Here is a 144179-nt window from a genome sequence, read left to right on the forward strand (position 1 = left end):
CCAAACACGTAGGTACCTCGGTGTTAGTCGACTGGTGTGCGTCGCATCCTGGGGGACAAGACTGGGAATCCCAATGGAAATAAGATACAGTCCCTCGATGACGCAGTGACTTTCTTGGATTATCCTGGGTGGCTAACCCCTCGGGGTTAGAAATCCAAACAAAATCTTATCTCTGATGGGCTTGAAAATTTCAACGCACGAGTATCCTACTTATAAGAAGGTTTCAGGTACCATTTTTGCTACTTGCTTAATATCAAAACGGTATAGAATTATTTTGACAAACCAAGGTACGGGTGGGGCTTGAACTCGCGGCAAGTAAGAGATAAGATTTCGTTCGGATTTTTAACCCCGGAGGGTTAGCCACCCAGGATAACCCAAGAAAGTCAGTGCGTCATCGAGGACTGTCTAACTTATTTCCATTGGGGTCCTTAATCTTGTCCCCCAGGATGCGACCCACACCAGTCGACTAACACCCAGGTACCTATTTGCTGCTAGGTGAACAGGACAACAGGTGTAAGGAAACGTGTCGGAATGTTTCCACCCGCCGGGAATCGAACCCGGGCCCTCCGTGTGTGAAGCGGGAGCTTTAGCCACCAGGCCACCGGGCCACAAGTGAGTCATAAAATTCACTTGCCTCCTCAAGTGAGGTATGATGCCCCAAGTAGTGATGTCTTAGTCACAGCAATATCTTCCACACAGTAGTAATGAAGTATTTACAAAATCAGTAAGCAGTTTCAGATGCATGTACGGTAGCAGCTTAAAGACTAACATAAAGCCGGTCGATTGCGACAAGGTTGGGCCCAGGAGCTGTAACTCGATCTGCATGTGCTTTAACCATAAATAGATTAACAGCTATTGATATATACTATATAGGTAATATTAAATATATAATATTTTTATTATTTATGTGTAACCATTATCTGTATCTTCGTCGATGTGTACTATTATATCTCAAAATTTCCTGTTTTCTCTCATATATTCGTATTAGTATTATTACATTCATGGGGATTGGGAAGCATTCAGGTTTGATCCGAGGAAAGAGAGGAGAGGTTCAACACCTCGAATCACATATAGCTAACTTACCTATATGTTACTTATGTGTGATAATCTGTGCAACTATTTATGTGTACCTGTATCTAAATAAACTTACTGAACCAACCCAATTGAAGGCCGTCAATGAAAATCAGCCTGACTTTTTTGGTGGGGATTATCTTACGGATTTGACATAGTGTATGATAATTGTACTTATGTGTACCTGTACCTAAATACACTTATTTACACTTCACTTCCCAAGAAAATAAGTCTACCAGTACTCACGGAGTTAGACACTTGACTGGCATGTTCTACAGCTTCCAGTACCCAACCTATTAAAAATATTGTATGTATATATATATGTATATATATATATATATATTTCAACTTTGAAGAGACATTTTTGATAAGTTTCTTAATGACGTATATCTCCAGGATCACTGGTGATTTCACACGACCATCAACACTGCATTATTATTATTATAATCAAAAAGAAGCGCTAAACCACACATCAACACTGTAACTCTAAACATTTATACAAGTTTATCCTGGTGCTTCACCAGCTGCCACGTTTAGTGACCCTCAGGGATACTCATGTTAGAAAATGATACTCTTTTAACAATAACTATAACAAACATTATAAGTAAGTTTACTCAGGTACAGATACACATAAATACAGTTACATACATGGCAGCATGTGTACATTACCTAGGATAATCCAAAAAAAAGTCAAAGTGACTTATTTCCACTCTGTAAAATATCTGGGAATCCCCTTTGACCCATGTAGGTCAGGAGAACTGAAAGGGAACAGTGTAGTAAAGAAAGGGAATGTCAGACTGAAGTTCCTGTACAGACAAGCACAATGTCTACCTACTGAGACTGGCAGGACACTATGTATAGCCCTTGTACAATGTCCTATGAACTACCTTGCTCTTCATGGTACTCTGCCTTGACAAAAAAACTGGAAGATAAACTGCAAATCACTCAAAACACAATGGTAAGGTTCATCCTGGTCCTGGGTCCAAGAGAACATGTAGGCCAGGATGAATTACAATAATTGGAAATGATGAATGCTGAAGACAGAGTAAAACAACTAAAGTTAAATCATGGCAACTGCACAGAGACCCAGCTTTCCGACAATGGCCTTGATGTTAAAGTATTCTAAAGCTGACAAGGATACGATTGACTATGCCTCTACCTTTTTCAATATTACCCAGGCTCGAATGATAAACATCTTCAAGACTCATACCGGATGTAAGGTTAATCTTGATCCTGTCAACTATGACATATGTACAAGTAAGGAAGTCCGAGAAAAGCTCTTTCAGGCAGGTTTTGCTATCGATTGGGCTCCTGATCAAAAGGCCAGGAGTACAGTTAGTTAGTTAGTTAGTTTAATATGTTTATTATGCACCCCATACCCATCCTGTGGGCGGTAGTCAAAAGATTACAGAGGTACATAATTGGTCCAGGGACTGGACTCCAAAGTTTTGATAGCTGAGCAAGTTACAGAGGTAATGAACTCACAATTTACAAAGGTAATGAACTCACAATTTACAAAGGTAATGAACTCACAATTTACAAAGGTAATGAACTCCAGGTAAGTCGGGTCACAATCATGACAAGTTACAAAGGTATTTACAGATTACAGAGGTACGTAATGGGTCCAGGGACTGGGCCCCCAAAGTTTTGATAGCTGAACTAGGTACAAAGGTAATGAGCTCACAAGTTACAAAGGTAATGAATTCTGTAGAATGGTTACTTACGTTTATACTTCGGCTACAATCATGAACAAATTATAGAGTAATGAGCAATTCACACTTCCAGGAGTACAGTCGTGGCAAAATTTGTTGACTCATCACTGCTAAACGATTACACCCAGAACAAAGACGCCTTGATGACAGACATTTCAACTCAAAATCAAGTCACAGTTGAGGAACTTTTCCATCCTGAACGCTCTAATATCCTTAAGATCAGATGTTCCACTCCTGATGAGGCTGATAAACTGTTCAAACATGGTGTTCGAGCTAACTACTTTCTTATTCCACCTACTTCATTGTTTCTACCTAACTATGTCGCTATTCATCAGTGCTACAAATGCCTTGAGTTTGGACATCTAAAGAATACTTGTGACAAGCAACAGCTGTGTTCCAAGTGTTCTTCTCCAGGCCACACATGGCAAAAATGTTCCAACACTCTAAAATGTTTGCACTGTTCTCAGGCACATTCTGCTACTTCTTTCAACTGCCCTACTTGTAAGGATTATGTTTCTTCATTACGGAAAGACCAACCTCTGAACCTCCCAAACCCAGTCTTGACTCCACGCTCACAAACACAGACAACATTCTCATCCACTTACCAACCAAACTCTTATGTTCCTCCTGCTACCACTTCTACAACTCATCCTTCCTATGCTGCTGCTGCACAAACCAACCTTCCCTCGGCCTCTTCATCCTCAAAACAATCTAATATCCTTGAGACCATTGTGCTCACTGCTGTATACTGTCATAAAGCATTTAAAAGTGCCAACTATCCAACGATGATGAATGATCTTTTGATAGCCAACAACTTTGACCCCATCATTTTTCCTCCTGATTTCTTTCTTCCTAAGGATGAACTTTTTCCCAACTCCTCTCTCTCTACTCCAGAAACTCCTCTTCAAGCTTCTACTCAGGCAGACCCTTCTCCTTCCACCCATATGCCAAAATCCTGTCCTTCTAATCCTTCCACCAGCTCTGGCTCTAACACCAAACGATCTCAACCTCCTTCTTCCTCTACTCGTCCTTCTCGTTCTCCTACTGTGGTACAACGGTATAACTTCTCTCCCGGATTCGCCCAATGTCTGGATAGAGTTGAGCACTTAATAAATCAAGCCCCGCCCTCGCCCTCTCCCTCTCGCTCCAACTCATCCTCTCATCTTAACACTACACCTAGTCCCACCTCCTCCTCCTCCCGGCCCCTCTCACCTTCCCCTTCCCGTTCTCAATCCAGAAATCGTAAAATACAACCGATCAAAAATAGATCAGGTGCTGGGAAAGACTTACAATCTCGTCCTTCACGTAACCCCAACCATGGCCCTTAAGGTTATTCAATTTAACATAAGAGCTTATAACGCAAACAAATACATTCTTGCTGACCTCGTTGAATCAGAACAACCAGACGTGTTGTTATTAAACAGCACGTGTGTACGTGATGATCAACGTGTCAGACACTTAGGATATACAGCCCGTCAATCTCCTGCTGAACACTGGAATGGCGTAGCTATTCTTGTTAAAAGTACAATTAAACATGAGTTCTTATCCCTTCCATTTACATATTCTCACAGCATGGCTGTGAAAATTTACACGATACACGGACCCATCATCCTGTACACGACATATATCAGACCCCATCAAAACATTAACATTCATGATTTAAACATTCTTTTTAATCATACGCATCTCCCTGTATACCTACTTGCCGACCTAAATGCCAAACACACAGACTTCCATGACAACTTCACAAATTTGCATGGAAGGCAACTTCATACACTTGTAACACAGAAACATCTCATACACCTCGGACCTTATTTCCCAACAGTCTATACATACAATGGCCAAGGCACCCCTGATAAAATTTTTACAAACAGAGCTAGTAATCGCTTACATCACTACACAACACCAGGACCGCTCTCTGGATCTGACCACATTCCTATCATTTTGCATATTTCCTCAAATCCTATACTCATTCCAGTTCGCCCCTCTCCAGCTTATTCTCAGGCGGACTGGGATCTGTTCAAACAACGCCTAAACTCTCTTGATCTCACACACAACTATAACAATAGACCAGTATCAGACATAGACACACAAATTCAACGCATTCAACAATCAATTACCCATACTGCTACAGAGGTTATCCCAATGACACACCACAAAGTACGATACTCTTTTCGCCCATCAGAAAGAACAAAAAGATTACTCACATGTTACAGACACCGTTTCTTAGCAAACCAAAACAGACTCAATATCGTCCGATGGGACCTCACTATTTTACGTACACATATCATTCATAGCCTAGACGATGACCACGCCCGGCATTGGCAATCAGTTATAAATCATACAGATGTACAACGTACAAGAGATCCCAAAGCATTCTGGTCATCCATTCGGAAACTTACAGGCACCCCTCGATCCTCAACCTTTAGACACATAAACAGCAACAACAGACAGATCTCTGACCCTGCTGAAGCGGTACATATTTTCAAAGACATATGGGAAAACATCTTCCACCCACATCCACCAGACCAAGCTGTCATAGCACACACATTAGACATAGAGAGATGGGTATCCAACCATGAAGATTTAACCAATCCTGATCAAATCATAAACCTAAATACCCTATCTTCCACACATCCTCTAACTCTCCTTTTACTGTTAATGATGTTCACTCCTTACTAACACACCTTCCAAAAAAAGCTCCAGGAGCTTCAGGTCTGTCACATACAGTCCTTCGTCACCTTCCACTTTCTGTTGCTTCTGCTATCACTGACCTCTTTAATGCCTCTCTTGCATCTGGCTATTTCCCCCCATTCTTTAAATCTGCAACTGCATGTCTCATACCAAAACCTGGGAAAGACTTGACTGACCCCAAGAACTATAGACCAATTAGCCTCCTTGAAATTTTGGGTAAGACCTTTGAACGACTTGTAAATATGCGACTCAGGACTCACCTAGAGACACATAACTTGCTTACTGAAAGACAATTCGGTTTCCGAAAAAAACGATCTACCCAAGACGTTTTGAATGTGATCCTGAACTATATACGTATCAATAAAGCCCAGAACTGTACCTCCGCCCTTGTCGCCAAAGATGTAGAAAAAGCTTTTGACACTGTTTGGCATGAAGGATTAAAATACAAACTCTGCACTTCCTTTGACTTAACTATAAATATGACGAAATTATTATGTCATTTTTTAGACGGCCGAACGATGCGTATACGGTTCAGAGATCATTATTCGGACTATTTCACGTTAAAAGCGGGTGTACCCCAAGGTTCTGTCCTATCTCCCACCCTATATATACTCTACACGAATGATTTACCTGAACCTCTTTACCCAAACACAATTACCCTTTCTTACGCAGACGACATCACTCAACTCACAACACATGAAAACTTTCGTTTCCTTGCACGCAGAACACAAAGAGAGGTCGACAGGATTACCGCCTGGGAATTATTATGGCGCATAAAAACCAACCCAAATAAGTCAAAAATCACTTACTTCCATAGAATGCGTGATGTCCCCACTCCTGTCGAACTCAAAACAAGCACCTCCCGTACCCCCATCCCACGCTCCTTCACGACAGTTGTCCTTGGTATTACCCTCGACCACACACTGAACTTAAAATCTCACATTACTACAAAGACCATACTGGCGGGAACTGCACTCTCAAGGTTATATAGACTGCGAGGAACCAGTCCCAAGACAAAACTACATCTTTACAAAGCACTCATTCGTCCTCTACTCTCTTACTTTCCACTCGCTCTTACGTTAATCGCCAAGACAAACGCACTAAAATTTCAACGTATCCAGAATCGTACATTACGTTGGGTGTTGGGAGTGAGGTGGGACGATTTTGCCACCAGTGAATCTCTCCACCTCACGACAAACACACCAGCTTTGAACGTATACTGGAAGACACTTAGTGACAAACAACTTGACAGACTTGAAACATATCATGACTACTGGACTACATACTTAGCTGACACTCTCAGACGTCCTTACAATGATGTAAATCTTTTTCAATCATTGAATGAGCCGGCACCTCCACCACAATACACATAAATTATCTGACTTTTGCTTAAAAATTCAAATAACTTAAAAGTGCCATTGCCGTATAGCTGTGTCTTTGTGCGTTTTTAGGGCTGAAGTGCTTGCGATGTGCGTTTTGCGTCACCTTTGCAACAACGTGTCCCTGACCCATATCCAGTCATTGCAAGTTGAAGTGCTTCCAGTCGGTTGCAGTCAGCACCCGCAGAGTCCCTGTTGTCCTTATGTCGTCTTCGTTATTGATTATCCAAGCTTAGCAGTTGGGTTTAGTCCTGACTCTTCTCTCTTCAACTCAAGACATTCCTCTCACCGTCTATTCTTCGCACTGTCCCCACTTGCCCCTCGCCCCTTGTGGGTCCTTACCTGTGAGTCCTATCTATCTATCTATCTAGTTAAATCAAGTTTATAAAATTGCTGTGTCCAGAATATCTTGCTGCCAATTTTGTCAAGGCTGGGAGCCAAAGTCCCCTCAAAGGAACTGGATCAGTGCTCCAGTTCCCTGAATTAAACCTGAATACCTTCCACATCCCTCCCCCAACAGGCGCTGTATAATCCTACGGGTTTAGCGCTTCCCCTTTATAATAATAATGGGAGCCAAAGTAAACATAGTACTAGGGGGAGAGAGCAGAACTTTGTAGTACCCACAGTCAGTGGCCAGGCTTCAAACACCTTTTATTTTACAGCAATAAAGGAATGGAACAGACTGACTGTACATGTCAAAGCCAGTCATAGCATGAACCAGTTCAAGAAGAGTGCCAAGATGTGCCTAATGAATGTAGCGACAGAAAGGGATGAGAATTCAAATTCAAATTCAAATTTTATTCGACAAGTGTGACCATCTCTCTCCAGGTAAACTCCAGGTATGGCATAACAGCGCACAAAATGCGTGCTAAAGGAATAACAGGAAAAGTTGGTCGATGGATCTATAATTTCCTCACTAACAGAACACAGAGAGTAGTAGTCAACAGAGTAAAGTCCGAGGCAGCTACGGTGAAAAGCTCTGTTCCACAAGGCACAGTACTTGCTCCCATCTTGTTCCTCATCCTCATATCTAACATAGACAAGGATGTCAGCCACAGCACTGTGTCTTCCTTTGCAGATGACACCCGAATCTGCATGACAGTGTCTTCCATTGCAGACACTGCAAGGCTCCAGGCGGACATCAACCAAATCTTTCAGTGGGCTGCAGAAAACAATATGAAGTTTAACGATGAGAAATTTCAATTACTCAGATATGGCAAACACGAGGAAATTAAATTGTCATCAGAGTACAAAACAAATTCTGGCGACAAAATAGAGCGAAACACCAACGTTAAAGACCTGGGAGTGATCATGTCGGAGGATCTCACCTTCAAGGACCATAACATTGTATCAATCACATCTGCTAGAAAAATGACAGGATGGATAATGAGAACCTTCGAAACTAGGGATGCCAAGCCCATGATGACACTCTTCAGGTCACTTGTTCTATCTAGGCTGGAATATTGCTGCACACTAACAGCACCTTTCAAGGCAGGTGAAATTGCTGACCTAGAAAATGTACAGAGAACCTTCACGGCGCGCATAACGGAGATAAAACACCTCAATTACTGGGAGCGCTTGAGGTTCCTGAACCTGTATTCCCTGGAACGCAGGCAGGAGATATACATGATTATATGCACCTGGAAAATCCTAGAGGGACTAGTACCGAACTTGCAAACGAAAATCACTCACTACGAAAGCAAAAGACTTGGCAGACGATGCAACATCCCCCCAATGAAAAGCAGGGGTGTCACTAACACGTTAAGAGACCATACAATAAGTGTCAGGGGCCCGAGACTGTTCAACTGCCTCCCAGTATACATAAGGGGGATTACCAACAGACCCCTGGCAGTCTTCAAGCTGGCACTGGACAGGCACCTAAAGTCGGTTCCTGACCAGCCGGGCTGTGGCTCGTATGTGGGTTTGCATGCAGCCAACAGTAACAGCCTGGTTGATCAGGCTCTGATCCACCAGGAGGCCTGGTCACAGACCGGGCCGCGGGGGCGTTGACCCCCGGAACTCTCTCCAGGTAAACTCCAGGTATAAGGATTACAATGCTGAGTTTACAGAATTTGGTTATTGTGTGGTTTAGATGTAGTAAAATAATAATTACAGAGGGTACCACTAGAACACCTAGCATGGCTAGGCATTTCGGGCAGACATAGATTAATTTTTGTTTTAGCTAACATATATAAATATAAATACTATAACTCGTTTTACCTTATTCCTAGTATATCTCCTTTGTAGTATAATAATGTTATCTCCTTTATAGTATAATAAGGTATTAAAAGAACCCCAATGGAAATAAATCACTTTGTCTGACTCTTCTGGGTTATCTTAGGTTCTCTACACATATGTCGACCGTGTTTCCACTTGGGCCACCACGCATGGGTTTAAATTTTCAAGTACCAAAACTCACTAAATTACTTTCACTAAACGCTCTATTATCTCCGATCATCCTTTGTATCTCTATGGCTCCCGTATCCCCGAACGTGATACAGTCAGGTTTCTAGGCCTTCTTTTTTGACCGTCGGTTATCCTGGAAACCTCACATTACCTCTCTGAAGGCAACTTGTCACAGCCGGCTAAACCTTCTTAAAACCCTTGCTCATCTTTCCTGGGGAGCTGATCGTCGAACTCTGCTTCGCCTACATTCAGCCCTCGTTTTATCGAAACTCGATTATGGTGACCAGATTTATTCCGCGGCCTCTCCTGCTACTCTCTCTAGCCTTAACTCTATCCATCACCAAGGATTACGTTTGTGCCTTGGTGCTTTTCGCTCTTCCCCTGTTGAGAGCCTCTATACAGAAGCGAATGTTCCATCCTTGTCTGATCGCCGTGATGCCCATTGCCTTCGCTACTATGTACGCTCTCACGATCTACACAATCCTTCCATTTATAGAATAGTCACCGATATTAGTAGACATTCTTTATTCGTTCGCCGACCCTGTTTGCTCCGTCCCTTTTCTCTTCGCCTACATTCATTCTTGTCTTCCCTTCAGTTACCACCTTTATATGTTCATGTAGCATCTCACTTTTCCCTACCCCCTTGGGAAGTTCCAGCTGTTCGGGTCTGTTCTTTCTCACTCCCTTGCTCGAAAGCTCAACTACCTACGGTAGCTTCCCGCTCTCTTTTTCTTGATCACTTCCACTCCCATTCTCATGCCACCGCTGTGTACACAGATGGCTCTAAGTCTTCAGACGGCGTCGGATTCGCAGCAGTGTTTCTGGACAGCGTCGTGCGGGGGCATTTACTATCTTCAGCTAGCATTTTTACTGCTGAACTGTATGCCATTCTTGCAGCACTTATTCGTATCGCATCTATGCCTGTGTCATCATTTGTAGTAGTCTCAGTCTGGACTGCTTGCAGAGGCAAAGGCAATGTTCGCGGCTTTCACTGAGACCCACATAAAGGATCACTTGGACAACGAAATATGGATCCCAGGTTACAACCTATACAGATGTGACAGAGTGAACAGGCAAAAGGGGGGGGGGGTTGGCCTGTACATTGCAGAGTCACTTGTTTGCACAGAACTGCTAAATGCCTCAAATGATGTAGTGGAAGTTTTAGCAGTAAAGGTCGAGAACCAAAACCTAGTCATTGTGATAGTCTACAAGCCTCCGGATGCAACATCCCAGCAATTCCAGGAACAGCTGTTAAAAATTGACCACTGTCTGGAAAACCTTCCAGCTCCTGCACCCAACATCTTGCTCCTGGGGGATTTCAACTTAAGGCACCTAAAATGGAGGAATATAGCAAATAATATTGTTGCAGTAATAACACCAGGAGGCAGCTCTGATGTAAACTCACACTCACGCGAGCTTTTAAATCTCTGCACAAAATTCAATTTAAACCAGCAAATAATAGAGCCTACTAGACTGGAGAATACACTAGACCTCATCTTCACTAACAATGATGATCTGATAAGAAATATCACCATATCAAAAACAATATACTCAGATCACAACATAATTGAGGTTCAGTCATGTATGCGCGGAGCCCCAGACCGACATAAGGAGATTAGTCACGAGGGAGCATTCACCAAATTCAACTTCAATAACAAAAACATAAAGTGGGACCAAGTAAACCAAGTCCTAACCGATATAAGCTGGGAAGATATACTAAGCAACACAGACCCCAACTTATGCCTAGAACAGATTAACTCGGTAGCACTCGATGTATGCACAAGGCTTATTCCTCTAAGAAAAAGGAGGAGTAGATGTAAAACAGAAAGAGACAGGCGCTCCCTTTACAGGCGACGGAAAAGAATAACAGAGCGGCTAAAAGAGGTCAATATATCTGAAATGCGTAGGGAGACACTGGTCAGAGAAATAGCAAGCATCGAACTTAAGCTAAAAGAATCCTTTAGGAGTCAGGAATCGCGGGAAGAACTAAAAGCCATAAATGAAATCGAAAGAAACCCAAAGTATTTCTTCTCCTATGCCAAATCAAAATCGAGAACAACGTCCAGTATTGGGCCCCTACTTAAACAAGATGGGTCCTACACAGATGACAACAAGGAAATGAGTGAGCTACTCAAGTCCCAATATGACTCAGTTTTTAGCAAGCCGCTAACCAGACTGAGAGTCGAAGATCAAAATGAATTTTTTATGAGAGAGCCACAAAATTTGATTAACACAAGCCTATCCGATGTTATCCTGACGCCAAATGACTTCGAACAGGCGATAAATGACATGCCCATGCACTCTGCCCCAGGGCCAGACTCATGGAACTCTGTGTTCATCAAGAACTGCAAGAAGCCCCTATCACGAGCCTTTTCCATCCTATGGAGAGGGAGCATGGACACGGGGGTCGTCCCACAGTTACTAAAAACAACAGACATAGCCCCACTCCACAAAGGGGGCAGTAAAGCAACAGCAAAGAACTACAGACCAATAGCACTAACATCCCATATCATAAAAATCTTTGAAAGGGTCCTAAGAAGCAAGATCACCACGCATCTAGAAACCCATCAGTTACACAACCCAGGGCAACATGGGTTTAGAACAGGTCGCTCCTGTCTGTCTCAACTATTGGACCACTACGACAAGGTCCTAAATGCACTAGAAGACAAAAAGAATGCAGATGTAATATATACAGACTTTGCAAAAGCCTTCGACAAGTGTGACCATGGCGTAATAGCGCACAAAATGCGTGCTAAAGGAATAACAGGAAAAGTCGGTCGATGGATCTATAATTTCCTCACTAACAGAACACAGAGAGTAGTCGTCAACAGAGTAAAGTCCGAGGCAGCTACGGTGAAAAGCTCTGTTCCACAAGGCACAGTACTCGCTCCCATCTTGTTCCTCATCCTTATATCCGACATAGACAAGGATGTCAGCCACAGCACCGTGTCTTCCTTTGCAGATGACACCCGAATCTGCATGACAGTGTCTTCCATTGCAGACACTGCAAAGCTCCAGGCAGACATCAACCAAATCTTTCAGTGGGCTGCAGAAAACAATATGAAGTTCAACGATGAGAAATTTCAATTACTCAGATATGGTAAACATGAGGAAATTAAATCTTCATCAGAGTACAAAACAAATTCTGGCCACAAAATAGAGCGAAACACCAACGTCAAAGACCTGGGAGTGATCATGTCGGAGGATCTCTCCTTCATGGACCATAACATTGTATCAATCGCATCTGCTAGAAAAATGACAGGATGGATAATGAGAACCTTCAAAACTAGGGAGGCCAAGCCCATGATGACACTCTTCAGGTCACTTGTTCTATCTAGGCTGGAATATTGCTGCACACTAACAGCACCTTTCAAGGCAGGTGAAATTGCCGACCTAGAAAATGTACAGAGAACTTTCACGGCGCGCATAACGGAGATAAAACACCTCAATTATTGGGAGCGCTTGAGGTTCCTAAACCTGTATTCCCTGGAACGCAGGAGGGAGAGATACATGATTATATACACCTGGAAAATCCTAGAGGGACTAGTACCGAACTTGCACACGAAAATCACCCTCTACGAAAGCAAAAGACTTGGCAGACGATGCACCATCCCCCCAATGAAAAGCAGGGGTGTCACTAGCACGTTAAGAGACCATACAATAAGTGTCAGGGGCCCGAGACTGTTCAACTGCCTCCCAGCACACATAAGGGGGATTACCAACAGACCCCTGGCAGTCTTCAAGCTGGCACTGGACAAGCACCTAAAGTCAGTTCCGGATCAGCCGGGCTGTGGCTCGTATGTTGGTTTGCGTGCACCCAGCAGCAACAGCCTGGTTGATCAGGCTCTGATCCACCAGGAGGCCTGGTCTCAGACCGGGCCGCGGGGGCGTTGACCCCCGGAACTCTCTCCAGGTAAACTCCTGGTAAACTCCCTTAGTGCTTTACAGGCTGTACGAAAATTTAATACATCTCACCCCCTAGTTCTCCATGTCCAACTTTGGCTACGCCGTATCTCTACCAAGCATAAAGATATTGTTTTTTGTTGGGTCCCTGGTCATGTCGACGTACAGGGCAACGAACAGGCAGACACTGCTGCGCGGTCAGCAGTACATGACCTACCAATTTCCTATCGAGGTGTTCCATTTCTGGACTATTTTGCTGCAATAGCTACCCACCTTCGCACCCGTTGGCAACAACGTTGGTCAACTCTCCTCGGTAACAAACTTCATTCTATTAAACCGAGCATAGGTTACTGGCCGTCTTCTTGTCATCAGTGCCGAGGTTGGGAGACCACTCTCTCCCGCCTTCGCATTGGCCACACTCGTCTTACTCATGGGTATCTCATGGAGAGGCACCCTGTTTCTCTCTGTGAGCAGTGTCAAGTTCTAGTATCGATTAGCCACATTCTGTTAGACTGCCCTCTCTATCAACGAGCACGCAGAATTTACCTCCAATGTCGTCTTCGTTCTACTACTCTCTCTTTACCTTCCCTTCTTGCTGATGGACCCTCCTTTAATCCTGACTCTCTCATTGACTTCTTGACAACGACTGATTTACTCCGCAAACTCTGATGATACTTTTTGCACTCCCCTCAGCCCTTTCTAGTTCAGTCTCTTGCTGCCCTTAACCCTTTCACCATCCACTACCCCGCTGTTATCCGTAACCTATTACTCATCCATCTCCCTTTTGCCACCTGATGCCCTCGCTTCCTTCCTGCCCTGCAGCGCTGTATAGTCCTTGTGGCTTAGTGCTTCTTTTTGATAATAATAATAATCTACACATATGCTTCTATGTATGATAATCAATGTATAACTATTTGTGTATACCTGAATAAACTTACTTACACTAGGGTACTAGTGTATGTATGATTATTTGATTTAGTAAGTGAAGTAAAGTGAATAAGCCAAGGATCCCAATGGAAATAAATGACTGACTCATTTTGGATTATCCTGGGTTGGCCTGTACATTGCAGAGTCACTTGTTTGCACAGAACTGCTAAATGCCTCAAATGATGTAGTGGAAGTTTTAGCAGTAAAGGTCGAGAACCAAAACCTAGTCATTGTGGTAGTCTACAAGCCTCCGGATGCAACATCCCAGCAATTCCAGGAACAGCTGTTAAAAATTGACCACTGTCTGGAAAATCTTCCAGCTCCTGCACCCAACATCTTGCTCCTGGGGGATTTCAACTTAAGGCACCTAAAATGGAGGAATATAGCAAATAATATTGTTGCAGTAATAACACCAGGAGGCAGCTCTGATGAAAACTCACACTCACACGAGCTTTTAAATCTCTGCACAAAATTCAATTTAAACCAGCAAATAATAGAGCCTACTAGACTGGAGAATACACTAGACCTCATCTTCACTAACAATGATGATCTGATAAGAAATGTCACCATATCAAAAACAATATACTCAGATCACAACATAATTGAGGTTCAGACATGTATGCGTGGAGCCCCAGACCGACATAATGAGACTAGTCACGAGGGAGCATTCACCAAATTCAACTTCAATAACAAAAACATAAAGTGGGACCAAGTAAACCAAGTCCTAACCGATATAAGCTGGGAAGATATACTAAGCAACACAGACCCCAACGTATGCCTAGAACAGATTAACTTGGTGGCACTCGATGTATGCACAAGGCTTATTCCTCTAAGAAAAAGGAGGAGTAGATGTAAAATAGAAAGAGACAGGCGCTCCCTTTACAGGCGACGGAAAAGAATAACAGAGCGGCTAAAAGAGGTCAATATATCTGAAATGCGTAGGGAGACACTGGTCAGATAAATAGCAAGCATCGAACTCAAGCTAAAGGAATCTTATAGGAGTCAGGAATCGCGGGAAGAACTAAAAGCCATAAATGAAATCGAAAGAAACCCAAAGTATTTCTTCTCCTATGCCAAATAAAAAGTCGAGAACAACATCCAGTATTGGGCCCCTACTTAAACAAGATGGGTCCTACACAGATGACAGCAAGGAAATGAGTGAGCTACTCAAGTCCCAATATGACTCAGTTTTTAGCAAGCCGCTAACCAGACTGAGAGTCGAAGATCAAAATGAATTTTTTATGAGAGAGCCACAAAATTTGGTTAACACAAGCCTATCCGATGTTATCCTGACGCCAAATGACTTCGAACAGGCGATAAATGACATGCCCATGCACTCTGCCCCGGGGCCAGACTCATGGAACTCCGTGTTCATCAAGAACTGCAAGAAGCCCCTATCACGAGCCTTTTCCATCCTATGGAGAGGGAGCATGGACACAGGGGTCGTCCCACAGTTACTAAAAACAACAGACATAGCCCCACTCCACAAAGGGGGCAGTAAAGCAACAGCAAAGAACTACAGACCGATAGCACTAACATCCCATATCATAAAAATCTTTGAAAGGGTCCTAAGAAGCAAGATTACCACCCATCTAGAAACCCATCAGTTACACAACCCAGGGCAACATGGGTTTAGAAGAGGTCGCTCCTGTCTGTCTCAACTATTGGATCACTACGACAAGGTCCTAAATGCACTAGAAGATAAAAAAGAATGCAGATGTAATATATACAGACTTTGCAAAAGCCTTCGACAAGTGTGACCATGGCGTAATAGCGCACAAAATGCGTGCTAAAGGGATAACAGGAAAAGTCGGTCAATGGATCTATAATTTCCTCACTAACAGAACACAGAGAGTAGTCGTCAACAGAGTAAAGTCCGAGGCAGCTACGGTGAAAAGCTCTGTTCCACAAGGCACAGTACTCGCTCCCGTCTTGTTCCTCATCCTCATATCCGACATAGACAAGGATGTCAGCCACAGCACCGTGTCTTCCTTTGCAGATGACACCCGAATCTGCATGACAGTGTCTTCCATTGCAGACACTGCAAGGCTCCAGGCGGACATCAACCGAATCTTTCAGTGGGCTGCAGAAAACAATATGAAGTTCAACGATGAGAAATTTCAATTACTCAGATATGGTAAACACGAGGAAATTAAATCTTCATCAGAGTACAAAACAAATTCTGGCCACAAAATAGAGCGAAACACCAACGTCAAAGACCTGGGAGTGATCATGTCGGAGGATCTCACCTTCAAGGACCATAACATTGTATCAATCGCATCTGCTAGAAAAATGACAGGGCGGATAATGAGAACCTTCAAAACTAGGGAGGCCAAGCCCATGATGACACTCTTCAGGTCACTTGTTCTATCTAGGCTGGAATATTGCTGCACACTAACAGCACCTTTCAAGGCAGGTGAAATTGCTGACCTAGAAAATGTACAGAGAACCTTCACGGCGCGCATAACGGAGATAAAACACCTCAATTACTGGGAGCGCTTGAGGTTCCTGAACCTGTATTCCCTGGAATGCAGGCGGGAGAGATACATGATTATATACACCTGGAAAATCCTAGAGGGACTAGTACCGAACTTGCACACGAAAATCACTCACTACGAAAGCAAAAGACTTGGCAGACGATGCAACATCCCCCCAATGAAAAGCAGGGGTGTCACTAGCACGTTAAGAGACCATACAATAAGTGTCAGGGGCCCGAGACTGTTCAACTGCCTCCCAGCATACATAAGGGGAATTACCAACAGACTCCTGGCAGTCTTCAAGCTGGCACTGGACAAGCACCTAAAGTCGGTTCCTGACCAGCCGGGCTGTGGCTCGTACGTTGGTTTGCGTGCAGCCAGCAGCAACAGCCTGGTTGATCAGGCTCTGATCCACCAGGAGGCCTGGTCACAGACCGGGCCGCGGGGGCGTTGACCCCCGGAACTCTCTCCAGGTAAACTCCATGTTCATCCATCAGTAAAATGGGTACCTGGGTGTTAGTCGACTGATGTGGGTCGCATCAAGGGGATAAAATTGACCTACTTTGCCTGAAATGCTCTGCATAACAAGGGACTTTCTGTATAGTAGTACATCATGGATGTCAGCTAGGCCTGTATACCATGTACTTGTAGAAATAGATATTATTATCATCATCTTAGGTAATTGAAAAGCAGGGGTGCCATGAGCACGCTAAGAGACAACACAATCAGTATCAGGGGTCCAAGACTGCCTCCCAGCATACATAAGGGGGGTTATAAATAGACCCCTGGCTGTCTTCATGAGGGAATCGGAGAGGCATCTTAAGACCAGATCTGATCAACCAGGCTGTGGTTTATAAATTGGTTTGCATTCGGTCAGCAGTAACAGCCTGGTTGATCAGGCCCTGATCCACCACAAGGTCTGGTCATGGACCAGGTTGTGGGGGTGTTGACCCCCTGAACACCCTCCAGGTATAGTAAATAACATCTGTGCTGCCCATTCCACATGAAAAAATATTTGTGGAAATTGTTTATTTAGGTAATAAGAGGCAAAATAATAATTTATTATGCAGATTCTTTTTTTTTATTATTTTGATTATACAGTGGAAACTGTTGTATTTTAAAAAAGTAAAATGGAAGATTTATTTTGAGTGTTGAATGGGAGGTGTTTTGTATTTCTTGGTTGAATGAGGTTTCTTCTGAGTGTTTTTTACCTGGAGTATACCTGGAGAGAGTTTTGGGTCAATGCCCCAGCAGCTTGGTCTGAGACCAGGCCTCGTGGTGGATCAAGGTCTGATCAACCAGGCTGTTACTGCTGGCTGCATGCAAACTGACGTACAAACCACAGCCCGGCTGGTCAGGTACTGCCTTTAGGTGCCTGTTCAGTGCCTTTTTTGAAGACATCCAGGGGTTTATTGGTGATCCCCCTTATGTATGCTGGGAGGCAGTTGAACGGTCTTGGGGCCCCTAATACTTGTTGTGTTGTCTCTCAGTGTACTCGTGGCACTCCTGCTTTTCATTGGGGGTTATGTTGCATTTCCTGCTGAATCTTTTGCTTTCATAGGGAGTGATTTTCGTGTGCAAGTTTAGTACTTATCCCTCTGGGATTTTCCAAGTGTTTATTATGCATCTCTCTCGCCTACGTTTCAGGGAATACAAATCAAGGGACTTCAACTGTTCTTTGTTGGATGAGGTTTCTTATGAGTGTTTCTAAGTTGAATGAGGTTTCTTCTGAGTGTTTCTTGGTTGAATGGGAGGTTTCTTTGTTTCTTTTTTGTTAAATGGGGGTTTCTTCTGGTTGTTTCTTGGTTGAATGGGAGGGTTCTTTTGGTGTTTTTTGATTGGAAAACAGGCAATTAGGTTTGATCCCGGAGTTGGGTAACTCGTTTCCTGAATCAAGAGCCCTACACTGTTTTAGTTGTGGGAAGGTGTTAAATCCTAAGGAGTTCATACAGGACCTAATAATGGGAGGAAGCCAGGATTAATCCAGGGAAGGGAAGAATTAGTTGTTCCATGGATCAAGGCATCTTTGAGAGGAAGTAAACCCTTTACCATCATGACTGTGAGGCTTTAAACCCATATGGGTCATACAGAACCTGGGGATTAGTATGCTATTAAGTTTGATCCAAGTTTAAGTTTAATATGTTTATTATGCACCCCATACCCATCCTGTGGGCGGTAGTCAAAAGATTACAGAGGTACATAATTGGTCCAGGGACTGGACTCCAAAGTTTTGATAGCTGAGCAAGTTACAGAGGTAATGAACTCACAATTTACAAAGGTAATGAACTCTAAGGGAGTGGAGATTTAGTCCAATTCCTTGGATCAATTATTATTATGGGAGTGTTAAACACAGGGATTACATTGCACCTGTCGAGGGAGGGGGGTGATGGAAGGCATTCAGGCTTAATTCAGGGAACTGGAGCACAGATCTAATCCCCTAGATCAAGAGACCATAACGTTACAGCATCAAGGAACCTTCCTTGAAGGAAGTTGTAATTGGAACCAGGTGTTGCTGTGTGCAGCTTTAAGCTAAGACTTGATAAGGCTCTGCATAGAACAAAATATTGTTCCAATAAAAGTTTGCTCTGCTACTTGTGGGTTATCCAAATAGCATTATTTTAGTAAAGTACTTTGTGAGCTGGCATGATTCACCTTCCATAATGTTCAGGCAGTGCTTTACATTTTTCTTTAATTTATAAACTGTACTGCAGTGTTTCTTAGTCCTAATGACGATATGTACAATGGATTTGAATAAAGGATATCATAGACATGTTTTCCAAATATTAATGCTTTATTGTGTGGTGTATTATAATTTTGAAGCTTAATGGCCCATACGAAGAAAATAGTATAAGTACTCATCAAAACCTTACCAATACAGCTCACACACAGCAGGATGATCATCTTGCAACCACCAGCATCATCATTCTTACCATCTCTATGTTATTATTCCACACACACACACACACACACACACACACACACACACACCTGCAGGGTTAGGAGCTATAACTCGACCCCTACAACCACATACAGGTAGGTAACACACACACACATACAGGGTCAGCAGCTGTGACTTGACCCCTGCAACCACATATAGGTGAGTACACATATACACGCATACATACATGTAAGAAGCACCAACTCTATAAATATTATTTGTGCAGCACACCTAAACTGGAATTAAAGAGTGATTACAGGCAGGCCTCGCTTTACAGTGCTTTGCTTTACAGCATTTTGCTTATGCAGCAGTTTTCAATTATACCCAATCTTCATTTTTTTCAGACTTCCTACAATAAATATATTTACCACTCCCTATAGGTGAAGGATGAAAATATTTTAAGGTAAGTAATGTGTACATTTTTTAGGCTTAGCTCTATTTCTCACTTAATATATGACAGTGTAAACATATCATCAGGCTTTTATATGCATTTGAAAGTGAAAAAAAGGCTGTTTCACTTTACAGTGATTTTCGCTTTAGAGCAGTAGGCCGGAACCTAACCTGCTGTATAAGTGGGGCCCACCTGCATACTTTAGTATAAACTAATTCATAAGTAACACAAGCATATCTTCACCCTTTACAACCTGTAGCTGAAAATTGCTGTTACAGTGGAACCTCTACTTCAATAATTTCGCTAATATCAGCTCTGCAGCTCATTTATCTATCACAGTTCATCTAATATGACATAACAAACAATATAAATAACACAGAAACCTGATATATGCTCTACAATGAATAAAATATGGCATTACAGTACGTATATGTGTGGCAGCGGCCAACGAGAGTTTGTCTGGAGACAGGACAAAATACTCCTTGAATATTTCGCTATCATCAACTCTATGGCTTATTTATCTATCACAGTTCATCTAATATGAAATAATAAACAATATAAATAACACAGAAACCTGATATATACTCCAGAATGCATAAAATATGTCATGTAACAGATGCAGGCGGCCACAACTGCTCCCTCTTTGTTGTGGTAAACACTGCCATCTAGTGACGGCCTTTTGAAGTCGTCTATTATTATAATTATTATGTAGTACATTATTATTATATATGTATTATTATTATACATATTATATTATTATTATTATTGTATTATATTATTGTACTATTATTATTATTATACATATTATTATTACGTTAAGAAGCATCTTTCCATCATACATTGCCCAAGTTTCAATAAGATAGTCCAACAAACAAATGAAATACAATTCCCTAGATTAAGAGCAAGAGCCCCTCACCAGCATCAAGGCACCTGCCTTGAGGTCTGCTCGCTTATGGAAATTTTGCTTGCGACTGGAAGCAAAAAACTGACCCATCGACTGTTCATATTTGGAAAAACTCACACATAGAGGCGCTCGCAAGTAGAGGTTCCACTGTATTTACAACTATCATACGTAACACAACACTACAAAAGTAATAATCAGAATTGCTAATTTTTTATTCATCAGGAAACATGACAAGTGCCTTCTGACACAGGTCTTAAAAATAATTAAACAATTAATGCTTATACTATAAAAATTTTTGGGCTAAATTATCTTTATAGAAAAGAATAAATATCAATTAAGCTATTCTGTATAAAAAGTACAGTACATAATGAAATATAAGATAGTAAAATTATATTATTTCTGAAAACATTGTGCACATAAGAATTCAATAGAAGTGGAAAATTGTACCTGTATACAATTTTTTTTTTAATCAAAACTGAATAAATTGCCATGCAATACACAAGATTTGTGTAATGTTTTAGTAACTGCTTGAAAACAGTACAGTACTCTACATTACTTCCAACAGAAACTTTACCAAAAGCTAACTTTTCACAAATTAAAGTAAATGAAATAGAATAATAACATTAAAGAAGTTTGAAAAAAATATAAATATTAGTTCCTTGGTCAGGTAAACATAATGTAATTGGTGCAGTGCCATGATAGCCACCTTACTGGCACTTTATATGTAAGTGTAATAAACTTAATATATGGCAGCTTAGATATGTTCAGCTTTATCAGAATAAACATTTTGTCAATGTTTAACAGCATTTGAAAATATGAAAAATCACATGTTCACTTCACATCTATTTCTTGCGTAAGGTGACAGGAAATTTTCACTTTATGATAGTTATACCTACTTGGATCTAACAGTTGGGTGTGCCCTGATGTTGGTGTGATCTTGATTCAAGGAATTGGAACTATCCTTCCCTTCCACAGATCACACCTGATTGTCTCCCATTCCCCTGACACTGTATGGCCCTAGATATGGGTTCGGTACTTAATTACAATAATACACCAGTATGTATAGTGTATGTCAGGTGATGGTTCAAAATAATGCGCTAGCATGTATACCTGTAGTTGATAGAATATGTCAGATGATGGTTCCAGATCTTTAACATCTGAAACTGCCAAAGTTCAACTGGTATTAACATGTGACCCCTTCATGAACAGATGTTAAAACAGGAACAGAACAAATGAACAGTCTAAGATACATTTAAAAAATATTATGTGACTAGACAAGTCCATCTTTCACAAGTCATAGGCTTCATGACTTTGTAGATCTACTATCTTTGATAGTTTTTGAGAGTTCTCTTACTTTCACGTGTCTGGCCCTAAGCCGGACCTGCTAGGTGCTTATAATTATTATGTTCAAGTGGAACACCTATATTTGTATGGGTCATTAAGCTCCTGTGGAATAGAAGATAATCAGCTCTGATCCAAGGGTAGGGTAACTCGAACTCACTGACTCAAAAGCCCTTTGCCAAGAAGACTCCCTCACTCTCTTGAAGGGTAGACCCACATAGACAGTGACCAGTTGGTTTAAAAAAAAAATAATAATAATACGAGGAACAGAATCCAATTTAATCTCCCTATCCTTCAATCAAGACTAAATAATTTTCCCCAACCAACAATTTTCCGTATTACACTGTGATAAAATTTATTATGTAACTTATGGCTTGACTTTGGAGTAAATTACAGATATGAAGTGTGGAATGTGACTGGTGGTCTATGACTGAACAAATTATAGAAATGAACTGTGGAATGTGACTGGACTGAATTATTTTGATACACTGTAATGATTTTTGCAGCATGACAAAAAATTGGTCATGATAGCAGCAAGTTAACAGAGATAAGAGCAAACTGTTTAAAACAGCAGAAGGCTAGTACTGAAAGTAGCAAGCTAATAATAATATATGTAGGTATTTTTTTTTATTATCATACTGGCCGATTCCCACCAAGGCAGGATGGCCCGAAAAAGAAAAACTTTCACCATCATTCACTCCATCACTGTCTTGCCAGAAGGGTGCTTTACACTACAGTTTTTAAACTGCAACAGTAACACCCCTCCTTCAGAGTGCAGGCACTGTACTTCCCATCTCCAGGACTCAAGGTACTTATAAAATTTGTGTCCTAAATACCTAATGGGTTCTAGTCATTTTAAATCATACATATAATAATAAAGTTTTTCAGCACAAAGGGACATTTGTACTCTATTTCTCTTATACATGATAAAATATGTCAACTTCTATAGTTTGAACTGTTATATTACTGGTGAACTGGCTTTTCTGTATTTTCACATAGTCTTTGAAAACATATCACAATGTCAGTCAGTTGTGTGGTGACACATGTCATAACTGACAGATATTCTCTCCTGCTCAACAGACTGTGGTTTGAGTTACCAGTAAGTCTTTACAAGAATTTGGTACTGGAGGATATCATGGAATGTGCCAGAACTTAACAGGGTGTATACATGTATGATTCGAGAGAAATCAAGTCACAGAAAGGATGGAACTTAAACCCATGACAAGTAAGTCCTAAAACTCACAGACCAGTACATTAACCACTTGGACAGCTGGCTCTAATAAGAATCATTCAGCTAGGTATATTTCTATGATTCAAAAGTTTGAACAGTCATTCAGAAGTAAACTGCCAAGTCAATCTAGTCAAGAATTGTCAGGGTTGAAGAGAGAGAGAGAGAGAGAAGTTTAAATTGTCCTTGCAAATTCACAGGCTTCCATATTTGTGGATTTCAGTTATCCAATGATTTACCGTAAGTCAGCCATAAAATAGATTTGATTATACATTGTTTTTCTGACTCAATGGCTTTCCCATATCTCAATCTCTTTAACCTGATCATTATTTCTTAGGAATGTCAATATTAACCATATTAGTGATATATTAGAGATAATCTTTAAAATACAAAACAAACCCAACTCTGGAACATAGTTGTTAGGTAGACTTATTTTGAATTATTCGGTTTTGAGTTCTATTAGGTATCTAGGAATGTAACCTGTGAATTAGTAGGAATGACTGTATCACAAGGAACTGAGCTTCAGAGAGCAAGCGTCAATCAAGCAACAGACAAATAGCCAGTAAAATCTGTTGTGGCTTATTGTGCATTATAAGACTGTCAAAATACCACATGATTGATTACCTGCTGAACTAGTTTAGTAGTTAGTTTAATATCTTTATTATGCACCCCGTATCCATCCTGTGGGTGATATGCTGCTGAACTACAAGTAAGTTTTTTGACGATAAACCCTAGAGTTAATATATTACTATATTAGTGTTTTACACCAAGTCTCCAAGCCTTGCAATATTTATAGTAAACATTTCATACCTGGAGTTTACCTGGAGAGAGTTCAGGGGGTCAACGCCCCTGTCATGTGGGTTTTCCAAGGTAGAGACTTCACTGCTTCCTTCCTTGTTGTCAACCAGATTACTTTCCCTGGTGACCTTCTACTGGGATTTGCTTCTATATCGATGGCATGCCCAAATTGATGACTTGATCGTACCATTTTGGGGTTACCAGCTTGGATCCAAGATCTGCCATACTGCCGCAGAGTACGACATTCGAATTAAGTCCTTACAGGCCAGTGCATTTTCCAGTAGCGTACCCAAGCGGTCAGGCACTGATCCTGTCACTCCTGTCTGTGTTCCTGCAACTTCAGACTTGCAAGATAGTGTCCAGTTACCTCAAGTGTCCGAGGACGCTCTGACTACCTTGAGTGCTGAGCCTATCCCTGCAATGTCTGCTAGTTCAAGTAGTAGTTTCTCCACAGGGGATGCCTTGTTGGAAAACAATTACTTGCAACTAGTAATGCCATCTCTTGTTGATGTCACATGCCATCTGCTGAAAGACGTTTCTGTCACAGCTAGTGCCCTCACTAGAGTGTCTGTTGTTGTTCCTAGTGTTCCAGATGGTGATAACGTCCTAGTTGACAGTGATTCTTGCAAAGTAAAAGGTCTATTTGTTGAACCATCCTTACATGTTGTAAGAGATAGTAAGATCCATTTCTTCCTTGCTAACACTTTTGGTCACAGTGTTCGTCTCAGAGCAAATACCAATCTTGTTGACCTTGTTCACTATCCTTACCCTGTTCAGGTAGAGGATGAGTTGTCACCTAACCAGTGGGTCGGTGCTATTTCTATCGGGGAGACCCCATCCACGTATCGAAAACCCACATAACACCCCCACGGCCCGGTCTGTGGCCAGGCCTCCTGGTGGATCAGAGCCTGATCAACCAGGCTGTTACTGCTGGCTGCACACAATCCAACGTACAAGCCACAGCCCGGCTGGTCAGGTACCGGCTTTAGGTGCTTGTCCAGTGCCTGCTTGAAGACAGCCAGGGGTCTATTGGTAATCCCCCTTATGTATGCTGGGAGGCAGTTGAACAGTCTCAGGCCCCTGACACTTATTGTATTGTCTCTTAACGTGCTAGTGACACCCCTGCTTTTCATTGGGGGGATGTTGCATCGTCTGCCAAGTCTTTTGCTTTCGCTGTGAGTGATTTTCGTGTGCAAGTTCCGTACTAGTCCCTCTAGGATTTTCCAGGTGTATATAATCATGTATCTCTCCTGCCTGCATTCCAGGGAGTACAGGTTCAGGAACTTCAAGCGCTCCCAGTAATTGAGGTGTTTTATCTCCATTATGCGTGCTGTGAAGGTTCTCTGTACATTTTCTAGGTCAGCAATTTCACCTGCCTTGAAAGGTGCAAATTTTTAAAATAATGGGCAAAACCCACTAGATAATTGTACCTTTACCAACTTTATTTTCAATATTTATTGTAATGTAATAGTAAAATATGTGTGCAGTACCATGTTGGGTAAATTCTGGAATATATATACATATATATATATATATATATTTTTTTTTTTTTTTGCTATTTTATAACTTTACAGTATTCTGACTTAGCAGACACTTGGACAATCCCTCTATTAATCCATTATGTAGAGGGTTTACTGTTATGGATACTAAAAGTACTCAAATACATAATTCATATAATATATATGAAGAAAAAGCTAAGTGGTAATTCAAGGAGACTTATCAGCTTACATCACTGTCTACCCCAAAAAATAATAGCTTTCATCAATTAAAAAAAAAAATTATTTATTTTACACTGGCATTTTCCCACCAATCCATTGATAATAAGGTAACTACAAAAAAAAAAAATAAAAAACTTAACCCAATCTTATGTAACCTAAGTAGAGTCTGAGTTAAATCCTAGGTTAGGGGAGAGGCCTGGGGACATGATTAATGAACAAAAGACATGTTGCTTTAGTGGATGGAATGGCTACAGTGTTTATTTTAGACTGGAAGTAGCTTGAAATAAGCCTCAGAGCGAAGGCCTTTCCCTGGTCTTTTTTTATGAATTTCTTACTCTCAATTGATAAAATGGAAGGCATACTAGTAAAATAGCTAAGAATCTGGTCAAAAAAATCAGTGGAATTAGCATAAAACAGAACTCAAAGCGGGCAAAATTGTTAATGTGTAAAATGCACCCAGATAGCCAACTGTGTACCTGCATAATTTCATAAGATTTCTACCAAATTTCACATTTTTTGTGGTATTACCATCAGAAAAAGATTCTTTACCATTTCAGAAAAGAAATATTTCTTTTTTAAATTGCGACACTGTCAGCATTTTTAATCTCAGGGGTCTCAACAGTGAAAGGTCTAAATTTGCTAAATATGCAAAACATTCACTCATACCACTGTCAGTACAAATATACAGTCAGTACAAATATAACCCAGCTCTGAAACTCTGCTTTCATATCATGCAATAAAACTCAATGGCATAATACAAGATGCAAATACTACATCGTTTGATAATCCTTCTACACAACTCAATGTGAATAAAACCTCTATGCACATGAAATTTAAAGTTATTTTAAGGCTGCCTGTTATGTTCTGCATAACCAGGGGTTTTCTGTCAAATATGTCAGTAACATTACTTTTGTTAAGTAAAAGGACACAAGTTCAACTAATGTGACATTTTATTGTGGGAATGTTTTGCTCTCCAGGAGCTTTGTCAAGCTGTTACAAACAATACATGGACACAGAGGGAATATATGGGCTTTAGAGTGATACATGTGGTAGAAAAAAGTCAGCTTGTACACGAGTAAAAAGGTTATTAAAGGTATTGCGTGGGTTTACTGTTTTGAGGAGGATTCTTGCTAATCACATAGTTGCTGCTGATACTACATAAGAACATAAAAGAGGAGGAACACTGAAACAGGCCTTCTCAAATCCAACCAGAAATTTTTGCCCAACCTATTTTCATGCTACCAAAGCAACAGCTTTAATAACCTTTTTATTCATGTGCAAGCTGACTTTTTCTACCACATGTATCACTACTACTACTACTACCTCCACTAATATTACAACTGCTATACCTCACTCTAAGCCTATAACTACCCTCTGTGTCCATTTATTGTTTGTAATGGTTTGACAAAGCTCCTGGAGAGCAAAACATTGCCACAATAAAATGTCATATTAGTTGCACTTGTGTCCTTTTACTTAACATATTGTTGGTAATTCTACCAACGTTAATACATTACTTTTTCTGTTCCAATTGTAAGGTGGCTTTTATACGTAGATATAAAGGTTATTATATTTTAAAAGGCCCCAGAATTTGGAACTTTCTGCCAGAAGATTCCAAAAGTTCCCAACCTGCCAACTACTTCAGAGCTGCCTTAATTTTAATGTGATTCATGACAGAAAATATTCTGTGTTTAGACACATCTTGAAACCTACTTGTTGAGTTTTCGTCCATTATTCATCCTCCTGTACTTCTTGCTCCTGCTATTTTTTCTACTCCCATATACTGTATTTTGCCATATGTTGTAATTCCCTTTATTAAGACTTCTTATATCCATGCTTGCTGAAATAACCTTCCAGTAGCTTGCATTAAATTGTATTGTATGTTCAGAAATTAGTTACACTCATCCTTTTACAACTAGATACTCTTTTTTTTTTTTTTATCTTCTCATAATACCTTGTATAGACCGTGTAATAGATAAAAATTAAGTTATGTAGTTAGTAAAACTAATCTTATCTTTTGCCTGAAGTGTTGCGCATTATATAAGCTTTCTGTTTATTGCATATTTTGTATATGCATTAATTTAAAATAAGAATCTCAATCACAGTCTCTCTAATATTCTCATCTCTGTCCACCACAATTGCCATTACCAACCAACAGCTCCTCCCCACCCCCATTAATCCGTAAAATGGAGAGTTTACTATGTAATGCTTTTTTAAAATATACTAGTTAAGAAATAGAATTGATAGGACATAGTCTAGTACTATTCTATCAATCACTATATTGTTACTGGCCTGATAACTGTTAAATAAATTAACAAAACCAAGGAATCAGTTGTAATACAGTGGACCCCCGGTTATCTGCCGGTTCTGTTATCGGCCAACTCGGTGATTGGCTGTTTTTTCAGTGCCCGGTTATCGGCCATTAATTCAGTGATCAGCCATTCGGCTGGGGCCGCTTGCTCATCAGTTTGGCCGTGTCTCTTGGTGGCTGAGGAAGCTTCTGCTCATACATCCAAACATTTTGCTTATTTCCCATTGTACTTTGTATTATTTTTGCAGTGCAACTGTGAAATAAGTAACCATGGCTCCAAAGAAAGTTCCTGTGGTAAAGAAAGTGAGAAATATCATGGAATTTAAGCGTGAAGTGATAGAAAAGTTTGAGAGTGGAACTTGCCAGGATGTACAGCAAGAATAAATCAACAATTACATCCATCCTGGGAAAGAAAACAAATCAAGGATGCTAATGTTGCAAAAGGAGTAACTTTTCTAACTAAACAAAGGCCACCAATAATGGAAGAGATGGAAAAGTTATTATTATTGTGGATTAAGGAAAAAGAATTAGTGGGAGACAGTGTTGTGAGTCGATTATTTGTGAGAAGGCAAAGCAGTTGCATGAGGATCTTGCAAAGAAAATGCCTGGAACAAGTGCTGCAGTTTGTGAATTTAAGGCCAGCAAAGGATGGTGTGATAGATTTAAGAAGTGTAGTGGCATACACAGTGTTGTAAGGCATGGTGAGGCTGCAAGTTCTGACAAACGTGCAGCTGAAAAATTCGTGCAGGAATTCCAGGGGTACATAGAAGCTGAAGGATTCAAACCCCAACAAGTGTTCAGTTGTGACAAAACAGGCCTTTTTTGTAAGAAAATGCCAAACAGGACCTACATTACCCAGGAGGAAAAGGCATTGCCAGGATGTAAGCCTATGAAAGACAGGCTTACTCTTTTGTTGTGGTAATGCTAGTGGGGATTTCACAGTGAAGCCTTTACTTATGTATCACTCAGAAAATCCCAGAGTGTTCAAGAAAAACAATGTCATGAAAAATAGATTGTGTGTGATGTGGAAAGCTAATCATAAGGCATGGGTCACAAGGCAGATTTTCAAAGAGTGGGTTAATGATGTGTTTGGCCTAAGTGTGAAAAAATACCTCCTGGAAAAGAAATTGCCACTCAAGTGCCTCCTGGTACTGGACAATGCTCCTGCACATCCTCCAGCTTGGAAGACCAAGTGTTTAGGGACTTCAGTTTTATAAAAGTGAAGTTCTTGCCTCCTAACACCACTCCTCTCCTCCAGCCCATGGACCAGCAGGTCATTTCTAACTTCAAGAAACTCTACACAAAAGCAGCGTTTCAAAAGTGCTTTGAAGTGACCTCGGACACTCAGTTGACCCTAAGAGAGTTATGAAGGAATCACTTCACTATCCTCCATTGCATAAGCCTTATAGGTAAGGCTTGGGAGGGAGTGACTTCCAGGACTTTGAACTCTGCTTGGAGAAAACTGTGGCCAGATTGTGTCCAAGAGAGGGATTTTGAAGAGTTTGAGGCTGACCCTGACCCTGCCAACCCTGTGGACTCTATTGTGGCACTGGGGAAGTCCCTGGGGTTGGAGGTGAGTGGCAAGGATATGGAAGAGTTGGTGGAGGACCACAGTGAAGAGCTAACCACTGAAGAGCTCTAAGAGCTTCAATTTGAACAGCAACAGACTGCAGCTGAGAAACTTGCTTCAGAGGAGGAGGAAGAGGGAGTGAAGGAGGTGCCTTCTTCATTGATTAAGAACATTTGTGCAAAGTTTTGTCGAGAAGTACCACCCTGACAAAGCTGAAACAAGCCAAATCTGCAGCATGTTTAGTGACAAAACCCTGTCCCACTTCAGAGAAACCTTAAAGAGACACCAGAAACAGACCTCTATGGACAGTTATTTTGTGAGACAGGGGTCCAGTGACTCTCAAGCTGGTCCTAGTGGCATTAAAAGATAAAGAAGGGAAGTAACCCCAGAGAAGGCTTTGCTACCTAAAGTCTTTATGGAGAGGGATTCCTCTTCCAAACACTAACTCCTCCCTTTTTCCTCCTCTCTATCTTCCAGAAGCCAGCATTAGCCTTCAATAATGGTATGTAATATTTATATAATTGTTAAAAAAAATGATTTTTTTCATGAATATTTTTTGTCTGGAATGGATTAATTGTATTTACATTAATTCTTATGGGAAATATTATTTTGGTTTTCGGCCGACCTTCTGGAACAGATTTCGGCCAATAACCAAAGGTCCACTGTACATTCTAGACAAATAAATTATATATATGAAGCTACTGTTAAGAAAATATCATCAATATGCCATGTGAAATGACAATATACTGTGCCAAAACAAAAGCATTCACATTGCTAAACTCATAAACTAGTATTTAGTCACTTAGCCATAAAACCAACTTACCTCATAATTTGTAATATTTTACAATTAAGGATAAAACTAAGTATGCCCGAAATGCCTAGCCATGCTAAGCGTTCTAGTGGTACACTCTGTAATCACAATTTTACTACATGTAAACCAAACAATAACCAAATTTCTGTAAACTCAGCATTGTAATCCTTATAGAGAATAAACTTGAATTAAAGTGACATGATGTGATGATACAGATTCTCTGTCTTTGTTATTAGTGGTTTTATGAGAGTTTTTGTTAAGTGGTCAGATTGAGAGACTTCTACTGTATTCTGTTTACAGAAAGTAGAATGTATTCTGTTTACAGAAAGTAGAATGTATTCTGTTTACAGAAAGTAGAATGTATTCTGTTTACAGAAAGTAGAATGTATTCTGTTTACAGAAAGTAGAATGTATTCTGTTTACAGAAAGTAGAATGTATTCTGTTTACAGAGAGCAGAATGTATTCTGTTTAGAGAGAGCAGAATATTCTTTTTTGAACTGTTTAGTATTTTGTAATGTTTTCACCTTACTGACTAGTTAATATGAAGCACCAAAGTCATCACATTCGCATGAAGAATAAAAACTGCTACATCTAATAGATAAATGCATATAGAAAATCTGGCCCATAACTACAGTACTTCCTTCCCATCACTGTAAAGAACTTTGAGAGCTACCCTGGAAATAATACTATGATATGTACTTCTTATCTTCTAGTTACCAAAATTAAAATAATTATCTGAATTTGCAATAAAAGCACATATAATTATTGCTTTGTTAGTTCTCCACAATTTGCAAATATAAAAATATAAAACCTGACTCCTAACAATTATTTGAAGCTATGGTAATTATTGCTCTTTTGATTCATTTTACTCTAAATATGTTAAAACTTCAGCTGCATTGTTGCATCTCCACAATCTTGTTATAAAAATATAAAAACCTGACTAATAATAATTATTCAGTTAATTATTGTTCCCTCTATTTAGTTAATCTTCATTTAATGTGTTAAAAATTAGTTGTATTATATCCTTTGCTTTATGCAGCAGAAGTGTTCCAGGCCCATGGAAGCTCTAGTAATTTGACTCAGGTCATCAGTATTTCATTCCTTATTACAGGAATCTACATAGCATTTTGCAAACTGCCCTGATCACATAAGGTGGATTTATGTAGCACATAGGAATTACTAGTAGAAATGAATCATTGCATGAAAGCGAATTTGTGTATAGTGAACCTACAAAAAAGAGGGATTGTAGTACTTACTTGCATTATCCTTTATATATTTACATTATCCCATTTCTTACTAATATGGAGGAATGTAGACTTCAAATTATGTATCTTATGAAGTTCTGCTCAAAACCCATTTACAAAAACCACACTCAAATATACAGGCATACCTCACTAATATGGTGCTCACTTCAGGGCACTTTGCTAATACGGCACATTTCAACTATGTTTATATTTATTATTTTTAGTGATTCAGCTGACTCAGAGCTGAACTGAGTGAACTCAAGGCTCAGATGATGAAGCTTCATTATCTCCTCCAGTCTTCCTTCAATATAATTACGTCTTCCAAAATGTTCATTCACTTAATAAATGAAAGTGTAAACATGTCTTTAGACTTTTATATGCACTGGCAAATGAAAAAAAGGCTGTGATTCTCTGTACAGCGGTGGTCTGAAACTTAACCCACCATATTAGCAAGGTATGCCCATATATGGTATAGAAAAACCATAAATTTGTATCCTATAACCTTTTCCTGAAAATAGCTACTGTATATTGTAACAAACAAGCAGATTTACTGGACAGGCTTGGGGTCAAACAGCCACATAAACAGTAGGCAATATGCCAATATAACCACAGCTGCAAAGCCACCCACAACCACTTTGATGTCCTGAAAAAAAAAAATTACAAATTGACAGAATTTACGTAAGTTATTTTACATTACAGGAGCTCATTCAACCTAAAGATAATACTGTTTACAATTAGGCACTCTTTCTTTAATTTTTTTTAGTAGTTCTTTATGAAAAAATATTTCAGATTGAATCCAGAAAAGAAATAAGAAAGTTGCTGTATTTTACTGACCACTTGTTCATCAGCTACCTCTCTTATGTATGTACTATGATTGTAATTAACTGCATAAGAAATCCTACTTAACAGTAGGTCTAATTCTTAAGTACAGTGGAACCTCAGTATACAACCAGCTCCCTACTCGAACAAGGCTCAGCACTCTACCAAACAAATACGACCTGCCAACCAAACAGAAAACTGGTTGGGAAGAACTTGTTCGATACTCAAAACAGAGCAGCACTCAAACATCCTTCTGGAATGAATTAAGGTCGCATACTGAGGTTCCAGTGTATTAGGATTATTTTGCTCAAAATGCTTTGCATACTAGTGGCTGTCTTCTGTGCCTACCAATGTTTTATTACATGTAAACTACATTATTTTTGTGCCACAAAGATAAATAAAAATTTGAATTTCAATTTCAAAGAGGCAAACTGACATTGCAGTGCAGTGAGATTCCTGGAGTGATTCATATACCAGTAACAATGTTGAGGAATGGAGTAAGAGTGCACAAATATTTTCATTCCATAATAATTTAAAGAATGTAAGGATATTGATGATTGGACAGATGCAAGATCAATATCACAAGGCAAAATAACAACACTTATATATGGTACCTGAGGAAAATTAACAAATTTGTGATATCCACTGTATGCAACTACAAATCAAGCACAGTATTCTACAAATTTATATATACAGTATATACACATATAAAACACAATGGAACCATCACTGGGGATGCCTTGATGTTGGTGAAAAACATCTGATCTAAGGAATTGTAAGTACTGTCCCATTCTTCAGGTCAAGTCTGAGTGCTCCCCATTCCCCCAGGTCCAAAGTTCTGATAGCTAAACAAGTTACAGGAGTAATGAACTATTTATCAAATATAAGCATGTGAATAGTTAATAACATAAGAAAGGAGGAACACTGCAGCAGGCCTACCAGCCCATATTTGGCAGGTCCTTGTCAAACCCAAATCCACTAAAAAATATTCGCCCAACCCATTATCAATGTTACCCAAGGAATAAGTTTTGGTAACCCTATTAACTCAAATGAAAGTCCCACTCAAATCCAACCCTTCTCACTCATATATTTATCTAACCTATATTTGAAGCTCCCCCAACTTTTAACTTCAATGACTCTACTAGTTCATTACCACTGTAACTCGTTTAGCTATCAAAACTTTGAGGCCCAGTCCCAGGACCCAGTATGTGCCTCAATGATCTTTTGACTACTGCCCACAGAATGGGTATGTGATGCATAATAAAGATGTTAAACTAACTCCCCAAGTGCTGCATAACCCCTAAGAGATTAAAATTATACAGAATACAGAGACAGAGACAGAGAGACAGACAGACAGAGACAGACAGAGAGACAGACAGACAGACAGACAGAGAGACAGACAGACAGACAGACAGACATCAACACCCTAACTAGTCAAAGACCCAATGGAGGGCCAACCTTCCACCACTCCTTGTTTTCTCTAGGCTAAATACTGCTGTACACTAACGGCCCCCTTCAAGGCTGGTGACACTGCAGACCTGGAGAGTGTACAAAGAACTTTCACAGCACTCATAAGTACGATAAGGCACCTAAATTACTGGGAACGGCTGAAGGTCCTTGACCTGTATTCCCTGGAATGCAGGCAAGAGATATACATGAAAATATACACTTGGGAGGTCCTGGAGGGATTGGTACCAAACCTGCACATGAAAATCACTCCCTATGAAAGCAAAAGACTCGGCAGGAGATGCAACAGTCCCCCGATGAAAAGCAGGGACACTATGAGTACATTGAGAGACAACACAATAAGTGTCTGGGGCCCAAGACTGGAGTTTACCTGGAGAGAGTTCCGGGGGTCAACGCCCTCGCGGCCCGGTCTGTGACCAGGCCTCCTGGTGGATCAGAGCCTGATCAACCAGACTGTTGCTGCTGGCTGCACGCAAACCAACGTACGAGCCACAGCCCGGCTGGTCAGGAACCGACTTTAGGTGCTTGTCCAGTGCTAGCTTGAAGACTGCCAGGGGTCTGTTTCTAATCCCCCTTATGTATGCTGGGAGGCAGTTGAACAGTCTCGGGCCCCTGACACTTATTGTATGGTCTCTTAACGTGCTAGTGACACCCCTGCTTTTCATTGGGGGGATGTTGCATCGTCTGCCAAGTCTTTTGCTTTCGTAGTGAGTGATTTTCGTGTGCAAGTTCGGTACTAGTCCCTCTAGGATTTTCCAGGTGTATATAATCATGTATCTCTCCCGCCTGCGTTCCAGGGAATACAGGTTCAGGAACCTCAAGCGCTCCCAGTAATTGAGGTGTTTTATCTCCATTATGCGCGCCGTGAAGGTTCTCTGTACATTTTCTAGGTCAGCAATTTCACCTGCCTTGAAAGGTGCTGTTAGTGTGCAGCAATATTCCAGCCTAGATAGAACAAGTGACCTGAAGAGTGTCATCATGGGCTTGGCCTCCCTAGTTTTGAAGGTTCTCATTATCCATCCTGTCATTTTTCTAGCAGATGCGATTGATACAATGTTATTGTCCTTGAAGGTGAGATCCTCCGACATGATCACTCCCAGGTCTTTGACATTGGTGTTTCGCTCTATTTTGTGGCCAGAATTTGTTTTGTACTCTGATGAAGATTTAATTTCCTCGTGTTTACCATATCTGAGTAATTGAAATTTCTCATCGTTGAACTTCATATTGTTTTCTGCAGCCCACTGAAAGATTCGGTTGGTGTCCGCCTGGAGCCTTGCAGTGTCTGCAATGGAAGACACTGTCATGCAGATTCGGGTGTCATCTGCAAAGGAAGACACGGTGCTGTGGCTGACATCCTTGTCTATGTCGGATATGAGGATGAGGAACAAGATGGGAGCGAGTACTGTGCCTTGTGGAACAGAGCTTTTCACCGTAGCTGCCTCGGACTTTACTCTGTCGACGACTACTCTCTGTGTTCTGTTAGTGAGGAAATTATAGATCCATCGACCGACTTTTCCTGTTATCCCTTTAGCACGCATTTTGTGCGCTATTATGCCATGGTCACACTTGTCGAAGGCTTTTGCAAAGTCTGTATATATTACATCTGCATTCGTTTTATCTTCTAGTGCATTTAGGACCTTGTCATAGTGATCCAATAGTTGAGACAGACAGGAGCGACCTGTTCTAAACCCATGTTGCCCTGGGTTGTGTAACTGATGGGTTTCTAGATGGGTGGTGATCTTGCTTCTTAGGACCCTTTCAAAGATTTTTATGATATGGGATGTTAGTGCTATCGGTCTGTAGTTCTTTGCTGTTGCTTTACTGCCCCCCTTTGTGGAGTGGGGCTATGTCTGTTGTTTTTAGTAACTGTGGGACGACCCCCGTGTCCATGCTCCCTCTCCATAGGAGAGGGATGAACACGGAGTTCCATGAGTCTGGCCCTGGGGCAGAGTGCATGGGCATGTCATTTATCGCCTGTTCGAAGTCATTTGGCGTCAGGATAACATCGGATAGGCTTGTGTTAACCAAATTTTGTGGCTCTCTTATAAAAAATTTGTTTTGATCTTCGACTCTCAGTCTGGTTAGCAGCTTGCTAAAAACTGAGTCATATTGGGACTTGAGTAGCTCACTCATTTCCTTGCTGTCAACTGTGTAGGACCCATCTTGTTTAAGTAGGGGCCCAATACTGGATGTTGTTCTCGACTTTGATTTGGCATAGGAGAAGAAATACTTTGGGCTTCTTTCGATTTCATTTATGGCTTTTAGTTCTTCCCGCGATTCCTGACTCCTATAAGATTCCTTTAGCTTGAGTTCGATGCTTGCTATTTCTCTGACCATTTCAGATATATTGACCTCTTTTAGCCGCTCTGTTATTCTTTTCCGTCGCCTGTAAAGGGAGCGCCTGTCTCTTTCTATTTTACATCTACTCCTCCTTTTTCTTAGAGGAATAAGCCTTGTGCATACATCGAGTGCCACCAAGTTAATCTGTTCTAGGCATACGTTGGGGTCCGTGTTGCTTAGTATATCTTCCCAGCTTATATCGGTTAGGACTTGGTTTACTTGGTCCCACTTTGTTTTTGTTATTGAAGTTGAATTTGGTGAATGCTCCCTCGTGACTAGTCTCATTATGTCGGTCTGGGGCTCCACGCATACATGTCTGAACCTCAATTATGTTGTAATCTGAGTATATTGTTTTTGATAAGTTACATTTCTTATCAGATCATCATTGTTAGTGAAGATGAGGTCTAGTGTATTCTCCAGTCTAGTAGGCTCTATTATTTGCTGGTTTAAATTGAATTTTGTGCAGAGATTTAAAAGCTCGTGTGAGTGTGAGTTTTCATCAGAGCTGCCTCCTGGTGTTATTACTGCAACAATATTATTTGCTATATTCCTCCATTTTAGGTGCCTTAATTTGAAATCCCCCAGGAGCAAGATGTTGGGTGCAGGAGCTGGAAGATTTTCCAGACAATGGTCAATTTTTAACAGCTGTTCCTGGAATTGCTGGGATGTTGCATCCGGAGGCTTGTAGACTACCACAATGACTAGGTTTTGGTTCTCGACCTTTACTGCTAAAACTTCCACTACATCATTTGAGGCATTTAGCAGTTCTGTGCAAACAAGTGACTCTGCAATGTACAGGCCAACCCCCCCCTTTTGCCTTTTCACTCTGTCACATCTGTATAGGTTGTAACCTGGGATCCATATTTCGTTGTCCAAGTGATCCTTTATGTGGGTCTCAGTGAAAGCCGCGAACATTGCCTTTGCCTCTGCAAGCAGTCCACGGATGAAAGGTATTTTGTTGTTTGTTGCTGGCTTTAGACCCTGTATATTTGCAAAGAAGAATGTCATCCCAGCATACATAAGGGGGATTACCAATAGACCCCTGGCTGTCTTCAAGAAGGCACTGGACAGGCACCTAAAGTCAGTACCTGACCAACCAGGCTGTGGTTCAAATGTCAGTTTGTGTGCAGCCGGCAGTAACAGCCTGGTTGATCAGACCCTGATCCACCATGATGCCTGGTCTCAGACTGAGCTGTGGGGGCGTTGACCCCCGACACCCTCTTCAGGTAAACTCGAAGTAGGTACATGGACTGAACGCTTCATGAAGTGCAATATAATTTGGGATACCTTGCCTTGGTGGGACACAGCCAAAATGTAAAAAAAAAAAAAAAAAAAAAAAAAATACATCTACAAGAAATATACAGTGGACCCCCGGTTAACGATATTTTTTCACTCCAAAAGTATGTTCAGGTGCCAGTACTGACCGAACTTGTTCCCATAAGAAATATTGTGAAGTAGATTAGTCCATTTCAGACCCCCAAACATACACGTACAAACGCACTTACATAAATACACTTACATAATTGGTCGCATTCGGAGGTAATCGTTATGCGCGGGTCCACTGTACTAACAATTTGTGACAATACTTGAATTTACAATAGGGTTAGGTGGACGATGTTTAAATACGTATATATGAAAGTAGTACACGTACCTCAACATGCTGCACAGAGAATACTGGGAGCCACAATACTAGAAATAATATTCAAGGCTAATATATTACCGAGGTCTTAGGAAAAGCAATGGAAGTGGATGTCATCAGGAAATAAAAAACACAGGAATAAATGAGATGACAGAATTAACATATGACTCTGACAATGCTGGTGAAGAGGTTGATGTAGTAAAATGAGTGAGTGATATCCTGAGTTGTTCTTTCTTTCTTGGGTTTATCAGGGCCACTGGCAGCATAAGCCGTATCGAGCCCAACTTCTTGATAGGATGAGGAAGATTTGTTGCCTAAGGTTGGGCGATGAGAGAAAAGAAACAAAAGTTCCTTTGTAAACAGAAATAGAACCTTGAAGTTTCCAATTAGATCTGGTGGACCCCCTTGCCAAGCCCCAGCAGAGTGGGACCCCCTACACCCCCACCTGAGTACAGTAACCAGCTTCCCACCAAAGACTGTTAAAGAATTATCCGCAGAGTGGAAAAAATGGAGCTGGCTAAAAGTAAGCCAATGAACAGGTGCCCCTCCTGTAGTGTGCCTGGCAGGCAAAATAGATGCGGGCAAGCGTCCCAGAGAGAATGGGGGAAATTTATCACTGATACTCAACGAAGGCTGGTGCAGAAGTTTGTGATATCCTGAGTGCACTGAAGAGAAGATAAGATGAAAGCTGATCGAAGGTCCTATACATAAGAACAATGAGGGGGAAATTACAGAAATAATTTCAAACTGGATTATTCAGTGATGGATATTTTATAAACATGCTGCTGAGAAGTGACATAAACACCAGAAAGTACTAATGATAGTTACAGGTGTTTTTGGCTTTATGCAGTAGATGCATTCTTGACCTAAGGCAGCTGTACTAACCTCAGGCCATAAACACTTAACTCTGTATAATAAGAGCCTCCAAATACTTTGCAAAGTATACCAATCATATACAACGAATATATATCATGCTTATGGAGTTTTCAATTCAAAATTCCACAGTTCAAGTCTTTTTCACTGAATGTGAAATACCATACAGTAATAGCAAATGCACACAAAGTCTTTTGGACCCACATACAGCAAGAAACCTGTACATATATAAAATCTTATTTCAAACATTATATGAATCTTGTTTTTGTTTTTTTTAACACATTGGCTGTCTCCCGCCGAGATAGGGTGACCCGAAAAAGAAGAAACGCTTTCACCATCTCTCATTCCAGCACTGGTGTGCCAGAGGCACATCAATACTACAGTTCAAATGCCACTCCAAACTGATCTTGCAGTTTAATAAGTAAAACAGTTGTTCATGATAACATTCCATAAACCCAAGTGCACTAACCTGAGTTACTTTATAAGAACTGCTGTTTCTTTCAGTGTGTTTCTTTAAGTCCTTAACAGTTGTGGTTGTCTGCCTCTTGTTATGTTTACCTGAGAATAACATGAGCATTAAGAGAAAGCCATGCGATGAAACTTCTCTTCAGTTTATCAATATATCAGGCAGAGCTATAGGAGTAAATATTTTTTAAATTAGTGTCTCTTAATAGCTACAATAGGGCCCCGACTAGCATTAGGGACCCAACTAATTTCTTATACAAATCTCTGTACATTTTCTAGCTCTAATATCTTCCCTGCCCAGACACTGTTCCAGACATGAAACCACAAATGATTTGAATAGTGTCACTATTAGTGTTAGTTCTTGTCTTTAAAGTTTTCATTATCCACCTTATCATTTTTCTGTCCTTTGCAGCATTTACCTTATTGTGCTCTCCAAATGAGAGGTCATTCAGCATTATTATACTACCTAAGTTCTTTTACGTGTTCCTAATCTTCTATGCGATGGTCCTCCTGTGTTTTTCATGAAATGCTCATTTGAGTTCTTTATTCTCTTCATTTCTGAGTTCTTGGAATGTGTCACTATTGAATATCAATGCTATTATTCATTGCCAACCGGAAGATTTTGTGGATATCTACCAGCAATTTGTATCTTCCACTTAGGCAGATCCATGCATATTTTGGTACTGTGTACAAAGGACAATGTGAAAATGTAACTATAGTGTTTTCAGGATGAGAAAGAGTGAAGGCACCAGGACCATGCTGATGCTACCTTGTGCTGTCTTAACTACTACTGCTGTATTTGTCTTCTGTTTGTTAGAAAATTTAATATCCATTCTTTTACTTTAACAGTTATATCTACTGACTTCAGTTTATGGGGATACACTCCATGACTGCATTTGTCAAATGCCATAGCAAAATGAAAAACAGCTTACTTGGCAAAAAATATAAACAATGCAAATAGATAAAGAATTATTTCTCACTCACCAATCTGTTTCCTATAATTGTCTACCGGAAGGCTTGGCATTTGAGCATCCTTTCGACCCATCTGGAAAATGCCCAAGCTTAACAGCTAAAACTTAAGTATCATTATGAGGCAACATACTCCTCATTTATAGCACATCAATTTTAGTACTTTTAGGTCAGAGCACACCAATATAAGGCCCTTGTAACTCATCATGCTAATCCATGGCACATCCAACTCACAGCATACGTATGTACTAATTCATAACACTTCCAAGTCATAGCATACTAATATATAATATTTCCATTTCCTGGCATATTAATACATAACATTTCCAGTTAGCAGCATACTAATCCGTAACATTTCAGACTAACAACATACTAATCTATAACATTTCCGGCTCACAGCATACTACGTAATCTGTAACATTTCTGACTAACTGCATACTAATCCATAACACTCTTACTGGTGTGCTATACTGAGGTTTTACTAGCAGGCATAGAGATAATGAATATTAAACAGAACAGTAATTTAATAAGAGACAGTTCAGCATTTACACTTTCTGTATTTCAATGCAAGAGCTATGATTAAAGTAAACAAAAAAATGTATTAGACATAAACATTTATGATCATTACTATAAAATATTTTTTTTTTTTCAACACGTCGGCCATCTCCCACCGGGGCAGCGTGACTCAAAAAAGAAACACTTTCACCATCATTCAATACTTTCACACTTTCACCATTCAATACTTTCACACTTTCACCATCATTCACACATAATCACTGTCTTTGTAGAAATGCCCAGATATGACAGTTTAGATGTCACTCCAAACATCCAATATCCCAAACCAATCCTTTAATTCTTAAACTGTCCAAACGTAGTCTTGTTTACGCGTGTAACACTCTGACCTTGATTTTCCTCATTTGAAAGCATGTAAAAAAAAAGTAGATCCACGTTCGGAGTGCTATGCGAGCGAATGTAGATCTACTTTTGGACAGTTTTAGGGGTTAAAGTGCAGGCTGGTTTTTTAATACACATTTTAGGTCCTTTGATTTGTATGGAGTGAATGCTCAGTTTGAGTCATACATATGGAGCATTATATTTCTATATTATTACATTATATTACATTATACAGTGGAACCTTGGTTTTCGTATGCCCTGGTTTGTATGTAAAACTAGTTATTCTCTATAAAATGTATTTTTTGTTAATATTTTTGGGTGTCTGGAACAGATTAATTGGATTTATGTTATTTCTTATGGAAAATACACCTACCATCTGACTTACAACCTGCTCGACTTACGACCACTCGACTTACGACCGTGTTTTTTATGCCAAATTTCTGGGAAATAAACAACTATTTGTGTTGTACACAGTGTTTATCCTAAACTTTACAGTATAAAATACAGTACTAACAACATAAAAAGTAAAGTAAAACATGAAATACCAAAATAAAACAATAAAATAGTCATTACAAAAATGTTTTGTTGATATTCAGTAGTAAAGTTCGACTTATGACCATTTCGACTTACGACCGGTTTCTCGGAACCGAACTCGGTCATAAGTCGGATGGTAGGTGTATTAACAAAAAATACATCTTATAGAGAATAACTATAGTTTTACATACAAACTAGGGCATACAAAAATCGAGGTTCCACTGTATTTTATTATACAGGTCCACATCCCTTTATCCGAAACCCTTGGGGCCAGTAGTGTTTCGAATTTCAGAATTTTTCAATTTTCAGAATGAAGGTGATGTCTAGGGCAGTACCCCATAATCAAACATTAACACTGCAGCAAAAATGTATGAATGCTCACATTAAGTGGTATAAATAAAGACTACAAATACAGTGGACCCTCGACCAACGCTGGCATCGTCTAACGTTAAATCCGACTAGCAATACATTTTAACGCAAAAATTTTGCCTCGACTATCGCTAAAAAGTCCGACCAATGCTATTCGTTCTGTTTGAGACACGTCCACTTTGGCCTGAGCGCGCCTCACTTGTCCCGTGGGTGCCAGTGTTTACAAGCCAGCCAGCCACCACGATCTCATCCAAACATACAATCGGAACATTTCATATTATCACGAGTCCTAATGGAAGGGGATTCCCCTTCTAAACACTAAGACCATCAACACTCTCCCCTCCTCCCATCCCATCAATCATCACCAGATCTTCAATAAAGGTAAGTGTCATGTAACTGTGCATGTCTTCTTCAGTTTGTGTGTATTAAAATTAATATTTCATGCAGTAAAAACAATTTTTTTTCATACTCTGGGGTGTCCTGCACGGATTAATTTGATTTCCATTATTTCTTATGGGGAAAATTAACTTGACTAACGATAATTTTGACTAACGATGAGCTCTCAGGAACGGATTAATAGCGTTAGTCGAGGGTCCACTGTACTACTATGGTTTATTTATAAAGTAATATATTGATAAATGAAATAATGGGATAATTATAGATCAGGAACATGATTCTCAAGATGATTGACAGATGGCATTTTTAAAGACTTCTTCAAGTGTCATCTGTCTTATTAACATAGGTTTCTGTCTAAGCAATCTCTCTTTAACTGAGTAAATTGCTATAATCTCTTGCTCACTGATAAATGTACATTGTTCAAGGCCAGCAATTAACTGATCACACACTTTCACCATATTGTCTATGGGGACTTTTTCACCTGTGTTCAAAATGTCATCATCATCATCATCCTATTTTTCATTAGTTTTTGGTCATCACTATCACTATATGTAATACTTCAGTAACTTGTCTTTCTGTTTCTTTAAATCATAAACAGTGGTAGTTTCAACATGGCAGCATTGGAGTTATGTAGAGATGACTGATGCTCCACACTCCACGAAAAAGCTTTGATTTTTGGAATTTTTGGAATTTCAGAATTTCGGATAAAGGGACGTGGACTTGTATTACATTATTATATTACATGATATTTCTAGTGCTATTAATAGGTGATCTGTTGGTGCTTAAAGGAAGATGTTGAGGATTGTTCTAAAGTCTATTTTTATTTGTGAATAATTACTGGGGCAGAAGCTTATATAAATAAGGCTATAGTGTTTGTCTCCATATCTGAAACATCGACAACCACTTCTGTAAAGGGATTCATGAAATCGTAATAACACAATTGCAAACAAAACACGGAATGGGTGGCGACTGAACCCATGATAAGTGAGTTGAGGACTCACTTGCCATGGGTTCAATCCCCGCTCATTGAGTGGTTTGCAGAGGGAGACTGTGGAGGACTCCAGACAGGTGCAAAAGAAGATAAAGAAGACAGATATGATGAATCAGCAGTATTAGCAGAAAGGCAAGAAGACTCTGGATGATTAGTAGTCTTTTAATAAATATAAGAGTTGGAAGCAGATGAAGACTGCACCATCCTGAAAGTTTGGATACAGAGTGAAGACACGTGGTTCACAACAAAGGACCTGAATTCAATCCTGGCTAGAAAGGGACCACTGGGCATGTTTACTAATACCCTGTACCTAATAATAATAATAATATATAGAAAGCCCCTTGTTATGTAGAGCATTTTGGGCAAATTAGGTCAATTTTGTCCCAGGATGCAACCCACACCAGTCGATTAACACCCAGGTACCTATTTTACTGATGGGTGAACATGGACAGAAGGTGTCTTAAGGAAACACGTCTGAATGTTTCCAGTTGTACCGGGTATCGACCCCCAGACCTCAGGGTGTGAGCTGAGTGAGATAGCGGTTGAGCTATGGACACCTGTTGCTCCTGCTCACCTAGCAGGAATACGTGGGCACACGTGTTCAAATTCGAATATTTTATATCTTTTATGGAGTATACAGATAATATTGTAGGCATAAAAGAAAGTCACTAGCATGCAGTGCATTTCTTGCAAACTAATCCTAATGCTTAAAAACTATTTAAGAACTAGACACACATTATTAAGGAGGAGTTATTAAATGTACAAAAAAGAGAGATAAGTAAATGAACAATAGTACAATTTTAAAAGTATGCATCAATACTTCAGACTGATTCAATGATCTTCAGTTAAGTAGGATTTCTTAAGCAGTTAACTACTATTGTAAAAGGTAGCAAATGTATGAATGGCACAATTTAAGGTATGATTTGTTAGGTGACTGTTGTGGATCGCATCCTGAGGAAGCAGACTAAAGAATCCTAACGGAAACAGGCCATATATGTATAATGACCTTAAGTTATTCTAGGTTACTAACCCTCTGGGTTAAGTATCTGAATAAGATCTTCAACCATGTATAGGGACCCCATGGAAATAAATCTTTTATTTAGTTATTGAAGGGATATCACAGACTGTCATCTTAACTTGACACTTCTACATGACTATGAATTTTTCCTTACTGAAATGAACTTCAATAAGCAAGTATGATGCTGACCTCAATAATAAACCAATCAATCATTCGATTATTTGAATATATACATTGACTGTCAAGCTGGGAAGATTTGCATTAAGTTTTTTGAACTATTCTTTTATGCACGTATAAACAGTACATTGCTTAGGGCAGGGAAGGAAAGCAATATGATTATTATTATTTTCATTGGTCATAGAGCACCTAAGTAGGGTTGAGAAGCTTAAATTCTCTGGATCAAGAGCCCTTCACTGACATCGTGGCATCCTCTTCCCTGAAAGTGAAAAGATTTTATTTGGATTATTAACCCAAAAGGTTAGTGATCCAGGATAACCCAAGAAACGTACCTTGTAACAGTGGTTATCACACTAGGCTCACTACCAATAGCACATGGGGTCGAACCCCACATAATTGCTACATATGGTGAAGGGGATAAAATAGCATATTGAAAATATCTTGCCGAGACAGGACTTGCAACAATGGATTCAAACTGGAGAAATTTAGATGAGAAATAACATGAGGAAGTTCTGGTTTGGCAATCGAGTTGAAGATCAGTGACAAACTCCCAGGCAGTGTACTTGAAGTGAGAACTTTTGGTAGCTTTAAATATAGGTTATATAGGCATACGTATAAGTTGGTATGAGTTAGGCCTGCCTACCATGGGCCAATAGGCCTACTGCAGTGTTACTTCATATGTGGTCTCATGTATAACCAGTCTATGCAGATTAGATTTTTTTAGATTTTGCCACCGAAGTGGCTAGTTTATTGTGCACCCCATATCCATCCTGTGGACGGTAGCGCGAGAGCATATGGATACACAAAAGGCCTAGGAACTAGGCCCCAAAGGGTTAACATGAATACATATGGATTTATATCTACATATCTATAGTTCACTTATCTGTTACAAGCAAATTTAGGAAATTTGCTTAGTATATCTGGTATCTTATTTTCATTAATAAGATATCTTGACATGTCACATAGGTTATTATACTGTCTGTCTCTGTATTCCTCAATAAGTGGACAATTAAGCACATAGTGTTCAAGAGAGTGACCATATGCCTGATCACATAATTTACATTTAGTTTGATCATCATCTGTGTGTCTCCCAAACTGCCAGAAGTACTTGTAACCAAGCCTAAGCCTGGCTATTACAACATCAGTCAGTCTGTTCACATCGCAAGTTGCTCCATAAACATACTTATCTACGTTCATGTTATCATAGTGGGTTATAGATCTACTCAGGCTTCTAACTGCATTCCTATAACAATCATTTTCATTATTTACTTCTCTCCTAATATTATTCCTAATGCTAGACACAGTTATACCAAAGTTATATTCTACATTCTCCTTTTGGGTACTCTTTTTGGCTAACATATCAACTTTATCATGAAGGAGTAATCCAATGTGTGATGGGATCCATAGCAATTGTACATTAATTCCTTTGTCCCTAATTTTTGAGTATCTTTACCTGGCTTCTCCAATGAGCATGTTGTTGGAGTCATTATATGAGTCAAGAGCCTTCAATGATGACATAGAATCAGTAATGATGATAGAGTCAAGCTCAGTGTCATAGGTTAGCTTTAGCACCATTAGGATTGCAAACAATTCAGTTTGCAGTGTAGACGCCAAATTGTTAATTCTTATGCCTAACTCAACAAATTTATTATCGTTCTTAACTAGGGAGGTGGCAACAAGAGCAGATGCAGCCCTGCCAGAAGACTCCTGTTTAGATCCATCAGTGTATATAACTTGTGATAACTTATTACTACCAGCTAGGTGAGAAATTTCTTCTTGAGCAGTTGCTCTAACAAGAGATTTAAGGAAGGGATTACTAGCAATGATATAAATTATCATTATCACTTGCTGTCCCTGTTATTTATTATTTATTAACACATCAGCCATTTCCCACCAAGGCAGGGTGGCCCAAAAAAGAAAAACTTTCATCATCATTCACTCCATCACTGTCTTGTCAGAGGTGTGCTTACACTACAGTTATAAAACTGCAATATTAACACCCCTCCTACAGAGTGCTGGCACTGTACTTCCCATCTCCAGGAATCAAGTCCAGCCTGCAGTTTCCCTGAGACCCTTCATAAAGGATTTCAGGGAAACTGCAGGCTGTCAAGTCCTAAAAACCATTTGTCTCCATTTGCTCCTATCTAACACGCTCATGCATGCCTGCTGGAAGTCCAAGCCCCTCGCACACAAAACTTCCTTTACCCCCCTCCCTCCAACCTTTCTTTCCTAGGCTGACCCCCTACATTCTCGAAGTCATTCTATTTCGTTCCATCTTCTCTACATGTTCAAACCATCTCAATAAACCCTCCTCAGCCCTTTGGATTATAGTTTTGGTAATCCTGTACCTCCTCCTAATTTCACACCACACATTGCCCTCAGGCATGACATCTCTACTGCCTCCAGCCTTCTCCATGTTGCAACATTCACAACCCATGCCTGACACCCATACATGAGCATTGGTATAACTATACTCTCATACATTCCCCTCTTTGCTTTCATGGATAAAGTTCTGTCTCCACAGACTCCTCAGTTCACCACTCACCTTTCTCCCCTTGTCCATTCTATGATTCACCTTATCTTTCATAGACCCATCTGCTGACACATCTACTTCCAAATATCTGAATATATTCACCTCCTCCATACTCTGTCCCTGTTGCCTTGTGGTAAATAGATACCTGTGTGTTAGTCTACCTTTGAGGGTTGCATCCTGGGGTGGAACTAAAACAGGACCCTGGTGGAAATAGGCCACAATGAGTGGCTTTACAGGGTTATCCTGGGTTGTCAATCCATCATGGTTAATTATTCAAATAAAGCCTCCAGTCTGGTTTATAATTAATTTGGTTCTTTAGTCTTTTTTCCCAGGATGCAACTCACAAGAGTTCACTAACACCCAGGTACCTACTTACTGCTCAGTGAACAGAGGCAAAAGGTGTAAGGAACCATACATGGAGCACAGACTTGGGGGACAAAAGCTGGAAATCTCACTCAAGGATAAGGATCTTGGGTGAGTATCATAATGAGCACATTCCCTGAGATGCACATCAACCAAATAACTGCCAAAGCAAATGCATGCCTGGCAAATCTAAGAATAGTATTTTGACATTTGGGTAAGAGGTTATTCATGACACTGTACACCATGTAAGTTAGGCCCATAGTGGAGTATGAGGCACCAATATGGAGCCCACACCTGGTCAAGAATATCAAGAAATTCCAGAAAGTGCAGAGGTTTGCAACAAGACTAGTCCCAGAGCTAATGAGGAGAGGTTAAGGGAACTCAACCCGATGACACACGAGAGATAGGAGACACATGATAACGATGTACAAAATGCTGAGAGGAATTGACAAGGTGGACAGGGACAGAATGTTTCAGAGATGAGACACAACTAGAAGCTGAAAACTCAGATGAGCCACAGAGATGTTAGGAAGCATTTCTTCAGCCATAGAGTTGTCAGGAAGTGGAACAATCTGGAGAGTGATGTAGTGGAGGCAGGACCCATACACAGCTTTAAGAAGAGGTATGATAAGGCTCTTGGAGCAGGGAGAGAGTGGACCTAGTAGCAACCAGTGATGTGGCAGGGACAGGAACTGTGAATCGACCCTTGCAACTATATATAGGCGAGTACATGCTGTCTCCATCCTTACTGGGTTTGAACCCAGGTCTTTTAGATGTGAGCCGAGGGTGCTACCACGAGTGCTTATTTAGGCCACATACGCATAATTGTAAACTATTAATGTTTTATATGATAAATTACACAGAATTTAACCTAAAATAACACAAAATAGGATCAAGCACTGTAATTTATTTCCATCTGGATTTACGTTGTTTTATGTGGTAAATTATGGAAAATTTAATTTGGGACAACCCATATACAGTGAGTATTTTCATTGGGGTACCTATCAGTTTATGTTAGTCATGAAGGAGCGCTAAACCCGTTCGAGTCATGTTACACCCTCAACGCCTCATTTAGCACCACTGTCTCTCACTATTATTTATATCTATAGAGATATATGGCCAAATAACCTCACATGTGTGTATAATATTGGTATATAAGCGCTCCATACCTCTGATATGTGTGTTTAAGTTAGGATCACTTGGTTAACTTGGTGAAGCTCAGTAAACTATCATACATCCTCACTACACTTGTTATACCACAATGTTAATAACTTTATTTAGGTATACTTCCACATTTTTGGATCATTACAGGTGTCTTATCTATTAATATGTATAAATTACTCAAGATAACTCCCACAAAAAAACTCAATTATTTCCTTCAAGGAAGGTTCCTTGATGTTGGTGAGGGGCTCTTGATTTAGGGAATTGGATCTGTGCTCCAGTTCCCCGAATTAAGCCTGAATGCCTTCCACATCTCCCCCAGGCGCTGTATAATCCTCCGGGTTTAGCGGTTCCCCCTTGATTATAATAATAATAATCCACGGGTCCGGTGGCCTGGCGGCTAAAGCTCCCGCTTCACACACGGAGGGCCAGGGTTCGATTCCCGGCGGGTGGGAACATTTCGACACGTTTCCTTACACCTGTTGTCCTGTTCACCTAGCAGCAAATAGGTACCTGGGTGTTAGTCGACTGGTATGGGTCTCATCCTGGGGGACAAGATTAAGGACCCCAATGGAAATAAGTCAGACAGTCCTCGATGACGCACTGACTTTCTTGGGTTATCCTGGGTGGCTAACCCTCCGGGGTTAAAAATCCGAACGAAATCTTATATTACATAGTCAAAATCAGTTATCATCACTGACAGTAAAACAAAATAAGGAGAGTAAATCAATTAAGTAAGTAAGTAAGCTTTAGTTATATAACTATTAAGCTGAGAAAAAGTAAGTTCAATATAACTTGTACGAATATTAACTATGTCATTAATAACTTCAATGGAAATGTCACCTGACCTTTTTTGGGTTATCCTAGGTGGTTTACATATATTATTATACAAGACAATTTAATCATCCAAAGATTGTGTAATTGTACCCGAATGAACGTACTGACTTACCAAGGACACAGAGGGAAATAAGTCATTTTTTCTAACTTTTTTTTTTTTTTTTGGGGGGGGGGGAGGGGTTATCCGAGGTAATTTACGCATGTTACTATCAAATATTATCTCTCGGTCCACAGCAGGATTCGAACCTGCAGACTGTGTCAGAGTACACAGAGTACTTTGGCCACTGAGTGGATAAAGTACTTTGTACTCTTGACAGTGTGCAGGTTCGAATCCTGCTGTGGACTGAGATAATAATAATAATAATGGGGGAACGCTGAACCCGTAGGATTATACAGCGCATGCGGGGGGGATGGAAGGTATTTATTTATTTATTTATTTATTTATTTATTTAGAAATTTAAGCATACATACAGAGGTACAAAAAATACAGGTAAGAGCAGCATGCCAAAGCCACTTATATGCATAGCATTATGGGCTGGCTTAAAATTAACTTAAGATTAACTAAGCAATGATGAAATCAGTGATAAAACATTATTGTAAACAGATAACTATAAAGCACAAATGAGTATTACAAAGACAGGTCATATGGTTGCATGCATTGCTGTACATTCAGTAGAATGGAGTATTCTGTTAGGTAGTGTATTTAAAAAAGTAACAAAGTTAGATTGGGTCTTAGGTTTAACATTTGTGTGATATAATTGTGAGAAACATTTAAGATATACAATTTATAAGGTTCAGTTATTCAGTATTTATTTGGTTTTGAGTGAGTAAGTGATCTTTGAGAAGAGACTTGAATTTATAAACAGGTAGTGTTTCTTTTATATTTACAGGTAATGAATTCCAGATTTTAGGGCCTTTTATGTGCATTGAGTTTTTGCATAGCGTGAGATGGACACGAGGAACATCAAAGAGTGATCTGTGCCTTGTGTTATGGTCATGTGTTCTGTTGAGGTTGGCAAGGAGATGTTTGAGGGGAGGGTTAATATCAGAGTTAAGTGTTCTATGTATGTAATAGTTGCAATAATAAGTATGGATGTTTTGTATGGTGAGTAGGTTGAGTGTTTTGAATATTGGTGGAGTGTGTTGCCTGTAGTGAGAATTTGTTATCATTCTAACTGCAGCCTTTTGTTGGGTAATTAGTGGTCTGAGATGGTTAATTGTTGTTGAGCCCCATGCACAAATTCCATAGGTGAGATAGGGGTAAATAAGAGAGTGATATAGGGCCAGGAGGGCTGACTGTGGAACATAGTACCGTATCTTCGATAGTATGCCTACAGTCTTAGAAATTTTCTTAGAAATTTGTTGTATATGTGTATGAAATTTGAGTCTATTATCGAGGTGGATTCCTAGGAATTTTCCCTCTGTTCGCTTTGTGATAGGTGATCCGTTTATTGTTATGTTAAGAGGTACATCTGTAGCTCTGTTACCAAACTGAATGAAGTAGGTTTTGTCAATGTTTAGTGTAAGTTTGTTAGTCCTCATCCAGGTAGATATTTTCTGTAATTCGGTGTTTACAGTATTGGCTAGCGTGACTGGGCTCGGGTGAGAGAAGACGTATGTAGTGTCATCTGCAAAAAGTGTGGGTTTGAGTAATTGCGAAGCATTTGGTAGGTCATTTATGTATAGGAGAAAGAGAAGAGGGCCAAGGACACTTCCCTGTGGGACACCAACTGTAATTGGTTGTGCGGAAGAGGCTCAATTCAGAGAACTGGAGCACAGATAGGCTGGAATATTGCTGCACTCTAACAGCACCTTTCAAGGCAGGTGAAATTGCCGACCTAGAAAATGTACAGAGAACTTTCACGGCGCGCATAACGGAGATAAAACACCTCAATTACTGGGAGCGCTTGAGGTTTCTAAACCTGTATTCCCTGGAACGCAGGAGGGAGAGATACATGATTATATACACCTGGAAAATCCTAGAGGGACTAGTACCGAACTTGCACACGAAAATCACTCACTACGAAAGCAAAAGACTTGGCAGACGATGCACCATCCCCCCAATGAAAAGCAGGGGTGTCACTAGCACGTTAAGAGACCATACAATAAGTGTCAGGGGCCCGAGACTGTTCAACTGCCTCCCAGCACACATAAGGGGGATGACCAACAGACCCCTGGCAGTCTTCAAGCTGGCACTGGATAAGCACCTAAAGTCAGTTCCTGATCAGCCGGGCTGTGGCTCGTACGTTGGTTTGCGTGCAGCCAGCAGCAACAGCCTGGTTGATCAGGGGCTGATCCACCAGGAGGCCTGGTCACAGACCGGGCCGCGGGGGCGTTGACCCCCGAAACTCTCTCCAGGTAAACAGATCCAATTCCCAAGATCAAGAGCCCCTCCCCAGCATCAAGGAACCTCCCTTGAGGGGTGCGGACTGATAATGTTTCCTAAAAGTTCAACCGTTTGCGAATTGTTAAGCATATGTTACTATGTATGATAACTGTACTTATACCTAAATAAACATTCTTACGCAGGGGCGGACTTACAGTGAAGCTTAAACTATTAATAACCCAACATAAAGCTTAACTTACTTAACTTTCACTTATTTACCTTTAACTTACATTTACTTACCTTATCCTACCTTACCTTACATTTACTTACCTTAGACTTACTTAACTTACATTTATTCACCTAACTTAAACTTACACTTACTTACCTTGACTTAACTTACACTTACCTTACATTTACTTAACTTACATTTACTTATCTTAACTTACACTTACATTTACTTAACTTGACTTATACACTTACTTACCTTACCTGACTTACACTTACTTAACTTGACTTACACTTACTTACCTTACATTTACTTGACTTACACTTACTTACCTGGAGAGAGTTCCGGGGGTCAACGCCCCCGCGGCCCGGTCTGTGGCCAGGCCTCCTGGTGGATCAGAGCCTGATCAACCAGGCTGTTACTGCTGGCTGCACGCAAACCAACGTACGAGCCACAGCCCGGCTGGTCAGGTACCGACTTTAGGTGCTTGTCCAGTGCCAGCTTGAAGACTGCCAGGGGTCTGTTGGTAATCCCCCTTATGTATGCTGGAAGGCAGTTGAACAGTCTTGGGCCCCTGACACTTATTGTATGGTCTCTTAACGTGCTAGTGACACCCCTGCTTTTCATTGGGGGGATGTTGCATCGTCTGCCAAGTCTTTTGCTTTCGTTGTGAGTGATTTTCGTGTGCAAGTTCGGTACTAGTCCCTCTAGGATTTTCCAGGTGTATATAATCATGTATCTCTCCCGCCTGCATTCCAGGGAGTACATGTTCAGGAACTCCAAGCGCTCCCAGTAACTGAGGTGTTTTATCTCCGTTATGCGCGCCGTGAAGGTTCTCTGTACATTTTCTAGGTCAGCAATTTCACCTGCCTTGAAAGGTGCTGTTAGTGTGCAGCAATATTCCAGCCTAGATAGAACAAGCGACCTGAAGAGTGTCATCATGGGCTTGGCATCCCTAGTTTTGAAGGTTCTCATTATCCATCCTGTCATTTTTCTTGCAGATGCTTACCTTACATTTACTTACGAACATAAGAACATAAGAAAGAACACTGCAACAGGCCTACTGACCCATGTGGAGCAGGTCCATGTCCCCCGGAAGAGCCCAATGACCCACCCAGTCTGGTCACCTCCACTCAAGGAAGGAACACGGCACCAGACCCAGCAGCACCAGGTAGTCAGGTCCAGTTCACACCCACCCACACCCACTCGTGTATTTATCTAACCTATTTTTAAAACTACACAACGTTTTAGCCTCAATAACTGTACTCGGGAGTTTGTTCCACTCATCCACAACTCTATTACCAAACCAGTGCTTTCCTATATCCTTCATGAATCTGAATTTTTTCCAACTTGAAACCATTGCTGCGAGTCCTGTCTTGGCTGGAAATTTTCAGCACGCTGTTTACATCCCCTTTATGTATTCCTGTTTTCCATTTATACACCTCGATCATATCCTCCCTAATTCTACACCTTTCGAGAGAGTGCAGATTCAGGGTCCTCAGTCTATCCTCATAGGGAAGATTTCTGATACATGGGATCATCTTTGTCATCCTCCTCTGTACGTTTTCCAGAGCATTTATATCCATTCTGTAATACGGTGACCAGAACTGAGCAGCATAGTCTAAATGAGGCCTAACCAAGGATATATTGAGTTGAAGAACAACCTGAGGACTTCTATTATTTATACTTCTAGATATGAAGCCAAGAATTCTGCTAGCTTTATTGCGAACACTAATGCACTGTTGTCTTGGTTTTAAATTACTGCTAACCAGAACTCCTAAATCCTTTTCGCAATCAGTAGTATTAAGATCTACATTATTTAGTTTATATGTCTCATGGTTATTTTCCTGTCCAACTTTTAGAACTTTGCATTTGTCTATATTAAACTGCATCTGCCACTTCTTCGACCATTGCATCAGTCTATTCAAATCATCCTGGAGTGCTCTAATGTCCTCATTAGAATGAACTGGACGGCCTATTTTGGTGTCATCAGCAAATTTGCTTATGTCGCTATTTATTCCCTCATCTAAGTCGTTTATGTAAATTGTAAACAACAACGGTCAACGGGCCAAACACTACCTTTGTGGAACACCGCTTGTGACGTGCTCCCATTCTGATTTCTCCCCATTTATGCAAACTCTCTGCTGCCTATTTGTCAGCCATGCCTCAACCCAGGAAAAAATTTCTCCTATTCCGTGTGCCTTAAGTTTCCTCAGTAGCCTCTGATGTGGAACTATATCGAAGCTTTACTGAAGTCCATATACACAATATCATATTCATTACCATGATCTACCTCCTCAAACACCTTAGTGAAAAAATACACAAATAACCCGCACATAAAAGAGAGAAGCTTACGACGACGTTTCGGTCCGACTTGGACCATTTACAAAGTCACACTGACTTAGTAAATGGTCAAAGTCGGACCGAAACGTCGTCGTAAGCTTCTCTCTTTTATGTGCGGGTTATTTGTGTATCGTTCCAGTCACGGTATTGTGCCTTTTTTTGTTACTTAGTGAAAAAAGTTAGTAAATTCGTAAGACAGGGACGCCCCTTTGTAAAAACCGTGTTGAGATTCATTAATCAATCTGTGCCTATCAAGATGGCTACGAATTGCTTCGTCAATTATTGATTCTATAAATTTTCCCACTATGGAGGCAAGGCTTATTGGTCTATAGTTCGAAGCCAAGGACCTGTCACCTGCCTTGTAAATAGGTATTACATTTGTCATTTTCCACTTATCAGGCACTATGCCAGTTTGTAGTGATATGTTAAAAAGATTACCTGGAGTTTACCCGGAGAGAGTTCCGGGGATCAACACCCCCGCGGCCCGATCTGTGACCAGGCCTGGTGGATCAGAGCCTGATCAACCAGGCTGTTACTGCTGGCTGCACGCAATCCAATGTACGAGCCACAGCCCAGCTGGTCAGGTACCGACTTTAGGTGCTTGTCCAGTGCCAGCTTGAAGACTGCCAGGGGTCTATTGGTAATCCCCCTTATGTATGCTGGGAGGCAGTTGAACAGTCTTGGGCCCCTGACACTTATTGTATTGTCTCTTAACGTGCTAGTGACACCCCTGCTTTTCATTGGGGGGATGTTGCATCGTCTGCCAAGTCTTTTGCTTTCGTAGTGAGTGATTTTCGTGTGCAAGTTAGGTACTAGTCCCTCTAGGATTTTCCAGGTGTATATAATCATGTATCTCTCCCACCTCCGTTCCAGGGAGTACAGGTTCAGGAACTTCAAGCGCTCCCAGTAATTGAGGTGTTTTATCTCCGTTATGTGCGCTGTGAAGGTTCTCTGTACATTTTCTAGGTCAGCAATTTCACCTGCCTTGAAAGGTGCTGTTAGTGTGCAGCAATATTCCAGCCTAGATAGAACAAGCGACCTGAAGAGTGTCATCATGGCCTTGGCATCCCTAGTTTTGAAGGTTCTCATTATCCATCCTGTCATTTTTCTAGCAGCTGCAATTGATATAATGTTATGGTCCTTGAAGGTGAGAACCTCCGACATGATCACTCCCAGATCTTTGACGTTTGTTTTTAGCTCTATTTTGTGGCCGGAATTTGTTTTGTACTCTGATGAAGTTTTGATTTCCTCGTGTCTACCATATCGGAGTAATTGAAATTTCTCATCGTTGAACTCATAGTTTAGCCAAATGTACGCTAAGTTCCTCTTTACATTCCTTTAACACCCTTGCAAACAGTTCATCAGGGCCTGGGGATTTGTTAGGTTTTAGTTTCTCTATTTGTCTGAGAACCTTGTCACTAATTACCGCAATCGTAAATAGTTTATTATCCTGTTTTAGATAATTTCTTATTTCAGGAATATCGCTAGTATTTTCCTGGGTGAAAACTGAGAGGAAGTAGGTATTGAGAATTTCACACATATCCTTATCACTGTCAGTGATATGACCAGAGTTACTCTTAAGTGGACCAATCTTGTCCCTAATCTTACTTCTGTACACCTGAAAGAACCCTTTTGGGTTAGTCTTTGAATCCCTTGCGACCTTAGCCTCATAATACCTTTTTGCTTTTCTTATTCCTTTCTTTATTTCTCTTTTTAATTGAATATATTGATTTCTTAACTGCCCATCCCCTCTTTTGATACGCCTATATGTGCCTCTCTTTTGACCAATGAGATGTTTTAATCTATTGTTCATCCATTTGGGTTCATGTTTGTTAGATCTAATTTCCCTACTCGGAACAAAAGTTGTCTGGGCAGCTAGAACTATGCTCTGAAAAACGTCATCTTGGCAACCAACATCACCTACCTGACCCATAGTCAGGCCATCCCAATTTAGCCCACCCAGGTAATTTTTCAGTCCCATGAAGTCGGCCAAGCGAAAATCTGGGACAGAGATTTGATTGCAGTTATCTGGGTAATTCCATTATTAACTTGACTTACATTTACATTTACTTGACTTACTTACCTACCTTACATTTATTTAACTTACACTTACTTACCTTACATTTACTTTACTTGACTTACATACCTTACATGTACTTAACTTGACTTACACTTACTTAGTAACATTTACTTGACTTACACACCTTACATTTACTTAACTTACACTTCCTTGCCTTGAGTTATACTTACATACCTTACATTTACTTAAGATAAGATAAGATTTCGTTCGGATTTTTAACCCCGGAGGGTTAGCCACCCAGGATAACCCAAGAAAGTCAGTGCGTCATCGAGGACTCTGACTTATTTCCATTGGGGTCCTTAATCTTGTCCCCCAGGATGCGACCCACACCAGTCGACTAACACCCAGGTACCTATTTGCTGCTAGGTGAACAGGACAACAGGTGTAAGGAAACGTGTCGAAATGTTTTCACCCGCCGGGAATCGAACCCTAGCCCTCCGTGTGTGAAGCGGGAGCTTTAGCCACCAGGCCACCGGACCACCTACACTTACTTACCTTACATTTACTTACCTTGACTTACACTTACTTATCTTACATTTACTTGACTTACCTTACATTTACTTGCCCTGACTTACACTTATTTACCTTACATTTACTTACCTTACTTACACTTACTTACCTTACATTTACTTAACTTACACTTACCTTAACTTCCCCGGTCGGGGATTGAACCCGGATCCTCAGTGTGCGAGGCGAGGGCACTGCTACCAGGCCACGGGTCCCCGGGACCCCCCCCCACAATAATTATATAAGTATTCCAGATATTTATATAACCAAATACTTATTAACTTATTGTTTTATATTATGAACAGTACGTCTGTAATATCGTTATTAATGGTATATTATCGTACGTACGTAACTCCTGCTGCACTCATTGGTAAGTTAAATAATTATATGATTGATTTTCTAGACATTCTATATAATTTTAAGGTTTTACGATAGTTTTTAATGTAGTAATTATGTAGAATTCAAGTTAGAATAATCTAATAATGTCAAACAATGTGACTTATTTACTCAATATTTTTATTATATCAATCTTTACTCAACATTCATACGTTATTATAAACATTACAATATAATGCTCACGTCCAAGCATGAATTTTAAATTTATAATAATAAAAAATTCTCCATAAATTTTGACAGATTTTAAAAGTAATGTTTGTAAACAAAAGTGAAGAGCATTCCAAATATATATGCTGTTATTATCATAATACTCTATATTCATTGTAATAATTATATCAGTATTTTATATGCTCCAGTATGTATTGATATGCTCAGTGGAATGAAATAACAGAATTAAAATAATCTTAATAGAGGTAATATAATGTCGCCAGTGAATGAACGTCTAGGTAAATCATCTTTAAATGTTTTTATTTAGTTTCAGAAAGTAAATAACTATGTAGGAATATAATATAGCAATGTAATATGACAATCTCAAAGAAGCTACACTTATATACTGTATATACCTAAAAAAAAGTTTATTCTTGTCAGGGTCTCTAAATTGTCTGATGTTCCCAATAAAATGCCTTCAAAAATTTATCAAATAATCGCTTTTCTGATATACATTTGAATGAAAGAAATTATAAAGCGAAATTCTAATTTTGGAGGGCAATTATAAAATACTTGCTTTTAATTTATTAAAGGTGTATACACAAATTGGCGATGAAGATGTAAACAAAAATCTATATTGCAGCAGACCATGTAAACAGTGCTGCCTGGTGCCACCATGGACAAATATACTCTGCATTCTTCCTAGTAACTGCCAAGGTTAGTTGTGGGACACACACACACAATAATTTAAGGGCCAATGACCAGCGGAGAGTGTGTAAATTTAGTCTATATTGATGGGAAGGGAGACAAACAATGCGTGGTGAATTGGGCTTATAGATTACATTTTATAGTTGTTTTAATTGCTTTTAAGATCATTACTGGTGTCTTGGTAATAATACGTTTTTGAAACGATGAACTAAACAACTTTCATGAATTAGCCATGTGCATCACTTTGGTATCTTTTATTTTGAAGAGGTACACATAAGTGCAGTTATTATAAATAGTTTAGCATATGTGTAAATTAGGATAACACAAAAAAGTGAGACGAGTGACTTATTTCCATTGGGGTCCTTGCAGTATCTGAAGTACACATAAATACAGTTACATAAATCATCATATATAGCAGTATATGTGTAGATTATTTAGGATAACCAGAAAAGTCATACAATTTAAAGCCTAGCTGAAAGTTACAGTAGGAATCAGCCATCATTAAAACCTTAATAGTTATAACAGCTAAGTAACTCAACTGTGTGAAGATCAGTTACAGTAAAAGAAGCTACAATAAGAGTAAAGTAAACTGAGTTATTTACATGTACATTAAAAGAAGATCAGCTTACAATAATAGGTAGACAAATTTTAGTTTCAGTTATTAAGTACCTTTTATTTCTCTTCCTAAACTGGCTCATGCTAGGACAGTCTTTGACATGTAGTGGCTTTTTCAATTTAGTATTGAATTGAGTTGAATGTGAAAGGGTCACTGATTGGCAAAACTTCTTCAGAATTGATACACAGGTGTTGCATGTGTCTAATTCATCACTTTGTTGGTAATGATAATAATAATAATAGTTTATTAGGACATGATACATAGTTGTACAAGGTATTATAGTACTTGGGTGTACATGTCAAAATTCCCTTGTATGTAGAGCATTATGGGCAAGCTTAAAATTAACTTAATATAATGAAATTAATTTTAGCTAAGCCATGAGTGGAATTTCTGTGAATGAAAGACAGGTGCAGGACAAAGACTAGTGACGAGTTTATGGTCCAAATTGGCCTGAAACATTGTGATAAGTTTCAGTCCCTTATGTGCGGGTTATTTATGTATATGTGGTGTGGAGCAAGCTTGTTGACGTGTTGAAGTTAACACAGCAGAATTTTGTCAAAATATAAACTTGTTCTGCCACTGAATATTTTCTTCATTACTGGTGACAAAATCTTTTTACATCCATTGGAGTTTACAGATAAAAAATAAACCTGAAACCTTAAGGCACCAAATACTATTAAGGGAGCACAACACCTCAAAGGAGGTTCCTTGATGCTGGTAAGGGGCTCTAGATCCAAGGATTGTGACATGTTTTTCTCCCTTCCTTGGATTGAATTTGACTGCCTCCCATTCCCTAGGAACTGCATGATCCCCTAAATATAATACTAAGGGATTACAAGGCTGTGCTATTGATTTGCCAATATAATGCCCAGACTTCCATCTGATACCAAATACAAGATATATATTTCAAGTATTTTAAGAGCAGAATCTGCAGAACCTGGTGCAGCTTTTGAGTTTGGTTAGTTTATTCATACTGAATGTGTACAAAGGTTTTTCAGTACAGGACATACAAAATTTAAGTAATCTATTGTGCATATATTAATTAATTGCTTTTAGAGCTGTACAAAAACTATAAACTTCTATAATTTTTTCATGCCTTTTTATGATTATTTTATTTCTAAAATTCCTCAAAGGGATTTAAATCTATTGTACTGGGCTCTGCTTGAGAGAGTTGAAAATTCCTTGTGAAAAGTCTTATTATTAGTGGTAATTTTTGTGCGCAGCATATGGTACGATATTACTGAAGATGAAGATGACGCATTCAAGGTGGGCAATGCTGGCTCCTGGGCTGGGGACAATTATTGTGATGCTGACTGGGCATGCTTGTGCTGCCACCATGATCACCCGGACTAACATACCCAGAGGTATGCTAACGTACAATGTCTGTCCTGTATCCTTTTTTGGGGGGAGGGGGGATTTATTTTCAGGGAGCACAACATGTGGATGTTTTAGGGGAATTTTATATTTTTCATGCAGCATATCATATGCAAAATTGAGATTATTTTCATTTTTTTAATCGAAAATAATGAAAAAAAATTATTGTCATTGCATTTGTCAGTAATGATAATTATAATAATAATATGATAATAATAATATGATAATAATAATATGATAATAATATGATAATAATAATAATAATAATAATAATAATAATAATAATAATAATAATAATAATAAGGTAATACAGGTCCTCCATCACAAATTTGGCATCATTGGGACCTGTAGTGTGCTGGATTACTGAGTTTGCCGGATTACAGAGTTAGGTTAGAATACACTTAATAAAATTAACCAACTTGACTTACACAAGAAAGTTCATTGAACATCAGCAAAAATCGAACATTTCCACTACTTTGAGCTCAATTTCAAGGTACTTTTTGTTGTGAAACCAATCAAAATCATATCTATTTCTGTGCTATATTCTCCATTCTATGAAATGAGACCAAAAAAATGAGAATACAACCATAAAAACCATACAAAAATATACATGAAGAGACGGCTAATGGCTGAGAAACGAACTCCCTTATTTATTGTTTTTTTTTTTCATTTTTGCTGTACATTGAGAAGCATCTCTCCATCATACATTGCCCAAGTTTTGATAAGATAGCCCAACAAACAACTGAGAAATTTTTTTTTTACCAAAAATCATATATGGCAAGCCCAAGCCAGGTGCTGGAAATAAGTCACTTTGACTTTTTTGGGTTATCCTATGTTCTCTATACATATGCTGCTATGTATGATAATCTATGTAACTGTATTTGTGTATACCTGAATAAACTTACTTATTTACTTCTATTATGTCGACCGAGTACAGTGGACCCCCGCATACCGTACGCATCACATAACGTTCAATCCGCATACCGCTCGCTTTTATCGCAAAAATTTTGCCTCGCATACCGCTCCAAAACCCGCTCACCGCTCTTCGTCCGAGACGCGTCCAATGTGCGCCCTTAGCCAGCCTCACATGTGCCGCCGGTGGCATTGTTTACCAGCCAGCCTCCGCGGTAACATCCAAGCATACAATCGGAACGTTTCGTATCATTACAGTGTTTTTGGTGATTTTATCTGCAAAATAAGTGACCATGGGCCCCAAGAAAGCTTCTAGTGCCAACCCTACAGCAATAAGGGTGAGAATTACTATAGAGATGAAGAAAAAGATCATTGATAAGTATGAAAGTGGAGTGCGTGTCTCCGAGCTGGCCAGGTTGTATAATAAACCCCAATCAACCATCGCTACTATTGGTGGTACAGCTGCTGCTGCTGCTGTAGCATCGTCTGCTGCTGCTGTAGCATCGTCTGCTGCTGCTGTAGCACTGTCAGCTGCTGCTGCTGCTGCTGTAGCATCGTCTGCTGCTGCTGTAGCATCGTCTGCTGCTGCTGTAGCACTGTCAGCTGCTGCTGCTGCTGCTGTAGCACCGTTGTTGGTGTGGCTTATTGAGAATACCAAGAAACAATTAACCCCAGAGGATTTGCCACCCAGGATAACCCAAAAAAGTCAGTGTCATCGAAGACTGTCTAACTTATTTCCATTGGGGTCCTTAATCTTGTCTCCCAGGATGCAACCCACACCAGTCGACTAACACCCAGGTGAACAGGGAAAAATGCCTGGAACTAGTGCTCATATTGGTGAATTTAAAGCCAGCAAAGGTTGGTTTGAGAGATTTAAGAATCGTAGTGGCATACACAGTGTGATAAGGCCTGTTCTGGAAGAAAATGCCAAACAGGACCTACAGTACTCAGGAGGAAAAGGCACTCCCAGGACACAGTGTCTCATCAGTCATTGCTGCATCTTCAATAAAGGTAAGTGTCATTTATTCTTCATTTAGTAGAGTAGTACATACACAATATATATTGTGCATGTACTACTCTACTATTGTGCATGTATCCTTCTCTTTGTGTGTAGGAAAATGTATATTTCATGTGGTAAATTTTTTTTTTTCATACTTTTGGGTGTCTTGCACGGATTAATTTGATTTCCATTATTTCTTATGGGGAAAATTCATTCGCATACCGATCATTTCGCATAACAATGAGCCCTCTTGCACGGATTAGAGTCGCTATGCGGGGGTCCACTGTACAAGAAACTGCCCATTCACCTATTTCAACTACCCAATAAAATGGTCAGAAATTGGCGATTTGGCCAATTTCACACAAATTTCAACAGATGCCAATTTCAAAATAGGGTCAAACAATGCAGACATTCCTGGCACTAAAATGACATTTTCTCTGTCCGTTAGTCACGTCTCCAGGCCCCTCTTATATTACTCTTGCTTACCATTTGGAATTTTTGTTCACACAAAAAATAGAAGATTTACTGTTATGCAGACTACTGCATTATTGTAATAATTGTATAAATAATATCAACCCATTCTTGACTGTGTATTGGAATTTGGACTGGCAGGCACACACGTATTAAACAGTGACGTCATTTGTTTACTTTTGAACATCTCAAAAGAATGGAACATTTCTGCTACTTTGAGCTCAATTTCAAGGTACTTTTCATCATGAAAGCACTCAAAATCATATCTATTTCTGTAATATTATCTTCCATTCTGTCGAAGGAGACCAAAAAAATGAGAATACAACCATAAAAACCATTCGAAAGTACAGTACAGTAGGGCCCCACTTATACGGCGGGTTAGGTTCCAGGCTCTCGCCGGAAAGCAGACATCGCCGGAAGGCAGAACTCCATTTTTTTCCATTTATAAATGCATATAAATGCCAGTCAACAAGTTTACACTAAATTATATTAAGTTAGTAATAGAACTAGGCATTAAAAACACACAAAGTAAAATACAGTCACAGTAAATTCATTACTTATCTTAAAGTATTTGTAATCTTAATGTAGGGAGAGAGGTGAGTAGTACTTATTTGTAGGAAGTCAGGTGCAGGTAGCCCAGGTGTAGGTAACACTGGCTCCCCGTCTCATACTTAATATACGATATTTAAAACATCCCAGAGAGATAAAATGCACATACAGTACACTCATTATTTACCTTAAAATATGTGTAGTCTTAATATAGGAAGAGAGGAGAGTAGTATTTATTTGTATAAAGTCAGTGTAGGTAGCCGGTAGGTGTAGCCTGGGCTACACCTACCGGCTACCTACACTGTGGCCCAGAGCCATATTATTAACATCAACATGCCTTGTTCACTGAATTTAATCATTTCTAACAACTACCTTTAGATACCATCATAAACGAAGGTAGAAGTAATGAATAATTCATGCCGAAAATTGTAAACAAAAGCGGAGTAAGGGAGTGGCTGGGCCAAACGCAGATTCATACACTTTTTCTCTGATGGCTGAGCAGAGAAAACGTAATGTTGTCCCTCCACACAGCTCCACAAGTATTATTATCAGAGCATATAAAATATGCAATAAATGCCAGACAACAAGTTTACACTAACTTATATTAAGTTAGCAATAGAAATAGGCATTAAAAACACAATAAAAGGTAAGATACACACAGATTACACTTACTACTTACCTTAAAATATTAATATTAATGTGTGAGAGGTGAGTGGCAGGGTGTTTATTGAATAAAATCAGAATGGCACACCATCATCCTCTAACTTGGCACTTAAAGCAAGAGGCTTACGACTTCTCTTTTTATTACAGCTAACCTTAGACGCCATTGTCAATGAGAGCCAACTATTTAACGAAAGAGTAAACGAGAGAGAGAACGAGATACAGAGTTGAGACAATGTAAGAACACAAACTGAACAGGTAGTGGACGATCACTTGGTCAGGCGAAATAAATGCGTATTAATATGTGTCTGCTTTTAGTTCATTCACGTCCATTTGTAAGAGTTTGTAAAACATTTACCTCAATATTTTTTTTATTTTAATAATAATTACCTCACAATACAAATACTCTTACATTGTGTACAAGTTGTACAAGTTAGTTCACAATAAACAAACAGCAACACACCATTTTTAGAGTGAATGAAGATAATAATAATAATAATAATAATGATAATATTATTAGTATTAATATTAATAATATTATTATTATTAATATTAATAATAATAATAATAATTATTATTATTATTTATTATAAAAAGCACTAAACCCACAAGGGTCGTGAATTGCTATACATAGAGTAAAGGCATACGAAAAGAATATTTTTCTACAGTTACCCCCCAGTGTTTGACTAGAGAAAACGTAATTCTTCCGACACTACCTACACAGCTATGTAATGGGTTTCATATATAATTTTGAGGAAAATATCATAGATGGATTAATGAAAATGCCTATATTGATGTAAAATAAGACATTTAGTGTGCCCAAGAGTGATTATTATTACGTAGTATTGGCGTCATGAGTAGAGAGAGACTTAGGGATTTTAATGTGTACCTACACACCAGCACAGTGTGTAAGTATATTTAGGTACAGGTACACATAAGTATAATTATCAGAGTACATATAAAATATGCAGTAACTTTAAAACACTTGAAATTTTGGAAAGTTTCCTGGCATAATAGATGTGGTCACTGAAAATGTAAACAAACCGGGTGGGGGGCGCCGTATTTAAAAGACCGCTTGCCGTATAGCAAATTTTGGTCATAATTTGACATCGCCATATTAGCGGAACGCCGTAAGGTGAAACGCCACAAAGCGGGGCCTTACTGTACAGTATACTGTTATGGGGCTGCTAATGGCTGAGAAGTGAACTCTGTTATTTATGGTCTGATTTCTTTCATTTTTTGGTGTACGTTAAGAAGCATCTTTCCATCATACATTGCCCTAGTTTCATTAAGATAGCCCAACAAACAACTGAGAGAGAAAAAATAATAATAATAATAATAATATCTTTATTTACTACACGTACCCGTACATGGTATACAGGCTTAGCTGACATCAGTGACTTACTCCTATATAGAAAGCCCCTTGTTATGCTAAACATTTTAGGCAAATTAGGTCAGTGTCTCAGGAAAAGACCCACACCAGTCCACTAACACCCAGGTACCCATTTACTGATGGGTGAACATAGACAACAAGTGTAAAAAAACATGCCCAATGTTTCTACCCTAGCTGGGAATTGAATATTTACCAAAAATCATATATGGCTAGCCCAAGCCAGGTACTGGAAATAAGCCACTTTGTCTGACTTTTTGGATTATCCTAGGTTCTCTACACATATGCTGCTATGTGTGATAATCTATGTAGAGGAAATAGCTTTTGTGTTTCAGTTTTATGGTGCAGTACGAGTGTACATCACAGTTAGCCCTGTGCTTTACTCTGTTTTTTTCTAATATAATCCCCCAAGACAGGGATAGGGGAATGTCACTTGTATCCCATATCATCTTCATACCTCCATCGAACTGCTCAGTATTATGCCAAATATTATTCAGAAGCAATGTATTACTTAATAAATATTGATCAGAATGATGTATGTTATGACATTCTTGGGAAATATGTGCTCTGGTAAATGGGCATTGTGATTTTTTCCTTATGCCTGCAAATGAAAAAGAAAACCATCTAGTTTCATATAGTCTACACTTAATATTTGCATATGTAGGAAATGTCTCCGATTGTATTCAGCAAAATACAATACTGTGCAGCATGCTTTACTTTTCCTGATAAGTAGATTAATCATAGAGAAAAATATTAAGGTCCCAGCCAAGTGCATGGCTTAGTTTCCAGTTTTCCTTCACAGTATATGAAAAATATATACTGTACTGTAAAGGATAACTCCTGACTTGTATTAATGTAAAATACAATTCTGTATCTGTTTGCATTTTTTATTTATTTATTTATTTTTTTTTTTGTTGTCTATGTAACCTTCTGTCAGGTCTGTATTTACACATATGCTCAAGCAGTTGGTTTTTAAGGCTTGGAATCTGAGAGCAGTATTAACCTTTTCAGGGTTTCGGCTGTACTGGTACGGCTTACGTGCCAGGGTCCTTGACGTACTAGTACGCATAAATTCTAACGCCCTCAAATCTAGTGAGAGAAAGCTGGTAGGCCTACATATGAAAGAATGGGTCTATGTGGTCCGTGTGCGCAGTATAAAAAAAATCCTGCACCACATAGTGCGTAATGAGAAAAAAAAAACTTTGACCGTGTTTTTTTGGATTAAAACAGCAACTTTGCACTGTACTTTCGTATGGTATTTATTGTTGTATTCTAGTTTTCCTGGTCTCATTTTATAGAATGAAAGACATATTACAGAAATTGAGATGATTTTGACTGGTTTTACAATTAAAGTACCTTGAAATTGAGCTCAAAGTAGCAGAAATGTTCGATTTTTACCAAAGTTCAAAAGTAAACAAATCATGCTAAGCGTCCAATACACATCAACTGGTGAGTCTAATATTCTTTCACAAGTGCTCTGATATTATTTATACCATTTCTACACTAATTCAGTAGTCTGCATAACAGTAAATCTTCTGTTTTTTTTGTGAGAATAAAAATTCAAAGTGGAAAGCATAAGAATGTAAGAGGGGCATGGGGATGTGACTAATGAACAGAGGAAATGTTATTTTAGTGCCAGGAATGTCTTTCTTGTTTTTTCTGGACCCTATTTGGAAATTGGCATCTTTTGAAATTTGTGTGAAATTGGCAAAATTGCTAAATTTTGACCACTGTATTGGATAGTTGAAATCGGTAAATGGGTGGTTTCTTGTACTCATTCGATAGGAAAAATGGAGTTCTAGCAAAATAGTTAGGATTTTTGTCGACTAGTACACTGGAATTGGCCGAAAATAGGGCTCAAAGTGGGCAAAATCGCCGATGCATAAACATCGTTGAGACCGCTAACTTCGCGAGAGCATAAGTCCGTAAGTTTTCCATCAAATTTCATACTTTTGGTGTCATTATGATTGGAAAAAGATTCTCTATCTTTTCATAAGAAAAATAATTTTTTTTTTTTTGAAATTTGGGGGACCCTGAGAACAAGTCTGGGAGAGGGCCTGTGGACCCTGAAAGGATTAAGGCTGCTGACCGGCCCTAGCGTCAACTTTTATTAATTTTTTTCAGTACAATATCCTGCATCATCAGGGTATAGTGTTTCTCTTCAAAACAGGAGGACAGTGATATATAATAAATCTTCGCATTCATTTTGTTTTATGGTTCTTGTAGTTTTCTATTATTTTTTTCTTTTAGACACGTGTGACCATTCTGCTCTCTTAAATTGGGAAGTGATCCCCTCCAGAGACACTTATAAAATTGGAGAAATTGTGAAGGTTCGATGTTCTGATGGGTATGTCTCCCTGGATGAGTCACATATGCATTGCACTTCAGATGGTACGTGGAAAACTGCTTCTGGCCTCTCTGCTATTCCAGAATGTAAAGGTGAGTTATTATTTGTTGTTTAACTTTAATTTTATGTGTGTTTTAAGCAGTCTCACTCTGGAAATAGCTAATGTTTTGACTAAGAAATGTAAAGAGAAAATAGAGACTAGAATTAAATAAGTTTTGTCACAGTAAATTTATTCACATTGAAATGCATATAGTAAATATGGTATATTATATGTGGCTACAATTTACAGCATTTCTTGTAAGGCCCACAGTACATGCAGTATTGTATTTGCTTAATAAATTCTTGTTAGGTAAAATGACACGTGCAACTAATGCAACATTTTATTGTGGCAATATTGCACATGTGCCCTTTTACCTAACATTGATATTTCTACCAACATTATTACTAATAAATTCATGTACAGTATAGGAGATAAATTTATTACTCTTTAATTATGGTTCTTTTCTTTATAAGATGTAAAATATTTTCTCATCTTTATGCATCATGCTTTTCATATGATATTTTTTGCAATTTTTTTTTAATTTAGGCCAAATTCCTCTTGCTTCTAAGGTATTCATTTATTTAAAAAGATGGTACAGTATAATTAATACTCTCATTATTCTTTATCTCTACAAATACAACTACAAATTTGATTTCAGTTATGCAGTACAGAAATAATATATAGTTTACATGTAATAAAACATTGGTAGGCACAAAAGAAAGCCATTAGTATGCAATACTAATGTGTATAGTATGCAATACATTTGGGCAAACTCATCCTAATACTTAAAGACTACTTAAGAATTAGACTTGGACTGTTGAATAGGATATTAGGATTTCTTTTGCAGTTAACTACAATCACATATACAGTAAGGAAGGTAGCTAATGAACTAATGGTACAATTTTAAAAGTATGACTTATTATTTCAAACTGATTCAGTAATCTTCAGTTTTGTGGAACGATTGAATAGAAATGATGAGGATACAGAAAAAAAAAAATCTTACTTTTTTTTTTCAACCACCCAGCCATATCCCACCAAGGCAGGGTGACCTAAAAAGAAAAAAAGCTTCTCTTTTTTAATTTAGTAATGTATACAGGAGAAGGGGTTACTAGCCCCTTGCTCCCGGCATGTTTGTCACTTCTTACGACACACATGGCTTATGGAGAAAGAATTCTGATCCACTTCCCCATGGAGATAAGAGGAAATAAACAAGAACAAGAACTAGTAAGAAAATAGAAGAAAATCCAGAGAGGTATGTCTATATATGCTTGTACATACATGTGTAGTGTGACCTAAATGTAAATAAAAGTAGCAAGACCTACCTAAAATCTTGAATGCTTATGAGACAAAAAAAAAGACACTAGCAATCCTACTTTCATGTAAAACAATTACAGATTTATGTTTTACACCCACTTGGCAGGACGGTAGTACCTTATTGGGTGGTTGCTGTCTAGCAACCTACTACCTAGAAAAAATCTTACATCTTATATTTTAATTTTGACAAGAATTTTGATTTAAATCTTAAAATTAGTGAACATTTTTGTAGATCCTGCAGCCACCAGAACTATATAACAGCTAACCACTTGCAAAATACTGTTGTGTTATAACATTTTCAAGAAGTTTGTGAGATCAAAGGAAGGCATGGAACACAATCTAGTAATTTTAAACACACATTTAGCAGGGAAATCTTTATCAAATGTTATTCTCACCCAGAGTATTGCTTTATTAGCACTCAGAAATAAGCAAAAACACCTTATGCAGCATTCAAGCATCCTGAGATCAGGTCATGTGATGTGGGAGGTCAATGGAGATGGTCAGATGATAACAAGAGAGCAGGGCCTGGAGCTGAGTGTCAGGTCAAGGGGTTTTGTGTCTTGATCCTCAACAGTGTGTACAATGGATTTTGCTAATACAGTGGACCCCTGAGTTTCGCCAGCATTGACTTTCGTGAAATTCGACTTTCGGCAAGTTTTTTCGGCAAAATTTGGCCTCGAGTTTTGTGATTAGACTCGTGATTCGGCGACTGTCTGGTACCCGTCCGCCCGTCACCACGCACACAAAGCCAGTCTCCCACGCCATTCACGCTCGGTGTGCCATTGTTTACCAACACGTGACCATCACCCCGCGGGTTCATACGTAATAATCCATTGTTTTTGTGATTGCAACTGCTAAATAAGTCACCATGGGCCCAAGGAAAGCTAGTGCAAGCCCTTTGGTAAAGAAAGTGATGAACACGATCCAGAGGGATTTTGAAGGGTTTGAGGCAGACCCTGACCCTGCCAACCCTCTGCCTGTTGTGGAAGGTGTTGTGGCATTGGGCAAGTCCATGGGGTTGGAGGTGAGTGACGGGGATGTGGAAGAGTTGGTGGAGGACCACAGGGAAGAGCTAACCACTGACGAATTGCAAGAGCTTCAACTGGAACAGCATCAGACCACAGGTGAGGAACTTGCTTCAGAGGAGGAGGAAACGAGAGTGAAGGAGGTGCCTTCTTCGGTGATTAAGGACATGTGTTCAAAGTGGAATGAGTTGCAAAGTTTTGTTGAAAAGTATCACCCTGACCAAGCTGAAACAAGCCATATCTGCAACATGGTCAGTGACAAAGCCTTGTCCCACTTCAGGGAAATCATAAAGAAATGCCAGAAACAGACCTCTCTGGACAGATATTTTGTGCGACAGGGGTCCAGTGACTCTCAAGTTGTTCCCAGAGGCATTAAAAAAAGAAAGGAAGTAACCCCAGAAAAGGACTTGCTACCTGAAGCCCTAATGGAAGGAGATTCTCCTTCCAAACAATAGTGTACACCTTCCTCCTATCCCCTCCTGCCGTCTTCCATCCACCCAGAAGTCTTCAGTAAAGGTAAGTGTAATGTTATTATTATTTTTTATATGCATGTACTTGATTTCTGATTGTTTTCAGTATGTAAATCTTTATTTAATTTGTAAAAAAATATTTTATTTTAATATTTTTGGGTGTCTGGAACAGATTAATTTTATTTCTATCATTTCTTATGGGGAAAATGGTTTTGAGTTTCGTGAATTTCGACTTTCGGCAGGCTCTCTGGAACAGATTAATCACGAAACTCGGGGGTCCACTGTATATACTTTCCTCTATTTTGTTCCGTAGTTTTGGTGGGATAGATAGTAACTGCCAAAGGCTTCCCCATTTTGCTTTCTTGTTTTCATAATACCTATATCAGTTGTATTCTATCCCATAAGGTGGAAATGCAGGTTGCTATGGACTGCACAGATGTTGTCCATACTGTATGCATATTGTGCTCCTGGAGGTGTGTCTGAAGTCTAGCGCTGTCTTGCAGCTATAGAATTGGTTATGTCCCTCACATAAAATGCTGTTTACAGTGGAGCCCCAGTTTTCGTGATTAATCCGTTCGAAAAAGTCTGACGAAAGCCTGAATCGTATGAAAACTTAAGCATAAGAAATAATGTAAATCTAATTAATCCATTCCAGACACCCAAAAATATTAACAAAAAATACATATTATAAAGAATAACTATGGTTTTACATACAAACTAGGGCATATGAAAACCGAGGTTTGACTGTACAGTGGTCCCTCGCTTTTCGTAGTTCTCGGCAATCATATATTTCGGAAATCATAGGGGTATTTTCGAATAAACATGGGCTCGCTTTTCATAGGTTGACTCGCGAGTCATAGTTCGTCCAGGACGTGTACCCACGACGTGAGCCAGGGCGGCAGCCAGTCTGGCATTGTTTACCAGTGAGCGAAGGTCCCCTCACGTGCTCCAGCGAAATATTTCATAATATTCCATTTATTTTAGTGCTTTCAAGTACTAAATAAGCTACCATGGCTCCAAAGAAAGCTCCTAGTGCCAAGCCTGTGGTAAAGAAGGTGAGAAATATGGTTGAATTTAAGAAAAGCATCATTGATCAATATGAAAGTGGTACAAGTGTGGCCTAACTGGCCAGGATGTATAAGAAAACCTACACAACCATATGTTCCATAGTGGCCAAGAAAAAGGAAATCAAGGACGCTGTTGTTGCAAAGGGGGTAACTATGCTGACGAAAACGAGATCACCAGTACTCAAAGAGGTTGAGAAGTTATTATTGGTGTGGATAAATGAGAAACAATTAACAGGAGATACTCTTATGACTTCGATTATTTGTGAAAAGGCTAGGCAGTTACACAATGATCTGGTAAAGAAATTGCCTGAAAATAGTGGTGATGTGAGTGAATTTAAGGCCAGCAAAGGTTGGATTGATAGATTTAAGAACCATACTGGCATACACAGTGTGGTAAGGCATGGTGAGGCTGTCAGTTCGGACCACAAGGCGGCTGAAAAATATGTGCATGAATTCCAGGAGTACATAGAGGCTGAAGGACTGAAACCTGAACAAGTGTTCAGTTGTGACAAAACAGGCCTCTTTTGGAAGAAAATGCCAAATAGGACCTTCCTTACACAGGAGGAAAAGGCAATGCCAGGACACAAGCCTATGAAAGACAGGCTGACGCTAATGTTCTGTGCTAATGCTAGTGGGGATTTCAAAGTGAAGCCATTACTAGTGTACCATTCTGAAAATCCCAGAGTGTTCAGGAAAAACAATGTTATGAAAAGTAAATTGTGTGTGTTTTGGAAATCTAATAGTAAGGCATGGGTCACGAGGGAAATTTTCATCAAGTGGTTCAGTGAAGTGTTTGGCCCTAGTGTGAAAAATTACCTCCTGGAAAAGAAATTGGATCTCAATTGCCTGCTAGTAATGGACAATGCACCTGCTCATCCTCCAAACTTGGATGACCTAATTTTCGAGGAGTTTGGGTTCATCACAGTAAATTTCTTGCCCCCGAATACCACTCCTCTCCTCCAGCCCATGGACCAGCAGGTCATTGCAAACTTTAAAAAAAACTATACCAAAGCAGTGTTTCACAGGTGCTTGACTGTGACTACAGACACTCACTTGACCCTAAGGGAATTTTGGAGAGAACACCTCAGCATCCTCCATTGCATAACCCTTATAAGTATGGCTTGGGAGGGAGTGACTACCAGGACTTTGAAGTCTGCCTGGAGAAAATTGTGGCCAGATTGTGTTGACAAGAGGGATTTTGAAGGGTTTGGGACTGACCCTGATGAGCCTATGTCTGTTGTAAAATCATTTGTGGCACTGGGGAGTTCCATGGGGTTGGATGTGAGTTTGGAGGATGTGGAAGAATTGGTGGAAGACCACAACGAAGAGCTCACCACTGAGGAGCTGCAAGAGCTTCAGCAGGAACAGCAACAGATCGCAGCTCAGAATCTTGCTGCAGAGAAGGAGGAAGAGAGATGGAAGATGGTGCCTTCTTCAGAAATTAAAGAGATTTTTGCTATGTGGGGTAAGATGGAAAGATTTATGGAGAAATATCACCCTGACAAGGTTGTTGCAAGCCATGTTGGCAACATGTACAGTGACAGAGTCTTGGCCCATTTTAGGGAAGTTTTAAAGAGACACCAGAAACAGAGCTCTCTGGACAGTTATTTTGCGAGACAGGACTCAGTGACTCTCAAGGTGGTCCTAGTGGCATTAAGAAACAGAGAAGAGAAGCAACCCCAGAAAAGCAATTGGTACCTGAGGTGTTGCTGGAAGGGGATTCCCCTTCCAAACTATAAACAATCCACACTCACTCCTCCTCCAGTCTCCCATACACTAAGAAGAATCTCCAATAAAGGTAAGTGTTATGCTGTTAATGTTTCGTTCATCATTTCCCATTGTGTTGTTTATGTACTACATGTATATTTCATGTAAAAAATTTTTTTGTTTTAATACTTCTGGGTGCCAGGAACGGATTAATTGTATTTACATTATTTCTTATGGGGAAAATTGATTTGCAAATCGTAGATTTCGTTAATAGTAGCAGCTCCAGGAACGGATTAACTACGAAAAACGAGGGATCACTGTACTTCTACTGTGTCTGTAGTTTTGATGGGTTTGAAGTCTTGGAAATAATTTTAAACTTTAAAATTAATTTAAATTTCAAACTCTAAATGATAACAGAACTACAGGCAGAGAAGGTGTTTACAGTATTGCATGTGAGGGATGTAAGAAATTCTATATTAGTGAGACAGTCCTGCAGACTTATGTCACCTTCAGGAACACAAGTATGCATACAGAATGGATGGCACCAACAACACTTGTGTGGTCCATCATAATCCATATTCATACCTCTTAAACTTGGGGAATGTGTAACTAATATAGTACAAGAAGGTAAAAATTAAGATGCCTTGAAGCACCTGCTATCCAGGTCACTTATATCAAAAAACATAAGTGATACTAAATAACCTTTATTTTGAAACAGTTCTGATGTGCGAGCCTCCGGCCAACATTCCTCACGGCTCTGTGCAAGTCATGGAACATGGAAACCTTTTACTTGGCTCCCAGCATCAGAACTATAATGGAGTAGATCGCTTTCCAGAGGGCAGTGTAGCTGAGTATTCATGCAATAATGGCTATTGGCTCCATTCTTCATCCCGTGCAAGTCACACTTGCCGTCGAGGATCATGGATTGGTGACCTGCCAGAGTGTGGTATGTCCTCTTGACCTAATAATTTGCTTCTTTTTTTTTTTAACAAATTAAGTGTTTTTTTTTTTTTTTTTTTTTAGTAGTTATGAGGTGTCGAGTGCAATATGAGCAAGCTCAAGAACAGTTTTTTCCCTCGACATAACCTTCCAGGCATTTAGAAGACTAATAGAGTACCATTAGTCTATTTCACTTGCAATACTTTCAAACTGCATGCTGGACAAGCTAACTGAGAATATATCACTGGGTGGTGGAACCGTCATTGATACTCCAGGTCATAACTAAATCAGTGGGCACAACAAATACCCTTCTATTCAGTTTTATTCTCTTTCTTGGCATTTTGATTATTATGACATGCTATTTTGAACATTTGAATAATTAATTCTGCTATTATGAGTTCTGAGAGTCATGCTGTTCCAGATGTGTTAAGGTGTTCTTGAGTATTAATCTGTGTTCAGTCTTCTGCAACAGGGATGCACAGCCCTTTCATCCATCCATTATTAACCGAAGAATTATATGCTATGCAGTGTATAGTTTATAAATTGAGTGAAACTGCTGAAAGGTATTTAGTGTCACAAATCAGTGGTAGGTTGAATTTTTGCATACTATATTGAGGGATGCAGTTATGCTACTCAAGGATTGCATGCAGCCCTTGGACTGCCAGGTATGCATCCCAGCTCTGCAACTATCTAAAGAATCTCTTAATACATCATGCTGCAGTAAATACCCCAACTAATATGCTATTTTTATTTAATATTTCATTACTCCAAGCTGGTTGTATATACAGAAATGTACACAACATTTGTAAATTTTATGTTGGTAATTTTTTTGGAAGTTACTCAAAGCACATGGTTTTTGAGTTTGTTCACTTGGCAAACTTTGATCCAGTTTTTCTCAAAACTTTAATTTGCCAAGTATGTCCTTACTGCACACAAAGCCTCATGTGTAAACCAGATGCATTATATACTGTTTACAGATTATATTAATTTCCAAATATAGATACAGTAGACCCCCGCCTTACGATATTAATCCGTTCCTGAGAGCTCACCGTGAGCCAAAATTATCGTAAGGCGAATTAATTTTCCCCATAAGAAATAATGGAAATCAAATTAATCCGTGCAAGACACCCAAAAGTCTGAAAAAAAAAAAATTTTTTACCACATGAAATATTAATTTTAATACACACAAACTAAGAAGATATGCACAATTAATACTCTACTAAGAATAGAATACATGACACTTACCTTTATTGAAGGTCTGGTGATGATTGATGGGATGGGAGGAGGGTAGAGTGTGGAAGTTGTTATTGTTTAGAAGGGGAATCCCCTTCCATTAGGACTTGAGGTATCAAGTCCTTTTCCGGGGCTACTTTCCTTCTTCTTTTAATGCCACTAGGACCAGCTTGACCAGCTGTCCATAGAGCTCTGTACCTCTTGTTCCTTTAAGATTTGCCTAAATGGGCCACAACATTGTCATTGTAATAGTCACCAGCATGGCTTGCAATAGCTGTGTTAGGGTGCTTTTCATCCATAAAAGTTTGCAGTTCAACCCACTTTGCACACATTTCCTTAATTTTTGAAGTAGGCACAATGGATTCCACAACTGGCATAGGCTTTTCAGGGTTAGCCCCAAACCCTTCAAAATCTTTCTTAATTTCCATACTAATTCTCACCCTTTTTACCACAGGGTTGGCACTAGAAGCTTTCTTGGGGCCCATGGTGACTTATTTTGCAGTTACAATCACAAAAAACACTGGGATAAGGTGAAATGTACCGAATGTATGCGTGGATGCAACCACACTGGCTGGCTTGTAAACACTGGCGCTGAGGCCACACGTGGGACGTGTCCTGGACGAATCGCTTGAGGCGAGGCAAAATTTTTGTGTTCGAATGTATCGTATGGCAGATTTAACGTAACGCGATGCCATCGTAAGGCGGGGGTCCACTGTATTTTAATAAGTTGATATGTGTTCCTCAGAAAAAAAAAAAGTCAGTAACCATTTCTTTTTATCTGGTTTGATTTTCTTATTTACTGTATAGTCTTTTCCACAAGTGCATCTGTGAATATTTAGTTATCTTGCTATTGTAATGACTGCTAACTAATTTTCCAGATCAGATTTGTAACAAACTTATCTTTTACTGTAGTTACCCCAGTAGGATAGTGGAGACCAGTTTCTTCTTCTTTCAACAAACTGGCTGTATCCCACCAAAACAGGATGGCCCAAAAAGAAAAGCAAAGAGTTTCTCTTTTTAACTTTAGTACTGTATACAGGAGAAGGGGGTCACTAGCCCCTTGCTCCCAGCATGTTTGTTGCCTCTTACAACACGCATGGCTTATGGAGGAAGAATTCTGTTCCACTTTCCCATGGAGATGGAGACCAATTTGTTGTTTACATTTTTTTTTTTTTTTCAACAAGTCTGCCGTCTCCCACCGAGGCAGGGTGACCCAAAAAGAAAGAAAATCCCCAAAAAGAAAATACTTTCATCATCATTCAACACTTTCACCTCACTCACACATAATCACTGTTTTTGCAGAGGTGCTCAGAACACAACAGTTTAGAAGCATATACGTATAAAGATACACAACATATCCCTCCAAACTGTTGGATAGGGTCTTCTATGATTAATAGATGGAGGATCAAGCCTCTGTTGCCCCATGTAGTGAATAACTCCACACAGGTTTATTGCTTCAGATAAGGTATGATGATAATCCTATCCTATTAACACTTAAAATTATTGTTTAATTGCAAGTGCTTTAGAGCTTCTTCTTTTGAGTTAGTTTATTTTTCATTAATATTTTCTTGCCTCTTTTAGTAAGCCAAGGCTGCATGACACCCGAGTCAGTGATGAATGGGTACTACATCGAGGTGACAGGCTCATCTGATCTGCAGTACCCACCTGGAGCCAGACAACAATTTGTATGTCACACTGGCTATGTTCTCCATGGGCCTGATCTCTATGTTTGTAACAAAGGTGGTGAATGGGTCCCACGAAGACAGCCACACTGCGAACCATCTAAACAACTCATTGGTAAGTAATGTATGTTTGAAAACATGTATTTGTACATTAATGATATGATATTTAATATTAACATTGTTGTACATAGTACGTATATTATTTATATACTGTATACAATATTCATGGTTTTACAAGGTTGAAATTGATAGCATACCAAGACAGAGGCTTAAAATTCTCAATGTGTTCTAATTTCTAATTTATTTGGTCAGTTTTTGTTACATTTTACACTATGAATTAGGACTTGATGTGCTGTTGGAGTGTAAGCAAGGTAACGTTTATGAAGGGATTCAGGGAAACCGGCAGGCCGGGCTTAATTCCTGGATATGGGAAGTAGTGTTAATATTGCAGTTTTATAACTGTAGTGTAAACATGCCTCTGGCAAGACAGTGATGGGATGAATGATGATAAAAGTTTTTTTGGGGGCCACCCTGCCTTGGTGGAAAATGGCCACGTGTTAATAATAAAAAAATAATACTTAGACTGTTGAATAATGGTGACTTACTTTTTTCCTTTTTTTGGTCATCCTACCATAGTGGGAGATAGCTGTTTCAAAAAAAAAGAATTAGAAAATAATGATACTTATACAGTAAATACCACCATGTAAGTTGAGTTTTAACCCTTTGACTGTTTTGGTCGTATATATACGTCTTATGAGCCACAGTTTTTGACATATATACTCATAAATTCTAGCGGCTTCAAATGAAGCAGGAGAAAGCTGGTTAGGCCCACATGTGAGAGAATGGGTCTGTGTGGTTAGTGTGCACCATATAAAAAAAATCCTGCGGCACGCAGTGCATAATGAGAAAAAAAAAATCCGACCTTTTTTTTAATTAAAATGCTGACTTTGTGATCTGTTTTTGTATAGTATTTATGGTTGTATTCTCGTTTTCTTGGTCTCAGTTGATAGAATGGAAAACATATAGAAATAGAGGTGATTTTGATTGGTTTTACTATGAAAAGAACCTTCAAATGGAGCTCTTAAGTAGGGGAATGTTCAAAAATAAACAAATGATGTCATTTTCCAATAAATGTCCAAGTAGCCATTCTAATATTCAGTCATGAATGGTTTGAGATTATTTATACAATTGCAGTGGACCCCCGCCTTACGATATTAATCCGTTCCTAAGAGCTCATTGTAAGCCGAAATTATCGTTAGCCAAATTAATTTTCCCCATAAGAAATAATGAAAATCAAAAAATCCGTTCCTGACACCCCAAAGTATGAAAAAAAAAAATTTTTACCACATGAAATATAAATTTTAATACACATAAACTGAAGAAGACATGCACAATTACTACTCTACTAAGAAGAGAATACAAGACACTTGCCTTTATTGAAGATCTCTTGATAATTGATGGGATGGGAGGAGGGGAGAGTGTGGAAGTTATTGTTTAGAAGGGGAATCCCCTTCCATTAGGACTTGAGGTAGCAAGTCCTTTTCTGGGGTTACTTCCCTTCTTTTAATGTCACTAGAACCAGCTTGAGAGTCACTGGACCTCTGTTGCACAACAAATCTGTCCATAGAGCTCTGTGCCTCCCGTTCCTTTAAGACTTTCCTAAAATGGGCCATAACATTGTCATTGTACAGGTTGCCAACACTGTCAGCATAGTTGCTGATTCCCTGTATATGTATATGTTATCTGAGTATCATAGTACCATCCATATGTTTTACATACACGACCCCTTGCTAGGCCCAGTGACTAGCTTGTGTGACGTCACGTGATGCTGATGTGAGTGCTACGCTCCCGGCCCTAGGTCTCAGTTCCCCGTAGTCCTAGCAGGCAACAGGACAGGCAGTTTGGGCTCTCCCTTATCACAGTCTGCAATATAAGCATTAACATCCAACAAGTGTGTTCAACTCCAACCATCACATCTCCACGAACCCCTTCTCACAAATGGTGCCAGCGGTGGGCCTGTAATTCTGACGATTACAGCAATTTCTGGAGATGAATTTCTACTGAGCCGGTTGCCATTTTCTGAATGCTAGGCCTGCCAAGACCAGTCACGCTTCACATCCCACCACTGCACTGGCTGGCTTGTAAACTCTGGCGCTGAGGCCACACGTGGGACGTGTAAGGCGAGTTTTTTATCATGAGGCGAGGCAAAATTTTTGCATTCAAATGCTTCGTATGGTGGATTTAACGTAACGCGATGCGTTCGTAAGGCGGGGGTCCACTGTATTACAATATTGCAGTAGTCTGCATAACAGTAAATCTTCTATTTTTTGATTGAATAAAAATTCAAAATAGAAAGCAAGAGTAATATCAGAGGGGCCTGGAGACATGACTGATGAACAAAGAAAATGTTATTTTAGAGCCAGGAATGTCTGTATTGTTCATTCTGCACCCTAATTTGAAATTGTCGTATTTTTTGTGAAATTGGTCAAATTGCAAATTTCTGACCATGTTATTGGGTAGTTGAAATCTGTAAATGGGCAGTTTCTTGTACTCAATCAATAGAAAAAATGGATTTCTAAAGAAATAGCTATGAGTTTGGTCGACTGGAAGAATGGAATTAGCCGAAAACAGGGCTCAAAGTGGCCGAAATCACCTATTCGTAAATACAGTGGACCCCCGGTTAACGATATTTTTTCACTCCATAAGTATGTTCAGGTGCCAGTACTGACCGAATTTATTCCCATAAGGAATATTGTGAAGTAGATTAGTCCATTTCAGACCCCCAAACATACACGTACAAACGCACTTACATAAATACACTTACATAATTGGTCGCATTCGGAGGTAATCGTTATGCGGGGGTCCACTGTATTGGCGAGGTCACTAACTTTGTGAGAGCGTAATTCCATCAGTTTTCCATCAAATTTCATTCTTTTGGTGTCATTACAACCGGGAAAAGATTCTGTATTATTTCATAGGAATTTTTTTTTTTTTTTTTTTTTTTTTTTTTTTGAAATTTGTAACACCAGGAGACACCTCAGGATTTAGGGTTGCGACAGTCAAGGGGTTAAAGTTTACAAAATTTGCTAGTTTATGCCCATCATTCACTGGGTATAAAATAGTTAAACTGCCTCTGAGAAATCACTCGTACCCGGATTGCTACCCTCTTTTCCAACACTCAGACACTACAGTGGTATCTATCAGTAGCATTTGATCAAGCCTATCTTGAACAAGAATGGACCCTTGTAGGTTTAGTGCTTTTTGATTATTATAATATAATAATAATAATAATAATAATGTAGGCAGTAGGCTGGTAAACAGCAACCGCCCAGGGAGGTACTACCGTCCTGCCAAGTGAGTGTAAAACGGAAACGTGTAATTGTTTTACATGATGGTAGGATTGCTGGTGTCCTTTTTTTCTGTCTCATAAACATGCAAGATTTCAGGTACGTCTTGCTACTTCTACTTACACTTAGGTCACACTACACATGCATGTACAAGCATATATATGTATATATACACATCCCTCTGGGTTTTCTTCTATTTTCTTTCTAGTTCTTGTTGTTGTTTATTTCCTCTTATCTCCATGGGGAAGTGGAACAGAATTCTTCCTCCGTAAGCCATGCGTGTTGTAAGAGGCGACTAAAATGCCAGGAGCAAGGGGCTAGTAACCCCTTCTCCCGTATAAATTACTAAATTTAAAAAGAGAAACTTTCGTTTTTCTTTTTGGGCCACCCTGCCTTGGTGGGATACGGCCGGTTTGTTGAAAAAAAAAAAAAAAAAAAAAAAAAAAATATATATACACACCCCTCTGGGTTTTCTTCTATTTTCTTACTAGTTCTTGTTCTTGTTTATTTCCTCTTATCTCCATGGGGACATGGAACAGAATTCTTCCTCCATAAGCCATGCGTGTTGTAAGAGGTGACTAAAATGCCGGGAGCAAGGGGCTAGTAACCCCTTCTCCTGTATAAATTACTAAATTTAAAAAGAGAAACTTTCATTTTTCTTTTTGGGCCACCCTGCCTTGGTGGGATACAGCCGGTTTGTTGAAAATAATAATAATAATAATAAGGTAGTACAATGCCTGCACTTTAAAGGAGGGGTTTGGGATATTGGCAGTTTGGAGGGATATGTTGTGTATCTTTATATGTGTATGCTTCTAGACTGTTGTATTCTGAGCACCTCTGCAAAAACAGTGATAATGTGCGAGTGTGGTGAAAGTGTTGAATGATGATGAAAGTATTTTCTTTTTGGGGATTTTCTTTCTTTTTTGGGTCACCCTACCTCGGTGGGAGACGGCTGACTTGTTGAAAAAAAAAAAAAAAAATAAGGTAGTAGGTTGGTAGAAAGCAACCACCCAGGGAGGTACTACTGTCCTGCCAAGTGAGTGTAAAATGAAAGCCTGTAATTGTTTTACATGATGGTAGGATTGCTGGTGTCTTTTGTCTGTCTCATAAATATGCAAGATTACAGGCATGTCTTGCTACTTCTACTTACACTTAGGTCACACTACACATACATGTACACATTTATTTATACACACTCATCTGAGTTTTCTTTGATTTTATCTTAATGGTTCTTGGTCTTATTACTTTTCCTTTTATATCCATGGGGAAGTGGAATAAGAATCTTTCCTCCGTAAGCCTTGTGTGTTGTAAAAGTCAACTAAAATGCCGGGAACAGTGGGCTAGTAACCCCTTTTCCTCTAAAGATTACTAAAAAGAATAAGAAGAAAATTGTCAAAGTGGGAAGTCTGAATGTGTGTGGATGTTGTGCAAATGATAAGAAAGAGATGATTGTGGATGTTATGAATGAGAAGAAGCTGGTTGTCCTGGCTTTAAGTGAAACTAAGCTGAAGGGGTGGAAGAGTTTCAATGGAGAGGAATAAATGGGATTAGGTCAGGGATTTCAAATAGAGTTAGAGCTAAAGAAGGAGTAGCAATAATGTTGAAGGATAAGCTATGGCAGGAAAAGAGGGACTATAAATGTATTAATTCAAAGATTATGTGGAGTAAAATAAAGATTGGATGTGAAAAGTGGGCTATAGTAAGCGTGTATGCACCTGGAGAAGAAAGAAGTGTAGAGGAGAGAGAGAGATTTTGGGAAATGTTGAGTGAATGCGTGGGGAGTTTTGAATCAAGTGTGAGAGTAATGGTGATTGGGGATTTCAATGCTAAAGTGGGTAAAAATGTTATGGAGGGAGTAGTAGGTAAATTTGGGGTGCCAGGGGTAAATGTAAATGGGGAGCCTTTAATTGAGCTATGTGTAGAAAGAGATTTGGTAATAAGTAATACATATTTTATGAAAAAGAGGATAAATAAATATACAAGGTATGATGTAGCACGTAATGAAAGTAGTTTGTTAGATTATGTATTGGTGGATAAAAGGTTGATGGGTAGGCTCCAGGATGTACATGTTTATAGAGGGGCAACTGATATATCGGATCATTATTTAGTTGTAGCTACGGTTAGAGTAAGAGGTAGATGGGAAAAGAGGAAGGTGGCAACAACAAGTAAGAGGGAGGTGAAAGTGTATAAACTAAGGGAGGAGGAAGTTCGGATGAGATATAAGCGACTATTGGCAGAAAGGTGGGCTAGTGCAAAGATGAGTAGTGGGGGGGTTGAAGAGGGTTGGAATAGTTTTAAAAATGCAGTATTAGAATGTGGGGCAGAAGTTTGTGGTTATAGGAGGGTGGGGGCAGGAGGAAAGAGGAGTGATTGGTGGAATGATGAAGTAAAGGGTGTGACAAAAGAGAAAAAGGTAGCTTATGAGAGAAATTTAAAAAAAAAAATAAATACATACATGTACAAGCATATATATACACACACCCCTCTGGGTTTTCTTCTATTTTCTTTCTAGTTCCTCTTCTTGTTTATTTCCTCTTATCTCCATGGGGAAGTGGAACAGAATTCTTCCTCCGTAAGCCATGCATGTTGTAAGAGGCGGCTAAAATGCCAGGAGCAGGGGGCAAGTAACCCCTTCTCCCGTATAAATTATTAAATTTAAAAAGAGAAACTTTCGTTTTTCTTTTTGGGCCACCCTGCCTCAGTGGTATACGGCCGGTTTGTTGAAAGAAAAGAAAACATAGCAGCATATATGTAAAGTACGTCCTTAGGATAACCCAAAAAAGTCAGAGTGACTTATTTCCATTGCCTTCACTCAGAGCTTCATTTCTTCTAAAAATGGTGTTATATGAGAATGGGAGTGTTCCTCTTTATTTATTCTACTGTATCAATGTAGAGACAACTTGTACACAAACCAGACGTGTACACCTGGTTTGTTTACAAAACTTATGTTCACCTGGTTTATTTACATAGCTCTGCGCCTGTCCTCTCTCATGTACTCATTCTCTCTCTCTCTCATTTATTCATTTAATCTCACTTACTCACCTCTGACCCTACATTAACCCTTTCAGGGTCCCCAGGCCCTCTCCCAGACTTGTTTTCAGGGTTGCCCAAATTTAAAAAAAAAAATTATTTTTTCTTACGAAAAGATAGAGAATCTTTTTCTGATCATAATGACACCAAGAGTATGAAATTTGATGGAAAAATTGGGGAATTATGTTCTTGCGAAGTTAGCGGTCTCGACAATGTTTATGCATCGGCGATTTTGCCCACTTTGAGCCCTATTTTCGGCTAATTCCAGTGTACTAGTCGACAGAAATCATAACTATTTCGCTAGAACTCCATTTTTTCTATCGAAGGAGTACAAGAAACCACCCATTTACCAATTTCAACTATCCAATACAGTGGTCAGAATCTAGCAGTTTTGCCAATTTCACACAAATTTCAAAAGATGCCAGTTTCCAAATAGGGTCCAGAGTAAACAAGAAAGACATTCCTGGCACTAAAATAACATTTCCTCTGTTCATTAGTCATGTCCCCACGCCCCTCTTACATTCTTTTGCTTTCCACTTTGAATTTTTATTCTCACAAAAAATAGAAGATTTACTGTTATGTGGGCTACTGCATTAGTGTAGAAATGGTATAAATAATATCGGCGCACTTGTGAAAGAATATTAGACTCACCAGTTGACGTGTATTGGACGCTTAGCATGATTTGTTTACTTTTGAGCTTTGGTAAAAATTGAACATTTCTGCTATTTTGAGCTCAATTTCAAGGTACTTTTCATTGTAAAACCAGTCAAAATCATCTCAATTTCTGTAATATGTCTTCCATTCCAGGAAAACTAGAATACAACAATAAATACCATAAGAAAATACAGTGCAAAGTCGCTGTTTTAATCCAAAAACACGGTCAAAGTTTTTTTTTTTTCTCATTACGCACTGTGTGCTGCAGGATTTTTTTTTATACTGCGCACACTGACCACATAGACCCATTCTTTCACATGTAGGCCTACCAGCTTTCTCTCACTAGATTTGAGGGCGCTAGAATTTAAGCATACTAGTACGTCAAAAACCCTGGTGCGTAAGCCGTACTAGTACGTCCGAAACCCTGAAAGGGTTAAGACTACAAATATTTTAAGCTAAGTGAACTGTATATGCATTTTATCGCTCTGGGACGCTGAAATGTCATAGAATATTATGTGTGGGTGGAATGGCCTGGTATGGTAGCCCGGCTGGGTACCATACATACCACACTTGATTTCTTACAATAAATACTACTCATCTCACCCTAGATTAAGACTACAAATATTTTAAGGTATGTAATGAGTGAACTGTATATGCATTTTATCGCTCTGGGATGCTTAAATGTCATAGAAAGTTATGTGTAGGCGGAATGGCCTGGCATGGTATCCTGGCTGGCTACCATACATACCACACTTGATTTTTTCAATAAATACTACTCATCTCAGCCTAGATTAAGACTACAAATATTTTAAGGTAAGTAATGACTGTACTGTATGTGTATTTTCCTTTTTTATTGTTTTTGTAATGCCTAGTTCTATTGCTAACTTAATACATGTTAGTGTAAGCTTGCTATCTAGTATTGATGTGCATTTATAAGTGAAAAAAAAGGGTGTTCCACTCTATGGCGATTTCCACTTTACGGCGGTGGCCTGGACCCTAACCTGCCATATAAGTGGGGCCCTACTGTAAATGACAGAATCATAAGCCATAAGTCTACATATAATGGTGAATTCTTTCATTTTTGGTCTCTTTTCAGCTCGAAAAGAGATAGAGGTGTGTTTATCAGGGTTTTTCTATATGCATACAGGATTTGATTCAAAATTTGTAATCAAAGAAAAAAATAGATGAGAATGCTGTGAAACTGCTCTGATCATGGCAACTAATACAGTATTTCTAGTCTCAGAAATACAGCCTCAGGTACAATATTTGAAACATTTCATCAAATACATTTCATCAGGCTTGGGTAGCACACTATCAGCTCTCAAAATGTCAGCAATAACTATGTTCAAGAATTACAACACTAACTACAACACAAAACTTAGCACATTTCTAGCTCTCCTATATAAGAGTAACTTCTTCATTGCTGGTGCAGTGGATGAGTTATGTAAAACAAACCTTGACAGTATTGTGAATGAGCTGAAAGAACCTCAGGAGAGAATTTAGTAGCTCAAGAACTGAGTGTAGCTGGTTTGTTAGCAGCATCAAACAGCAATGATAATGAGTAAGACTCGTGCGACAGGTAACTTCCACGAAATGTTTCACCTGCACAGTAGGCTACTTCAGTCCTGAAAGATACTTGAAGGATGTTCTCGGAAGTCAGTGCCCCTGTGACCTAGTCCCAGACCAGTCTTTCTAGTGGGTCAGGGCCTGATCAAGGTTTTATGTTGTCTAATATATGAACTATGGCTTGGCGGGTCAGGAACTGATTTTAGAAACATATCACGTTCTCTCTTGAAGACAGGTGCTTGCTCGTAATTCCCTTTTTGCATGGAGGGTGGGAGTTGAAGTTGGAGACGTCTGACACTTGTCGAGTTCTCTCGTAATGTTCTTATCATGCCCATGCTTTGTGTTGGGGATACTATGCACTATGGAAAAAGACACTTATGTACAGTTCAGGACATTTATTAAAGGAAACGTTTCGCCACGAGTGGCTTCTTCAGTCCTTCTTCAGTCCTGAAGAAGCCACTCGTGGTGAAACGTTTCCTTTAATAAATGTCCTGAACTGTACATAAGTGTCTTTTTCCACATCTTGTCGGTATCACCATACCATTTCCTCATACTATGCACTGTCTGACAAGTCTCCTGTGTTCATATGGAGCAATTTTGGTGTGCAGGTTTAGGATGAGTCCCTCCAGGAATACAGTTGAGGGGGCTTCAAAAGTTCCCAGTAGATTACATGTGTGATTGAATGAATACAGGCAGAGAAAATTCTCTGTATATTTTCCAGCTCAGCAATCTTGTTTACTTTGAAGAGGGCTGTTAGTATACTGTAGTATTCCAGCCTGGAGATAACAAGTGACTTAAAGAATATAATAATTGACTCAGCCTCCCCTGTCTTGGAATTTCTAGTTATCCAGCATATCATTTTTCTTTCAGTACCAAGAGCAACAATGTGATCCTAGAATATGTGATCTTATATAATCAGTGAAAAATGCAGTGTGTATATATATACAAACATATATATAAATATGCATGATGGTAGGATTGCTGGTGTCTTTTGTCTGTCTCATAAACATGCAAGATTTCAGGTACATCTTGCTACTTCTACTTACACTTAGGTCACACTACACATACATGTACAAGCATATATATACACACCCCTCTGGGTTTTCTTCTATTTTCTTTCTAGTTCTTGTTCTTGTTTATTTCCTCTTATCTCCATGGGGAAGTGGGGTCAGAATTCTTCCTCCGTAAGCCATGCATGTTGTAAGAGGTGACTAAAATGCCGGGAGCAAGGGGCTAGTAACCCCTTCTCCTGTATATATTACTGAATGCAAAAGGAGAAACTTCTGTTTTTCCTTTTGAGCCACCCTGCCTCAGTGGGATATGGCCGATGTGTTTAAAGAAAGAAAGAAAGATATATATACATATACTGTATATGCACACAGTGTGGTATAATGTTACAGTTTTATTGTATTTGCTAGGTTCAGAACTGTGCCCTGTACCTCCTGAGGTTATGCACACAGTTCAGAAACTTGTACGTGGTGTGGTGACTGCCCGGGGAGTCGTGCATGGTACCACAGTTGAGTACAGGTGTCGTGCAGGCTACAGGAATGTCTTGGCTCCATGTGTGGCCCATTCTCTCACTTGCCATGAGGGACAGTGGCACGGCACTTCTCCTGAATGTGGTTAGTTGGAAATGTTACTTTGTGGTCTTTGAAAATTAGTAGGTTGAGATGTGTGGATTTTGAAGAGATGAATAAGATGAGAAAGTAAATAGAGTAAAACATCCTGGTAATTATTTGAAAAGTTGAGGAAGAGAGAGTAACTAGAGTACAACATTTTGTTGTTGAGGGATTCTTGTACCACTGCATTCAAAAGGAAATAATTGACAGGTTCATGAAAACTAATGAATGTTAAGAACCTTTAATAGTTTTTGTAAGTTGTGATTACCCTATCAGTTTATATGCACAATAATTAATAATAAAGTATTTTAATAAAAGCAAAGTATACTTTAAGGCTCACAGCAGATGTCAAAGAATCCTTGGTTATTCAGATAACTTTATAAATCTGTACACAGTAATTTTATTATGAGTATAGCTGTTGTTTTCATAAGCACATAAAAAAAATTGGATGCTATTCATCAATAATATAAAAGCATAGGTAGGAAAATTCAAGTGTACTGTATTTAGATGGCCACTTAAAAATTTACTCACTAATTAAGATGAAACATGATAATGTCAAGTGATATTGGTTACATACTCTGCCATCCTCTTGGACAGTTTCAGCATTTAAACAGACAAACAACTTTATTTCTTTGTGTAGTATACATAGTGCAGTTTACATGTATTAAAATATTGTTAAGAACAAAGAAAGCCACTACTTAAGATTAATGTTGTTCTCTTAACTGAAACTGACATCATACACTGTAACCTCTTTTTTTTCTTTGCCCCTTGTACTCATCCTGAATATGAATACTAACTACTATTATTCTAACATCCGATTCACTTTGCTATGAGGTCATAGAAAGGCAGAATACCAGCAAACAGAGCATAGTATTGTAACACTTGTAGCAGAGTAAGCCTTTATTGGACATTTGGCATAAAGTTGAGTTTGTTCGTGTTATACAGAAGAACTCAACAACCTTCCATGTGTGTCCTCCATCTGGTGAGGTTTAGTGGTTGCTGTGCTTTAAATCTCTGTATTACCACTGCCATGTTAATGCTGACTGACCAAAATGGGTGAAGCACTTTTCATGAATATAATATAGAATACAGAAATAATATTATGAGAGTATGTACACTGTAAGTGTGGGTAATAATAGGGTATATACTTAAATTGAAAGTAAATAATGTACTGTATTAGAAGAATTCAAAATTGGTGAATTATCAGTCTGTTTTCCACATAACATTAGTTGTGCATTTTAATCATAAGTAATACAGTTATATGATGTTAACAGAGGAATTCAACAGTTGTGTGGCACCCCCAAACATCGCACACGGCTTCATGTATGATGGAGCGTCTTCATACCCACTACAGTCACAGGTACAGCAAGTGCAATATAGGAGAGGCCTGGGGACATGATAAATGAACAGAGGAAATGCTTTTTAGAGCAAAGAATGTCTACATTGTTTAGTTTGCACTCTATTTTTAAATTGGTATTTTTAATTTTATGTAAAACTGGCTAAATTACCAAATTCTATGCACTTTATAGGGTAGTTGTAATTGTTTAATTGGTGGTTTCTTGTGCTCAGTGAGTAGAATGGAAGGCATACTAACAAAATAGCTAAGAGTTTGGTTGACTAGAGCAATGGAATTTACATAAAGTAGGGCTTAAAGTGGGCAAAATTACCGATGTGTAAATTGTGCCCAGACTGCTAACTTTATGCCAGCCTAATTTCCAAAATTTTCCATAAAATTTTGTACTTTTGGTGCTGTTACCTTCAAGAAAAGATTCTCTACCATTTCAAAAGAATTTTTTTTAAAGTGGACACTGGTGGTCTGGACAGTGAAAGGGTTAAAAAAAAACATCCATACTCATAGCTACCCTTCAAGGACTTGTCAGGCAGGAAAATGCTAATAAAAATTAGGTAGATCAGTGGATAAATTGAAGGATGATTACACACTGTAATGAATATTATGTTTTCTGCCAGGTGTACTTTTCGTGCGAGCCAGGATACCGACTGGTAGGCCCGTCTGTATTGACATGCGAAGACACTGGTTGCTGGACCCCACGGATGCCTCCTGTGTGTCATCTCTCACATCAGTATGAAGGTCACTGATGTGTTATATATCCTTGTTACTTAGTAAAAAGTTGCATTTTGCATCTTAGACAGAATTTTTAAACCTTTGGATTCTAAGTGCAAAATTGACCTTAATTTCGGTTGAATGGCTGATATGGGTTTAGAGCTTTCTTTGGGAATATAATAATAATTATTGTTAGTCCATGGCATCCATTAATGTTTTCCCTTTCCTGAGATATTTCACTTCCTTGAATTGTAATTTTTTTTCTAACACTGGTTGTATCCTGCCTAGGTAGGGTGGCCCAAATCAAGGAAATGCATTCACTATCATTCATTCAATAGTTATCTTGCCAGAAGTGGAAGACATCATTATTCAAATAAATCTTCAAACTGCAACATCCTCATCTCTCCTTCAGAGTGTTGGCATTGTCGGGTAACTGGTTTTCCTGTAATCCTTTAACTCTTTCAGGGTCCGTCCCGTAGATCTACAGCTTCACGTTGAGTGTCCAAACCATAGATCTACGCCAAAATTCTAGTGCCGTCAAATTTAGCACGAAAGCGCTCATAGGCCTACATGTGAGAGAACGGGTCTGCGTGGTGGGTGTGCACCATAAACAAAAAATCTAGGCGCCCGCATAGCATTGTGGGAATGTCGGCTCAGTTACCCTTGTTCACCATGCCTCGTCGCAAGGCAGCTCTCACTCCAAGGAAAATTGGGACTCTCCTGTTCCTATCTGATAGTTCTGACAGTGATGGAAGTGGAAATGAAGACGAATTCTTTGGCTTTGATCAGTTAGTGACTGAAAGGAATGACCAGGATATCGATAATAGTGCAGAAAACCCTGACGATCCTCAACCTTCTACCTCTGGTGTGGGCACTCATCAGTTACGGTCGGTTGTACCTCAACGAAAGAGAAAACTATTATTTTCGCGTGGCCAGGCCTCTGACTTCAGTAATGATGATGATAGTGATGTGGATTGTGATTTTATTGCTCTTGACGATCATTCGAGTAGTGATAGTGAGGAATCATATTCACCAGTGAAGCGTCGGTATGTATGCCGCTGCATGCGCTCGGGTAGTGTACCCTATGCCATGCCCAGGGGACGGAGTACATCCCGGAGTACACCCCATGGCCCTACACCAGGTATAGATAGTGATAGTGAGGATGATGTGGCTACACTTAGCATGGATAGACCACAGGCATCACTAGATGGTGGTAGTGGTGATGGTAGTGCCACGGCCATGTGTGACTTACCAGCCCAGGCTGGGACCCATGCTGCTGACTCTGCAGTTCAAGGACAAAGCGGAGCATCAGCCACCAGCCCACCACAACCACAACTACCCGCACAACCAGCCTATGATGTCCAGTATCCACCAGCAAACCGTATCTGGGATTGGCAGCAAAATCCCAATTTTGTTCCCAAGCCTCACCACTTTGATGACTCTGAAAGTGGAATTCTATCTACTTGTCCCCTTGGAAACACTGCAAATGAACTGGAATTCTTTGAATTATTCTTTGACCAGCCATTGATGGAAACTATTGTCAGGGAAAGTAATAAGTATTTTGAGTACACCATGGCAAATAAGATCATATCACCACAGTCAAGACTACACCGGTGGAAAGAGACGACTGTTGCAGAAATGTATTTAGTTTTTCCAACAATAATGCTTATGCCTCATGTCTATAAGCATAATATAAAAGCATACTGGTCCACAGATCGGCTGATTTCTACCCCGGTCTTCAGTGAAATCATCCCAGTGAACAGGTTTATCTTACTGTTACGTATGTTGCACTTCTCTGACAAAACCAGGCCTGACGGAAGTGACAGGTTATACAAGATTAGAAATGTTTTTATGTATCTCAAACAAAAGCTCGGCATATACTTTTATCCATTCAAGAATCTTGTAATTGACGAGTCTTTGATTTTGTTCAAAGGTAGACTGTCATTCAAGCAGTATATACCGAGCAAGAGGAAACGCTTTGGTATAAAACTGTTTGTACTCTGTGACTGTGACACGGGAAGTAAAACATTGAAAGATACCAAGATGTTATTGGGTATCTCAGGTGACGTAGTGAGAAGCATGATGGCACCTTATCTTGGTAAGGGGCATACATTATATACCGATAACTGGTACACAAGCCCATTACTCAGTGATTTCTTGCGAGTGAACAAGACAGATGTGTATGGCACGGTGAGCTCTAATTGTAAACATATGCCCAGGCTTTACGCAGGTGCTCGTGGTTTACCTGGAGTTTACCTGGAGAGAGTTCCGGGGGTCAACGCCCCCGCGGCCCGGTCTGTGACCAGGCCTCCTGGTGGATCAGAGCCTGATCAACCAGGCTGTTGCTGCTGGCTGCACGCAAACCAGCGTACGAGCCACAGCCCGGCTGGTCAGGAACCAACTTTAGGTGCTTGTCCAGTGACAGCTTGAAGACTGCCAGGGGTCTGTTGGTAATCCCCCTTATGTATGCTGGGAGGCAGTTGAACAGTCTCGGGCCTCTGACACTTATTGTATGGTCTCTTAACATGCTAGTGACACCCCCGCTTTTCATTGGGGGGATGTTGCATCGTCTGCCAAGTCTTTTGCTTTCGTAGTGAGTGATTTTCGTGTGCAAGTTCGGTACTAGTCCCTCTAGGATTTTCCAGGTGTATATAATCATGTATCTCTCCCGCCTGCGTTCCAGGGAATACAGTTTTAGGAACCTCAAGCGCTCCCAGTAATTGAGGTGTTTTATCTCCGTTATGTGCGCCGTGAAGGTTCTCTGTACATTTTCTAGGTCAGCAATTTCACCTGCCTTGAAAGGTGCTGTTAGTGTGCAGCAATATTCCAGCCTAGATAGAACAAGTGACCTGAAGAGTGTCATCATGGGCTTGGCCTCCCTAGTTTTGAAGGTTCTCATTATCCATCCTGTCATTTTTCTAGCAGATGCGATTGATACAATGTTATGGTCCTTAAAGGTGAGATCCTCCGACATGATCACTCCCAGGTCTTTGACGTTGGTGTTTCACTCTATTTTGTGGCCAGAATTTGTTTTGTACTCTGATGAAGATTTAATTTCCTCGTGTTTACCATATCTGAGTAATTGAAATTTCTCATCGTTGAACTTCATATTGTTTTCTGCAGCCCACTGAAAGATTCGGTTGATGTCCGCCTGGAGCCTTGCAGTGTCTGCAATGGAAGACACTGTCATGCAGATTCGGGTGTCATCTGCAAAGGAAGACACGGTGCTGTGGCTGACATCCTTGTCTATGTCGGATATGAGGGTGAGGAACAAGATGGGAGCGAGTACTGTGCCTTGTGGAACAGAGCTTTTCACCGTAGCTGCCTCAGACTTTACTCTGTTGACGACTACTCTCTGTGTTCTGTTAGTGAGGAAATTATAGATCCATCGACCGACTTTTCCTGTTATTCCTTTATCACGCATTTTGTGTGCTATTACGCCATGGTCACACTTGTCGAAGGCTTTTGCAAAGTCTGTATATATTACATCTGCATTCTTTTTGTCTTCTAGTGCATTTAGGACCTTGTCGTAGTGATCCAATAGTTGAGACAGACAGGAGCGACCTCTTCTAAACCCATGTTGCCCTGGGTTGTGTAACTGATGGGTTTCTAGATGGGTGGTGATCTTGCTTCTTAGGACCCTTTCAAAGATTTTTATGATATGGGATGTTAGTGCTATCGGTCTGTAGTTCTTTGCTGTTGCTTTACTGCCCCCTTTGTGGAGTGGGGCTATGTCTGTTGTTTTTAGTAACTGTGGGACGACCCCCGTGTCCATGCTCCCTCTCCATAGGATGGAAAAGGCTCGTGATAGGGGCTTCTTGCAGTTCTTGATGAACACGGAGTTCCATGAGTCTGGCCTTGGGGCAGAGTGCATGGGCATGTCATTTATCGCCTCTTCGAAGTCATTTGGCGTCAGGATAACATCGGATAGGCTTGTGTTAACCAAATTTTGTGGCTCTCTCTCATAAAAAATTAATTTTGATCTTTGACTCTCAGTCTGGTTAGCGGCTTGCTAAAAACTGAGTCATATTGGGACTTGAGTAGCTCACTCATTTCCTTGCTGTCATCTGTGTAGGACCCATCTTGTTTAAGTAGGGGCCCAATACTGGACGTTGTTCTCGACTTTGATTTGGCATAGGAGAAGAAATACTTTGGGTTTCTTTCGATTTCATTTATGGCTTTTAGTTCTTCCCGCGATTCCTGATTCCTATAAGATTGCTTTAGCTTAAGTTCGATGCTTGCTATTTCTCTGACCAGTGTCTCCCTACACATTTCAGATATATTGACCTCTTTTAGCCGCTCTGTTATTCTTTTCCGTCGCCTGTAAAGGGAGCGCCTGTCTCTTTCTATTTTACATCTACTCCTCCTTTTTCATAGAGAAATAAGCCTTGTGCATACATCGAGTGCCACCAAGTTAATCTGTTCTAGGCATAAGTTGGGGTCTGTGTTGCTTAGTATATCTTCCCAGCTTATATCGGTTAGGACTTGGTTTACTTGGTCCCACTTTATGTTTTTGTTATTGAAGTTGAATTTGGTGAATGCTCCCTCGTGAGTAGTCTCATTATGTCAGTCTGGGGCTCCACGCATACATGTCTGAACCTCAATTATGTTGTGATCTGAGTATTTTGTTTTTGATATGGTGACATTTCTTATCAGATCATCATTGTTAGTGAAGATGAGGTCTAGTGTATTCTCCAGTCTAGTAGGCTCTATTATTTGCTGGTTTAACCCTTTCAGGGTCCATCCCGTAGATCTACGGCTTTACGGTGAGTGTCCAAACCGTAGATCTACGCCATGAGCTCAGCTCACTCTGATAAACTGTGAGTGGTACATTTGGGCCTAGATATGAGAGAATACATCTATGTGGTATGTGTGCACCACATAAAACAGATCCTGTAGCACACTGTGTATAATGAGAGAAAAAAACTGAAATCATGATTTTTCGATTAAAACAGCAACTTTGCAGTGTTTTTTCGTATGTTTTTTATAGTTGTATTTGCGATTTCTTGGTCTCGTTTGATAGAATGGAAGACATATTACAGAAATAGAGATGATTTTGATTGGTTTTAGCACTGGAAATGGCTTGAAACTGAGCTCAAAGTAGCGGAAATGTTAAATTTTTGCAGATATTCAAGAGTAAACAAACGACCTCACATATCTAATACACGTCAGCTGGTGGGTCTAATATACATTCACAAATATGGTGATGATATTTATACAATTATTACAGTATTGCATAACAGTAAATCTTCTATTTTTTGGTGTGAATAAAAATTCATTATGTGAATAAAAAATCAAAATGGAATTTATTTGTAAAGCCTCAAAACATAACTAATGAACAGAGGAAATGTTAGTTTAGTGCCAGGAATGCCTACATTGTTTTTTCTGGACCCTATTTTGAAATTGGAATATTTTGAACTTTGTGTTAAATTGGCCAAATTAACAATTTCCGATCACTTTATTTTGTAGTTGAAACATTTGACTTGGCGATTTCTTGTGCTCAATCGATAGAATAGAAGTAATACTAGTGAAATAGCTAAGAATTTGGTTGATTGGAATAATGTAATTGGCCTAAAATGGGAGTCAAAGTCGGTAAAATCGCCGATTCGTAAATATCGCTGACACATCAAAATTTGCGAGAGCATAATTTCGTTAATTTTCCACCAAATTTCGTACTTTTTGTTTTATTACCTTCACAAGAAGATTCTCTACGATTTCATAAGAAAAAATAACAAATTTTTTTTTTGAAAATTCTTGGACACTGGTGCGTGACTCCAGATTTGGGCCTTGGACCCTGAAAGGGTTAAATTGAATTTTGTGCAGAGATTTAAAAGCTCGTGTGAGTGTGAGTTTTCATCAGAGCTGCCTCCTGGTGTTATTACTGCAACAATATTATTTGCTATATTCCTCCATTTGGTGATGTCGTGCAGGTGTTTACTGCCAATGACATCATGGCATTACGGTGGCATGACAAACGAGATGTCACATTGTTGACAACCATTCACCGTAATGAAATGCAAGACAGTGGCAAAGTTGATCGAGTGACTAATGAACGTATTCGAAAACCAGTGACAGTGATTGATTATACACAAAACATGTGCTTGGTTGACAAATGTGACATGCAGATTGGCTTTGTTGATTGTGTTCGTAAAAGTTACAAGTGTTTCATGAAACTTTTCTTCCATCTCATGGACATTTCAATGCTCAATGCATATAATATGTACCAAATGAAGACTGGCAACAGACCACCGTATGGTGAATTTTGTTTGTCTGTTGTCAGACAATTCATAATGAAGTACCAGGTAACAACACCTGCTATACAACAAGGTCCTCGAACTCCTCAGGATATACCCAAGCGTTTGAGGAGGGAAGGTGATCATTTCATATTACAGCTTCCTTCAACTCGGAAGAAATTTGCTCAGAAGAGATGCATCGTCTGTGCACAAACAAAACGACGGCAACAAAGATGCAAAGACACTTGGTTTATGTGTGAGGAATGTAAGGTACCTCTGTGCATGGTGCCTTGTTTCAAGGAGTTCCACAAGCTCCAGCAGTTCTAAAACCATGTCCAGTGATTGTAAATATGTAAATATATGATAGAACATTAGTATTATACAAGATTTGTGCATGTTTATTGTAATAAACAACAGTGGTAAACAATAATATGATAATAACTCTAGTGCGGTTATTGTGTTCAATACAGTGAGTTTATATATATATATATATATATATATATATATATATATATATATATATATATATATATATATATATATATATATATATATATATATATATATATATATACAAGGAGGTTTCAGAGTGGGTAGGGGATGTGTAGATCAAGTGTTTACATTGAAGCATATATGTGAACAGTATTTAGATAAAGGTAGGGAAGTTTTTATTGCATTTATGGATTTAGAAATGGCATATGATAGAGTGGATAGAGGAGCAATGTGGCAGATGTTGCAAGTATATGGAATAGGTGGTAAGTTATTAAATGCTGTAAAGAGTTTTTATGAGGATAGTGAGGCTCAGGTTAGGGTGTGTAGAAGAGAGGGAGACTACTTCCCGGTAAAAGTAGGTCTTAGACAGGGATGTGTAATGTCACCATGGTTGTTTAATATATTTATAGATGGGGTTGTAAAGGAAGTAAATGCTAGGGTGTTCGGGAGAGGGGTGGGATTAAATTTTTGGGAATCAAATTCAAAATGGGAATTGACACAGTTACTTTTTGCTGATGATACTGTGCTTATGGGAGATTCTAAAGAAAAATTGCAAAGGTTAGTGGATGAGTTTGGGAATGTGTGTAAAGGTAGAAAGTTGAAAGTGAACATAGAAAAGAGTAAGGTGATGAGGGTGTCAAATGATTTAGATAAAGAAAAATTGGATATCAAATTGGGGAGGAGGAGTATGGAAGAAGTGAATGTTTTCAGATACTTGGGAGTTGACGTGTCGGCGGATGGATTTATGAAGGATGAGGTTAATCATAGAATTGATGAAGGAAAAAAGGTGAGTGGTGCGTTGAGGTATATGTGGAGTCAAAAAACGTTATCTATGGAGGCAAAGAAGGGAATGTATGAAAGTATAGTAGTACCAACACTCTTATATGGGTGTGAAGCTTGGGTGGTAAATGCAGCAGCGAGGAGACGGTTGGAGGCAGTGGAGATGTCCTGTTTAAGGGCAATGTGTGGTGTAAATATTATGCAGAAAATTCGGAGTGTGGAAATTAGGAAAAGGTGTGGAGTTAATAAAAGTATTAGTCAGAGGGCAGAAGAGGGGTTGTTGAGGTGGTTTGGTCATTTAGAGAGAATGGATCAAAGTAGAATGACATGGAAAGCATATAAATCTATAGGGGAAGGAAGGCGGAGTAGGGGTCGTCCTCGAAAGGGTTGGAGAGAGGGGGTAAAGGAGGTTTTGTGGGCAAGGGGCTTGGACTTCCAGCAAGCATGCGTGAGCGTGTTAGATAGGAGTGAATGGAGACGAATGGTACTTGGGACCTGACGATCTGTTGGAGTGTGAGCAGGGTAATATTTAGTGAAGGGATTCAGGGAAACCGGTTATTTTCATATAGTCGGACTTGAGTCCTGGAAATGGGAAGTACAATGCCTGCACTTTAAAGGAGGGGTTTGGGATATTGGCAGTTTGGAGGGATATGTTGTGTGTCTTTATACGTATATGCTTCTAAACTGTTGTATTCTGAGCACCTCTGCAAAAACAGTGATAATGTGCGAGTGTGGTGAAAGTGTTGAATGATGATGAAAGTATTTTCTTTTTGGGGATTTTCTTTTTTTTTTGGGTCACCCTGCCTCGGTGGGAGACGGCCGACTTGTTGAAAAAAAAAAAAAAAAACATTATATACAGTATTGGTCTCTCAGGCCCCAAATGTTAGTAGGAAAAGAAAAAAATTGGAAAAGAAAAGAAAAAAAAACTACAAAAACTGCTAAATAAAGTAATGCGCGTATGTGGAAATCGTCGATGTTGCCACCATCAGGTCATTTTGGACAAACTTCTCGGCACTGTATCTCGGTAAGTACTGATCAGAAAAATTTTTTTTTGTCTTATTACCTTCACAAAAATATGCTCTTTAATTCTGTAAGAAAAATAATTTTTTTTTTTTTTTTTTTTTTTTTTTTTTTTCAAAATTTCTTGGACACTGGAGCACCACTTCAGATTTTGGCCTTGGACCCTCAAGGGGTTAAAACTGGTTAGCCAGACCTGAGTCCAGGAGGTGAGAATGTTAGTTATTTGAAATGTGATGTCTGCAGACTTCTGGCAAGACAGCTAGTGAAGTAATTATTGTGAATATGTTTAATTTTTACATGGTTACTCTTTCTAGGTGGGAGATGGCCATTGTGTTATGAGAAACTGTTGTTGTCTGGCAGCTGTTGGTGAACTAATTTATAAAATTTCTTGTATCATATCAACCTGTAACCACTTCAAACATTTGTGGCCATCATATTATTGCCTGACTTTTAATATATTCAAACAGTTGAGAATATTACAGCTTCACAAATGCTCAGCATATCACATTTGTCAAATTTACTAGGCTAGAAATTACAATACACTACTGTACAAATATACTTTTCAGATGATATTCAGAGTGAGAAATCTGTGCTTGATATGCACACTATCCTCGTGGCAACCACTGGCAGTGTCATCGGCATCTTGCTTATTGTCCTTGCTCTTATATGTAAGTGTAATGACTTTTGAATTTCCTGTCTGTAATTAGAATCCTGCTTTTATTTAATATATAAATATGATGAGGTATCACTAGTAAGGTGTTTGACTTGTGATTCTTATTTTTCCTTTTTTCTACCATTTCATTTTTAGACAGTATTTCCAACAAAAATGGCCGACATGGCAAAAATAAATCTCTGAAGGAGTTTGTCACAAGGACAATAGCATACAACACTTGAGTATTCCTGATATGGACCGAGCCTGGCCCATGACCGGGCTCTGAGAGTAGTGCAAGAAAGGTATGAAATACCGACAATATGAAAGTTATACAAAAGATGAGGTAATCAGTCCATCAGCCTTGGGGTTAGTGTTGACAGCACCATGGTGGTGGAGACTGACGCCTATATAACCGCCAGTCTTCTTGCCTTTGCTCCAGACTCCATCACCATAGTGCTGTCAGCACTAACTCCAAGGCTGAGGGACTAATTACCTTATCTTTTGTATATAGTTCTGCTGTCTTCTAATTATGTCCTAGAATCTGTATTGATAAAGCCACTGGACTGCAAAACGTCTAGAATAAAGATATCCAGATGTTGGACATGTGTCTTAGCTCTGAGAGTAGTTAAACTCTTGAAACTCTTCAAAGGGATGGAGATTCCTTTTAAAATTAGCCATTATAGACCCTGATACGTCACAACAAAATGTGCGACAATTAGCACACACTCAAATATCATACCTGCTGAAACTCTTAAGCTGAAAGAGGGGGGAAAGTAAGGATGGAAGGAGAGAAGAGGGATGTAGGCATGAGGGGAGGCGAGGAGATACTGAGGGGAGGCGAGGAGATACTGAGGGGAGGCGAGGAGATACTGAGGGGAGGCGAGGAGATACTGAGGGGAGGCGAGGAGATACTGAGGGGAGGCGAGGAGATACTGAGGGGAGGCGAGGAGATACTGAGGGGAGGTGAGGAGATGCTGAGGGGAGGCGAGGAGATACTGAGGGGAGATGAGGAGATACGGAGGGGAGGCGAGGAGATACTGAGGGGAGGCGAGCAGATACTGAGGGGAGGCGAGCAGATACTGACGGGAGGCGAGGAGATACTGAGGGGAGGCAAGAAGATACTGAGGGGAGGCTAGGACTTACTGAGGGGAGGTGAGGAAATACTGAGGGAAGCAGAGGAGATACTGAAGGGAAGAGAGAGAGAGAGAGAGAGAGAATTTTTTTTTTGTTTTTTTTGGTGTTTGTTTAGGAGAAAAAATATTGCATTTCTTATTTTTGTAGGTGAACAATACATTTCTAATGATATTGATTTTTTCTGTTTATTGGAAATATTGGTCTTCTGTTAAAATTTTTATATACTGTATTAATGCGATCAACAGGTCAAATAATTATGTCACACCAGTCAGTGGGCAGATAACCGATAAGTTATCCTAAGTAGAAAGTGGGCATTTATTTGTGATTGTGAACACACCAAGGCAAAATAACTTTTTTCTCACATCTGTGTCAAGTTTCCATTAAATTACTTCAGGTATTCTCTCTTAATTTGCATTAGTATTACAGTAGAATGAAGAGGCTATTTTATCCAGGGGTATTGAGTTTTAAAATAAATTCATCAATTTACATGAAAAGTAATGAAACAAATTCATTTCAGTGTACCAGAGAGCTGTAAGTCCCAAGCTGGTACGCCTGCACAATAGTGGAAGTGGGGGCGATTTGCCACCAGTCCAGCACAACTGTCCCTCTAATACATCCCAGCCGCAGCCTGAGCACGACCCTGACAGAGTTGCTCTCATTGCCTTCCCCGATGAGGTAATTGTTGGTCTGCACTGCTTACCACTATAATCTAATTTTGGAATCTTCATACTTATGCAAAAAAAAATATGAAAAATGAACATTGTTTATTGAGTGAAAATGGGAGACATAAAAAAAGGTAAGAGTAAAGAAAAATATTAAAAAGTTACAAAAACAAATGTATGAAAAGTCTGAAAAATATATATGACAATTTTATTAAAAAAAAAAAAGTGTGTAATGGAAAGAAATGCAAAAGGAGACTGAGAGAAAAATGTGCAGTAATTTGAAGTGTAAATTTGATTATATGGTAAAGAATATGGGAGTGATATCATGTACTGCAGAGGGAAAATATTATCTAAAGAAAAAGCATCTATAATTAAGTTAGAAACTAGGAAAACTTGAGAAGAGGCTACAATAAGAGCAAAGGTGTTTAACTATAATAGTGACATATATTGATTGTTTTTAACATTATACATACATACTTGTACAACACAAATTGTACTAAAGATCTGCACAAAACCAGTATAGTACTTTTTTATAATGACATTTATAATAAAATTTCAAGTAAACAGAGATTAGTTTACTAAACATAGCAACAAAATAGATAAATGGATACCAAGAGAAGTGTAGGGAGAGGTTATAATCAAGAGGTATGAGGGTAATAGTGAATTGCAGACTTAAGTTAGCAGGGAGGCTTTTACAAAAGGATGTGGTTTCATAGATCAGACATTTAGAATAAAGATGAGACTAAAAATGCATATAGCAAATAGGAGAGGCTCTATGTTGTATTCATAGTTATAAGGAAAGTGTATAATTAGAATATTTTATAGAAAGCTATGAAAATTCATGGTGAAGTTTGTGTTTTATTTTAAGTAGTCCCCATTGCTTAATAATCTGTAAAGCCTATCAACTACACTAAGGTCATTAACCTTTTCACCACATGACAAGAATACTTTAATCCTTAAAATGGGGATTAAACTCTCAGTATATATACATGAATGTACTTCTCGGTGTGTACAGTCAGCTTCCTTGTAAAGCTTCTCCATATTGTACAGTTTTTATAAACACTAGTGAAAAAGTACATACATCCAAAATTGAATATCCCATGGAAAAGGCTTCATAATACATTCTATTCAATTTGAGGTTCACCTTTTTCAGTTGCATTTACAAATCTTGTTCTGTGTAGAGAAGCTTTATAAGAGAGCTGATTGTACATCGTAAGAGTCCCTGTGTATAATGTATGGAGTAAAATTCTTTTACTATAAATATTATAGTGAGACAAAAACTGTATACAGCTAGCCCTCCACTTTCACAAGCTTCGAACATTCGCGAATGCCCAGCCGCCCAATCATATTTACCAAACAAATGTATATACAATATTCTACGATGTTTTCATGTGTTTTATAATTGTTCATGGTTCAGTAGGTTAAGGAAGCAGTATTGTTAGGCTAAGTAAATGCTATTACAGTAGGGCTCCACTTTACAGCGTTTTGCCTTACTGCGTTCCGCTAATACGACAATTTCAAATTACGACCAAAACTCTTTATACGGCGAGTGGTCTTTCTAATACAGTGCACCCCATCCGGTTTGTTTACATTCTCCGTGAGCACATCTCTCTATTATGTTTGGTAACTTTCCAAAAGTTCAAGTGTTTTGAAGTTACTGCATATTTTATATGTACTCTGATAATTACACTTATGCATACCTGTACCTAAATATACTTACATAGCACTGGCATGCAGGTACACATTAAAATCACTAAGAGTGTCCCTGTAGTCTTAACGCCATAGTAATAATACTAATACGTAATAATCACTCTTGGGCACATTAAGTGTCTTATTTTACATTAATATAGACATTTTCATTAATCCATCTATGATATTTTCTTTAAAATTATACAAGAAACACGTTATAATATAAATATGATATGTTTATATGCTATGGAAGTGTGGTTGCCTAACAGGGAAAACATTATGTTATACTAATAATAATCACTCTTGGGCACATTAAATGTCTTATTTTACGTTAATATGGACATTTTCATTATTCCATCTATGATATTCTCTTCAAAATTACATAAGAAACACATTACATAGCACATAAACATGCTATGTTTATATGCTATGGAGGTGTGGTAGCTGGGTGGATGAAAAAATTACATTTTCTCTGGTCCAGCATCAGAAAAAACATGTATGAATCTGCGTCTGGCCTAGTCACTCCACCTTAACACATAATGCTTTTGTTTACAATTCTTGGCATGAATTATTCATTACTTCTCCCTTCGTTTATGATGCCATCTAAAGGTAGTTGTTAGAAACGTTTAAACTCGGTGAAACAAGGTAGTATGTAGTATGGCTCTAGGCTGCATTAAATATATAGCTATGTAGGTAGGTGCAGCTATGTAGCCAGGCAGACTAGATAGCTACATCTACCAGTTACCTACACCTGACTTCCTACAAATAAGTACTACTCACCTCTTGCCTTACATTAAAATTACAAATATTTTAAGGTAAGTAGTGAATGTACTGTGTATTATTTTACTTTTTATTGTATTTTAATGCCTAGTTCTATTTATTTTTTATTTTTTATTAACACATTGGCCGATTCCCACCAAGGCAGGGTGGCCCAAAAAAGAAAAACTTTCATCATCATCATTCACTCTATCACTGTCTTGCCAGAGGGGTGCTTTACACTACAGTTATAAAACTGCAACATTAACACCCCTCCTTCAGAGTGTAGACACTGTACTTCTCATCTCCAGGACTCAAGTCCGGCCTGCCGGTTTCCCTGAACCCCTTCATAAATCTTACTTTGCTCACACTCCAACAGCACATCAAGTATTAAAAACCATTTGTCTTCATTTACTCCTATCAAATACGCTCACGCATGCTTGCTGGAAGTCCAAGCCCCTTGCACACAAAACCTCCTTAACCCCCTCCCTCCAACCCTTCCTAGGCCGACCCCTACCCCACCTTCCCTCCACTACAGATTTATACACTCTCGAAGTCATTCTGTTTTGTTCCATTCTCTCTACATGTCCGAACCACCTCAGCAACCCCTCCTCAGCCTTCTGGATAATAGTTTTGGTAATCCCACACCTGCTCCTATTTTCCAAACTAGGTAGTAGGTTGGTAGACAGCAGCCACCCAGGGAAGTACTACCGTCCTGCCAGATGACTCTGAAACAGAAACCTGTAACTGTTTTGCATGATGGGAGGATTGCTGGTGTCTTTTTCTGTCTCATAAACACGCTAGATAACAGGGATATCTTGCTACTCCTACTTACACTTTGGTCACACTTCACAGACATGCACATGCATATATATATATATATACATACATCTAAGTTTTTCTCCTTTTTCTAAATAGCTCTTGTTCTTCTTTATTTCTTCTATTGTCCATGGGGAAGTGGAAAAGAATCTTTCCTCCGTAAGCCATGCGTGTCGTATGAGGCGACTAAAATGCCGGGAGCGATGGGCTAGTAACCCCTTCTCCTGTAGACATTTACTAAAAAAGAGAAGAAGAAAAACTTTATAAAACTGGGATGCTTGAATGTGCGTGGATGTAGTGTGGATGACAAGAAACAGATGATTGCTGATGTTATGAATGAAAAGAAGTTGGATGTCCTGGCCCTAAGCGAAACAAAGCTGAAGGGGGTAGGGGAGTTTCGGTGGGGGGAAATAATTGGGATTAAATCTGGAGTATCTGAGAGAGTTAGAGCTAAGGAACGGGTAGCAGTAATGTTGAAGGATCAGTTATGGAAGGAGGAAAGAGAATATGAATGTGTAAATTCAAGGATTATGTGGATTAAAGTAAAGGTTGGATGTGAAAAGTGGGTCATAATAAGTGTGTATGCACCTGGAGAAGAGAGGAATGTAGAGGAGAGAGATTTTGGGAGATGTTAAGTGAATGTATAGGAACCTTTGAACCAAGTGAGAGAGTAATTGTGGTAGGGGACCTGAATGCTTAAGTAGGAGAAACTTTTAGAGAGGGTGTGGTAGGTAATTTTGGGGTGCCAGGTGTAAATGATAATGGGAGCCCTTTGATTGAACTTTGTATAGAAAGGGGTTTAGTTATAGATAATACATATTTTAAGAAAAAGAGGATAAATAAGTATACAAGATATGATGTAGGGCAAAATGAAAGTAGTTTGTTGGATTATGTATTGGTAGATAAAAGACTGTTGAGTCGACTTCAGGACGTACATGTTTATAGAGGGGCCACAGATATATCAGATCACGTTTTAGTTGTAGCTACAATGAGAGTAAAAGGTAGATGGGATACAAGGAGAATAGAAGCATCAGGGAAGGGAGAGGTGAGGGTTTATAAACTAAAAGAGGAGGCAGTTAGGGTAAGATATAAACAGCTACTGGAGGATAGATGGGCTAATGAGAGCATAGGCAATGGGGTCGAAGAGGTATGGGGTAGGTTTAAAAATGTAGTGTTAGAGTGTTCAGCAGAAGTTTGTGGTTACAGGAAAGTGAGTGCGGGAGGGAAGAGGAGCAATTGGTGGAATGATGATGTAAAGAGAGTAGTAAGGGAGAAAAAGTTAGCATATGAGAGGTTTTTACAAAGTAGAAGTGATGCAAGGAGGGAAGAGTATATGGAGAAAAAGAGAGAGGTTAAGAGAGTGGTGAAGCAAAGTAAAAAGAGAGCAAATGAGAGAGTGTGTGAGATGTTATCAACAAATTTTGTTGAAAATAAGAAAAAGTTTTGGAATGAGATTAACAAGTTAAGGAAGCCTAGAGAACAAATGGATTTGTCAGTTAAAAATAGGAGAGAAGAGTTATTAAATGGAGAGTTAGAGGTATTAGGAAGATGGAGGGAATATTTTGAAGAATTGTTAAATGTTGATGAAGATAGGGAAGCTGTGATTTCATGTATAGGGCAAGGAGGAATAACATCTTGTAGGAGTGAGGAAGAGCCAGTTGTGAGTTTGGGGGAAGTTTGTGAGGCAGTAGGTAAAATGAAAGGGGGTAAGGCAGCTGGGATTGATGGGATAAAGATAGAAATGTTAAAAGCAGGTGGGGATATAGTTTTGGAGTGGTTGGTGCTATTATTTAATAAATGTATGGAAGAGGATAAGGTACCTAGGGATTGGCAGAGAGCATGCATAGTTCCTTTGTATAAAGGCAAAGGGGACAAAAGAGAGTGCAAAAATTATAGGGGGATAAGTCTGTTGAGTATACCTGGTAAAGTGTATGGTAGAGTTATTATTGAAAGAATTAAGAGTAAGACGGAGAATAGGATAGCAGATGAACAAGGAGTCTTTAGGAAAGGAAGGGGGTGTGTGGACCAGGCGTTTACAGTGAAACATATAAGTGAACAGTATTTAGATAAGGCTAAAGAGGTATTTGTGGCATTTATGGATTTGGAAAAGGCGTATGACAGGGTGGATAGGGGGGCAATGTGGCAGATGTTACAGGTGTATGGTGTAGGAGGTAGGTTACTGAAAGCAGTGAAGAGTTTTTACGAGGATATTGAGGCTCAAGTTAGAGTATGTAGGAAAGAGGGAGATTATTTCCCAGTAAAAGTAGGCCTTAGACAAGGATGTGTGATGCCACCGTGGTTGTTTAATATATTTATAGATGGGGTTGTAAGAGAAGTAAATGTGAGGGTCTTGACAAGAGGCATGGAGTTAAAAGATAAAGAATCACAAATAAAGTGGGAGTTGTCACAGTTGCTCTTTGCTGATGACACTGTGTTCTTGGGAGATTCTGAAGAGAAGTTGCAGAGGTTGGTGGATGAATTTGGTAGGGTGTGCAAAAGAAGAAAATTAAAAGTGAATACAGGAAAGAGTAAGGTTATGAGGATAACAAAAAGATTAGGTGGTGAAAGATTGGATATCAGATTGGAGGGAGAGAGTATGGAGGAAGTGAATATATTCAGATATTTGGGAGTGGACATGTCAGCGGATGAGTCTATGAAAGATGAGGTGAATCATAGAATTGATGAGGGGAAAAGGGTGAGCGGTGCACTTAGGAGTCTGTGGAGACAAAGAACTTTGTCCTTGGAGGCAAACAGGGGAATGTATGAGAGTATAGTTTTATCAACGCTCTTATATGGGTGTGAAGCTTGGGTGATGAATGTTGCAGCGAGGAGAAGGCTGGAGGCAGTGGAGATGTCATGTCTGAGGGCAACGTGTAGTGTGAATATAATGCAGAGAATTCGTAGTTTGGAAGTTAGGAGGAGGTGCGGGACTGCCAAAACTGTTGTCCAGAGGGCTGAGGAAGGGTTGTTGAGGTGGTTTGGACATGTAGAGAGAATGGAGCGAAACAGAATGAATTCAAGAATGTATCAGTCTGTAGTGGAAGGAAGGCGGGGTAGGGGTCGGCCTAGGAAAGGTTGGAGGGAGGGGGTAAAGGAGGTTTTGTGTGCGAGGGGCTTGGACTTCCAGCGGGCGTGCGTGAGCGTGTTTGATAGGAGTGAATGGAGACAAATGGTTTTTAATATTTGACGTGCTGTTGGAGTGTGAGCAAAGTAACATTTATGAAGGGATTCAGGGAAACTGGCAGGCCGGACTTGAGTCCTGGGGATGGGAAGTACAGTGCCTGCACTCTGAAGGAGGGGTGTTAATGTTGCAGTTTAAAAACTGTAGTGTAAAGCACCCTTCTGGCAAGACAGTGATGGAGTGAATGATGGTGAAAGTTTTTCTTTTTCGGGCTACCCTGCCTTGGTGGGAATCGGCCAGTGTGTTAATAAAAAAATAATAAAATGAATTCTCTGCATTATATTCACACCACACATTGCCCTTAGACATGACATTTCCACTGCCTTCAGCCTTCTCCTCGTTGCAACATTCATCACCCGTGCTTCACACCCATACAAGAGTGATGGTACAACTATGCTCTCATACATTCCCCTCTTTGTTTCCACAGACAAAGTTCTTTGCCTCCACAGACTCCTAAGTGCACCACTTACCCTTTTTCCCTCATCAGTTCTGTGATTCACCTCATCCTGCTGACATGTCCACTCCTAAATATCTGAATACATTCACCTCCTCCATACTCTCTCCCTCTAATCTGAAATCCAATCTTTCGTCACCTAATCTTTTTGTTATCCTCATAACCTTACTCTTTCTTATATTCACTTTTAATTTCCTTCTTTTACATACCTTACCAAATTCATCCACCAACTTCTGCAACTTCTCTTCAGAATCTCCCAAAAGCACAGTGTCATCAGCAAAGAGCAACTGTGACAACTCCCACTTTGCGGGAGTTGTCACACCTCTTATCAAGACCCTCGCATTCACTTCTCTTACAACCCCATCTATAAATATACTGTATTGAACAACCACGGTGACATCACACTTTTACTGGGAAATAATCTCCCTCTCTCCTACATAACTCTAACCTGAGCTTCACTATCCTCGTAAAAACTCTTCACTGCTTTCAGTAACCTACTTCCTATACTATACACCTGCAACATCTGCCACATTGCCCCCCTATCCACCCTGTCATAAGCCTTTTCCAAATCCATAAATGCCACAAAAACCTCTTTACCCTTATCTAAATACTGTTCACCTATATGTTTCACTGTAAACACTTGGTCTACACACCCCCTACCTTTCCTAAAACCTCCTTGTTCATCTGCTATCCTACTTTCGATCTTATTCTTAATTCTTTCAGTAATAAATCTACCATACACTTTACCAGGTATACTCGACAGACTTCTTCTTTCTTTCTTTCAACAAACCGGCCGTATCCCACCGAGGAAGGGTGGCCCAAAAAGAAAAACAAAAGTTTCTTTTTTGAAATTCAGTAATTTATACAGGAGAAGGGGTTACTAGCCTCTTGCTCCTGGGATTTTAGTCGCCTCTTACAACACGCATAGCTTACGGAGGAAGAATTCTGTTCCACTTTCCCATGGAGATAAGAGGAAATAAACAAGAACAAGAACTAGTAAGAAAATAGAAGAAAACCCAGAGGGGTGTGTATATATATGCTTGTATATGTATATGTAGTGTGACCTAAGTGTAAGTAGAAGTAGCAAGACATACCTGAAACCTTGCATGTTTATGAGACAGAAAATTGGACACCAGCAATCCTACCATCATGTAAAACAATTACAGGCTTTCGTTTTACATTCACTTGGCAGGACAGTAGTACCTCCCTGGGCGGTTGCTGTCTACCAACCTGCTACCTAGAACTCAACAGACTTCTTTCTTTCAACACACCAGCCATATCCCACTGAGGTGGGGTGGCCCAAAATGAAAAACAAATGTTTCGCCTTTTAAATTTAGTAATATATATATATATACAGGAGAAGGGGTTACTAGCCCCATGCTCCTGGCATTTTAGTCGCCTCTTACGACATGCATGGCTTACGTAGGAAGAATTCTATTCCACTTCCCCATGGAGATAAGAGGAAATAGATAAGAACAAGAACTAGAAAGAAAATAGAAGAAAACCCAGAAGGGTATGTATATACAGTGGACCCTCACCTAACGCTATTAATCTGTTCCTGAGAGCTCAATGTTAGGCGAAATTATCGTTAGGCGAATTAATTTTCCCCATAAGAAATAATGGAAATCAAATTAATCCGTGCAAGACACCTAAAAGTATGAAAAAAAAATTTGTTTACCACATGAAATATTAATTTTAATACACACAAACTGAAGAAGACATGCACAGTTACATGACACTTACCTTTATTGAAGATCTGGTGATGATTGATGGGATGGGAGGAGGGGAGAGTGTGGATGGTCTTAGTGTTTAGAAGGGGAATCCCCTTCCATTAGGACTTAAGGTGTCAAGTCCTTTTCCGGGGTTACTTCCCTTCTTCTTTTAATGCCACTAGGACCAGCTTGAGAGTCACTGGACTTCTGTCGCACAACATATCTGTCCATAGAGGCCTGTACCTCTCGTTCCTTTATAACTTTCCTAAAGTGTTTCACAACATTGTCAGTGTAATAGTCACCAGCACAGCTTGCAATAGCTGTGCGAGGGTGATTTTCATCCATAAAGGTTTGCACTTCAAGCTACTTTGCACATATTTCCTTAATCTTTGAAGTAGGCAACTTCTTCAATTTCTCTCTCCCCTCCTCCGAAGCAGTTTCCTCAGGTCTGGCCTCTTGCTGTTGAAGATGATCTAGCAGCTCATCAGTGGTTAGTTCTTCATTGTCCTCCTCCACCAACTCTTCCACATCCTCCCCACTAACCTCCAACCCCAAGGACTTCCCCAATGCCACAATTGATTCCTCAACTGGCATATGCTTCTCAGGGTTAGCCTCAAATCCTTCAAAATCCCTTTGGTCTACACATTCTGGCCACAGTTTCTTCCAAGCAGAGTTCAAGGTCCTCTTAGTCACTCCCTCCCAAGCCTTACCTATAAGGTTTACACAATTGAGGATATTAAAGTGATCTCTCCAAAACTCTCTTAGAGTCAATTGAGTTTCTGAGGTCACTACAAAGCACCTTTCAAACAGAGCTTTTGTGTACAGTTTTTTGAAGTTTGCAATGACCTGCTGGTCCATGGGCTGCAGGAGAGGAGTGGTATTAGGAGGCAAAAACTTTACCTTAATGAAGCTCATGTCCCCACAAAATCGCTCTGCCAAGTCTGTAGGATGACCAGGGGCATTGTCTAACACCAGGAGGCACTTAAGGTCTAATTTCTTTTCAGTTAGGTAATTTTTCACAGTGGGGGCAAATGCATGGTGTAACCAGTCATAGAAAAAGTCCCTAGTTACCCATGCCTTACTGTTTGCCCTCCACAGCACACAAATTAGCCTTGAGGATATTCTTTTGCCTGAGTGCTCTGGGAGTTTCAGAGTGATACACCAATAAAGGCTTCACTTTGCAATCACCACTAGCATTGGCACACATCAACAGAGTAAGCCTGTCTTTCATAGGCTTATGTCCTGGGAGTGCCTTTTCCTCCTGAGTAATGTAGGCCCTGCTTGGCATTTTCTTCCAAAATAGGCCTGTTTCGTCACAATTAAACACTTGTTCAGGTTTCAGTCCTTCACTGTCTATGTACTCCTTGAATTCATGCACATTTTTCAGCTGCTTTGTGGTCTGAACTGGCAGCCTCACCATGCCTTATCACACTATGTATGCCACTATGCTTCTTAAATCTCTCAAACCAACCTTTGCTGGCCTTAAATTCACTCACATCACCACTATTTGCAGGCATTTTTCTAATTAAGTCCTCATGCAACTCCCTAGCCTTTTCACATATGATCGCTTGAGAGATACTGTCACCTGCTAACTGTTTTTCGTTTATCCACACCAATAACAGTCTCTCAACATCATCTATCACTTGCGATCTCTGTTTCGAAAACAAAGTTGCACCTTTGGCAAGAACAGCTTCCTTGATTGTCATTTTCTTGGCCACAATAGTAGCGATGGTTGATTGGGGTTTACTATACAACCTAGCCAGCTCGGAGACACGCACTCCACTTTCATACTTAGCAGTGATCTCTTTCTTTATATCCATAGTAATTCTCACCCTTATTCCTGTAGTGTTGGCACTAGAAGCTTTCTTGGGGCCCATGGTCACTTATTTTGCAGGTGAAATCACTAAAAAGGCTGTGATAATACGAAATGTTCCGATTGTATGCTTGGATGTGACCACTGAGGCTGGCTTGTAAACACTGCCACCCGTGGAACAAGTGAGGCTGGCTCAGGCTGCACATAGACGCGTCTCGGACGAATCGCGTTGAACGAGTTTTTTAGCGCTAGGCGAGGCAAAATTTTTGCCTTAAAATGTATCGCTAGGTGGATTTAACGTTATGTGATGCCATCGTTAGGCAAGGGTCCACTGTATATGCTTGTACATGTATGTGTAGTGTGACGTAAGTGTAAGTAGAAGTAGCAAGATGTACCTGAAATCTTGCATGTTTATGAAACAGACAAAAGACACCAGCAACCCAACCATCATGTAAAACAATTGCAGGCTTTTGTTTTACATTCACTTGGCAGGACAGTAGTATGTACCTCCCTGGGCGGTTGCTGTCTACCAACCTGCTACCTAGAACTCAACAGACTTATTCCCCTATAATTTTTGCACTATTTTTTTATCCCCTTTGCCTTTATACAAAGGAACTATGCATGCTCTCTGCCAGTCCCTAGGTACCTTACCCTCTTCCATACATTCATTAAATAACAGCACCAACCACTCCAAAACTACATCCCCACCTGCTTTTAACATTTCTATCGTTATCCCATCAATCCCAGCTTCCTTACCCCCTTTCATTCTACCCACTGCCTCACGAACTTCCCCCACGCTCACAACTGGCTCCTCCTCACTCCTACAAGATGCTATTCCTCCTTGCCCTATACACAAAATCACAGCTTCCCTATCTTCTTCAACATTTAACAGTTCCTCAAAATATTCCGCCCATCTTCCCGATACCTCTTACTCTCCATTTAATAACTCTCCTCTCCTATTTTTAACTGGCAAATCCATTTGTTCTCTAGGCTTCCTCAGCTTATTACTCTCACTCCAAAACTTTTTCTTATTTTCAACAAAATTTGTTGATAACATCTCACCCACTCTCTCATTTGCTCTCTTTTTAAATTGCTTCACCACTCTCCTAACCTCACTTTTTCTCTTCATATACTCTTCCCTCCTTGCATCACTTCTACTTCGTAAAAACCTCTCATGTGCTAACTTTTTCTCCCTTACTACCCTCTTTACATCATCATTCCACCAATCGCTCTTCTTCCCTCCCACACCCGCTTTCCTGTAACCACAAACTTCTGCTGAATACTCTTACACTACATTCTTAAACCTACCCCATACATCTTCCACCCTATTGCCTATATTCTCACTAGCTCATCTATCCACCGATAGTTGTTTGTATCTTACCCTAACTGCCTCATCTTTTAGTTTATAAACCTTCGCCTCTCTCTTACTTGCTGCTTCTATTTTCCTTGTATCCCATCTACCTTTTACTCTCACTGTAGCTACAACTAGAAAGTAATCTGATATATCTGTGGCCCCTCTGTAAACATGTACATCCTAAAGTCTACTCAGTAGTCTTTTATCTACCAAGATATAGTCCAACAAACTACCTAGCCTAGTTCTGTACTAACTTAATATAAGTTAGTGTAAACTTGTTGTCTGTCATTTATATGCATTTTTCTTCCTCTTCTTTCAGCGTACCAGCTGTATCCCACTGAGGTGGGGTGACCCAAAAGGAAAAACGAAAGTTTCTCCTTTCAAATTTAGTAATATATACAGGAGAAGGGGTTACTAGCCCCTTGCTCCCTGCATTTTAGTCACCTCTTACGACACGCATGGCTTACGGAGGAAGAATTCTGTTCCACTTCCCCATGGAGATAAGCGGAAATAAACAAGAACAAGAACTAGAAAGAAAATAGAAGAAAACCCAGAGGGGTATGTATGTATATATTTGCTTGTACATGTATGTGTAGTGTGACCTAAGTGTAAGTAGAAGTAGCAAGATGTACCTGAAATCTTGCATGTTTATGAGAGAGAAAAAAGACACCAGCAATCCTACCATCATGTAAAACAATTACAGGTTTCCGTTTTACTCTCATTTGGCAGGACGGTAGTACCTCCCTGGGCGGTTGCTATCTACTATCCTACTACCTAGGTTATATGCATTTATAAGTGGAAAAACAAATGGCGTTCTGCTTTCCGGCGATGTGTAAAAAAAAAAATTGTTCTCACATGCTTTCTTGGGTAGGCATGCCACAGGTTTGTCAGTCATAACATATAATATTAGAAGAGGCAGGCAGAGAAGAGCCCTTGGATCCAGTCAGAGGTATGTCACACAGGCTACAGTGACATGTGCAGATAGGGCTGTCTGGAGGCCATCTCACTATTTCCATTATTCCTGAGGAAGATCTCCCATGCTAAATATGCAGGGTCATGAAGCACTTGGTAAATGGGAGATAATCAGGTCTGATCCAAAGAAAGGGAAGGTGCCTCAGTTCCCTTGAACAAGAGCCTATCTGTTGATATAGAGTAAGTGATGATGAAAGTGCTTCATCATTTTTAGGTCACCTTGCCTCAGTGGGAAACAGCCAATGTCTTACCAAAAAAAAAAAAAAGGGGGTAGATTGAGTAATAGATTTTAAGAACTAATTTGAATATATCACTTTCTGCTAGGGTGTCCCACCTACTTATGAGGAGGCTGTACGACACAGACCAGCAATTATGTTCGAGCCTCATGGATCAAATGCAGGAGGTCGCTTCACTCCTCACAACCATCGAAGCAGAGGACATAGAGTAGTGGTGCCTGGGGTACGACGATCACGCCACAGAGACAATCCGGATAACATTTCTTATCAGTCTATTGGATCGGCTCGCCAATCTTCCAGGTGAGATAAGAAATGTATTTTTCTTTATTTTCCTCTCGTCGTGCAAACCTTTTAAAAACTGATGCCCTTAATACCATTTGAAGTGTGGTTGCACTCTTATGTTACAAGTAGCTGTGTCTTATAACAAAATTAATGCTGCTGCATTATGTGTGGGTACCATGACATTTTACAAGGTTAAATCAGGTTAGTTTAGGCTAATTTAGCTAGGCTAGTTTAATTAAGGCAGGCTAACCTAGGCTAGGTTGCTTAGCTTAGCTTAGGCTAGGCTAGCCTAGGTTTGCTTTGTGTTGCTTTGCTTTTGCTGTTAGGGTCCTATAAATATACCTGGTAAACCCATTTGTTATCAAAGTAAACTTAAAGAGAAGGGTTAAGTTAAGGATTTTATTAGCACCAAATACTGTATACAATATTCTAGGTACTTTACCATACATTTGTGCACATCATACATTATCACTTAAGAGTAATTTGATACTGTACTGTACACACACGCACGCACACCCTCATGCACGCACACCCTCACACGCGCACACGCACGCACACACGCACACACACGCACTCACGTTCACACGTGCACACACACACACACACACACACACACACACACACGTGCTCGCTCACACACACACACACACATACACATACACACAAAGCTGTTGTACAGCCACATCAGGAGGAAAACAACAGTCAAGGACCAGGTAATCAGACTGAGGAAGGAAGGAGGAGAGGTTACAAAAAGTGACCGCAAAGTATGTGAGGAGCTTAACACAAGATTCAAAGAAGTGTTCACAGAGGAGACAGAAAGGCCTCCAGAAAGGCAGAGAGATGGGGTACACAATCAAGTGTTGGACACAGTACATACAACTGAGGAAGAAGTGAAGAGGCTGTTAAGCAAACTAGATACCTCAAATGCGATAGGGCCGGATAACATCTCTCTATGGGTACTGAGAGAGGGAGCAGAGGTGCTTTGTGTAACACTAACAACTATCTTCAACACATCTATCGAAACAGGACGACTACCAGAAGTAGTCCCAATTTTTAAAAAAGGAGACAGACGCGAAGCATTAAACTACAGACCAGTGTCACTGATGTGTATAGTATGCAGGGTCATGGAGAAAATTATCAGGAGAAGAGTGGTGGAGCACCTAGAAAGGAAGGGGCTTATCAACGACAGCCAGCATGGTTTCAGGGACAGGAAATCCTGCGTCACAAACCTACTGGAGTTCTATGACAGGGTGACGGCAGTAAGACGAGAGAGAGAGGGGTGGGTAGATTGCATTTTCTTGGAATGTAAGAAGGTGTTTGACACAGTTCCACACAAGAGATTAGTGCAGAAGCTGGAGGACCAGGCAGGGATAACAGGGAAGGCACTACAATGTATCAGGGAATACCTGTCAGGAAGACAACAGTGAGTCATGGTATGTGGCGAGGTGTCAGAATGGACGCCTGTAATGAGCAGGGTGCCACAGGGATCAGTCCTAGGACCGATGCTGTTTCTGGTATTTGTGAACGACGTGTTTGCAGATGATGTGAAGACAATGAGTAGAATTCAGTTGGATGAGGACCAGGCAGAACTACAGAGGGATCTGGACAGACTGCAGGCCTGGTCCAGCAACTGTCTCCTGGAGTTCAACCCCACCAAGTGCAGTCATGAAGATTGGAGAAGGGCAAAGAAGACCACAGACGGAGTACAATCTAGGGGGGCCAGAGCCTACAAACCTCACTCAAGGAAAAGGATCTTGGTGTGTGTATAACACCAGGCACATCTCCTGAGATACACATCAACCAAATAACTGCTGCAGCATATGGGTGCCTTGCAAACCTAAGAACAGCATTCTGACATCTAAATAAGGAGTCATTCAGAACCCTGTACACTGTGTACGTTAGGCCCATATTAGAATATGTAGCGCCAATCTGGAACTCTCACCTAGCCAAGCATGTAAGGAAACTAGAGAAACTATTCCCGGAGCTAAGGGGTATGTCCTACGCGGAGAGGTTAAGGGAAATCAACCTGACGACACTGGAAGTCAGGAGAGATAGCGGGGATATGATAATGACATATAAAATACTGAGAGGTATAGACAAGGTGGACAGAGACAGGATGTTCCAAAGATGGGACACAGCAACAAGGGGTTACAGTTGGAAGTTGAAGACTCAGATGAACCACAGGGATGTTAGGAAGTATTTCTTCAGTCACAGAGTTGTCAGGAAGTGGAATAGCCTGGGTAGTGATGTAGTGGAGGCAGAATCCATACATATCTTTAAGAAGAGGTATGATAAAGCTCACGGAGCAGAAAGAGTGACTGGGTAGTGGCCAGTTGAAGAGGCGGGGCCAGGAACTGTGACTCGAATCCCGCAACCACAACTAGGTGAGTACACACGCATGCACGTGTACACGCACGCACGCGCACACACATGCGCACACACATGCGCACACACATGCGCACACACATGCGCACACACACATACACACACACACATACACACACACACGCGTGCACACACACACACACACACACACACACACACACACACACACACACACACACACACACACACACACACACACACACACACACTCACATGCATGTACGCATATACAACAGGCCTAGTGTCTAATTGACATGTGCCTAGGACAAAATGGTAGCTAACATACACATGCACGCTCACACACACTATTTTTTTACTCTGGCCTCCCACCAGAGCCGGGTGGCCCAAAAAAAGAAGAAACAAAAGTTTTCCTATTTTTATGTTTAGTAATTTATACAGAGAAGGGGTTACAAGCCCCTTGCTCCTGGCATTTTAGTCACCTCTCATGCATGGCTTATGGAGGAAGGATTCTTTTCCACTTTCTCATGGAGTACACATTATAATAATGGTAGAAAAAAAGCACAGTTATTAAAAGATGTGTGTGTAAAAGCTGATGTATTAGACGATTTAGATTCATATTAGTAAAGGAAAAAATTATTTGATGTTTGGAAAGTTTTAGATTACATGATTGTAGAAAAGACTAAACTTAGAGAAATAAGTTATGATGCTGGTTGAAAAAAAAAACAAGAATTTTGGTTAAGTTATGCAAGCAAAACAATATAACACTTCCCACTGGAGTTAATATGTGGTTAAATTCCTCTTGCACTTCGGTTATTTCTGAAGAGAGAGATTTCTTCGGATTTTTAACCCCGGAGGGTTAGCTACCCAGGATAACCCCGGAAAGTCAGTGCGTCATCGAGGACTGTGTTTTATTTCCATTGGGGTCCTCAATCTTGTCTCCCAGGATGCGACCCACACCAGTCGACTAACACCAAGGTACCTATTTGCTGCTAGGTGAACATGACAACAGGTGTAAGGAAACACGTAGAAATGTTTCCACCCCACTGGGAATCGAACCCGGGCTCTCCGTGTGTAAAGCGAGAGATTTAGCCACTAGGCCACCGGGGCACCCGGTGGCCTGGTGAAGCCTTCGAGGAACACTGTCAGATAAATTGTGAAGGGTGGTAGGTGAGACTGAGGCCCATAGCTAAAAGTAGCTGCTTCAAGCTATGAGACGCACTACATGTTACAGTCCCCTAGGCGACATTTCTTAAGTGACCACAGATTTTCTGTTGGGTTTAGGGCTGGGCTGTTATCTGGCCTGTCACTAAAATAGGGCACTCCACAATCACTTAAGCACTTTTTGACACTTTTGGCAGTGTGGCAAGGAGTACAGCCTTGTATAAACAGTGTTGCTTTGGAGGTTTGGTACTTCCTAAATAATAAGGTAAATGTTCCATTAAAAGCTCCAGATAATTATTCTCATTCCTTATATTTTTGGGAAGTTATACTAATTCCCCAACACCACAGTAAGTAAAACAATCCCTACACCATGAGGGATGCAGGTGTTTCAGTCTTATCAGTGTACTGTGGGAAGTGTGGGGTCAGAATGTGGTACCTGGTACACCCTCCTTCCACCACTACCAGTCACTGCAAAGGTTGATTCATCTGAGCACAAATCTTCCCTCCACTCCTCAAAACCCCATTCACGGATTTCTTGCAAAACTGTGCTCGTCTCCTTTTGACACACTGTTAGATAAGGTTTACTGCGGGCTTTTAAATCCATCTGAGGGACACGTGCTTCAGTAGGCGAGGAGTTTTCTCCTTCCGTTGATTGTAGTTTTGTGAACATGAAACATTAACAGAAATGATGGGTAAACTTTAGTAAGTACATTTGTTTGCATGAGTGACAGTACCATTTTCATTTTAAATCCTTAACAAGTATGTTATGTGTTCTGTATGTACAGTAGAAACTATACTTATATGAAAGAAAATTTGTGATTGATACAGAACTTCTTGCTATAATTACCAGTGTTTTATAAATTACTAATATTTTCCTTGGCAGCACTTCACGCTCTATGAGCATGCGTAGCTGGTCTGCCTGTGACAGCCTTGGCTCAACAGACACTGTTGCAGTGAGCGACTCCACCAATGTGACAGTGGATACCCAAAGCTCTGGTGGAACAAGCAGCGGCACCTCACAAGCTCCCTCGTGTCGTGCCTTGGCTGGCTCACTAGCATCATTTGACACGTCTTCTCTGGTTAATAATGAGGGTATGTTCAAAAGCACATTAAATGGTGAGTTTGAGTTCAATTGGAAAAAATATTTTGCCTTTGCAATGCCTCCTAGCAATTTGTAGAGTGGCCAACCCTTCGCAGAATGGATTAGCTTATGTTGGAGGCTTGAGAGAGAGTGATCAACTCATCACATTACAGACGTGAATGTTCCTTATGCCCTGCCTGACCATGGAATTGATCTCACATATCATGGGATGGGTGTCTTCATCATTACCAGCTGATCTAGTATGGTAGTTAATATTTGTTCAATATCCAAAGAGCCATTGCACTCAAATATGGTGCATGAAATGTATATTTTCATGACCTCTACTTTTATGCACCTACGTATATTTTTAGGGGAGTGGTGTAGAGTGCTTGTTGTTTGATAATATTGATGGTTAATTAGCCAGATTGGTATCAGGCATTTGCTGTCTTTTTTACTTGATTTTTTTTAATTATTCTTTCCATTTAGAACTCTTCAAGGGGGTGCTTTTGAAGACTTCTTGATAGAAAGAATTGGTGCTACACTTCCTTTTTTTAGATCCTGATTACCTTACATTTCCTAAGCACTGGATGAGCCCTCTAGGTTTTTCCTAGGCACTGGATGACCCCTATAGGTTTTTCCTAGACATTGGATAACCCTTATAGGCTTTTTCTAGGCACTGGATGACCCCTGTAGGTTTTTCCTAAGTGCTGGATGACCCCTATAGTTTTTTCTGAGGCACTGGATGACCCCTATAGGTTTTTCCTAGACACTGGATAACCCTTATAGGCTTTTCCTAGGCACTGGATGACCCCTATAGGTTTAGCTCTTCACTACAATAATTCACTTTAAACCTCGTCTCAGATGGGCTGACCTTGACTCGGTACTTTTAAAAAAATCTAAAGCTAAAAAAATTTTGCAAACTGCTTAGGTTGTTGTTTCATTGTTACTTTACATCAAAACACCATTCAGAAATGTAAAAATGGCTAACAAAACCTTTTTTTGTACTTACTAAAGATGCTTCAGTGGCCAACTTGGCCAAAGCTACACGTGATTCTGGCACATTTTTGACATTGATAAAGCATTGTTAGTGATTGTAAAAAAAAGCCTTTGTTCTAATTTTTCTATTTCACTGTGGTATTTTGATATTCAGTTATTGTTTGTCTTGTGGTTAGTCATGATTTTTTCCTGTTTTTATATTCCATTTATTATGCCAAATGTTGTATTAATAGCTAGAGAACTGTCATAACATCAACATAGATAATTATCTTTACACAATTCAAGATTTTTGTATTCATTACATTCATATATTGGCACTTTACTGCCATAATTCCTACATCTCACCTTTGGTTTTATACTACACTTACTTTTGTTCTCCTTAATGTATGAAAGTAGTGAGAACAGATTATGAGTGTTATCACTACATTACAGGAGCCCCTCTGCTTGAAGAAGCCGAAGGTGATGATGGGTGTGACCAACATCGCACAGAGGACCAGTTCTCACTCTCTACCCGAGATTCAGACAGTTTGAAGGATAATGTGTCACACACACGGTCTGTCACCGTCAGCCTACAAGAGTGATGCACACTCGCACCTCCTGGTGTGTCTATGTTGTCTTGTTGAGTGACGTTGTATTTGTCAAATAATATTGTACAGTAAAGGGTCATTTATCAACTTTGCAATACAGTGCAGTATTCACTGTGCCTTTAATTAGTGAGAAAAATTACTTAATATATCAATGATCCACTTAGTGGAAAGTTAAAGCAGTTTTCATAATTTTTGGATAAAAAAGGGTTTAATAAACCTCTTGACACTACTGTAATGCTCAGGCAAGCACACTGTCCAGAAGTCTTTTTAGAAAGTTATTACTGCTTTTATTTTAGACATAACTTGTTCAGTTTAAATTTGAAAAGTTCTATAGGTAAAGGCTTGTAAATGATGTAATAATCATCTACAGTTAAAAGACATTACTGTAGATATTAAGCATCATGTAATGACAGATCACAGAGCCTATGACAAAGGTGAGTGCAAGGCAGATTTAAAGCTTGCCTAATTAAGCTTAGTGGCTGGGAGATGACCTTTCCAGATTAACAACCATTTATTATTTTTATTGCCTTCTAAAAACAAAATTTAAAAAAAAAAATGTTTATTATGTAAAAGAAAATATATTACTCTGAGGTATCCTTTTATGATAGCAGCACTATCATCAGTACTTTTAGAAGTTGGAATACCTAAAAGCTCCTAAGTATAGTGACTTACATTGTTACTGTCAAGATATTGACTAACAATAATAATTCAAGTAATTATAAGTGTAACGGCCACTGTTTTGGGAAAATCTGTATAGTACTTGAGTTACAGTTTTCATACAAGGAAATAGTTAATGTATTAAATTTGCTTTACTTGTCACACAAAAGGTCAAGTCATTGTACTTGGGCATAATAAACAACGGGTAAAAATAATGTCCTCAGGGCTGACCATTTTACAAGATATTAACTTAAGGACACAATTTTTCTCTTTAAGGCTAAGGAATCACTACTGCTAAAAAGTCTGGCAACAAATCAACATTTTATGGCCACAGCACAAATAATATGGTAAGCTTGTGAAGCCTTCAGTTACCTGTATTATGCTCACTGTGCTTCAAATTGTCCTTTATACTTGTGTGCATTACTTCTTTTAAAATGCCAGTCTTAAAAATTGCTGATAAGAGGCTCTTTACTGTTTAAAGTATCATATTAGGTTACAAAAACATGTTACAAAGTCTAGAGAAATTGCGTGTAGAATATATATTTCTGTGTTTGGACTCTGATAAATGCACAGAAATAACACCCTGTCAGAATATCTCTAATTACACCAGTATTTAGATTTTCCTACCATTTTAAGCTGGCTTTGCCCTTTTTTGCCTTTCATTTTCTCTGGATTGCCTATTTTTGTTGTTATTGGTTTATTTTTCAGTAGTAACAGTCAGTCTACAATTGTTGTTCCTTGTTATGAAAAAATCAGGTTTTGAAAGTATGAATAACTAATATCTTTCCCTTGGGGATATGATATGCCTATCTGTACCTATTACTCAACTTCAGTAGCTCTGTTATGCTACTTGTTCATCCCAGCTCTAATGACCACTGCTAGAATGAGGTTACCTGCATGTATTAGCTAAGTTGGCAAGATATACAACAATCTAGTCAATATTAGTAAACATATCAACTGGCAGAGGTAGAAATGTGTGCCTCATGGTCACAACAACATATTTTCATACTTCAAAACTTAATGTTCTTTCACTGGATGATGAGAGGACCCACTTTGGAATCGTATCACCAATATCCATAATGAAAGTGATGACTGGTAAGTGGCAAAAATTCCAAGCTGGCACAAACCTGAGCTGTGTAAGAATGGTTTCATGAGCACTAGAGAAAGTGCTGGAATTTGGTGTGAAAGAGGATCTCTGTATTTGGCCAATGGCTTAGGCAGCACTGGAACATCATAAATCAAGACATCCTGAAAGGTCAGAAGACCATCTTTGCAGACACACACACAGGTACCCAGCAAACAGCAAGCAAGCAGTTCTTTCAGGTATACAGAAGTAAAATTAGGAGTAAGATAGGCCCACTTAAGAGCAACTCAGGTCAGATCACTGACAGTGATAAGGAAATGTGTGAACTTCTCAACACTTACTTGGTCTCAGTTTTTACTCAGGAAGATACTAGTGAAATTCCAGAAATAATGAATTATGTAGAACAGGATGATAAACTATGCATGATTGGGGTAACTAGTGACATGGTCCTCAGACAAATAGAGAAATTAAAACCTAACAAATCCCCAGGCCCCGATGAACTATTTGCAAGGGTTTTAAAGGAATGGAAAGAGGAACTTGGCATACTCTTGTCTAATCTATTCAATATATCACTACAAACTGGCATAGTACCAGACAGGTGGAAAATGGCAAATGTAATACCTATTTACAGGGCAGGTGACAGATCCTTAGCTTCAAACTATAGACCAATAAGCCTTACCTTTATAGTGGGATAATTTATGGAATCAGTAATTGCCAAGGCAATTCGTAGCTATCTTGAAAGGCATAAATTGATTAATGAATCTCAGCACGAATTTGCTAACCTTTTTCACTTAGATATTTGAGGAGGTAGATCATGGTATCGAATATGATATTGTGTATATGGACTTCAGTAAGGCTTTAGATAGAGTTCCACATCAGAGGCTATTGAGGAAACTTAAGGCACACAAAATAGGAGAAATTTTTTCCTGGGTAGAGGCATGGCTGATAAATAGGCAGCAGAGAGTTTGCATAAATGGGGAGAAATCAGAATGGGGGCAAGTCACAAGTGGTGTTCCACAGGGGTCAGTGTTGGGCTCCTTGTTGTTCACAATTTACATAAACGACATAGATGAGGGAATAAATAGCAACATAAGCAAATTTCCTCATGCCACCAAATTAGGCTGTCCAATTCATTCTAACGAGGACATTAGAGCACCCCAGGATAATTTGAATAGACTGATGCAGTGGTCGGAGAAGTGGCAGATGCAGTTTAACATAGACAAATGCAAAGTTCTAAATGTTGGACAGGACAATAACCATGCCACATATAAACTAAATAATGTAGATCTTAATATTACTGATTGTGAAAAGGATTTAGGAGTTCTGGTTAGCAATAATCTGAAACCAAGACAACAGTGCATAAGTGTTTGCAATAAAGTTAAATCCTTGGCTTCATATCAAGAAGTATAAATAATAGTAGTCCTCAGGTTGTTCTTCAACTATATATATCTTTGGTTAGGCCTCATTTAGATTATGCTGCACAGTTCTGGTCACCGTATTACAGAATGGATATAAATGCACTGGAAAACTTACAAAGGAGGATGACAAAGTTGATCCCATGTAACAGAAATCTTCCCTATGAGGACAGACTGAGGGCCCTGAATCTGCACTCTCTAGAAAGGCATAGAATTAAGGGGGATATGATTGAGGTGTATAAATGGAAAATGGGAATATATAAAGGGGATGTAAATAGTGTTCTAAAAATATCTAGCTTGGACAGGACTCTCAGCAGTGGCTTTAAGTTGGAAAAATTCAGATTCAGGAAGGATATAGGAAAGCAATGGTTTGGTAATAGAGTTGTGGATGAGTGGAACAAACTCCTGAGTACCATCATAGAAGCTAAGACGTTGTGTAGTTTTAAAAATAGATTACATTAATACATGAGTGGGTGTGAGTTGGACCTGACTAGCTTGTGCTACTAGGTCAGATGCCATGGTCTTTCCTTAAGTGAATGTGACCTGACCTGACTAGGTTAGGGCATTGGCTTTGGTCGGAGGATTGGACCTGCCTTGCATGAACAAGTAGGCCTGCTGCAGTGTTCCCTCTTTCTTATGTTCTTATATGATGCTCCAGGAAGTGGTATAACATTCAGAAAACAAAGAGTGAACATGTCATCCAATCATTTCATGCTGGGCAGTATAGCTGGAAATGAAGCCACTACAACAGAAGCATATGGAGGAGAGAGGCCATCTTTAATAATTAACAACAGTGGGAGGCAGGACCCAGTGGGATGCAGAGCTGGAATGCAAGGACCTGAAACTGGCTTCAAGTCATGAGACAAGGATTGGCTAATGCTATGTGTATACAAGAAATTAACAGCAACATGCCAGCATCACACGGCACAATAGTGGGCATACAATGGCATGTTATGCCATGTACATGTACCAATGAACACTTCTTCTTTCAATGCACCAGCCATATCCTACTGAGGTGGGGTGGCCCAAAAGGAAAAAAAAAAATTTTGCCTTTTAAATTTAGTAATATATACAGGAGAAGGGGTTACTAGCCCTTTGCTCCCGGCATTTTAGTAGCCTCTTATGACACGCATGGCTTATGGAGGAAGAATTCTATTCCACTTCCCCATGGAGATAAGAGGAAATAGACAAGAGCAAGAACTAGAAAGAAAATAGAAGAAAACCCAGAGGGGTATGTGTATATATGCTTGTACATGTATGTGCAGTGTGACCTAAGTGTAAGTAGAAGTAGCAAGACGTACCTAAAATCTTGCATGTTTATGAAACAGAAAAAAGGACACCAGCAACCCTACCATCATGTAAAACAATTACAGGCTTTCGTTTTACACTCACTTGGCAGGACGGTGGTACCTCCCTGGGCGGTTGCTGTCTACCAGCCTACTACCTATAACCAATGAACACATGGCACAATAAGTCCCACATAAGGACTGCTTATATTCACATGTAAGAAATGAACATGGTATAGGATCAGAGTCAGCTTGCATGATCCATACAAAGGGCTGTGTGTGCCATGCATTAGTACCATACAGCACAACAGTGACCACTTATGCTGTGCACATGTAACTAATAAACAGTGTAGAATAATAGTTAACTGGTACCTTGCAGCAACAATAAGTGCCAGTGTTTTGTGTGCATTTGCTTTTGTGTTTACAGATGTCGCTCCAAACAGCAAATATCCCAGACCCCTCATTTAACCCTTAAACTGTCCAAACGTAGATCTACGTTTTTTCAACATCTTAAAGTATGTAAAAAAACATAGATCCTCTTTTTTTTTTACATTTGAAAATGAGTAAAAAAAACTTTGATCTATTTTTTTTTTTTTGTTATATTTGAAAATATGTAAAAAAACATAGATCTACTTTTGGAGCACTACGCATGTGAATGCAAATTTGTTTGAACAGTTGAAGGGTTAAAGTGTAGGTACTGTACTTCCCACCTCCAGAACTCAAGTCCAGAGTGTTGGAGTGTGAGTAGGGTAATATTTTGTGTGGACTGGAGTCCTGTAGGTGATAAGTACAATGCCTGCATATTACAGGAGGGGTTTGGGATATTGATTGTTTGGAGTGACACTTGAACTGTCGTATCTGGGCACCTCTGCAAAGACAGTGATTATGTGTGAATGATGGTGAAAGTGTTCCTTTCTATTTTGGGTCACCCTGCCTCAACGGGAGACGACCAACGTGTTGAAAAAATATATATACAGTCATACCCTGCCCTACGTCATTAATTGGTTCTAAGAGCCATGATGTAAACTGGACATAATGCCTTAAAATGACAACAGACACTGCAAAACTAGCATAAACAATTGGTGAAAGAATGTAACTATCACTTAATCTTAAAGAACACTAAAAACACATTTTAAGTCATATTTTTTAAAGAATAATGAACACAAAAAATTATTTTATAAACCTTGTTATTTCCCTTAAAAATGCCTTAAGTATGATGAAAAACACCTTACAGTTATTGTAAAGAATATGTAAAAGAATATAACTCTTGTTAAGGCATTAAAAAGTACCTTTTAGTCATGTTTAACTTATCTTCCATCGTAACCACATTACACTTAGAATCACTAGCACTATCCTTCTTAGGACCCATGGCAAACACAAACACAGTAAAGGAGTAATCACAAAAATAACAGCAAAAGGCAAAGCAAGCACATGATTGCAGCATGGGCAAAAATACATATGGCATCGCCCTTTCTTTGAATGAGAACCAGCAGCAACGCTGCCACGCGGCAAGACGATGGAACTACGTCTATGTATACATTTTTTTGGTCTTTAATTTGTTTTTATTGTATTTTAAATTTTTTAGCATCTTTTATCTTTTATTGTTAATTTTTGTGTATTATTTATTTTAAATATATTTTTAAGGAAAATTTATTTATGTATTTCATGATTTTTATTATGACATAGGTGATGTTGTTGAGTGACAATGTCAAGCATAATGACATTTGCTAAACTGAAATTTACTCTAGAAAAGGGTGTAAAGGCAAACATGACGTAAGTCAAAACAACGTAAAGCAGGGTATGACCATACATGCTGTATATATTATATAACAATAGAACACTGGAGAAAGTAACACAAATGAGGGGACACCACATGGCACAAATCCGAGCAGAGGTGATTACATAGTTATAGCTACAGAAGCAGAGCTATGCTTGTGGTGTCCTTCAATTTTTATTCTGTTTTTTAGTGTTCAGTGACTGAAGCATTTACTACTTTCTCTTATATATAGTTTCAGTTCTTTGTCACTATAAAAGAATAAAGTTTTTAGTATTCTTTTGGCAGCTCTTCCATAGATTATATATTTTTTTTTTAACAAGTCGGCCGTCTCTCACCAAGGCAGGGTGACCCAAAAAAGAAAGAAAATCCCCAAAAAGAAAATACTTTCATCATTATTCAACACTTTCACCTCACTCACACATAATCACTTTTTTGCAGAAGTGCTCAGAACACAACAGCTTAGAAGCATATACTTATAAAGATACACAGGCTTCAGTGAGAGGATGGCAACTGCATTGTTGTGGGTCACACTTGCACAGCTAACAAGCATGTGACCTCAATTTAGTAATGGTCACCTGAGCAGGGGCAAATTATAGGCTAAATAGAATATAATAAGACATCCCTGGACCATTAGATTTAAATAAAGGGTAGCACATTCAAAGGCAAGCCCCCACAGTTTAGTGATGAAAATTATGCGTATTAGAGTGTACCATTTGGGGAAGAGGTTGCAAAACTGACAAGCTGATAAAACACAATGTCAAAATGGAAATTTTTATTAAGACTGTTTCACTTGGAGACCAAGCTTGATCTCCAAGTGAAATATTTATCTTTATGAAAGTTTTCGTTCTGACAAGTGTTTTATCAGTATACAATTTATTCACATTCACAGTAGACTTACCTTTTCATCCAGACTGTAAAAAAGAGGATGGTCATGCCTATTGGATAGCAAATGGGCATAGTCAAGGCAAAATGACTTATTCAAAAGAGGAAAATTCATCTTATTTGAGGAATATTATAAGATGAAGAATTTCCAAAACCCAAGGGAGCTTCTAATAGATTATTCTGTTGTTGGTGAGGACATAGACAGAGATGAACGCCATAGCTCCATGTCTTCCTTTGCGGATGACACCCGGATTACCATGGAAGTGACCTCTATCGAAGACACTGTGAGACTCCAAGCGGACATCAACCAAATCTTTGAATGGGCCATTCAAAACAGTATGAAGTTCAACGTGGAGAAATTTCAACTACATGTACTCAGATATGGGAAACTTGAGGAAATTTAAAATGTATCAGGGTATACGACAAATTCTAACCATACAATAGAGCGGAAAAGTAATGTGAAGGACCTGGGAGTGATAATGTCAGAGGACCTCGCTGTCAAAGACCACAACAATGTATCTACCTCATCTGCTAGGAAACTGATAGGATGGATAATGAGAACCTTCAAAACTAGGGACTCCAAGCCCATGATGATTCTCTTCAAATCGCATATGCTCTCTAGGCTGGAATACTGCTGTACACTAATGGCCCCCTTCAAGGCTGGCAACATTGCAGACCTGGAGAGTGTACAAAGAACTTTCACGGCACACATAAGTACGATAAGGCACCTAAATTACTGGGAACAGTTGAAGGTCCTTGACCTGTATTTCCTGGAACGCAGGAGAAAGAGGTACGTGATAATATACACTTGGAAGGTCCTGGAGGGATTGGTACCAAATCTGCACACGAAAATCACTCCCTATGAAAGCAAAAGACTCGGCAGGAGATATAATTAGTGTCCGGGGCCCAAGACTGTTCAACTGCCTCCCAGCATACATAAGGGGGATTACCAATAGACACCTGGCTGTCTTTAAGAAGGCACTGGACAGGCACCTAAAGTCAGTACCTGATCAACCGGGCTGTGGTTCGTATGTCAGCTTGTGTGCAGCCAGCAGTAACAGCCTGATTGATCAGACCCTGATCCACCATGAGGCCTGATCTCAGATCGAGCCGCGGGAGCGTTGATTGACCCCCGAAACCCTCTCCAGGTAAGCCGAGTGAATAATGCTTATATTGTAATGGAGGATATGTATTAACCCTTTCAGGGTCTGCCCCGTAGATCTATGGCTTTACGTTCAGGGTCCAAACCGTAGATCTACGCCATGAGCTCAGCTCACTCTGATAAGCTGTGAGTGGTAAATTTGGGCCTAGATATGAGAGAATACATCTATGTGGTATGTGTGCACCACATAAAACAAATCCTGTAGCACACAGTGTATAATGAGAGAAAAAAACTGTGACCATGATTTTCGATTAAAACAGTGACTTTGCAGTGTTTTTTGTATGTTTGTTATACAGTGGACCCCCGCATAACGATGGCATCGCATAGCGATTTTTCCGCATAACGATTACTTTTATCGCAAAATTTTTGCCGCGCATACCGATTAAAAACCCGCTTACCGATTTTCGTCCGAGACGCGTCCAATGTGCCCTCACATGTGCCGGCCGTCCCATTGTTTACCAGCCAGCCTCCGCGGTAACATCCAAGCATACACTCGGAATATTTCGTATTATTACAGTGTTTTCGGTGCTGTTTCTGGAAAATAAGTGACCATGGGCCCCAAGAAAGCTTCTAGTGCCAACCCTGTGGTAAAAAGGGTGAGAATTAGTATGGAAATTAAGAAAGATTTTGAAGGGTTTGGGGCTAACCCTGAGAAGCCTATGCCAGTTGTGGAATCCATTGTGCCTACTTCAAAGATTAAGGAAATGTGTGCAGAGTGGGTTGAACTGCAAACCTTTATAGATGAAAATCACCCTGACACAGCTGTTGCAAGCCGTGCTGGTGACTATTTCAATGACAATGTTATGGCCCATTTTAGGAAAGTCTTGAAGGAACGGGAGGTACAGAGCTCTATGGACAGATTTGTTGTGCGACAGAGATCCAGTGACTCTCAAGCTGGTCCTAGTGGCATTAAAAGAAGAAGGGAAGTAACCCCAGAAAAGGACTTGCTACCTCAAGTCCTAATGGAAGGGGATTCCCCTTCTAAACAGTAAGAAGATAATGCTCTCCCCTCCTCCCATCCCATCAATCATCACCAGATCTTCAATAAAAGTAAGTGTCATGTAATTGTGCATGCCTTTTTCAGTTTGTGTGTATTAAAATTAACATTTCATGTGGTAAAAAAAAATTTTTTTCATACTTTTGGGCGTCTTGCACGGATTAATTTTATTTCCATTATTTCTTATGGGGAAAATTCATTCGCATAACGATTATTTCGCATAACGATGAGCCCTCTTGCACGGATTAAAATCGTTAACCGGGGGTCCACTGTAGTTGTATTTGCAATTTCTTGGTCTCATTTGATAGAATGGAAGACATATTACAGAAATAGAGATGATTTTGATTGGTTTTCGCACTGGAAATGGCTTGAAACTGAGCTCAAAGTAGCAGAAATGTTAAATTTTTGCCAATGTTCAAGAGTAAACAAATGACCTCACACGTCTAATACACGTCAGCTAGTAGGTCTAATATACGTTCACAAATGTGGTGATGATATTTATACAATTATTACAATATTGCATAACAGTAAATCTTCTATTTTTTGATTTGAATAAAAATTCATTATGTGAATAAAAAATCAAAATGGAATTCATTTGTAAAGCCTCAAAACATAACTAATGAACAGAGGAAATGTTAGTTTAGTGCCAGGAATACCTACAGTGTTTATTCTGGACCCTATTTTGAAATTGGAATATTTTGAGCTTTGTGTTAAATTGGCCAAATTACCAATTTCCGATCACTTTATTTTGTAGTTGAAACATTTGACTTGGTGATTTCTTGTGCTCAATCGATAGAAGAGTAATACTAGTGAAATAGCTAAGAATTTGGTCGACTGGAATAACGTAATTGGCCTAAAATGAGAGTCAAAGTCGGCAAAATCGCCGATTCGTAAATATCGCTGGCACATCAAAATTCGCGAGAGCATAATTTCGTCAATTTTCCATCAAATTTCATACTTTTTGTTTTATTACCTTCAGAAAAAGATTCTCTACCATTTCATAAGAAAAAATAACAAAATTTTTTTTGGAAAATCCTTGGACCCTGGTGCGCACTTTGAAATTTGGCCTCTGGACCCTGAAAGGGTTAAGACTAGGGGTTTACCAAAGGCTCATGCTATGTCCAGGGATGTTTAACCCTTTGAGGGTCCGTCCCGTAGATCTACGGCTTTATGTTCAGGGTCCAAACCGTAGATCTACGTCATGAGCTCAGTTCACTCTGATAAACTGTGAGTGGTACATTTGGGCCTAGATATGAGAGAATACATCTATGTGGTATGTGTGCACCACATAAAACAGATCCTGCAGCACGCTGTGTATAATGAGAGAAAAAAACTGAAATCATGATTTTTCGATTAAAACAGCGACTTTGCAGTGTTTTTTCGTATGTTTTTTATAGTTCTATTTGCGATTTCTTGGTCTCATTTGATAGAATGGAAGACATATTACAGAAATAGAGATGATTTTGATTGGTTTTAGCACTGGAAATGGATTGAAACTGAGCTCAAAGTAGCAGAAATGTTAAATTTTTGCCGATATTCAAGAGTAAACAAACGGCCTCACACGTCTAATACACGCCAGCTGGTGGGTCTAATATGCATTCACAAATATGGTGATGATATTTATACAATTATTACAGTATTGCATAACAGTAAATCTTCTATTTTTTGGTGAATAAAAATTCAAAATGGAATTTATTTGTAAAGCCTCAAAACATAACTAATGAACAGAGGAAATGTTAGTTTAGTTCCAGGAATACCTACATTGTTTATTCTGGACCCTATTTTGAAATTGGAATATTTTGAACTTTGTGTTAAATTGGCCAAATTAACAATTTCCGATCACTTTAATTTGTAGTTGAAACAGTTGACTTGGTGATTTCTTGTGCTCAATCGATAGAATAGAAGTAATACTAGTGAAATAGCTAAGAATTTGGTTGACTGGAATAATGTAATTGGCCTAAAATGGGAGTCAAACTCGGCAAAATCGCTGATTCGTAAATATCGCTGACACATCAAAATTCGCGAGAGCATAATTTCGTCAATTTTCCATCAAATTTCGTACTTTTTGTTTTATTACCTTCACAAAAAGATTCTCTACCATTTCATAAGAAAAAATAACAATTTGTTTGTTTGAAAATTCTTGGACACTGGGGCACCACTTCAGATTTGGGCCTTGGACCCTGAAGGGGTTAAGGATTATTTATACTTGTCCAGGTTTTGGTCATTATATTCAAGACACAGGCCTCTTTATTAGCTTATTTCCAAATGGGCCTGAATCACCATTATATTAGTCTCGATATTAGAGGAATGTCAGGCTCCTTGGATATATTAGCTCATGCACATTGGAGCTTATCATGGAGGGCATGAAGCTAGTGAATAAGTCCAATTTGACCTTCCATTATGCAAATTCCCTATCATTAGTCAATGATGCCCTTGGGACACCAATATACCATGCTATGAGGTCAGGGCAGTTCCAGAATTTCTATACTGGGGTGGCTGTATTATTGGAACATGGGGGCTAGGAGACTTGTTTAGAAGCAGTGTTATTATTATTACTGTTTTTATTTGTAGGGCTGAGGGAATTTCTGGGGGGCTGAAGCCTCCCTTGGTACTGTCACTGAAGTATGATCCAGTACCAGGTTATAGTATCTAGGTTCTCATGGATGGCACCAGGTTGTATTCCTATGAAGGAAACTTTGAACTTAGGTTTTTTCCTCCACATAGATAACTATCATATATGTGTAAACAAAAATTGCTCTTACTCTTTACTTCCTACTGGGTTACAGAGTATTACAGTATTATAATATTCAAAACTAAACGCTAAACCCACCAAGGTCATGCAGGGTTACAGAGTAGCCATCTGCTGGATGCTAGAAAAGTTCACACTGATTCTCTGACATATGACTTCACCTGGATTCTACAGCAAAGGCTTGTAGTGTTGCTTTTGAGCTTAGTATAAGTAAGCATGCAAGCAGTGATCAGGATTTTTCTGCCTTGCTTGGAGATTAGTTTAAGATAATTGTTGTCTTAAGATGTAGGGTATTGCTCATGCCTGTAAGAAAGATGCTCTCTGCTGGCATCCTGGTTGTGGACTCTTATGAACATTCAGTTTATATATTTCCCAGTGTTACAGTACATTGAGGGTGCTGGTGGTAGGAATCCCTGTGTGGATCATGAAAACCTGAACACAAAATATGAATTTTTGATGTATGAAAAACTATTTTGTGTGTAGAGTTCAGTGAACCCTGGAAACCATCATCTTTCTTTGTCAGACCCTACACCCATGAAACAAGCTATACATGTATAGAGTTTGGGATATGAATGGTTATTCCCATCTTTTAGCAGGAATCATTGCTTTGAGATGATTTTCTCTTGATTATCAGGCACACACCCCTCACCCATATTATTATTATTATAATCAAGGGGGAGCACTAAACCCGTAGGATTATGCAGCGCCTGTGGGGGGGGGATGTGGAAGGTATCCAGGCTTAATTAAGGAAACTGGAGCACAGATCCCCCCTCACCCATAACCACTACTTGCAGGTGCTCCTGCCCTGTGTGTGTGATGTGTGGTGTGGTGTGCGGCTGACTGAAGAGCACATTTTAGTTTACGCAAGGCTTCAGCATTTTTGCCCAAGTCATGTTTATTATATGTAATTTCTAGGATTTCTGTAGGTACTAACAGGAACTTTTAGGCAATTTTTTTTTTCAATTGCCAGTCTGATAAGGTTTTTATATGATGTGGAATTATTTAAACATTTTTTTTAATACTTTATGTTTAAATAATTGCATGTTGTGTCTCATTGTCCATGCTAGTAGATTTTGTTGTTACATTATTTTACCATAGATATTGTTGCCTGTTTTGTATTTTTTATTGCCAATTATCATTATGGGGGAGTGCTAAACCCATAATGATTATACAGTGGAAGGGGGGGGGGGGGATAGAAGGCATTCAGGCTCAGTTCAGGGAACTGGAGTACAGATCCAATTCCCTACATCAAGAACCTCTCACCAGCATCCAGAAACCTCCCTTGAGGGGGGTTTTTATTGCTAAGTGCACAATGAATTTGCTAGGTTTAAGTGCTCTACATATTTCATGTCAGTTGTTCCAACTGACATTGTTACAATAGCCATAAAAATGGGCATTTCCTTGAGAAAAAAGGCAGAAGAGGGCACACTGAGCAAAAATGTAGAAAAGTACAAATAGTGGTAAAATTGGTTGTTCATATTAATAGCCATACATGGATCATCAAATCCTACACAGAAATACTGTGCTTGCATGCATGCATGATTACAAACACACACACACACACACTTTATCTTAGAGTACAATATGGATGATAAAATTTAAATGTTAGAATGTGAATAATTGTTTATTGTGTAATAAGAGGGAAGCATCCATTTGGTAATAGTAATATTATCATAGAATTTTAGGCAAATAGTTTTGAGTACAGTGGTACTGTATTTTATTTTACTCTGAAATTATTAAAAAATTTTTTAGCAAGAAATTTTCGAACTTTGTACAAAATAACGTCCATGAAGAGACAAAGTTTCTTTGTATTTTATTGCTGAATATTGTTGTTTGCAGTCAGTCTTGAATTGCATAGTGTTGTTCATTAGTGTTTAACATAACTCCAAGAATTATCCCATGTATGAAGTAGGATTCTAAAAAAAAAAAATGGTGGCTTTGCATTGATGCCATAGTTCTGGCTCCTGCACCTCATTGATCCCACAGTTCTGGCTCCTGCACCTCATTGATGTTATAATTCTGGCTCTATCTTGTTGATGCCATAGCTCTGGCTCCTGCACCTCATTGATGCTATAGTTCTGGCCCCTGCACCACATTGATGCCATAGTTCTGGCTTCTACATCTCACTGATGCCATAGTCCTGGCTCCTTCACATCATTGATATCATATTTCTTGCTCCTGCATCTCACTGGTGCCATAATTTTGTATTGTACTCCTAAAATTAGCAGTTTTGTTCTAAAGAAGTCTCCTTTGATCACTTTCCAGTACATGGGTCTGTTATGGCATGCCTAAAAACAACTTTTCATGACCTAGAAATTCTATCTAGACAGATTCTGTGTCTGTCCCTTCAGACTTTACATCTCTCTTTATGCAGGAATCCAAATTTACTTGGACATATAGTACCACCTTTTCTTACTGTTATTTCTATCACTGTAGGGCAACTTAAACCCCTGAATGTGGTATTTAGCAGGCATATCTCAACTGTTCAGATTGTCTCCATTACTGCAATAGCATAGTTTCATGCACATGCAACCACTCTGAGCTCATTTATCTTGTGTCTAGCACTACAGCTATTCTTCAAAATGTTTTATTCTCTGTGCAGGTTCTGATTAACCACTAGCAGTCATACTACCAGCACCCTAATAACTGTAGAGGCAGTTAGCTCTACCTGGGAGTTGGATAAACTCTCAGCAGCTAAGTGCTGATATAAGAAACTCGTAAACTGGTAACTAGGCACTTTTGAAGATCCTTTGAGTAAAATCTCATTAGTTAGAATGAGCTATGATGGATCTTACATTACAGGCTAAGTAAATCCTAATATCATGAGGATACGAATGGCATAATATCTTCCTCCTAGGAAGAACAGTCTGGAACATAGGTCACATGTTACAATCCAGTGATGACACACCGAGCCACATAACCTACCTAAATCTACCTTTTTTTATCCTCTAAATCTTTTAAGTGTAATTCCCTGATTAAATTAATGTTACTTTATATTGCTTAATTTATGATTATAGTTTAGTTTGTGGCCAGAGACAGTATTGTATGTATATAAAATATGAACCATTTATAATTGCAGTACCTTGGTGGTGGGAAACTTTCTTCATTTCTAGTTTTAACAGTTTTCAGTTTCAGATTTACCTCTTGATGTTTCTCTTAGTGAAGTTGAAGGATTTCTTAATTTTGTGTGTGTGTTTGACAGACATTTTTAGGCATTGATTGTGACATATCTGTACATGGTGTGAGGTTTGCTATGAATAAACAGTTCTCCTTCAATTCTGATAACCTGGCAATATTTATACATTTACATTTGAAGAGTTTTCCTACTCCTGGAGTCTGGCTCTTAGCCAGACTTGTCTGGTGCTTTCAAGCTGTCGGTGGTGGTGGTCACACTGGCCCAAATGTCCATCGCAGCCTAGTTGATCTGGCACTTGGTAGAGGTACTTACCAAGTTTACCTTTGAAGACTTCTCTACTTGTTGTGGCAATATTTCTGATATTTTCTGGCAAGATGTTAAAAATTATTATTATAATCAAGGGCGAAGCGCTGAACCCATATGAGTATACAGCACCTGTGGGGGGGGGAGGTGTGGAAGGTATTCAGGCTTAATTCAGGGAACTGGAGCACAGATCCAATTCCCTATATCAAGGGCCCCTCAACAGCATCAAGGAACCTTCCTTGAGGAGATGATGTTAAAAAGTCTGGGACCATAGAGGTTGATACAATCTTCTATTGTCCACAGCACTCTTCTTTTCACTGGGTTTATTTTGTTTTCACTCATATTTCTCACTCCAGTAAGTTATAGCAGTGTGCAGATTTGGGACTAAGCTCTTAAGTAATTTTCTCACAAACATTATCATGTAACATTCCTCTGCTAGAGCTCATATTTAGAACTTTGAGGTAGTGAACAATAATCTGAACAAGAGAGCAGAAGCCATATGAATAGTGTCACCATTGGCATTATTTTCCTTGTTTTGTATTACATCCCCTCAAGGAAGGTTCCTTGATGTTGGTGAGGGGCTCTTGATTTAGGGAATTGGATCTGTGCTCCAGTTCCCCGAATTAAGCCTGAATGCCTTCCACATCCCCCCCCCAGGCGCTGTATAATCCTCCGGGTTTAGCGCTTCCCCCTTGATTATAATAATAATAATTTGTATTACATTCATGAAGGAGTATTAAACCTGTAGGGATCATACAACACATTGGGAAATAGGAGGCATTTAGGTATGAGCCAAGATAGGGGATCACAGATCCAGTTCCTTAGATCAAGCCCCCTCACCAGCATCAAGGAACCTCCCTTGAAGGTTCCCTCATTTTGAAAGTTCTCATTATCCACCCTGTCATCATCCTGGCTGATGTGACACTTGCCTTACCATGTTCTTTGAAAGAAAGGTAAGTTGCATAATTACTCCCAGGTACTTCATGTGTGTCTTTCATTCTGTTTGGTGATCCTCTTGAGTGTAAGTCTTTTGAAAATGGGTGTATTTATAATCCCAAACCGAGTCAGAAGATAAATCATGCAAGTTATATAGGTTTGTGAAGTAAACACTGGCAAATTGAGATATTTTTATGTAAGGAAAGAATCCACTTGCTAAAAATTCCTTCATAGATTGTATTAAACAATGTGGCTAGTTATTTTTTTTAAACCACAGCCTATTTATTTTACTGTGATATCTCTCTACTTTGATTTCCATATTTTTACTTCTGTGATATATGCACTTTTCTTACAATTTATTTAGGACTTTAATACAGTGGACCCCCGCCTTATGATCAGCTCCCAATGTGACCAATTATGTAAGTGCGTTTGTACGTGAATTTTCGGGGGTCTGAAACGGACTAATCCAATTTACAGTATTCCTTATGGGAACAAATTCATTCAGTAACGGCACTTGAACATACTTCTGGAATGAAATAATATCGTAAGGCGGGGGTCCACTGTATTTAAATTAAGCACAGGCTAGACTGATCACAAAATAAGAATTACTAAAGTACGAAAGTAATGTGACATATTAGCTCTTATCTTGAAGTAGGAAGAGTTGTATCAGTTTACCAGTGCATTAAGTTATTAAATATTTAGATTTTTAGGAATGATGCATATCAAATGCATGCTTAACAAATTTGCCTTGTGTACATGCAAGCTAATACAGTGTTTGTTTTAAGTACTGAAAAGTGTTTGTTTTGTCTTATGTACTGTATATTAATACTTATACTGCTACTACCTCCTCTGTATAAAATATTAAGTTTATATCTACGATATGTCTTAACTTGAGAAAACTACTTATTTGTACATTTTAAAGTATTCTTGATCATATATGTACTTTTTACATAAATATATAATTATTTAATCAGGTATATATAATTATTTAATAGTATATATAATTATTTAATCATAGTGTATATAGTTATATATTGACCTATTTATATATAAATATCAGTTTATATCATTCTATAGATACTAAATTACTTTTAAATTGCCTTAAATTGAAGTTTCTTCATCCTGTTTTAAATGGAAATGTACAGCTTTGTGTTGTTGGATTTTTTTTTTTTTTTTTTTTTTTTGTATGAAGGCTTTTATAAGTTTGCTGTAGTTTGTAGTTTCAGCAGAGGTAGACCACATGGCAGCAAGTGGTCCTTCATTATTATGGTGACATGTTATTGGAGAGAAATAAAATTTAATGCATTCTTGGAGGAGTGCTAAATTCGTTGGGATTGTACAGTGCCTGAGGAATAGAGGCAATCAGGTTTGATCCAAGGAAGGTGAGGGTAGCTCCAAGTCCTTGAATGTAAAGCCCAATTAGCATCAAGGCACTCTTGAAGAAAGAGAATTAAAAGCATGTTTAAGTATAAAGTGAATTTCTCTTTAAACTGCAGACAGAAAATATTTTGCTTCAGTTTATGCTAGTATAACAGGAAGAAACATTTATGTCTACTTGCTATAATATTGTGAATTTAAAAAAAAAAAATTGGAATTTATAGTACAGTATCTGCGTATGTCAATGTTATTCTGCTGGCAGAATGATATGCAAATTCTCTATTGAAACTTATGAAGATTATTCCATATTCGTTTTGCCCAGCACTGTTATCTTTAATAACATATTTATAAATAGTTTTGACAAATTATAGATACAGCAGTTAAGACAACATAATACTCTCATAGCATAAACTTTGTGATTACTTATGCAGCTGAATAAAATTTAGAATCACTCTTATGTACTTCATCAATTTTTTTTCCCAAGTTGTTTATATTCATGGGGAAGTTCTAAACTAATAGGGATCATAACAGTATCTGAGGAATGAAAGGTAATCAGGTTTGATCAAAGGAAGGGGTGGGCACCTCTAATTCCATGGCTCCCATGATCTTACACTTTTAATCCATATGCCACCTTGCACCATGTTATCATACTCTATTAAGTAAGAAGTACTGTTACATTATGCTCAATGAACGCTAATACTGATCATGAACTAAATATCTGTGGCCAAGGCTACAAATATACTGCTGATCAAACAAAAACTTCCCTCAGCAATACAAAGAACATCAAATTATTATTATTATTATAATCAAAAAGAAGCGCTAAGCCACAAGGACTATACAGCGCTGCAGGGCAGGAAGGAAGCGAGGGCATCAGGTGGCAAAAGGGAGATGGATGAGCAACAGGTTACGGATAACAGCGGGGCAGTGGATGGTGAAAGGGTAAAGGGCAGCAAGAGACTGAACCAGAAAGGGCTGAGGGGAGTGCGAAAAGTATCATCAGAGTTTGTGGAGTAAATCAGTCGTTGTCAAGAAGTCAATGAGAGAGTCAGGATTAAAGGAGGGTCCATCAGCAAGAAGGGAAGGTAAAGAGAGAGTAGGAGAACGAAGACGACGTTGGAGGTAAATTCTGCGTGCTCGTTGATAGAGAGGGCAGTCTAACAGAATGTGGCTAATCGATACTGGAACTTGACACTGCTCACAGAGAGGAACAGGGTGCCTCTCCATGAGATACCCATGAGTAAGACGAGTGTGGCCAATGCGAAGGCGGGAGAGAGTGGTCTCCCAACCTCGGCACTGATGACAAGAAGACGGCCAGTAACCTATGCTCGGTTTAATAGAATGAAGTTTGTTACCGAGCAGAGTTGACCAACGTTGTTGCCAACGGGTGCGAAGGTGGGTAGCTATTGCAGCAAAATAGTCCAGAAATGGAACACCTCGATAGGAAATTGGTAGGTCATATACTGCTGACCGCGCAGCAGTGTCTGCCTGTTCATTGCCCTGTACGTCGACATGACCAGGGACCCAACAAAAAACAATATCTTTATGTTTGGTAGAGATACGGCGTAGCCAAAGTTGGATACGGAGAACTAGGGGATGAGATGTATCAAATTTTCGTATAGCCTGTAGAGCACTAAGGGAGTCTGAGACTACTACAAATGATGACACAGGCATAGATGCGATACGAATAAGTGCTGCAAGAATGGCATACAGTTCAGCAGTAAAAATGCTAGCTGAAGATAGTAAATGCCCTCGTACGACGCTGTCCGGAAACACTGCTGCGAATCCGACGCCGTCTGAAGACTTAGAGCCATCTGTGTACACAGCGGTGGCATGAGAATGAGAGTGGAAGTGATCAAGAAAAAGAGAGCGGGAAGCCACCGTAGGCAGTTGAGCTTTCGAGCAAGGGAGTGAGAAAGAACAGACCCGAACAGCTGGAACTTCCCAGGGGGGTAGGGAAAAGTGAGATGCTACATGAACATATAAAGGTGGTAACTGAAGGGAAGACAAGAGTGAAAGTAGGCGAAGAGAAAAGGGACGGAGCAAACAGGGGCGGCGAACGAATAAAGAATGTCTACTAATATCGGTGACCATTCTATAAATGGAAGGATTGTGTAGATCGTGAGAGCGTACATAGTAACGAAGGCAATGGGCATCACGGCGATCAGACAAGGATGGAACATTTGCTTCTGTATAGAGGCTCTCAACAGGGGAAGAGCGAAAAGCACCAAGGCACAAACGTAAGCCTTGGTGATGGATAGAGTTAAGGCTAGAGAGAGTAGCAGGAGAGGCCGCGGAATAAATCTGGTCACCATAATCGAGTTTCGATAAAACGAGGGCTGAATGTAGGCGAAGCAGAGTTCGACGATCAGCTCCCCAGGAAAGATGAGCAAGGGTTTTAAGAAGGTTTAGCCGGCTGTGACAAGTTGCCTTCAGAGAGGTAATGTGAGGTTTCCAGGTTAACCGACGGTCAAAGAGAAGGCCTAGAAACCTGACTGTATCACGTTCGGGGATACGGGAGCCATAGAGATACAAAGGATGATCGGAGATAACAGAGCGTCTAGTGAAAGTAATTTGGTGAGTTTTGGTACTTGAAAATTTAAACCCATGTGTGGTGGCCCAAGTGGAAACACGGTCGACCGCATGCTGGAGAGAAACTGCAATAAGGTGACAGTCAGCGCCTGCACAAGCAATAGCGAAGTCATCAACATAGAGTGATGACCAAATATTGGGTGGAAGAACAGAGGCCAAATCATTTATAGCAAGGAGAAAAAGTGTTGTGCTTAGAACACATCCCTGAGGGACACCTTCAGCTTGGACGAAGTCCGGGGAAAGAACATTATTGACTCGAACACGGAAATGTCTGTCAGTTAAAAAGTTCTTAAGGAAGGATGGTAGATTGCCTCGGAGGCCTAAGGAATGGGCCTGGGCCAAAATATTATACCTCCAAGTTGTGTCATATGCCTTCTCAAGGTCAAAAAATATGGCAATAACTGAGTGATTATTCGCAAAGGCATTACGAACATACGTATCCAAGCGTAGTAAGGGGTCTATGGTAGAACGACCCTTACGAAAGCCATATTGACTAGCGGAGAGACTGTTGTGAGTCTCTAAATACCACATTAAACGTCGATTTACGAGGCGTTCCATCACTTTGCAAACTGCACTTGTAAGAGCGATGGGGCGATAGTGGGAGGCATCATGTCCTGTAGTACCCGGTTTGCGGAAAGGGAGAACAATGGCAGATTTCCACAGCTGGGGAAGAACTCCTTGTGCCCAAATAAGATTGAAGAGGTGTAAGAGGACTACAAGGGCTGACCGATGTAAATGTTGTAACATACGAATATGAATGTCATCAGGCCCAGCTGCCGATGATCGGCAAGCTGAGAGCGTTGCCTCCAGTTCTTGAAGTGTAAAAGGCACATTATACTGTTCTTCTCCGAGAGAAGAAAAGTCCAAGGGTACTAACTCTCTGGCAGACTTTGAGGAAAGAAACGAGGGGCATAGATGGAGCCCTCGGGAAATACGGACCAGATGTGTGCCAAGTTCAATGGCAACGTCGAGAGGGTTTGCTATATCAACACCAGTGACCCGTAGAACAGGAGCCGGGTCAGGAGAGTATTTACCACTCAATTTCCTCACTTTTTTCCAGACTGCACTCATAGAAGAAGCAGAGGTGATGGTGGAAACATAGTCTCGCCAACAAGTGCGTTTAGCTTCACGGATGACACGGCGAGCGATCGCACGCTTCTGCTTAAAATCAACAAGTCTCTCAGCGGTTCTATTGTACCGGTACCTGCCCCATGCAGCACGTTTCAAACGTACTGCACGAGCACAAGCAGGAGACCACCAAGGCACGCACTTCTGAGAATGCCTGCCTGAGGTTTGGGGTATAGAATGAGAAGCTGCGGTATAAACTGATGTCGAGAAGATGTGTAGGAGCTCATCAATGGAGGATGAAGAAGGAACCTCACTAAAAGCAGTGAGGTGTGAGTAAAGATCCCAATTTGCCCGATCAAATTGCCACCGAGGGCTACGGGAAGGTGGTGAATAGGAAGGAGAAGTAAGAATGATCGGAAAATGATCGCTGTCATGTAAGTCTGGTAGAACAGACCAGGTGAAGTCTAGTGCAGTGGAGGAAGAGCAGACTGATAGATCGATGCAAGAGAGAGTATGAGTACGAGGATCAAAATGGGTGGGAGTACCCGTATTTAAAACATGGAGGGGGTGAGAGGCAAGAAAAGCCTCCAACTGAATGCCACGTGAGTCACAATGAGACCCCCCCCAGAGGAAATGGTGGGCATTAAAATCACCAAGTAACAGAAGTGGTGGTGGTAAGGATGAAACAAGAAAGGCAAAGTCTGGGATAGAAAATGCTCGAGAAGGAGAGAGATATAAAGAACATATTGTAAACCACTTATTCAAGTGGATACGGGCTGCAGTGTAATGCAGCGAGGTATGGACAAATAGTTGACAGTACGGAATATCATTGCGTAGAAGAAGGGCACTTTCATTAAAGGTCCCATCTGAGAAAGGATCCGAAGAATACAATAAATTATAGCCTGAGATAGGTTGGAAAACAGCCGAGTGTAATTTTGGTTCTTGTAAGCAAGCACCAACAGGGGAAAACCTGGAAAGCAACATCTGAAGCTCACCCCGATTACCCCTGAGGCCGCGGATATTCCACTGTAAATAGGCCATGATTGGAGATGAAGAAAATATCAGGAATCTGTAGGTAAAGGCACCTACGGACTAGAGGGGTTAGAAAAGTCAACGTGTGGTGGCATTGGAAGATGTTCAAGTAGCGAAGGAACGGAGCGTTGCGAAGAATGGGGTTGTGAAGATGGAGGAGAGGGAAGAGAAGGAACAGGAAGTGAATCAGTGTCCATTGAAGGTTTAGTCTCTGCAATATATTCTGAAATGGCTTCAAGTGTTTCTGAATTCAAAGATGTATGGGAAACCATATTGGAGATAGGAGGAGGAGGGTGAGTAAAGATTGGGACAGTAATGGACTGTACCAAAGTAGAGGGGGAGGGAAAAGTGTAAGGGACTGGAGATGAAGTGTGGGGGGGGACAGAAGAGGTAGAAACCTGGGAGGTGACAGAAGAGGGAGAAACTTGGGAGGGGACGGGGGTGGAAGGCATAGTACGAGGAGGAGGGTGAATCTCCACACTTGTAATAGAGCCAGAGAGAGGGGAAGAACTAGGTACAGAGACTGGAAAGGTAACGTGTGGAGGTGGAAGAAGGGAAGGAAGGGGCAAAGAAGATTTGAGCAATGTGGATTTTTTGGACTTCTGAGTAGAGGGGCGATTGGTATTAGGTGTCGTACGAGGTCTTGTCGATACTGGGGCTTGTGAGGAAGGACGCGAAGATGCGAGAACAGACTGAGTTGTAGTCGGGACGTCAGAGCCAAGGACAGCAAAAGGATTAGATGCCGTAATGGCTATGGGAGGGGTAACAACAGAGGAGGCTGCAGAAGATGGGACCCCAGAAGTGGGGGGATGTTTGGAAACACGAGAATAAGAAACACGGGGTAGTCTCCCTTGGAGGCGGAGATGAGTAACTGCCATAGCATAAGGGAGACCTTCTGCCTCTTTGAGGCAACGGATTTCACGTTCATTTAAGTAGACCTGGCAACGGCGGGAGTACGAAGGGTGAGCTTCATTACAATTAAGGCAAGATGGAGGTTGACTGCAAGATGTATTAGAATGGTTGTCGGCACCACAGACTGGGCATTCGGCCATAGATCTGCAATATTTCGCTGGGTGACCAAAACGCCAGCAATTTCTACATTGTTGCGGTGTAGGTATCACCTTTCGAACTTGTAACCGATGTCCCGCGACATATACAGAGGACGGGAGTTCTCGGCTGTCAAAAGTTAAACGAGCCACATTGCAAGGGTAACGTCTCCGCCCCCGGGCAGGAAGGACATAAGTGTCTACTTTGAGGATTGGGAGATCCTGGAGTTCCAGCTGTTCAAAAATGTCATTGCCACATGACTGGAAATTCTGTTGGACTATGGTATGGGGCAGAATGACAGTACCACTACAAGAATTGAGAGAAAGATGTTTTTCAATAGTGATAGGAGTAGTATCGATATTCGAAAGGAGAGAAAGATCATGAGCTTGGGTAGCATTCTGGACAGTGACGATGCGCGTACCGCTCTTGAGAGCGTGAAATGAAATATCTCTGCCAACATGACGCAGGAGCGCTTTGGCAATACTATGGTCAGAAAGGTAGGCAGAAGAAGAAGTTGGTCTTAAAGTAAAGAATTTAGTCCATTGTGTGGTCCGAAATTGAGCGTGGAGAGGGAGTGCTTGACGTGTCGGTCGTTTCCGAGTAGAATGGGAAGGTAACGACGGAGCATCATCAGGAGATTGACGTTGGCGTTTAGGAGTAGGACCGGAGTTGGTCCGGCATGAAATGGGTGGGCGATTCGAAAATTGCCGTACCGTAGAGGGAGAAGCCGGAAGCATAGTCAAAGGAGAGCGGAGTTCAGACAAATCGAAGGAGTCAGTCGAAGCCCCGGTACCTGA

The 144179-nt window shown here is 39.7% G+C and overlaps 2 protein-coding genes across 4 annotated transcripts; one reads left to right on the forward strand and one right to left on the reverse strand.

The window, feature by feature from the left end:
- Positions 1-19341: 19341 nt before the first annotated feature.
- Positions 19342-57354, reverse strand: LOC128698094 (triple QxxK/R motif-containing protein). The gene is made up of 4 exons (XM_070097617.1): positions 57287-57354; positions 40409-40469; positions 39429-39517; positions 19342-32464 (listed from the first exon to the last, which is right to left on the reverse strand). The coding sequence occupies exons 2-4, from the start codon at positions 40467-40469 to the stop codon at positions 32369-32371; spliced, it is 246 nt and encodes an 81-aa protein (XP_069953718.1). The 5' UTR covers positions 57287-57354; the 3' UTR covers positions 19342-32368.
- A 597-nt stretch (positions 57355-57951) lies between these two features.
- LOC128698096 (sushi domain-containing protein 4) lies at positions 57952-120956 on the forward strand. Of its 3 annotated transcripts, none has more exons than XM_053790199.2 (14): positions 57952-57990; positions 58335-58408; positions 60239-60379; positions 67622-67810; positions 74060-74287; positions 77095-77310; positions 87211-87414; positions 88686-88771; positions 89380-89500; positions 98565-98666; positions 100302-100459; positions 113521-113732; positions 118105-118313; positions 119731-120014. In XM_053790199.2, exons 3-14 carry the CDS (start codon positions 60262-60264, stop codon positions 119877-119879), a joined length of 1992 nt encoding a protein of 663 aa, XP_053646174.1. In that variant the 5' UTR covers positions 57952-57990; positions 58335-58408; positions 60239-60261; the 3' UTR covers positions 119880-120014. The 3 variants fall into 3 exon arrangements, with proteins under 3 accessions (XP_053646174.1, XP_069953719.1, XP_053646175.1); XM_070097618.1 differs by lacking the exon at positions 57952-57990 and adding an exon at positions 120819-120956 and having other exon boundaries at positions 58297-58408; positions 119731-119898; XM_053790200.2 differs by lacking the exon at positions 57952-57990 and having other exon boundaries at positions 58297-58408.
- Positions 120957-144179: the final 23223 nt, after the last annotated feature.

This window comes from Cherax quadricarinatus, chromosome 58 (genome assembly GCF_038502225.1).
Source record: "Cherax quadricarinatus isolate ZL_2023a chromosome 58, ASM3850222v1, whole genome shotgun sequence".
Lineage (NCBI taxonomy): Eukaryota > Metazoa > Arthropoda > Malacostraca > Decapoda > Parastacidae > Cherax > Cherax quadricarinatus.

What these genes read in the sequence shown, in the direction of transcription:
- LOC128698096 (XM_053790199.2), top strand. Translation starts at nt 60,262, where the DNA reads ATGAAGATGACGCATTCAAGGTGGGCAATGCTGGCTCCTGGGCTGGGG. An exon ending in TGCTATTCCAGAATGTAAAG is followed by an intron (nt 67,811 to 74,059) that starts GTGAGTTATTAT and finishes ATTTTGAAACAG; the next exon opens with TTCTGATGTGCGAGCCTCCG. An exon ending in ACCATCTAAACAACTCATTG is followed by an intron (nt 77,311 to 87,210) that starts GTAAGTAATGTA and finishes TGTATTTGCTAG; the next exon opens with GTTCAGAACTGTGCCCTGTA.
- LOC128698094 (XM_070097617.1), bottom strand. Translation starts at nt 40,469, where the DNA reads ATGGGTCGAAAGGATGCTCAAATGCCAAGCCTTCCGGTAGACAATTAT. An exon ending in CAATTATAGGAAACAGATTG is followed by an intron (nt 39,518 to 40,408) that starts GTGAGTGAGAAA and finishes TGTTATTCTCAG; the next exon opens with GTAAACATAACAAGAGGCAG. An exon ending in GTTCTTATAAAGTAACTCAG is followed by an intron (nt 32,465 to 39,428) that starts GTTAGTGCACTT and finishes TTTTTTTTTCAG; the next exon opens with GACATCAAAGTGGTTGTGGG.